At 38.2% G+C, this 105,365-nt stretch overlaps 2 protein-coding genes across 12 annotated transcripts; one reads left to right on the plus strand and one right to left on the minus strand.

Annotated features, from left to right (window-relative positions):
- The first annotated feature begins 17,871 nt into the window (after window positions 1–17,871).
- On the plus strand, window positions 17,872–19,089 carry LOC129765693 (zinc finger BED domain-containing protein 4-like). The gene has a single exon (XM_055766105.1). It carries the CDS (start codon window positions 17,872–17,874, stop codon window positions 19,087–19,089), a length of 1,218 nt encoding a protein of 405 aa, XP_055622080.1.
- A 6,264-nt stretch (window positions 19,090–25,353) lies between these two features.
- On the minus strand, window positions 25,354–104,198 carry LOC129765462 (venom dipeptidyl peptidase 4). 11 transcript variants are annotated; one of them, XM_055765809.1, is made up of 7 exons: window positions 104,087–104,198; window positions 95,062–95,443; window positions 33,145–33,633; window positions 32,074–33,085; window positions 26,408–26,956; window positions 26,135–26,346; window positions 25,354–26,072 (listed from the first exon to the last, which is right to left on the minus strand). In XM_055765809.1, exons 2-7 carry the CDS (start codon window positions 95,296–95,298, stop codon window positions 25,974–25,976), a joined length of 2,598 nt encoding a protein of 865 aa, XP_055621784.1. In that variant the 5' UTR covers window positions 95,299–95,443; window positions 104,087–104,198; the 3' UTR covers window positions 25,354–25,973. The 11 variants fall into 11 exon arrangements, with proteins under 11 accessions (XP_055621784.1, XP_055621785.1, XP_055621791.1 ...); XM_055765810.1 differs by lacking the exon at window positions 104,087–104,198 and adding an exon at window positions 103,701–103,776; XM_055765816.1 differs by lacking the exons at window positions 95,062–95,443; window positions 104,087–104,198 and adding exons at window positions 49,651–49,881; window positions 87,422–87,633.
- Between the last annotated feature and the right edge of the window lie 1,167 nt (window positions 104,199–105,365).

The raw sequence follows: 105,365 nt of genomic DNA on the forward strand, positions 1-105,365 counted from the left end.
AGAATATTTTCACAATCGAAGAACATTTTGATAAACAGAACGATCCTGTATATGCTCGGTCATCACGGGAAGCGTCTAAGTTTATCCCGAGAGTAAAAGAAGGCCATCATCCAGCATATGTGATGGTTTGGCAGGAAGTTTGGTAGGCGTAATCGATATACATTTTTGCAAAAAAGGGTGAAAACATCGGTCGGAGTATATCAATCGGACACCTTGGAAGGCATTGTGAAATCTCTTAACCAAACAATGTTCGCTAACAAGCCTTGGACCTTTCAGCAGGCTCTGCAGCAGCACATAAGGCAAAAACAACCCAAACGTGGCTCAAAAACGATGTTCCGGATTTCATATCAACAGAATATTGGCCAGCTAGTAGCGTGCTGCAATCGATAAACGGTCAGATCGTCTCCCCTTTTGCTGGAAGCCAAATGTAGGTCATTCGAATAACTTGTTTATTGAATTTGTATTTTGTTGAGTAGCTGAATAAAACTTTGAAAAAAAAATTATAAAAAGATAATTTGAGTTGATTCTGTGGCTAATAAAGTCTGCTTCATTTAATATTGGAACAAATTCTTTTGCTCATTGTGGCGCTCCTAGTGGACGGATTTGGAAACTTTTTTCACCCACGTGTCGGGAAATTCATTACCTTTCACCATGTATTTATGTCATAACACCAAACGATAGCATTTTGTAAACAACCGCCATGGAAGCCGAACGGAGAGATAAAATTGTGCACAGTTTTCTTGAAAATCCATTGTTGTCGGCATCTAAGCTAGCTAAACAGCTTAAAATGCCCAGAAATACCGTATGGCGTGTTATCAAGCAGTACAAGGAAACATTGACGACGGCTCGGAAGCCGCATTCGAAACGTCGGAGTGGAACTGTCGACCGGAAACTGCGTGGGAAAGTCATCAAGGCCGTCAAGAGGAATCCCAATCTTTCAGATCGCGATTTAGCCAATAAGTTCCAGGCCGCTCACAGTACGGTGCGACGAATTCGTCTCCGGGAAGGAATAAGGTCATTCCGAGCCAGCAAACAGCCAAATCGGACGATGAGACCTACGTGAAGGCGGACTTTGGGCAAATCCCAGGTCAAAAATTTTATTTGGCGACGGCTCGGGGGGATGTACCTGCAAAATTTAAGTTCGTGTTTGCGGATAAATTCGCCCGCAAGTACATGATTTGGCAGGGGATATGCAGTTGTGGACAGAAAACCAAAGTCTTTCTCACTGACAAGACAATGACATCAGAAGTCTACAAAAAGAGTGCCTACAGAAACGGATTCTGCCGTTTATTCGTGCCCACGACCGTCCAGTAATGTTTTGGTCGGACCTCGCAAGCTGCCATTACAGCAAAACGGTTATGGAATGGTACGCAACGAACGGGGTCAGCGTAATACCGAAGGACCTCAACCCCCCAAACTGCCCCCAGTTCCGGCCGATAGAGAAATACTGGGCAATCACGAAGCGGAGGCTTAAGGCAAAGGGAAAACTTGTTAGGAACATGACTCAAATGAAGAACTGGTGGAATCAAATCGCCAAAACGGTGGACGAAAAGGGTGTGCGCCGCTTAATGTGCCGTATTACGGAAAAAGTACGAGAATTTCTTCGAAACAGCAATGAATAATTTTTTTATGAAAGAGTAAAGAAAATGCTACATTTGTATGAAAAACAAATTATGAATTCGTTAATAAATGACTGAACTACACGCAATTGTTTGTGTTCCAATATTAAATGAAGCAGACTTTATTCCGTGTATCAAAATTTATGACTAAAGGGTGTGTCACATCAAATTGCATCACGGAAAAAACGCTGTAGAAATTCGCCCAGTAGACCGATCCTTTTGAAAATTTTAGACAGTAAAATAAAAACTATTAAACAACTTTTGGCATTTTCTTTTTATTCATACTTCGAGCCCAAGCCCGTATGCTCGCACCTTCCTCTTTACCCCGTCCATAAGGTTCTGTACAACGTCAGGTTGTAGTTTTTGACGTGGGACTACGTCTAACCGGAATATATGGAGGGTAAAATGAAAACCTAAACACAGAACATGCAAGAAAAAATGAAAGATTTCGAATGCTTATAGCTCGAACATTTCGTACTGGATAGGAGAGATGTTTGCATCACTTGATAGGGAATATTTCTACGCATCTATCGTAACTAACAAAATGTTGTTTTTCATTAGATAAACAATTGAATAACTGTAAAATATTAGGCGTTATCTAAACGCCCTAACTGCATCGTTTTGATTGGCCCGATTTACGGTTTCCCTAACACAGCCATCAAAACCAAGCAGCCTAGGGGAAATCGGCATTGCAAATTCATACAAATCGGGGGTATTTTTGTTCCGATTGAAATGTGTTTCCCTAACACAGACTTCAAAACCGAGGTTTCTGGGGAAATCGGCTCTGCAAATAAATGCAAACTGCGAGTACTTTTGTCCTCGCTTGCCTTTGTGCAGAGTGGAATATGTCTGTCCTAACATGATCTTCTAAACTTAGGAACCTGGGAGAATCGTGCAGACACTAGAAGCGAATGAACTTCCCAGTTTCAAGCAAATTCGAGATTCGAGAAGTATGTACACTTTTGGGATGTAAACTTCAGAGGGAAATGTAAAATAAAATAATCGTTTGATAATTTTTTTTTTTGTCTTTATTGGAAAGATTTTCAGCCTTAGGCTGGTTCATCAAACGTTTGATAATTCTTCCGTACATATATTTTGTTCTAGTCATCATACCAAACGTAAAAGGTCCGTCATTAAATTTACTTGTAACGAAGAACAATCAATCACAATAAATGAATTGACTTTACACGGCATTTGTTCATTTTTTTCACTCACAGAGCAAATATATTGAACTCAATTGAATTTGGAAACTGTTTCATTCAATCAAGAATTTAATCAATACAAACGAATGATTGCTAAGCTAAGGTAGTTCCACGTGAACCTTGCGGTTATATCATAGATATAACCCACTATTTTTTTTTTTAAAGAAATCCATTTTCTCTTGAAGTCCGCCTCCGATTTGACAACTTTTGGGTTCTTCCGGAGAGCCTGCTTCATAATCGCCCAATATTTCTCTATTGGGCGAAGCTCCGGCGCGTTGGGCGGGTTCATTTCCTTTGGCACGAAGGTGACCCCGTTGGCTTCGTACCACTCCAACACGTCCTTTGAATGGTGGCACGAAGCGAGATCCGGCCAGAAGATGGTCGGGCCCTCGTGGTGCTTCAATAGTGGTAGTAAGCGCTTCTGTAGGCACTCCCTAAGGTAAACCTGCCCGTTTACCGTGCCGGTCATCACGATGGGGGCGCTCCGCTTACCGCAAGAGCAGATCGCTTGCCACACCATGTACTTTTTGACAAACTTGGATAGTTTCTGTTTGCGAATCTCCTCCGGAACGCTGAATTTGTCCTCTGCGGAGAAGAACAACAGGCCCGGCAGCTGACGGAAGTCCGCTTTGACGTAGGTTTCGTCGTCCATTACCAGGCAATGCGGCTTCGTCAGCATTTCGGTGTACAGCTTCCGGGCTCGCGTCTTCCCCACCATGTTTTGCCTTTCGTCGCGGTTAGGAGCCTTCTGAACCTTGTATGTACGAAAGTTGATATTGATCATTGTTGGGTTATTTATAGAACAGCAGCCCGATGTTTCTTGCAGAGCAGAGCAGTTGTATGGATGAATCGATCTTGTTTCGACCGTGGATCGATCTCCATCGCTGATGATGTTTGCGAAGGTAATTTTGAACAGAAAAAATTATATGTTGGTGCAATAAAATATTGTGTATCATTTTCATGATGTGCTCTTTCTTCAATCGTCCGCAAATAATCATGAAATGATAAATTCATCAATATACTGAAAAACCATTTCATTCAAAACCCATTATTCTGCTACATGTTCATTTGAAAATTATATTTTATATAACTTTTAAAATTATGACATCATGTTTTTTGATTAACGATTGAAGGGAAACTCTAATGAAAAATGAGTTGGTTATATCTATGATATAACCGCAAGGTTGACGTGGAACTACCTTAGCTTAGCAATCATTCGTTTGTATTGATTAAATTCTTGATTGAATGAAACAGTTTCCAAATTCAATTGAGTTCAATATATTTGCTCTGTGAGTGAAAAAAATGAACAAATGTCGTGTAAAGTCAATTCATTTATTGTGCTTGATTGTTATTCGTTACAAGTAAATTTAATGACGGACCTTTTACGTTTGGTATGATGACTAGAAAAAAATATATGTACGGAAGAATTATCAAACGTTTGATGAACCAGCCTACGGCTGAAAATCTTTCCAATAAAGACAAAAAAAAATTATCAAACGATTATTTTATTTTACATTTCCCTCTGAAGTTTACATCCCAAAAGTGTACATACTTCTCGAATCTCGAATTTGCTTGAAACTGGGAAGTTCATTCGCTTCTAGTGTCTGTACGATTTTCCCAGGTTCCTAAGTTTAGAAGATCATGTTAGGACAGACATATTCCACTCTGCACAAAGGCAAGCGAGGACAAAAGTACTCGCAGTTTGCATTTATTTACAGAGCCGATTTCCCCAGAAACCTCGGTTTTGAAGTCTGTGTTAGGGAAACACATTTCAATCGGAACAAAAATACCCCCGATTTGTATGAATTCGCAATGCCGATTTCCCCACGCTCCATGGATTTGAAGTCTGTGTTAGGGAAACACATTCCAGTCGGAACAAAAATACCCCCGACATGCATTAATTGGAAATACCGATTTCTCCATGCAAGGTGAACAAAATTTAGAAATCTCTATTAGGGAACACATTTCGGTGGGAGCAAAAGCTCCCCCTACTTTCGTGTGTTCTTCTTCTTCTTTTTGGCTTTAAGAGGGTTTAAACTTTTCAGTTCACTCGCCTCTAGGCTCTTTCGTGTGTTTGCAATGCCGATTTCGCTGCTTGGTTTTAAAGTCTATGTTAGGGAACATTTTTCGATGAGAACAAAAGTCCCCCTACTTTCATGTATTTGCAATGCCGATTTCCCCAAGGCTGCTTGGTTTTGATGGCTGTGTTAGGGAAACCGTAAATCGGACCAATCAAAACGATGCAGTTAGGGCGTTTAGATAACGCCTGATATTTTACAGTTATTCAATTGTTTATCTAATGAAAAACAACATTTTGTTAGTTGCGATAGATGCGTAGAAATATTCCCTATCAAGTGATGCAAACATCTCTCCTATCCAGTACGAAATGTTCGAGCTATAAGCATTCGAAATCTTTCATTTTTTCCTGCATGTTCTGTGTTTAGGTTTTCATTTTACTCTCCATATATTCCGGTTAGACGTAGTCCCACGTCAAAAAAGCTTATTATTTGACCAAAAAAATCATGCCTATCATGTGATAGACATGTCCAGTAGCGTAGCGTGACCGGGTGACACCCGGGGCAGGTTACTAGGGTGTCACCCCTCCACAATACTTAGTTTTCGTTTTCGAATGAATAATCAAACTTATCCAAACAAGAAACGTGTTTATTATAATATGATATAGGACGAACAAGAAATAACAAAGTCTTCACGCGTTGGTCACAGTTACAAAATGAGAAAATAAATGAAATACGGTCTGATTGCGGATGTTGAAATGTGACTCAAATAAATGGCTGAGCTGAGCCTGACATTGATATTGTACAAGTGCTTCCTGTTAAGTGCGCTCTCATTCTCTTGTTGCGGGCTCAATGGAATGCGCAACAATAACGGTGAGGCGCTCAACGTATTAAACATGTCTGACCCATCGTTGGCCGCAAATTTCTAATTAATTTCAACTCTAATAAGCCTCTCCACAAGATGCCACTGAAACGTACACGGTTAGAAACAGCTTCAAATTCACTGTGAGATTTGGAACCAGTTCCTGGAAGTTCCACTTCAACACATCCAATGCAATCTCATTAATGACATCATTAGAATTAATTTCAGCGGCATTCAAATGTCCACGGAGTCTTGGTATCTCTAGCAAACGCTGCCTTTCCGAAACTTCGTAATTGCCAGTTCGTCAAATCGACTTTTACAGTTCGCTTTCAGGTGCTCATAACATGTTTAGAGCTTGAATTGTTTCAAAAATTTCGGCATCTTGGAATTCGACGATTTTGACAATTTTTGTAAGTCTCCAACATTCCCTCTTCCATCGTTGGACAGGGTCCGAAAGGCATTTCGCCTGGTTTGCTAATCTTATGCGGAATTCTCCTTTCAGGAGCAAATTTTTGATCGTTGGATTTTAATAAAAGCTTCTTAATGATCATTTCTACTAGACTGTTCCTTCCAAAAGCGAAAAAATTACCAATACATTGAATCTGATCACAACGTTACTCAGAGATGGTCCTTGCAAATATTCTGCGCTAGATTTACTTCATGTAATACCACGCATCGAAAATACAGATAACACAGAAGTATAAAATCATAAAATTCTGGTAGGAGAGTACTTGATCAATATTGGGGAAAAAGCAAAAGAGAAACGGACAGAGATTGTCCAGCCGACGCATTACGCATCATGCATCAACCGCAGACCAATCGAGACTGAAATGAAATTTCAAGTAGCTATCGCTATTTATAATGATTTAAATAGTTTACGAAGCAGTTTTGAGCTATTGAAACAAGTTTTTATGGCCAAGAAGTAAAAAAATATATCTCGTAGATTTTTAACCTTTTTAATAATGTTATTTTCATACCACTTCGTTCATCTGGTAGAGAGATATTAACGCTCAAAACATTATACTTCGAAAGTAACCGATCGTTGCGGGACTTTGAATTTACACCCCAGGACAGAAATGAGCATAAATAAACAAGAAAGATTCTATAACATGGACTTTCCATAGTGACTTGTATTGTTAGATAATACCATAAGTAATTACCGGTTACATTCATTTAAAATCATGTTTTTTTTTGACGTAGAACTACGTCTTTCATTAAGGGTGCCAAATCAGAAAACAGGTCACGTTTTTATGAAATAAAATTAACGTTCATAACTATTTTTGCCACGAACGGATTTTGGAGATTTATATACCAAACGAATCGGACATTCCCTAAGATTTGTTTGATTTGCTATATATTACAATCCCATAGTCGGTATATGGTTTAAATTGATGAAAAATTGGAAGCATTCCCATTTCCTCATACATTTGTTCTGTCCATTTGTGTGCTTTCTCGAACAGAGCTGTCAATAACGAGCAACTTATCGACGAGCAACGAAGGGGAAATCGTAACATGTAAAGTGAACAAAAGAAAAGAAGAAGAACGAGGGGAAATATTTGCCTAGAGTATAAACAGTGGATCTCGCTGAGGAAAACTTTCATTCTTCGCGAGGAAATCGACTGAACAACATCGTTGCTGGGCGAGCTGGACGGCGAGGGATCGAATGCCTTTCTCAAGGCAATGGGGATGGAGGAGTAATATGATGGATAAAGATTTCCAAGGGTCTTTTTGAAGGTTAGAGACGAATGAACTGAAGAAGTTTAAAGTCTCAAGCAAGGAAGGAAGGCAAACTTTCAGTATCGTTCTGTATTCAAAGCAATGACAATCGCTTGTTCTTCCTTGTTTTGCGTCATCACATGTCTTCGTTTTGGATTGAGCTGTGGACGCGATCAAATTACTCACTCGCTGATGTCTCTAGCATTGCAATCATTGCATCAAACTAGGGTATTAGTAATGAATCTCTGCTGAGGCAAGTATTCAGCCTTTTTCAAAGCAGTTAACATTGTTTGTTTTCTGTCATCAATGCATTGAACTGACGATATGGTGAAGCAGGTGTTAAGTGTAAAATTATTTCGGGAATACCAAGTTCTTCAATAAGTTATGTTATTAATTTATTTAGGCTCGCGTGCCAGTCGCAAAACTGCTTTCAACTAGGATTGCATTTGCGCTAATCTTGATCATAATGAAGCAGTGCTACTCTTTTCGAGGTTGTTGAGATTAACAGATAGAGTTTATTTCGTTTATTTAGTCACCAAGAAAGTAAATGTCGTTCTGGAACTTTGTATGTGATTTGGTTTCGCTTGTCAGTAGCAAAATTTTCCCCAGTAAGGATGACAGTTGCGCTTATCTCGAGCAAAGTATTGTTCTGCGAGCACAAGAATGAATCATCAAACAATTATCATGAAATGATTCTACAATAAAAAATGGGTGGGTTATATCTATGACATAACCGCAAGGTTGACGTGGGACTACCTTAGTGTAGCAATCATTCGTTTGTATTGATTGAATTTTTAATAGAATGAAACAATTCCCGAATTCAATTGAAATCAATATATGCTTTGTGAGTAAAAATATTGTATAATTCCATATAAGGTCATTTCATGCATTGTGATAGGTTATGTTCTTTGTTACAAGTAAATTTAATGACAGTCCTTTTTACGTTTGGTATGATGCCTAGGAAAAAATATGAATCATCAAGAATTATCAAACGATTATTTTATTTTACGTTTCCTTCTGAAGTTTCTCTCAAGTGTACGTATTTCTCGAATCGCGAATGTGCTTGATATGATGAACTTCAGGCACTTGCACAAAGGCAAGCGAGTGCAAAAGTACTCGCAGTTTGCATTTATTTGCTGTGCCGATTTCCCCAGATATCTTGGTTTAGAAGTCTGTGTTAGGCAAACACATTTCAGTCGGAATAAAAAGGCCCCCAACTTGCACGAATTTGCAATGCCAATTTCCCCAAACACCTTGGTTCTGTGTTGGGGAAACACATTTCAGCCGGAACAAAAATACCCCCTGACTTACATGTATTTGCAATGCCGATTTCTCCACGCTCCATGGATTTGAAGTCTGTGTTAGGGAAATACATTTCAGTCGGAACAAAAATGCCCCCGATTTGCATGTATTTGCAATGCCAATTTCCTTAAGCTCCATGTATTTCAAGTCTTTGTTAGGGAAACACATTTCAGTCGAAACAAAAATACCCCCGACTTTCATGTATTTGCAATGCCGATCTCTCCAACGCTGCTTGGTTTTGAAGTCTGTGTTAGGGAACTCATTTCGGTGAGAACAAAAGTCACCATACTTCCATGTATTTACAATGCCGATTTCCCCAAGGCTACTTGGTTTTGATGGCTGTGTTAGGGAAACCGTAGATCGGGCCAATCAAAATGAGGCAGTTAGGGCATTTAGATAACGCTTAACATTTTACAATTATTCAATTGATTATCTAATGAAAAATAACATTCTATTAATTGCGATAGAAACGTAGAAATATTCCCTATCAATTGATGCAAACATCTTTCCGATTCAGCAAGAAATGTTCGAGTTATAAGCATTCGGAATCTTTCATTTTTTCCTGCATGTTCTGTGTTTAGGTTTTCATTTTACCCCCCATATACTCCGGTTAGACGTAGTCCCACGTCAAAAAAAAGCATTTCAGAGCGAACAACTGGTAGAATGGTTATTTCAAAATTTTCGTTGCATTATAAAATAATATCCGCAGTTATAAAGAAGCGATTTGAATTAAACCACGGCGTAGTTCTACGTCAACAATGCGTTCGTGTCTTGAACACAACCTCCTATATTTTTTTCAATATAATATACTTGTCATGGTCATGGGTGTCACCTCTCTATGGGTGACACCCGGGGCGAAATTGATTTTTTTGACGTAGGACTACGTCTAACCGGAAGATTAGGGGGTGAAATGAAAATCTAGACACTGAACAAGTAGGAAAAAATGCAAGATTTGGAACGCTTATAACTCGAGCATTTCTCAATAGATCGTAAAGGTTTTTGCATCAATTGATAAGAAATATATCTACGCATCTATCATAACGAATAACATTTCATTTTTCTTGAGATAAATAATTGAATAATTGTGAAATATCAAGCATTGTCCAAATGCAATATGTGCCCATTTTTGATTGGTCCATTTTGTGCTCCTCAAATCGTTCCGACCAAAACGGGCAACCAGAGCAGCAGCGAAATAGAATGAAGCACGATTGGAAAGGAAAAAGAAAAAAAATGAACGAAACATTGGTCGCAGTCTCACACATGCGTAATTCTCGAGCCAGCCAGTCAGCTTAAAAATCCCCGGTCCGCTGCCGTAACGATCATTCTTTGTGTGGACACCGACTGGACAACATCGTTGCTGGACGAGCTGGACGAGCTGGACGGCGAGGGATCGAGTGCCTTTCTCAAGGCAAGAGGGCGGAGGTGGTAGCGCTGGAGTAGAGTAGAGTTTTCAAAGGGCCTTTCTCAAGGCTAGAGACGAATGAACTGCAAAAGTTTAAAGTCTCTATAATACAAGACCTTCCTTCCTTCCTTCCGTAACGATCATTCTCATCCAAACCGTACATCACATCGTTTCGCATCACATCACATCAACAAACCAACACAAGCAGCCATGGAGGAAAAGTGAAGCATTCAGCATTCAGAACAGAACACATTCAGTTCGGTGTACATCAAGACAACAACAGGCAGTTGCAGCGAGTGGCGAGTAGCAAACACAATCGCAATCGGACGGACCTGTAATGCGACGTATTTAGTTGGACATTTTTGTAAACATAGGGTTCGGGGTCCAAATTATGACCCCACATTTAAAGTCGACACTGTACCACTGTCATCGGAAATGTTCAATTACAGGTTAAAATCGCCTCCAATGCGACACTGAGTGGTTCTCCGGCACGTCGCATTAAATTTAATTTACTGAACAACATGTCACAAGCTGGATGGGAAGAAATTTTCCGACTGTGAAAGCTGTGGCGAGTGGCAAACGCAATAGCTAAACAGGAAGGTTTGACCGAACAAGATGGGGATATCGAGTGATAACAAAAACATAACACCAAAAGTTCTTTTCAGAACCACCAACTTGTTCATAAAGAGTAAACAGTAAACTAATCCATTTTTCAGGTAGATAGGTAGGTATTCAAGTAGGAGAAGAAAATAAAACAATATATTTAAAATATATATTTAAAAAAATGTCCCCTTTGTATAGTCCTACGTCACTCCGGTTATGTCCCCGACATTACCCACCCGTCTTTTTAACACGCTTGATGAGATAATTAAAACATCATGTAGAGTGAAAGATTACGTATTTCTCTAATTGTTAGAGGAAGCCACACACAACAAAACTATTTTGATTCGTTTCACCAGTGCCTTAAAGATAGTCACCATGGATACCATAATAAATCGTTGCCGAAAATTGTACTCTATAAACCGTCGCAAACAAGAGATTGGCTAAATCTAACAAATGGAAGGTGCATTGAGGCTCCATTAAAAAGAATCTAATCACTTATTTGGAGTTGTGCTGTTCTTCCCTCAGACAAGAATGTTTTTCCGAATGTTGAAATTTTTGAGCTTGTTTGGGGTGACTTTGGACCAAACTAAAACCATTCCACTAACACACGAATAATTACCTGTAAGCACCAATACACTCGCCTTGTTTACTATCAAACTCCGCATATGTTTGTTGACAGATTTGATTTCATCATCCTTGGCTCGCGGACTGAACAGTATCGTAGGTAAGATCAAGACGGGTCTATGGTACTAGGTGAGGCCGTTTCGTCACTAACTTGGTTAGGGGAGCGGTATATGAAAACAGTACGGAAGAAAGCAGAAGGGGAATTTTTTCCTTGAAGTGTGAAAGAGACAGACTGATCACGAGCGAGCTTAAGCACAAGCGTATTGTGTTTTGTTTACAAACAAAACACAGTAGACTTCCAAGATGGCTGAAGAGTGGTTTTAGCAAGTTGGCCCACCTTAGGATATACTTCTACACGCCTTGGGTAAGATATTTAATAAAGGGTAAATTTTGTGAAATTTTGTGGCATTTTTCCTCATTTTAGTACATTCCAGCTCGTAGTGTGGGGTGATCAATGGGCCATTCAATTCTATGCAGGAGGTTTCCACGCGATGCATCATGTTAAAAAAATAAGCGTTGTAAGTTGCTGTTTGCTCTCTGCTTCGAATGGCTTCTCCCAGTGATCAATTAGTTCCTTTTTTAAAGCTTTCAGAAGTAAATATCTTCTCTGCTTTTCATATAAATCTGTATTTTCTACTGGTTATCACAAGCTAACGCAGTTTTATGTGGATAGACGTGGAATTCTCCACATATTTTACGCATAGAGGCTACGTTGTGAGTTTACTCAAGTGTATGAATGATAGTTACATGATATTTACACCTTTTAGATAGCCTTGCCCATAAGTTTGATACCTGGCCCAATGACACCCCTTAGTTTTCATTATAATTCAACCATTCTTGCATCAGCTGTAAATATAACTATGATGATTATAATAACGTGCTCCAACATGATGTTGATGCTAAAATGTGGTTGTTAGGAGGGGGCTAACTGAAACATATAGGTTTTTGGCCCAATGACACCCCCACTGACGGTACACAACATTCTAACGCAAAACTTCGTACTACAAAGTTATAACAAAATTCATACAAAAATCATCAACCAGCCTCGCCCTACCTTATTAGTAAGTACAATGCGTTAATCCAGCTTTTTTGCCTTTTTTTTATCCAAAATATATATTTTTATTAAGGCTCCTATGGCGTCAGCCTAACGGGGCCGGGAGTTCAATATTTCGACAATGTTTGCTTACAACTATGTTAGGGGGTCTCCGTAGCCACATTCATTACGCGTTCGCTTAGTAAGCGATCGATTGTGAGTTCTAACTCAGGGCTTTCATTGGACCATCTTTCTGGTTGTTACAGAATAACTACGTCCACGCAACAATCATCAGCGATAGAGATCGATCCACGGTCGGAATAAGATCGATTCATCCATACAACTACTCTACTCTGCAAGACACGTCGGGCTGCTGTTCTATAAATAACTCAACAATGATCAATCAACCGTCTCCGCTGACCGGTCTAACTGGATAATGGAAGAACAGAAGGAAAAACTCTTACGCCTAAATGGCTGCTGAGTAAATGTGTACCGTATGCAATGGTATAGAAGGGAATACTCTAACGCCGAAAAATGACAACCGTGTAATGTGATAATTTATAGATATGATAAAAATGTGACATGTACACGATTAAAATTCGGCTCTAAATACAACTACAACTAAAATGCTAATGAGCCTAAAATAAACGAAAGGGATTAAAAATTAAAAAAAAACTATTTTAGTAATATGTAACCGATTATTCGCGGTTGGCTCGTGGTTAGTATTACAAGTGTTCTCATAATTGGGATGTTGCAGTCTTCGATGCTCTGTACGTGTGCCCGACACGGGATACTTCCTATTGGGATGCAGCTGACCATTAATCAGCAACGCCCCCCTAGTATGTATCCCATATCTAGCGTGGTGCGTCTTTCTCGACTCGAGGAACCCAGGATAGAATGGTCACTAACCAGCAGAATCATCAGCTCGTGTAGAGTTGCCATGAGCGGTGCAATCCTCAGCTGTTGGTGAATGATCAGTGGGCTGCACAACCTTCGGCCCGTGTATCTGTAAAAAGTATGTGTATGTATTGCCGCGACTAAGTAAAAGTTTATCGATCGGATAGGAGGGATATGATACAGGGATACAACAGAGGAAACATCATTAAACGTTGACATCGGCGTTTCTGAGGAACAGGTATAGATGGAGCAGAAGATCAGGATCACGGCTACCTAATATCCCGGACGGGGATATCCGATTGTCTGCCTTGTGTCCTCAATGCTCTAGAGAGCTGAGAGCGGGCAGCATGGAACCGGGTACACGACGAATGAACTCGAATGAAATAAATGTTGTAGTGTGTGGTTATTGGATTTCTTTTGACATTTCTATTGGATTCCAATTTACAAACAATTTGAATCCATCCGCATGATCCAGGTATTTCCACCAGAGTTCATCATTATAATTGTAAATCATTATCCCGAAATAGACACGACTTTCGTTCAATATTTATACACACAAAAAAGTGTTACTCTATTACATGGAATACATTTTTGATACAGTTAAGAAAGTTAATTTTCCTTCATAAACCGGTTTTGACGTAGGACTACGTCTAACCGGAAGATATAGGGGGTGAAATGGAAATCCAGGCACTGAACAAGTAGGAAAAAATGCAAGATTTGGAACGCTTATAACTCGAGCATTTCTCAATAGATCGCAAAGGTTTTTGCATCAATTGATAGGAAATATATCTACGCATCTATCATAACGAATAACATTTCATTTTTCTTGAGATAAATAATTGAATAATTGTGAAATATCAAGCATTGTCAAATAGCACTATGTGCCCATTTTTGATTGGTCCATTTTGTGCTACTCAAATCGTACCGACCAAAACGGGCAGCCAGAGCAGAAGCGAAATAGAATGAAGCACGATTGGAAAGGAAAAAGAAAAAAATGAACGAAACATTGGTCGCAGTCTCACACATGCGTAATTCTCGAGCCAGCCAGTCAGCTTAAAAATCCCCGCTCCGCTGCCGTAACGATCATTCTCGTTCAAACCGTACACCACATCGGTTCGCATCACAACACATCAACAAACCAACCCAAGCAGCCATGTCTGGACATGGCAAAGGAGGAAAAGTGAAGGGAAAGGCAAAATCCCACTCGAACCGTGTTGATCTGGAGTTCCCCGCAAGGGTAGCTAGGCCGAGCGCGTTAGTACCAGTGCACCAGTCCACCTAGCCGGCGTTATATAGTTTCGGCCGCCGAAGTGATCGAGTTGGCTGGTAAAGCTGCTCGCGACGATAAGAAAAACCGCATTCAGAACAGAACACATCAAGACAACAGCAGGCAGTTGCAGCGAGTGGCGAGTGGCAAACGCAATCGCAAAACGGCATCAGGTAGCAGAAGAAAAAAGTTTGTTCTTTATACAAACTGCTTTGGTGGCAAATCCAGAACAAGGCGGCATCGAGGGCGTTCGAAATGGTTTTTTTCAAAACCACGAGTACTAAGTTTTCTAAATTGGAACCAATCCATAAAACAAGGCGCTTTTCAGGGCCATTAAACCTTCCAAAAAAGAGTTTAGGAGATACAGTTCAATGCTTTCTAAAACATTATCCAAAATAATAATAAAACACAAATTGATTTTTTCATAATTTGTTTGCCAGGATCTGATGAGTATGTGAATTTGGCAGTTGTTCTGAGCTTATTGATAGTTGGGGACTTTCCTGATTATTCAATTTTCACCAATTCTTAAATTGTTTCCAGATTGAAAGTACAGTAATTTACAATTAGTTCGACATTTAGCTAATTGGACGGACATGTAATGCGACTTATTTAGTTGGACATTTTTGTAAATAAAAAAGATCCAAATTATGACCCCAAATTGAAAGTCGACACTGTACCACTGTCATCGTAAATATTCAATTACAGGTTGAAATCGCCTCCAATGCGACACTGAGTGGCGCTTCGGCACGTCGCATTCAATGTAATTTACTGTAAAATATGTCACAAACTGGATGGGAAGAAATTTTCCAACTGTGAAAGCTGTGGCGAGTGGCAAATGCAATCGCTAAACAGAAAGGTTTAGCCGAACAAGATGGGGATATCGAGTGATAACAAAACAATAAACTCTTTGGATTGAAGATAATTATGTGATCCTGAAAAGGACCCTTTTTAGCCTGCATGTGAATCCAACGAGCGAACAAATCGTAATGAATGTATTTTTTTGCCATCGCTCCCTTTTAACGCTCATTCGTTCGTCTCGTTGGACTCGCCTCTCTGGCTGAGTCTGCCGATTTGTCTCTATCCTGTGAGTGTGTACCGCTTGAGTATAAAACACGCGGACCCCAAAAAAATATCTTATTTTCTTTCAAACCGTAAACCCGTGTGGTTGTACGGCATCGGCATCGTGGACGTAACAAAGGAGGACAAGTTAAGGGAAAGGCAAAGTCTCACTCGAACCGTGCAGGTCTCCAGTTCCCTGTTGGTCGCATTCACTGATTGCTCCGCAAGGGTAACTAGGCCGAACGGATTGGTGCCGGAGCACCAGTATACCTAACAGCGATTATAGAGTTTCGGCCGTCGGAGTGCTCGAGTTGGCTTGCAAAGCTGCTCACGACAATCAGAAAACCCGCATCAAGAACAGAGCAGCTTCGGTTCGGCGCTCATCAAGGCAACAATTAGTTTCAGTGAGTGGCAAAGTGTTTCTCCGGCACGTCGCATTAAATGTAATTTACTGAACAATATGTCACAAGCTGGATGGGAAGAAATTTTCCAACTATGAAAGCTGTGGCGAGTGGCAAACGCAATAGCTAAACAGGAAGGTTTAACCGAACAAGATGGGAATATCGAGTGATAACAAAAACACAACACCAAAGGTTCTTTTCAGAACCATCAACATATTCATAAAGAGTAAACAGTAAACTAATCCATTTTTCAGGTAGATAGGTAGGTATTCACGTATTCAAAATAAAACAATATATTTAAAATATATATTTAACAAAAGCTGTCCCCTTTGTATAGTCCTACGTCACTCCGGTTATGTCCCCGACATTACCCACCCGTCTTTTTATTTGGGTGTTTTAACTAGAGGTGGGCGATCCGCTCGCGAACTGATCTAAAGAGCTGGTTCTTTAAAGTGAGTGAGCGAACTACCACTCTTTTATAAAGAGCGGTAACTCACCGCTCACTTCAGGAAAAAAAACTGATACATGAATTTGTTGATTAGGCTGAGCGCGAGCGAGAGCTATGTAAAAGATCTTAGCATTACCGCGCGCCAGCCAAGCCACGCGAATAGTGATCCCCGATAATCGTTCGATTAATCGAATACTTCCTACAGAAATCGATTATAAATCGAACGAATACTGCGCAACCAATAATCGAAGCGAACGAATAATTTACGTCGATTAATCGATACAAACCCAGAGAAAAAAAACGTTATCTTTGACGCTCCCCTAAACTGGTAAATGAAGCCCAATGCCGTCAACGCGAATTGAGCTTTGTTTACAAGTTTAGGTAAGAGTAAGAGATAATACAGTAGAACCTCGATTTTCCGCGAGCGGATGATCCGCGACTACGAGTTCCTTAGTAAATCTATAAACCTTCCCGAAATTTGTCAGTGAGTGGTAGACTCATGCTCTTTTGTTTTGGTCGTGGCTTTCACATTATCTGATCACTGATGTACACGACCATACAGATGGATAGTTCAATATTTTCTGTATTGATAAAACATGGTTTTCATGCTAAAAATATCTTTTTCCAATGCTTGCACCTCACGTTTAGCCCTTTATTGCGTTATCCGCGATTTTCGTTATACGCGGTGATCTAGCCCGACTATTCCGCGGATAATCGGGGTTCTACTGTAATTGATTTTCAGGCAGAATGAACACTTTTTTGATTCCAGAATGCTTTCTCGCAAATGAGAAAATCAGTCTAACAAATTATTTCTCTCAGTGTGACGATTAATCGATTAATCGATTATTTGAGGCGAATAATCGTATCGAATAACAAACTGATGAAAAGTATTCGATTAGCTGATGAACGATTAATTTCAAAAATCGGGGATCACTACACGCGAGCTACTGAACTAGAACCCCTGATCCCTGAATGGGAGCTGGGCGTTGGAAGTTGGCATACGAACGACCAAGATAGAGCTGATCGAGAGCGAGAGCGAAAGCGCTTGCAAGCGCATGCCACGTGCTGTTTGCTGTATGTATTCCATCCACTAATCTGAGTACTGACTACTGACCGTGGCAGCGAGCGAAAATTGAGCGAACGAGAGTTGTTCTGAGCGGTATTGAGAGCGGGACGGTTTTGCCCACAAACACAAACAACCGAAATCATTTATTATTGCTCGGATTATGCTTTTCTGTCAACAATGAAATTGCAAAATCATTTAATCTCCTAGTTTGGTGGTACGTATCCACGCTTGAGTTTGCTCTGCTGTTTTTTCAGTAAAATTAAATTGGATATTCCGTTTATCTGAATGGTAAGCTTAAATAGAAAAACGGAGCACGATTCATTAGTAATCATCTTTATTCTTTTTTTTAGCCAAAATGTTACCGCAAGGAAGAACGCAGAGTGATATTTGGTACCATTTTTCCAAGGAAGACGGTAAAGGTTTATGTCGGTACTGCAAAGCCCGTGTCGCTATGTCTGCGGGATCTGTAAGCAACTTAAAGAGGCACCTTAAAACGAAGCACCCCATGATTCCTCTGAAAAGAGTAGATGGTGCATCGAAAGAGCAGACGGAGCCACGTTCTGAACCCGCAGCAGAAACTGTTGAAACTTCAGGTGATGTACAAACTCAACCTCTTCCCAGCAATCAAGACCGAAAATCTGCAACGACATCCGACACTAGTACCTCTGGGTCAAACTTTACGCGGTTCATCCCGCAGTCTTCGATGACACAATTCGTCGAGATCGTTAAACCGATATCACCTCACAAACGCCGGCTTATTGACATCCAGCTATTAAAAATGATTTGTAAGGAATTCCATCCTTTTTCAATTGTTGAGGATGAGGAATTCAAGAAGTTTATACATCTTCTTAATCCGTCCTACACACTTCCAAGCAGCAAAACTTTGTCTAATGGGCTTATGCTTGCTACTTATAATGAGTTGGTAGCAAAAGTAAAATCAGAGGTGCTGGAAGCTCCGGCTGTCTGTGTAACTTGTGACGGTTGGACCAGCATGACCAACACTGGTTTTTATGCACTCACTGCACATTTTATTGATAAAAATGGTACGTTAAAATCATACCTGCTGGAGTGCTCAGAGTTCACGCCAAGGCATACCGGTGAGAATATAGCGAAGTGGGTGAGTGATGTGCTTCGTATGTTTGGGATTGAAAGTAAAACGATTGTAATTGTTACTGATAACGCTTCCAATATGAAGTCAGCAGCAAAAATATTGAACATGAGACAGCTGGGCTGCTTTGCACATTCCTTGAGCTTAGTTGTGCAGAGCGCGATTAAAAACTCCATACAACAAGTTGTCGATAAGTGCAAGACTATAATTAAATTTTTCAAAAAAAGTAGCCATGCTGCCTCAAAACTGACCGAAATGCAGGAAAAGCTTGGTAAACCGACTCTAAGACTAAAGCAGGATGTTCCAACGAGGTGGAACTCTACATTTTATATGTTAGAGCGAATGATGGTGAATAAAGAGTCTGTAATTTCAACATTGGCCTTACTGGATCCGAAACGCTGTACGCTGAAGACTGGGAAATCATCGAGTCAAGCATGGACATTCTTCGTACTTTCAATGAAGTAACTGTTGAAATATCTGCTGAAAAATCCGTCACCTTGTCCAAAAGTGCAGTACTTGCACGAATGATGATTGATCAAACTAAACTGAAACAGAAATCATCCGATTCGCTTCCACCAATTGTCAAAAAGCTGGTTGATGAGTTACATAGTGGTCTTGTAAAACGATTTGGAGATAGAGAATCGAATGATCTTATCGCTGAAGCTATTTTTCTAGACCCAAGATTTAAAAAACAAGGTTTTTCTGACCAGGCGATGTTCAACGAAACATACCAAGCTCTTTTGCAAAAGATGCAACAAAATTGTACTGCAACGTGTGAGGAACAACAACCTGAGCTCCAGCCTTCTGCTGCTAAGTCAGTTATTTGGGAGCAGTTCGACGAAACCATCAGCAAAGTACAAACAACACAAGATCCAAGGACTGCCTGCATCATGGAACTGGACAAATACCAACCAACCGTATTTATCCAGACATGGAGACCCGCTTGCCTGGTGGAATTCAAGGAAACATGTCTACCCAAATCTATATCGGATTATGCTTACCAGGCTATGCATCATTGCTACGTCTGTTCCATGTGAGCGAATCTTCTCGAAGACGGGACAGCTCATTAGTGAGCGGCGAAGTGCACTATCTCCCAAGAATGTTGCGAAGATCATGTTTTTAAATGTAAATCTAACTTAAAATATATTCAAAACATACTTTTCAACCATTTATTAATAAATTGAACATTTTAACAGTAATACCAATAAATTTCTTAAGCTTTTTACTAAATTGATCGAATTCTCTAAGAAAAATCAAACGAAATGAAAAGCGAGTGAGCTGTTGAAAAGAGCTAGTTCACCTTAGTGAGCGGAACCGCTCTGATCCGCTCACTAAAAAGAACCATTTTGCCCACCTCTAGTTTTAACATCTAGAAATCCGTTACAATTTCCGCTGCACACCAACAGAACGCGAAGCTAAATGCCATCGACGCGAATAATTTCAGTCGCAATCAATGTACACTGAGGATGTGTCCTCGCTAAGTTGATTGCAGTGCCATCTTACTATCAACATGTTAAATAACAAATAATAACGCTCGAGGACACAAACGCCTTATCAATGAATACTCATATATTTTGATTCACGAACAGGAGTATTCTAATCTACGGCCGCGTTTACAAATGTAATAATATTGAAACCTTGGATAAGTTCTCGCTATTTTTTTTCCAAAATATATATTTTTATTAAGGCTCATATGGCGTCAGCCTGGCAGGCCGGGAATTCAATATTTCGACAATGTTTGCCTTACAACTATGTTAGTAATATGTAACCGATTACTCGCGGTTGGCTCGAAGTTAGTATTACAAGTGTTCTCATAATTGAGATGTTGTAGTCTGCAATGCTCTGTACGTGTGCCCGACACAGGATACTGCCTATTGGGATGCAGCTGACCATTAATCAGCAACGCCCCCCTAGTCTGTACCCCGTATCTAGCGTGGTGCGTCTTTCTCGACTCGTTAATTCGTCTCGACTCGTCTATTCATCGTGAAAGTTAGTATTTTATTTATTTTTTTGGAATTTAATAGAATAAATATCAGGAAAATATTTATACATTTAAAAATGAATAATGATGATCTAATAAACAACTTATATGCTTTATTTAAACAATTACTCAATAAATCATATGAATGGAAAAAACAGTGTTCAGCACGACTTGATTCTGATTTCGATTCAAATTGGTCGATGAATGTCATCGGAGTGTCTCGAAACAAGTGGATGGTGTGCGAGACATGACCGCATTTTTGACGTAGTACTACACAATCATTTCATACAATTCTCTTGTTTATCGATTCAGATATTATTTTAGAATGAAACGAAATATTAACTTTTCATCACAATTGTTTTACGCAGTTGTAGTAATTCGTTGTAGTGAGCGCATATTCACTACATGGGCTGAAAAGTCCCGGGATTTTAACGAAAACAATCGTTTTATGAACAAAATTGTATTTATTCCACAACATAGTTTCCTTCGAGGACAATACACTTTGTATAGCGAGTTTCCAACATTTCGTTTCCCTTTCTGTAGTACGAAACATCTAAGCCTTTGAAATATGCTTCAGTTTCTGCGATGACTTCCTCATTCGATGTGAATCTCTTCACTTTTTTTTCTCGCCTTATTTTCTTTATTTCGTCATTCAGTTTGTCCAATAACGCAGCATAATACTCTCCGGTAGTTGTGTTTCCCTTCTATGCCATGCGCATCCAAAAAAACGGAGGCTAAAAACTTTCCGGCAGACCGTTGGTTTGGCCGCTTAAGCCGGCTTTCGTGGCTTGTCAGTCACTCTGCACTGCAGACTGTCTATTGGACTCAAGAGTGTGTCACAAAACGTCGAAAGAAGTCCACTCGATTACGCTTCTACAACGCCAAACCGGCCGTTGAGTCATCAACTGGCCGCTGTTTTTGGTCGATGGTCGCGTGGATAGCTTTTTCATGTCCAAGATTTCGTGCAAAATGTATCCCACTCGTTCTTTTGAAATGCCTACGGCCTCATTTAACTCGCGTAACTTCACTTTTCGATCGTTCAAAACGAGTCGATGCACTTGTTTTACGATTTCTGGATTCATAGCCTCTTTTGCCTTTCCAGAGCGAGGTACATCTGCAGAGCTTGTACGGCCCATTTGAAACCGATAAACTGTTGTTCTCGAAGGAGCAGAAGTGGGATAACATTTCGTCAACCTCTGCATTGATTGTTCAGGAGTTTTTCCCATCAAAAAACAATGTTTGATCAAAATACGATAATCCTCTTATTCCATTTTCTATACGAATACTCAGGTAGTAGCACTTAAACAACTGTAGTTTGTGAACAAATAATCGGAATGTCATGAAACTTCGGACATAAGCTAGTGACAGATGAACCTCTCGAAATGAATCTTGTTCATATTTAGTTGCGCCATCTGTTAAAAAATCCCGGGACTTTCAGCCCACGTAGCCCAACGGGTATAAGGGTCTGGCTTAGAGACACGGATGGAAAGATGTTGATATGAATATTTGTAACCGTTTAGAAATCCGTTAATTTCACCCAATCAATATTCCAAATGGTGGAAAAACCGTTTGAACTGAATTGAATTTCAAACGCATTGTAAGAGTTGAGTTTTCTATTTTAATAGTTAACTGTTGAAAAAAACAGCATTCTTGACCAATTGTTCCTTCCTTCCTTCTTTGAATTGAACGGGCTTTAACTGAAAAATAATTTGCCTCTAACTCTGATAAATGCCCTTGTGGAAAATTCTATATCAAACTCCTTCTTCACCTGTATTGAGAAAGACAATTCATTCTCCCTCGACACTCGTCGGCAGCTATGGTGCTTCGGTGCCCATAAAATGATGTGACTTGAAAATTGTGCCTTGCTGCTACGTTAGCTGTTCATTCTGGTAGGTACAGCACATGTTCGACCAATTAGAACAAGGATGCTTCACATTTTTCAATTATTCAAAAGTTTGCTTCACCGAAATAATTAATTCAATGTAAGCTTGGCTCGGAGATCCCCAATTGCGACGAGTTACCTAGAGATTTTTAGATTACTTCACACTCTTCTAAATTATTAGTTTTCATCTAGACATATTGGCACCTCGGTAAAACCTCATTGGCTACGATATCGCCAGATCATAGACAGAGTCAGTGACCTTAAATTTACCCACCAAACGATTGGTGGATGTTACCACCATTTCTATAGTGTTTTTTTTAATTACTTCAACGCTGTCATTAAAGCGACTTAGAAAGACGCACCACGCTAGATATGAGGTACAGACTAGGGGGGCGTTGCTGATTAATGGTCAGCTGCACACGTACAGAGCATTGGAGACAGCAACATCCCAATTACGAAAACACTTGTAATACTAACCTCGAGCCAACCGCGAGTAATCGGTTACATACTACTAACATAGATAATAAGAAAAATTGTATTGAACTCCCGGCCCCGTGAGGCTAACGCCATATGAGCCTTTATAAAAATATATATTTTGGATAAAAAAAAAAAAAAAAAACGCTGTCATCAATCGCAACGGGTGACCTCATCGTTCCGCACCTTGAGCCGAAAGGTCGCAACAGCCGGCCAAACGGTGAAAAAGACCCTAGGCAAATCAGACATTTTATGCGGAAGCGTCACTCCCGGCCGACCGTATTTGAGTAGCTGCTGGTAAGATGCCGGTAAAAAACAACTTTCCGCGACATTCTGATCAAAATGGATGACGAGACCTACATGACGCTAGGCGACAAGGACTGGAAGGAGACCGGGTACTATACACTCTGTCCAACTTTTATAAGACCAGGTAATGATCCTGTTGCTTTGTGTCATTGTAAACAAACAATGCTTCAATTTATATTCTAGCGTGTGGGTATTGGTGACTACCATACACTGCATGATTTACATATTTGTGTGTACATGCACTGAGCGTAAACGAATGTTTTTGTATTTTTCAAGTGTCAGATTTCTATAAGACCAGTTACATTTTCCGTTGTTTTAGTTGTTATTTTGATCAATAAATCTGGAAAATTCCAAAGAGAAAAGTGCTCACGGAGTGAGAAGATAGACAAATCGATGCATTTCACCAAGAAAATGTTGGTATCAGAGAAATTACTTGTCGGATTGGACGATCCCATCAAGTAGTGCTCAATTATTTGGCGAATTCTCAAGGATGCGGTAAGAAGGAGAGATCTTCACGTAAATCGAAGCTCTCTGACCGGGAAAAGCGGGATATAGCTAGAACAGCTTCGAATACCTCAAAATCGTTTATGCAAATAAAGCAATGTTTCAATTTTAATGTTACTCGGGTGGAAATTCGTCAAGTTTTGGTATACAATCTTCACATAAAGAGGGCTTCTAAGGTTGTAGCTCCTTATCTTCCACCATCTTACATCGGAGGACGTCTGAGTTTTGCCAAAGCTCACATGAACCGACAGTGGGACATGGTATGTTGTGACAAAGAATGTTTCGAAAAGAATAAATTTTGCTATATACCATAACGAAAAGTTCTTCAATGTATAGGCTACCTTCACTGACGAAAAAAAAATCAATTTGGATGGTCCTCATGGTTTCAACGGGTACTGGTGTGATTTACGGAAGAAGGAACAGTATTTTTCAACCAGGAATTATGGTGGATGCTCGTGCATGGTTTGGGCGGGATTCTGTGCAAACGGAAAGCTCAAGATAGTTCTCACATCATTCAAGGATTACATACATGTTCTGGAATTCTCTCTCCTACCGTTTTTGCGTGGACATTGTCACAAAAAAATCATATTCCAGCAAAACAATAAGGACCAAAAACTATTTTTTGGACTGGCCGGCTCGCTCTCCAGACTTGGATCGTGTAGAAAATCTTAGGGGGATCCTTGTACGCAGAATCTACATTGAGGGAAAACGGCACACCACGATTGAAGAGCTCAACGAAACATAATCAGGGTGATCCTATAGAAGTTGGACAGGGTGTATTTGAGTTACTAATTATAAAATAAATTAAAATATTGATTTTTTTTAGAATAATGGTTAACAGTCATGTTTTTTTTCCTACTACAGACAGAGGTGTTTTTCAACGATTTAAATATTGAATAGCATAATATTAGGTTGGAGGGAAAAAATCCATTTTTTTTGCGTGAAATTCAAAACTTTGTTTGAGATGTCCATTTGAGATGACCAATTGTCCCTTCCTTCTTTTTTGAATTGAAGGAACTTTAATTGAAAAATCATTCGCCTCTAGCCCTGATAAAGGTCCTTGAGGAACACTCTACTTCTAACTTCTTCTTAACCTGTATTGAGAAAGACAAATTCATTCTCGTTCGACACTCGCCGGCAACTATGTTGCTTCGATGATCATCAAACGATGAGACTTGAAAATTTTGCCTTACTGCTACGTTAGTTGCTCATTCTGGTCGGCACAGTTTGAAGAGCACATGTTCGACCAATCTTTCCCTCGGGGATTGCGGTGGACGGGGATATAACAGTATAGAGTGCCAGCCGGAAGTTGCCGTCATCATCAAAAAGTATCACGCGAAGGAAAATGTGGTCTTTCGGCCGGATATGGGCTTAGCCAAGGCTCCGGCCAATTGCCGTAAGGCCGCTCAGCAAGACATCGAAGCATTTTTGTAGAAGGAATAATATACGTAAGATTTTAGGAAGATTTGTTTCATTATCTTTTGTGTTTTTCTCATCGCCATCCGAAACTAATCCATTTTTTAATGTATGCTTTCAAATATCATCCCACAATGTATCCAAAAACATTCGAACAGAAACACCGTTTGTCGTTTAACTAAAATATTTATTTCCAACATGTATTCTACAAACCTTGACTTTTGGTCTGCCTGTATCACGGTTCGCTCTGATAAACATGAATCCTGTTCTTCAATCAACATCAAAACTGTGTTCAAAAGAAGTGAAATATACTAAATACATGTATATGAAGTAACAAACAATATAACTTTGCACATCCATTCTGAATACTGACTAGTATTATTTTTTAATCTTATCTTTACAATTGGCTAATGACATTGGTTCGGCCTTGTGCTGCTGAATTGGACTCTAAACAGGTTTGATGTGTACTTTACACACTTCATATTGAAACTGGCAAGACGTTAATTCATGGTTTTGAATGTAAATCACAATCCGGCACGGTAACGAAACGGATTTTCATATTTACAGTCACTTGATTGCAGTATTTACAAGAGTAAAACTCTCTCCCCTTCCCCCACTTCCTCACTGCCACACGCTTTCGGAGGGCTGTTGGCTGCTGCTGCTGCTGCTGCTGCTGTTATAATCGCACTGCTCACAGAATACCGAATAAGTCTTTTGCGGTGGAGGATTTTCGTTTGCCGGTAGGAAGTACATCTCGTGCTCGCTCTGATCGACCAGAAGCCTATGCTAGTCCTGCTGGTCGAAACAGTCGCTGAAGAAACGACCAAGAGTGTGATACAGATGAGGGCGCACCCCAGCCAGGCTGTGATCCTCATCGGGATAGCTCTATGGGTGAAAATTTGTTATAATGAAATGTGGGTTTGTCTTTCCATAATTTTAAAATTTACCACTTGTTTGAACATAATATCATGGGTCTCGAGGGCTCGTGACAGCTGCATTGCCTGCTGGAAGTGAACATTATCATCGTACGTTCCGTGGATCAACATGTATTTTCGATTCCTGAAGTTCTCAAACAGCGCCGTTAGTCGCGACTGTTCGTAGCCTCTCTTGTTGTCTGTCAACGTTGGCAAGCCCATGTACCGCTCCGTGTATATTGAATCTGCAAAAAAAAACGGTCGTGTTATCAATAGATCTACTGAGGGTGAAAACGTTCTTTCTACCGTAGAATGTCCAATCGGTTACCGGAGCGACCGACACGGCACACTTGAAAACGTGCTGCTCATCTTTGGCTAGTGCCATCGCGGAAGCATATCCGCCGTAGCTCCATCCCCAGATGGCAATTCGCGAAGGATCGATGAAGTTGAGTTTCTCAGCTAGCTTCTGAGAGGTCGTGATCTGATCTTCGATTTCCACTGTACCCAGTTTGCGATAGAGCTGGAACAGTAGCTTATCCCCTCGCAGTCCCGAGCCGCGTCCGTCAATTTTGGCATAAACCACCGACCGGTTTGAGCTCATGTGGTGACCCCAGCCCACAGACCAAGAGCTGGTTACCGAATAGGAGTTCGGTCCACCGTATACATCCACCAGCATAGGGTATTTGGTTTTCCCGCTCAAGTCTGCTCCGGGTGGAACCAGAAGCATAACCATCGAAGTGAAACCATTGCCAAGGTCGATTTCGTGGTACTGAACCTCTGGAAGGACCTTCCCCTGCAAACGATCTCGGAGCTCTGCGTTGGTTTCTAAAACCATCACCGGTTTGAAGAGAACGGCTGAATTGAAAAAAGAAAAATTATAAAATATGAGCTTCAGTAGTAATTACGAAAGCTTTAGTCCACTAAACCCACTCTTTCCCAAAAAAAAATGTTTTGGAAACAGGTTATTGAAATCACACAAATCTGTATATAGGCTGACGCCCGCTTTGAAATTTATTAGAGGCGAATGAACCGCAAAGTTTGAAGCCTCTTAAAAATAAAGAGTGAAATGAAGTGGAATCCATTTAGTTTTAATTACGATGTGACATGCTCTTCTCTCCCAATCACATTTCTGAAGGAGGCGATCTGGCGTAGTGGTAACATCCATGCCTCTCACGCTAAAGGTCACGAGTTCAAATCTCACTCCCGACATTCCTCCAAAAATGGAAGTAAAAGTGACGAACCAGCAAATGAGTTGACAATCACTATAAAACAGATAAAAAAAATCACATTTATTTTCTGCAGCCGGACTGAACGGAGCATTTCGCGTAAACGAGTATTCGAATTTCGAGTATTCATGATAATTCGATACAGATGGAGGCCATTAACAAGGGATTCGATAGTAGAGAATAAGAAATGTTTGATATGGTTTAGAGCAGGGATTCTCAAAATGGTCGATATCGACCCCTTGGGGTCAATATCGGTTTCCCAGAGGTCGCAATAAAGGAAACTGATTTTGGGGGTCAACGCGGTCGAAACATCGACCTCTATTAATTAACACTAGTTCTAATTTGAAACTTTCAACATACTGTATAAGTTGTGTTACGTGAACCAATGGCTAATATTTTAGTAGGAAGTATTATTGTTGTTATTTGTATTAATAATAGATAACCCCTTGAATGGAAATGACGAGTCCAGCTCGTCATAAACTTTCCTGAACAAACTGACAATGACGAGCTAGACTCGCCAGAAATTTTGGAAGTTTTATGCTTTTCATGAGATCAGTATCTGTAAATCATACCGATCTATTAATTTGATATACTTGTGTGCATGCTTTTAGAAAAGTTTAAAAAAAAATTAAAAAACGTCTGCCAGAGCAGTGCTGACTAAAAAAATCGTTCAAGGGGTTAATTACACTTGATATTCACTGAATGTTATGTCTATTTATTGATGAGAAATTGTTCTCAAATTTACTCAATTAACTAACCGCACAGTGTTTGAATTGATAAGTATTTTGTATGAATAAAGTAAAGATGAAATTTTAAAAGAAATTTGGCTATAGGGTTTGATGGTACTACTTCATCCTGGAAAAGAGGTCTCTTGTCCAAAATAGTTTGAAAATCCCTGGTTTAGAGGATATTTCGCCACATCGAGGAAACCACATTGATGAAATCAGCATTCATGAAATCAGTTGTTCACGAATGCAGCAATTGATCTTCGTTTCCAATTAATGGGTAGGGGGTATTATTTGTGCTGCGTATTTCCGAAGAGGAATCCATTCCATTCCATTTGATGGTAATCATTTTATACAAAGAATAACATGTCCAAGAGTTATAGACTTGCTATTTATTTATACAAAAAAAGACGGGTGGGTAATGTCGGGGACATAACCGGAGTGACGTAGGACTATACAAAGGGGACAGCTTTTGTTAAATATATATTTTAAATATATTGTTTTATTTTCTTCTCCTACGTGAATACCTACCTATCTACCAGAAAAATGGATTAGTTTACTGTTTACTCTTTATGAATATGTTGATGGTTCTGAAAAGAACCTTTGGTGTTGTGTTTTTGTTATCACTCGATATTCCCATCTTGTTCGGTTAAACCTTCCTGTTTAGCTATTGCGTTTGCCACTCGCCACAGCTTTCATAGTTGGAAAATTTCTTCCCATCCAGCTTGTGACATATTGTTCAGTAAATTACATTTAATGCGACGTGCCGGAGAAACACTTTGCCACTCACTGAAACTAATTGTTGCCTTGATGAGCGCCGAACCGAAGCTGCTCTGTTCTTGATGCGGGTTTTCTGATTGTCGTGAGCAGCTTTGCAAGCCAACTCGAGCACTCCGACGGCCGAAAATCTATAATCGCTGTTAGGTATACTGGTGCTTCGGCACCAATCCGTTCGGCCTAGTTACCCTTGCGGAGCAATCAGTGAATGCGACCAGCAGGGAACTGGAGACCTGCACGGTTCGAGTGAGACTTTGCCTTTCCCTTAACTTGTCCTCCTTTGTTACGTCCACGATGCCGATGCCGTACAACCTCACGGGTTTACGGTTTGAAAGAAAATAAGATATTTTTTTGGGGTCCGCGTGTGTTATACTCAAGCGGTACACACTCACAGGATAGAGACAAATCGGCAGACTCAGCCAGAGGGGCGAGTCCAACGAGACGAACGAATGAGCGTTAAAAGGGAGCGATGGCAAAAAAATACATTCATTACGATTTGTTCGCTCGTTGGATTCACATGCAGGCTAAAAAGGGTCCTTTTCAGGATCACAAAATTATCTTCAATCTAAAGAGTTTATTGTTTTGTTATCACTCGATATCCCCATCTTGTTCGGCTAAACCTTTCTGTTTAGCGATTGCATTTGCCACTCGCCACAGCTTTCACAGTTGGAAAATTTCTTCCCATCCAGCTTGTAACATATTTTACAGTAAATTACATTCAATGGCACGTCGCATTACCACCACTCAGTATCGGATTGGAGGTAATTTTAACCTGTAATTGAACATTTGCGATGACAGTGGTACAGTGTCGGCTTTCAATGAGGGGTCATAATTTGGACCCCGAACTCTATGTTTACAAAAATGTCCAACTAAATATGTCGCATTACAGGTCCGTCCAATTAGCTAAATGTCGAGATAAGTGTAAATTACTGTACTTTCAATCTAGAAGCAATTTAAGAGTTGGTGAAAATCAATAAGCTCAGAACAACTGCCAAATTCACATACTCATCATATCCTGGCAAACAAATTATGAAAAAATCAATTTGTGTTTTATTATTATTTTGGATATTGTTTTAGAAAGTATTGAACTGTATTTCCTAAACTCTTTTTTGGAAGGTTTAATGGCCCTGAAAAGCGCCTTGTTTTATGAAATGGTTCCAATTTAGAAAACTTAGTACTCGTGGTTTTGGAAAAAAAACCATTTCGAACGCCCTCGATGCCGCCTTGTTCTGGATTTGCCACCAAAGCAGTTTGTATAAAGAACAAACTTTTTTCTTCTGCTACCTGATGCCGTTTTGCGATTGCGTTTGCCACTCGCCACTCGCTGCAACTGCCTGTTGTCTTGATGTCCACCGAACCGAATGTGTTCTGTTCCGAATGCGGGTTTTCTTATCGTCGCGAGCAGCTTTGCCAGCTAACTCGATCACTTCGGCGGCCGAAACTATATAACGCCGGCTAGGTGGACTGGTGCACTGGTACTAACGCGCTCGGCCTAGCTACCCTTGCGAGGAACTCCAGACCAACACGGTTCGAGCGGGATTTTGCCTTTCCCTTCACTTTTCCTCCTTTACCATGTCCAGACATGGCTGCTTGGGTTGGTTTGTTGATGTGTTGTGATGCGAACCGATGTGGTGTACGGTTTGAATGAGAATGATCGTTACGGCAGCGGAGCGGGGATTTTTAAGCTGACTGACTGGCTCGAGAATTGCGCATGTGTGAGACTGCGACCAATGTTTCGTTCATTTTTTTCTTTTTCCTTTCCAATCGTGCTTCATTCTATTTCGCTGCTGCTCTGGTTGCCCGTTTTGGTCGGTACGATTTGAGGAGCACAAAATGGACCAATCAAAAATGGGCACATAGTGCATTTTGACAATGCTTGATATTTCACAATTATTCAATTATTTATCTCAAGAAAAATGGAATGTTATTCATTATGATAGATGCGTAGATATATTTCCTATCAATTGATGCAAAAACCTTTGGGATCTATTGAGAAATGCTCGAGTTATAAGCGTTCCAAATCTTGCATTTTTTCCTACTTGTTCAGTGCCTAGATTTCCATTTCACCCCCTATATCTTCCGGTTAGACGTAGTCCTACGTCAAAATGAAATACTAGAATATTTTTTGAATTAGTAATATTATTGTGGTAATCAATTCTACAATTTTTTCATTTTTTACTTATAGTATATGATTAAATTGTTTTCTAAGAGTCGATATATGCGTGTTGCGTCATAATGACGCGGGTTCGTAGAGATAGGTATATAAGAAATGTTAAGAATGACTATTCATTTCCACCCGACGCTCGCCGGCAAACGAAGTTTACTAAACAATTGCTCATACAGGGAGTGGGTGTTGTGAGGAAGGAAGAGCGAGCGCAACATTCATGTACCCCGATTGGAAGCGACAGATATTTTGTCTATTAAAAATGGTATACAAATCACACATAAAGAGACGGGAGAGTGAGAATTTATGATAAGCAATGTAGCAGGTTTTTCATTAAACACTTGTCATCTTTTTTTTATAAAACATAGATAAAACACTTCGATTTCTCTACGAAAAATGTAACGAAAAATTAAGGGATTTCAAATTCATATTACTAAACATATATTATTGCTATATATAGAATCACGTTGCATCGAAGAGCGATGCATATATACTCCGAATATCGGTAGTAACTTTTAATAATTATTAAGCGTTGCGCGTTCATGTACTTCACCATGATGAAAATATTGACAGAAAAAATGTCTTAAAGGTTCGTTCACACGAAGACAATCATGTGAAAGCGGAGAATAAATTTTGCACCAGTTCTGCGTGACAAGTTCAGTTCTGCAAACAGAATGTTCTACGGCGTTGTCGAAGCAAACGACAATCTAGCTTTGCTAGCCGTGTCTTCCATCACCCGCATATTAATCATGACTGAGATGAAATTTCAAGGAGGTATATTTGTCATTTCAATAACTTATTGTTGTTGTAGACATTTTATCTTTCGAATGAGGGAATAATCATGTCACATCGTTCAGTCGACAAAGACTTTGTGCTTCCAACGTAAAGCTCTCGTTTTCGAAATTCCCCCCTAACATTCATTTATCGATTCATTGCGAATTGATTCAGATGCAACTTCAAACAAATGATCGCAATAACAACGTTAGTCCTACGTCAACCTTGCAGTTATACCACAGATATTTCCCGTTCCCATGTGACCTTATTATAGAAGATTGTACTAGCAGTTTGAATCAAACTCACATTTATTGACGAAACTCCATTCGAGCATCTCGCTCTGCGGAACGCCCGGTCCTTTCGCTTCCAGAACCATGTAGTTACCCTTCTTGCTCATCTGCGCCTTAAAGTAGGACTGCTTCGGACTGGACCCGACAGCACAGCTTAAACACTGCGGTTTAGCACCCGGTTCTCCCAAAACCGCATAAATGTGCAACACGTGCGATTCTTGCTCCGTGTTGGCTGTGTAGAATATCAAATTGGTCTCGAGGTCCCACTTCAGGATATCCTGAACGACGTACTTTCCGCTAGTGATCGCCACACTAGTTTTACTCGTGGTGGAAATCATGGTGATGTGATGGTAACCCCCAGCCTCCGCCTGCTCCTGGGAACTAATGATCACAAACTGCGACCCATCCTTGTTAAAGATAGGAGCACTGAACAGCTCTAACCAACCTCCGTTGGCTTTAATGTCCTGTATCTCCAGACAATTGTTTTTCTCGTCGCATGATGTGATTATGGCCTGATTTTGTACCCGATTCTTCCAAATCGATATAACACGATTGTTGGTGGCCCATCCGACAGATGTTATGATGTGATCTCTCTCAGCAGTCACCAAAGCTGCCGGAGGGTTGATTTCGACCATAACCTTCGGAGTGGTCAGATCAACTTGATAAAGATTAACCTCGGGATTTGGGGTTCCTGCTTTCGGATAGTGTAATGCCAGCTCGTGTGGATATTGGAACTCAGGAACACCAGGTGGACCATAGATCGGAATTTTCATCAGTCGAGTATTAACGTCGTTGAACTTCATGAATGCAATTTTCTGGCCATCCGGCGAAAACCACGTCGCAATGTTTGTGGAGAGGACCTCCTCCTCGTAGACCCAATCCGGAATGCCGTTGTAAACGCTTGGAGCGCCGTCGCTGGTTATCTGCACTTCCGGTGCGTCCGGTGATGCTTTGTAGTAAAGGTTGTTGAGATGAACGAAGATGAATGAGTTCCCTACCGGACTCCACTCGACAACATTGAGGGCTTTCTGTAAATAATGGAAAATTGAGCATAATGCAGTTGTCATTGAATCATTTTACCCATTACCCTCACACCACCAACGTTTATCGGAATAACTTTGTTCTTTTCCTGCAAATCCACTATATCGTAGACCGCCAGGAAGCTATGCCGAAAGATTTTACTGTAACCTCGAGCCACCAGCAAGTACCGCTCATCGGCTGACAGATCGAACTTGAATCCCTGCAGCAGCTCCTCGTGGTCCAGCCCGAGCAGTGTCTTCGTCTCGTTCGTTTGGGGGTCATAGGCCAGCACAGCTCCCATCTCGTCCCGCGAGATAACCTTCCCGCTGGGTGACCAAGAGCCACCGAAGTCACGCGCCACCAGCTTTCCGGTCAGGAAATCCTCCAGCGTGATAGGATCCCCCTTCTGAACGATGCGATCGTTATCGCCATTGGTGGTCTCGCTCGCGCCGGTGAACACTATGATAAGCGTAACCACTATCGCAAGTGCAATGGCAATCACTCCGCCCGTTAGCAGGAACTTTTTAAGGTTACGTTTCTTCGATCCGACCAGCTCCTGGGGATGAAAAAAAAAGAAGAACGATAAGCGATTTGGACACGTGTACGGACTACTTAGAAACAAGCTTTCAGCAGTAATTTAGTAGCTCATTGTGTCATTAAGATAAGCATTGAAATTTCTAATCAAATCATCAATTAGCGACTGTACCAGACAAATGAATTGTTTTCCAGATAGTAAAACTTTTATCAGCCCGATTATAAATTAGCAATTTGGTTTATCATCAGGCATATGCTGCAGTGTATATTGTGTGGTCTATAAACGTCAGCTGTTGTGTATTGAACGTATTGACAAGGTTTATGACTACCAATTAGCTACGTGAGTTGTGATAAAGTAAAACAAAAAATTGTGATGGGTTGTATCTAGCACACGACCGCATTTTCGACGTAGAACTACGGAATTATATTAAATATATTAAATAATATTATTTTAGAATGCATCGAAATTTTTAAAATAACTTCTTAGTTATTTAGTTATTTTTACTACTTCAGTAGAAAAAATTTCTATTTGAAATTTGAGCAATTTAAAACTGCCTTCGGGCCTGGTAAACTGATAGAGAATAATATGCCTCCTTAAATGAATCGCTACCAGATGTCGACACTGTAGATCTACATTAGGGTGCCAATGAATGTATGGGAAAAATTGACCCCAAAATTTCAAAAAGCCATCTCATACAAAATGTTCACCACCTCAGAAAAACACCCTATGCAAAATTTCGGTTTAATCGGGCTTAAGGCAGTATTCTAGTCTAGAAATTTTAAAAAAATCTTTAAAAATCATATTTCTGTAGTTTAGGCGTTCAAGAATATACCCTAGAGAGAACTTATCGAAAATCCCATTATTTACCGAGTTATTGCCGTACCAGGTTAGATACCGCATCTCTTAAATGGCTCTATTAAGAGATGCGGTATCTAACCTGGTATGGCAACAACAACAACTTCAAACGCGTTTTTCTCGAAACTAGTTTCTTCAAACTGGCGTACACGATATATCACGGTCTACTGAACCGATTCATGTTGAACTTATATGAATAGAATCTGTGTGCATCTCTTTATCGCATGAACCTCTAAAAAATTATATTAGGGGCTGTCCACAAACCACGTGGACAGAAAAAGCACGATTTTATACTCCCCCTACCCCTCCGTGGACAAGCGTGGACATTTTCATACCCTCCCCCTGTTGTCGATGTGGACATTTTTCCAGAATAATTTAGGAAATGACATGACTGCGCATAAAAAAAAATATTCGATTTAAGTTTATTTTGTTTCAAATTTTACTAGCTGTACACTGCCACGCTTTACTGTGGCACATTGAGGTTTTTCGACAGAGAAATAAGTAGCGAAACAAAGCATGTGTTTCATATGAGTTTAATTTGAAATACTTGTAATACTTTGTTCTTCTATCTGCGATGTTATAAAGCCTATCTGGTTTGCCAACACGGGAACGTGCAAAATACAGTTGAACAATCCGCATCCGAATATAAATTACACAATTCTGAAGACATATATTAGGCAACGCCAATCGAATAAAAATGAACGGAACGGAAAATGAAGAAATGTGTTGCTATTACACATATACAATATACTCACAATATTCAATACTAGAAAGTTAATTTACGATCACAGCTTTGTTTCGGAAGTGTGCTTATTCCATCTGGAAATCTTAAAGCTTCCTGAGACGTTGGTAGTAGCAGCAACAATCTTTCAAGTGGATTGTATATTGTGTCATAATCCATCAATGACGAACTTTTCGAGTTTTTGTAACGAGCAGAACAAATTTATATACACTTTTTTTTATCAATTAAAAAGTTTATAATTTCAAGAAAAGATAAAGCGTTTTTGGTTTGCTTTCAAAGCTTCTGTAGATTTTGAAAATGTATTTCCAATAACAATTCAATCAACCTGGTTATTTTGCTTCCGTTTGATTCATAGAAAGTTTTAGTAAAAATATTTACTACAGAGGTATTCTCTTTCGAATGAAAAATTCTCCTTTAATTTTGAATTGAGAATATTTCATGAAATAATGAACGCACAGCAAATCGATAGTCAAATCTGCCCATCGCAAACTTTAAAAAAAATATTTTATACAATGTCCATTTGTTGCTTTGACGAATGTTTTATTTCATAACAGAGCTACAACGTTTCAAAAATCACTCAAAAATTTTGATGTCGCATTTTGCTCCTCTATTTTTTGTCGACTTCGGAATACGATCGGTCACAGAAAATGTCGCACCCGATTCACTTTTAGTCGCCAGAGTAATACAAAACCTTTTCAGTAAATAGTTCGGGGAATTTTCAGAGAGTACTAATAGCGTATTAAAAATATTTTCAATATTTGTATTTTTCAAATGCTTATTGACCATTCTGCATTGAGTGTCTAAGTAGCAAAATTCCTCATCTTTCGAATGAACAGTATAATTATTCTAAGTAAAACGGTAAATGATAAAATTATCATTGAAACGGAAAAAAAATCTTCCTGAAACTCATCGAATCGCAATGCAGGTTTAGAAGTTTAATCCGATTGGTTCAAACGGCAGAGTTCATTACGTATTTTCTGGGCGTTTTTCATCATTACAACTCTAACCATCAATATTTATATATGTTCTAGAGATATTACAAAATGTATAGAAAATTATATTTGATTAAAAATCATTTACGCAAGTCATCAAATCTCAACCATTATGGAATCGTTTAATTTTTATAGTTTTGGTATATGAGGATTAGGGTGGCAACGGATGTATGGAAAAAAAATCATCATCGAATTTCAAAAACCGACCATGTACAATTTGTTTATTGGCCCAAAATAATGACTTGTGCAAAGTTTTAGCTCAATCGGACATGATTTAGGGGTGCCTCAAAGCGCTCAAAATTTTGTTTTTTGACCCTCGAAAATCTTCCAAGGGGGGAGTAAAGGAAATTTGGAAAATCGAAAATTCATTTTTGGTGCCAAATTACTTAAAAATGCATGAAACATCGAGATCTGGTGTCATCTCGAAAAAAAAATTTTGGCTGAAAATCGAACTTTTGGGACTGAGCCTGAGAGGCAATGAAGGAATCGAAAAAAAAATGTGGAATTTAAAGAACCGACCATGTACATTTTGTTTATTGGCCCATAAAATGACCTGTGCCAAGTTTCAGCTCAATCGAACATGATTTAGGGGTGCCTCAAAGCACTCAAATTTTGATTTTTTTAACAACTCAAGCTAAGTCCCAAAAATCTATTTTCGCCCAATTTCTTTTTCGAGATAACACCAGATCTCGATGTTTCATGCATTTTTAAGTAATTTAGCATCGAAAAAAAAATTTGATTTTTTAAATTTCCATTGCTTCCTCCTTGGAAGATTTTCGAGGATCAAAAAATCGAAACAAAATGTAGACGGTCGGTTCTTTAAATTCGACATTATTTTTTTCCATACCTTCATTGTTTCTCAGTCTAAGTCCCAAAAGGTCGATTTTCGGCCAAAATTATTTTTTCGAGATTACACCAGATCGTTTCATGCATTTTTAAGTCATTTGGCATCAAAACTCCCCCCTTGGAAGATTTTCGAGGATCAAAAAATAAAAACTTAAGCGCTTGGAGGCACCACTAAATCATGTTGGTTTTTAAAATTTGACATGACCATTTTCGCTGCCACCCTAATGAGGATCTATGCATACCCCGTAACGTTCGATCATAGGAAATAGTTTGGTCGTTCACGTCAGATACTATTATAATACAGATTTCACTGAAGAGGACCAATGATATGAAAAAAAATATATGAATGTTTGACTGGGCAGCACTATCTGGCGGCACAATCCGTTTATTGATAAATACAGAGAAATTCTTGAATTAATTTTTTAATTTAATTTTCAAAGTTGTGTTCAAAAAAAATTCTTCCTGTCCATGTGGACTCAGTCTATACCCCTTCCCCCCTCTCCGTGGACAATCGTGGACATTTTCTTACATCCTACCCTCCCCTAAAGGTGTCCACGTAGTATGTGGACAGCCCCTTATTAGAATTTCACTACTTTAAAAAAATCGGGAAACGTAAGAAAAAACGTTTTAAACAGCATTTTGGTTTCCAAACGGTCGCCATTTTGTCAAAAAAGATGCTTTTGACTTGTCCGAGGTTCATGCAATAGCAGCATCTTTACTGATTTCGAATCTGGTCGATTTCTTTGTTTCAGATAACCAGAAGGGCTGGAATCGTGTACGCCATGGCACAACGTTTTTTTGAAACCCTTCACTTCATCAGCTTGTAACTATTTTAGTTATCAATATTTTTTCTCCGTTCAATTTTTGTTTTATTGTTTAAAATATAGATGAACAAATAATGATATAATGGATAGTAAAAATACTCTTTGTTTAATTTTTACGGAGCTCGAAAAAACGTCCGAAATTCGTATCTCTACACTAGAATACCCCCTTAAGGCAGTATTCTAGTTTAGAAATTTTGTAAAAAATCATTTTTGTTTTTCTTCATGTTTCTGATGTTGAGACATTCAAGAATATACACTAGAAAGGACTTTTCGAAAATCCCATTATTTACAGAGTTATAGCCATTTTAGTGATGCGATATGTAATCTAGTATCACCCAAGGAAATCGGAGTTTTTAAAAAAATTGTTGATGCCAAAAGTCTCAAAATTGAGTGACTGTAATCTCTAAAAAAAATTGTTGCCAAAAAACGACTCTCTGGGTCTTTTTTCGGAATACGAAGTAAAACGTATGGTTTAGGGTGCCAATGAAAATGATCAACTCGTTTTTTCAAATGAAACTTCGTGCGAAATGTCAATTTGCACGTTAAAATATCCAATGCAAAATATTAGCTCAATCAGATTTTATTTATTATTGTCACAGACGTTAAAATTTGAGTTTTTTAAAAACCGAAAAATCACCGGGAATCGAGGTTTTCAAAACCTTTTTTTTGTGTCAAGTTTCTTAAAACTAACACGTTGCGATTTATAGTTATCTTTAAGAAAGAGTTGGTCAAAAATCGAATTTTTAGATGGAAAAACGACCGAGTGCCAAAAAAATTGAAAATTTTTCTCCAAATACAGGGGAACTTCGATATAATTTACCCTCGTTATAACGTACCCTCGATATAATGTCACTCGATATGAAATTTGTATTTTTGCATTACATGCTCTGCGATATGGCTTAAACACTTGTGCTAAAGAATAAAGGTGCAAGCGGTCATTCTATCTATTTGCCCTTTGGATCTGATTCAGTTAGAATCCGCAATTACAGTTCATTTTTTACTAGCGATCGTAGTAGGCGTATCTCAAATATTTTGACAACAAGTTGTTTAGAAAACCTCTATCTTTTAAAAATAAAAAAAAATATTTTTTTTAAATTTAAAAAATTTACGTTGATCCGTTTCGTTTGAAAAAATTGTGCAGGATGGATGCCGAGAGAGGAAATTTGATTACGATCGGAAGCTGAGGTATTTTCGTCACAAACAAGACAATGACACGAAAATTGTCAGATTTAGTAGGCTGTTTTGTCAAGGGGTGCTTCAAGGGGTGGGGTGGAGTGGCTTTTAATCATCCGTGATAATGGGATCGAATACACTGAAGTCGCTTTTTACGCGGTTTTTTTATATGCGGTTTTGAAATTTACGCTTACGGTTACGGTTTATTTTTACGCGGATTTTAGAACTTACGCGGTTTTTTAACGAGGATTTCGGAATTTACACGGTTTTTCACGTGGTTTTTTAAGCGGCACGTATCCACCGCGTAAAAATTCAATGTGCTAATTGATTTGACTTTTCACGAAATAATTTTGTATTGTATTGTATTACTGCTTAGTAGCTGAGAAATAAAAGGAGGAACAGATATCATGATTGAAGCATATAAAAAAAATCAGTTAATGAATTTCTATAATATGGGTTGCATTTTAAACTAATAATTCACTGTTCATTGGATTTTCACACGGATTTAGAAATTTACCCGGTTTATTTTTACGCGGATTTTGGGATTTACGCGTTTTTTTACTAGGTTTTGTTTTACACGGTTTTTGTTTACGCGGCCAGTATCTCCCGCGTAGAAAGCAACTCCAGTGTACATTGATAAAGTCCTCAATCCATCCAATTGCCCCAATTCCACCCAAACGAAAAATCTCGGGCAAAAGTGACTCGGAATGCTGCAGGCGTGAAGAGATCGTGGAATAAGATGGCCATTGAGGTTGACCAACAGAGAGCTCAATCTTTGATGGTGGGTATCCGAAGAAAAGTACAAAAATTCATTAAAACTGTAACGGAATGATTTGTTTAAATATTTATTCCCGAGAAGAGCAATAAATTATCTGCATTTAGATATAAAAAAAATGTTTTGTACTTTTAATCAATCCCGAGATACAATTGGTTTAGTGATTCCGGATTCTAAATGAATCAAGCTTTAATCAATAGTATGAACGGAAACATCATGAGAAAGACTAGCTTCATCTACTAGTTGAACTTTTTCATCATTTTTTACTTACCTAACCCAAACAACAACACAAAAAAGTAATATAAGCTATGGTCCTGAGTTCTTAATTATGCTTCGATATAATGAACAGTTCGATAAAATGTACAATTTTGTTTCCCTGTAACGGTAAATATCGACTTTTCGTGCAATTATAAGACATGTGGCATCAAAAAATTTTGAAAATCGAAAAAAAAATATTCATCGCCTTCTTACAGCCCATGGACCAAAATATTATTCAAATGGTCAAGTCCAACTACAAGTAAAAGCTAATGCGTGAGCTTCTTGGCTGCCAACGAGAGTTCGATGACATTGTTATGCGAGTCAACAATTTTGTTGTACCCCTTTTGTTTATTTATTTAGGCTCATTAGCATTTTTTAGCTGTAACAGAGCCGAGTTTTTAATGGTGTACATGTTACATGTTTTTAGGTTTCTATAAATTGCAAATTACACAGTAGTAAGTAGTCATTTAGGCGTAAGAGTATTCTTTTGTTTCATTGTTTGTTTGATTCATTGTCCAGCAGACCGGACAGCGGAGACAGTTGGTATTGATACATTCGATTTCTGAAGAAATTAATTAACCAGAACCGCGCAGGATGAGGATGTGGCGTTTGAGGCCCTGATCGATCAACATTGTTTTGCAATCAAACACATATTTCTATTCAAACATCAAAAACATTCTGTTTTGTTCCGCATCATGAAGGCCACATCAACAGGGCATTCATCTTGTGCCGTCAGGCAGTCGTTTTATTAGATAAATTAATTGAAAACGGATTATTAGAGAAACAACCACCGCCCAGAACTCAGCTGATAAAAATCCCATAAAAGCCAATCGTGCCATACAACTGTCGTTTAGTCGAAGCCAATTCCTGATTTTTGTTCTAAAAAACAACCTTTCGCCTATAATCGAAGTCAATATAAGGTTAAGTGAACCTATACGCAACTGGTTACAGTACATCCCCTCAGTAGCTGCCGCTAGTTCTGTCTCAGCTCAGCTGTCTAGCTCTGTCTCAATTGTACAGAAGTAAATCGTAGAAGAAGCGATCCAAATGCTGATATGATGTTTAAAAAAATGTTAGATTACTTTTGATGAGACAAAAAATCGATGTATACTGGAAAAAAACTACAAAATGTTTTTCTTACATCGAAAAGATCAAAAGCAAAAAAAAACCATTTTATGGATTTTTTCGGGTACATAAGATCGATCCAAAAAAATCGGAAATTGGTATGGAAAAGATCGATCTTCTAGGAATCGATCCGAGATCACCCAGTCCTAGTTTGCACCTCATTTTTAATCCATTATTGCGCTATCCGCGATTTTCACTATTCGAAATGACCTTGGCCGACTATTCCGCAGATTATCGGGGTTCTACTGTACATGAGGTTGATGATGATGAAGAGTCCGAAAATTGGGATTCAAATGGAACAGGATTTTGTGGAATCGTAAATTTTATTCGAAAGTTATTGGGCTAAGGAAACCGGATTGCCACTGGAAAGACAATTCCTGCTGTGAAAATCACGTAAAAATATTTTAGAGAAAATGTTAATTTTAAATTTTTGCTTGACAATAGATCTCGACGTTTCATGCAATTTGAAGATATTTGGCATCAATTTTTTTTCAAAGCCGAATTCACTCACTCCTCTCTTGGGTGATTTTACGATTTTCGGAAGACTCAAACTTTGGCATCTTTGCGACAACAGTGTTTCGAGGAAATCTACATTTTTCAGGAAGTCCCATTCGTAAATTTGAGATGACTCTAATGCACATCGTTACTCATGAATTTGTTTTTAAACAGAAATAAAAAATAATTCGAGAAACAAGTTTTATTGCATTTGTTCTGCGATAATATCGTAACAAATGAAGATGCTAATTAGACATCTCTTGAGAAGCCGAGAAATCAAAGGATTATTCAAGCGGATTCAAAGGTTTATCTCTTTTTTTGTATGCTTTTCAACAATCTCAACACTCATACCCAAACTTTTCCTTTTCCTCACTACGTCCATGATTATTGGAATAAACATAATATTAAATATGATACACACATAATATTATATATGATACACTGTCGATAACCGAATTCAAACATACTAAACGGACCCATGTTAGTCACTGTCATGTTTCATTAAATAATTATATCACCCCCTCAATTTTGTTCAAAAAATCATATTTATGAAGTATACTAGCTGACCCGGCAAACTTCGTCCCGCCCAAAATTTGTTTTTTTGCTATCAATACCTTCAAACATTCACGTTTTCTTACTAAGCGCAAGTTCATGAGTCCAATCGCAGAACTTGATTGATCTTCTAATCGACCCCGTTGAATTTAGCTTTTACCAAAAAAAAATCCTAGTAGTTCTACGAAAACCCTTCATTATAATATCAGATTGTTTTCAGACACAATTCTCGTTCAAGATTTTTCAACCACTTGCAAATAACATGTTTTTCCGTTACATGGAATAAATGTTTGATACAGAAAATATGATAGAATAAAGACAGACCCCTCCCTTCTTCACCCCTAAGAGAGGATGGAGGAGTGTCGAACCACCATAGAAACATTTATTGCACCCTAAAACCTTTACATGCCAAATTTAAATTCGTTTGCTGATTGATTCTCGAGTAATGCAGAAATTTGTGTTTCATCTGTATAACTTCCCCCTCCCCCTTTAGAGAGAGGGAGTAGAGGGACTAACCACCGTGAACACATTTATTGCGCCCTAAAACCTCTATATACCTAATATGGTTCCGTTTGCTTGATCAATTTTCGAGTAATTCAAAAAGAAGTGTTTCATTTGTATGGCAGAGCACCCCCCCCCTTAGACAGGGGGGAGGAGTATCTAACCATCATAGAATCATTTATTGCACCTCAAAACCACCGCATGCCAAATTTAGGTTCGTTTGCTTGATTAATTTTCGAGTAATTCAGAAATTAGTGTTTCATTTATATGGCAGCCCCCCCTTAGAAAGGGCATCTTACATCTAATATGCATTAACAACTTAACTCATTCTAATGTTAGTAGGAAGGGAACCGATAGCTCGCGAAGGACGAAAAGGAGGGGAAAAGGATGTAAGAACAATCACACTCGAAGATCGATAACTTTAAGGAAAACATATATTTGGGACATGTAATCAAGGTCTAACCGAGCCACCGAGTGTTCTCAAGATTTGTGTTCGATGTCGTGGTAACCTTGGCCACAAACGCAGAGATTGCTGCCGACAAGATTGAAACGGAAAAGTTGTGCATCTAACGAACAGTGATTGGAAATGAGTCGGGGGAAGGTGCGAATAAAGTCCCGACTCAATTCCAGACTTCTGAACCACGGTTTGAGGCTAATTTAGGGATAATCGAGTGAACCACCGGCCCAATTCATCTTCATTCCACTTGCGTTGCCAGTTAGCGATGGTATTTCTACGGACTAAAGAATAAAATTCATTGAAGGCGATTTGGCGCTGATAAATATTACCTCCAATTGCACCCACCTTTGCTAATGAGTCAGCCTTCTCATTACCCGGAATTGAGCAATGTGAAGGGACCCAGACAAAGGTAATGACATAACAGCGTCTGGATAGAGCACTCAAAATTTCTCGTATTCTCTCAAGGAAGTACGGCGAGTGCTTTTCTGGCCTCACTAAACGAATTGCTTCGACAGAGCTAAGACTATCCGTTACAATGTAATAGTGTTCAACAGGTCGTGAGGCTGTCCAGTGTCCAGTATATCGCTGCTAATTCAGCAATATATAATTATAAAATCACATTATAAGGGAATAAATTTAGCATTTATTATTCTTATAATCCTTACAAAAAAGGTACTTAAACACTAGTGTCTAAATCATGACTGAGGTATCGTTCCTGCTTTCTGATGCTGCCCAGATGTTCCTTTACCTAGGCTACGTTCTACCTGGTTCTGATGGTACGTTGGTAGTGGTGACATAAGCAATGATGGTGGCTTAGTGATGACGTGGCTTGGTGATAGCGCGGCCTGTTGATAGCGTGACAAGATAGTGATGTCGATACTTGTTGGCTGAGCGTAATCATACGGGTCTGGTGCGTAACTATATACTGAGCAAGGATACTGAATACTGTGTGAGGTGCTATTGAAGTTAGTAGGAAGTTAGTAGGAACGATCCCCGATAGAAGATAATCTGGAATTTCATGGATTTTCTCCTTTATGAACAGATCAAAATGTACAGAGGAATTGATGTAGTCAGGGAAACAAACACGGCTGGGAATATACGAAGAAGGATCAACCTGCATGGAGATGAAATCATGATACGAACTCATGAATCCGGAGCAAGGATGCAAAATTTCGAAAGAACATGTTGAAATCGAAAAGAAATTTTTATCAGTGCATAATATCTCCACCGATACTCTTCTCTTATTTCTATCGCGGTGCCGCGGTGCTTATGACTGCTGGCTCACCATCACGTTTGTTTTGATATAGTTTTCGTGCCATCGACAGAAATATCAGTTCATTCTCGATGTCAGTGAATGCTCAAGCCGAAAATATCACCTTTCATTGCGTCCTGATGAAATTTTCGTTGGTCATACACCCATAAACTCAGCACTCGAATTTGCCGTTGCCTATCGATGTGTGTGCAATAAGCGGCACAAAAATGGAACCGGGGCTAGAAACATACCAGGAAAACATACACACGAACACGCGTTTAAACGTCTGACGCGGTGTCAGTGAGATGATATTTCTCTTGATAGATATTTGTTCCCTTCCACTGTCAGCTGATCGAAGATGCGTATGAAAAATTCGGGTGTTCATTCTCAGTGAGACAGTGAAACGAATGAGTGTGGGGAATAATTCAAAAACCAAATGTTCCACGTGACGGAGTGTCGGTTGCATGTAATTAAGTTCGGTTCATTTGTCATGAACTGCAGGGGCATTGGTGATTGAATTTAATGTTGTCTCAATATCTTGCGCTGTCAGTAAAATGAGTGTGAGATTTTGCTACTCTGATCCGGAGTGAAAATTTAGCTCGATAAGCTGCTCAAAATTTCCGATCACCAATGGGTTCATGACCTTACACCGGATGAAGAACCGAAGAGATAATAAACTGAAGCGATCTTTTAGTGGGAGTACGCCTGCCAAAAACTTCTAGACTCATGGTATGCGTTGAGGGCCAACGCGATACGGAGACAAAGATACTGAATTCGCTCGAGTTTAATGAGATGTGTTTTGGCAGCTGATTGAAAACAGAAACTGCCATACTCCATCACTGAGAAAAAAGTTGTTCGATACAACATTATAAGATTTTCGGGATGGGCTCCCCACCAGGTGTCGGTAATTGTACGGAGAAAGTTTATTCTTTGTTGGCATTTTTTACTCAGATACCTAATATGGGCCCCCCAAGTACATTTGGAGTCGAACCAGACCCCAAGATACTTGAATGGCATAGCATGAGTGATCGGTTTACCCAAAAGTTGAAGCTTTGGTTTTGCTGGTCTATGCTTCCTAGAAAAAACCACCATCTCTGTTTTCTCCGTAGAGAATTCGATCCCTAGTCCAATGGCCCAGGTTGAAAAATTGTTCAAAGTATCTTGTAAAGGTTCTTGCAGATCGGGTTCGTTTGATCCTACGACAGACACCACTCCATCATCTGCAAGTTGTCTTAGGCTGCAATTTTGTGTAAGGCAATTGTCGATGTCGCTTACATAGAAGTTGTACAAAAGGGGGCTTAAATGGGGAGGAGTATCTAACCACCATAGAATCATTTATTGCACCCTCCAGATGTCTAATTTGGTTGCATTTGCTTGATTAATTCTCGAGTAATGTAGAAATTTGTGTCTCATTTGTATGGCAGCCACCCATAGAGAGGAGGAGGGGTCTCAAACTATCATGAAAAGCTTCCCCGGCCCCAAAAACCCCTACATACCAATTTTCATGTCGATCGGTTCAGTAGTTTCCGAGTCCATAAGAATGAGACACACAGAAATCCATTCTTATATATATATATAGATTTTTAAACACCAACAAAAAACAAAAATCAACACTGCCCAAGCAGTGGTTTGGTGTTGACGTCACACACTGACGAAAAAAAGAACGCTTATTACTAAGAAGGTTAATTTATTTGGAGAAATTAAAGGTGTACACTCAAATTTGGCAAAGCTTAGAATAGAGATTGTTTTCAATTTTTTGGAATAAATAATTAGCAAAAAACTTTTCGCGAATTTTTCTTGCGCGCATAGTTTATTGAATGTGTGAATTATTAATATGCATCAAAAGAAGAAATGTATTCAAAATATGTTGTACCAAATAAATGGCGAGTATCGTCGAGTAGCATGTGTATGCTCAATTTTTTCGATTGACTGTACATCATTTCAACCGCTGGAAACTGAATAAATGAGTGGTTCTAACGTCTTGAAATATACTGTAGTACTTTCGAAGGTATATAAAACGAAACATGCATCTAACTAACGATAAACATTGGAGAAAAACAGGAAGTGGGTTATATATATGGTATAACCGCAAGGGTGACGTAGGACTCTCGTTGATATAGAGATCATTTGTATGAAGTTGAATCTGAATTCATTCTGAATGAATGAATATTTGGAGAACTTCGAAAACGAGAGCGTTACGTTGGAGGCACAAGGTTTTATGCATCCAATATTGAATACGGAAATATCCTACTGATGGGGAAGAATAATCTTCAGAAGCTATCCTGTTGATTGCGATTGATTGAAAAACCACAAAACCAAATGTATTTGGTCACAGTGTTACATGGATAGAAAACATTCAATTAAACTCTTTCACATGAATATATTTTGAAAATTCCCAGAGGATCTGGCAGATTATTTTCAGTAACGATTAGTTATTTCCACATTTTCCTCGATACTGGAAGCCCACCAGTGGTTAATGCCAACTCGATAACCACCTGTTAATAGCACTTGATTGAAACATATTTGGTCACAGTGTTACATGGATAGAAAACATTCAATTAAACTCCTTCACATGAATATATTTTGAAAATTCCCAGAGGAACTGGCAGATTATTTTCAGTAACGATTAGATATTTCCACATTTTCCTCGATACTGGAAGTCCACCAGTGGTTAATGCCAACTCGATAACCACCTGTTAATAGCACTTGATTGAAACATATTTGGTCACAGTGTTACATGGATAGAAAACATTCAATTAAACTCTTTCACATGAATATATTTTGAAAATTCCCAGAGGAACTGGCAGATTATTTTCAGTAACGATTAGATCTTTCCGGAACTTTCTCGATGCTGAATGGCATCCTAACGGAAAGAGTTCTGCGCGTGTATGTGTGGATCCTTCGCCGTCCACCTCCTCCAGCACGTTAGGCAACGATGTTGTCTTGTCGATGTCCTCACGAAAAATGAATGTGTCTCACCACCAGAATATCGCTTAAGTATGCTTTTTGTGTGTGATTGAATCGAGAGAAGGTGTGGTTTACGATGGCAATTTGGAAGGCAAACTAGAGGGGAATGAACTCTCTGAGCTCGGAACTTTCGGCGACTGAGCAATAATCGATTGCGGGCGCATACAATATTGGATACGGAAATATCCTACTGATGGGGAAGAATAATCTTCTGAAGCTATCCTGTTAATTGCGATTGATTGAAAAACCACAAAACCAAATGTATTTGGTCACAGTGTTACATGGATAGAAAACATTCAATTAAACTCTTTCACATGAATATATTTTGAAAATTCCCAAAGGAACTGGCAGATTATTTTCAGTAACGATTAGATATTTCCACATTTTCCTCGATACTGGAAGCCCACCAGTGGTTAATGCCAACTCGATAACCACCTGTTAATAGCACTTGATTGAAACATATTTGGTCACAGGTGTAACATGGATAGAAAACATTCAATAAAACTCTTTCACATGAATATATTTTGAAAATTCCCAGAGGAACTGGCAGATTATTCTCAGTAACGATTAGATATTTCCACATTTTCCTCGATATTGGAAGCCCACCAGTGGTTAATGCCAACTCGATAACCACCTGTTAATAGCCGCGCGTGTATGTGTGTGTAGCGATGTCTTCCCAGGGAACCGTTTGTGGCATCACTCTCCTCCTGATAGATTCCCTTCTGGCCTAGGGTGCACAAACAGGCTCTTGGTGACACCGTTCATCCGCGCTTTCATGATAAATAAAGAGCTTCACCGCAACAGCGACAACATGCTCCAATCGCTGTTCAATTAGAACTGAGTGGATTTCCGAGCGCCGCTCGCTTATATACCGATTGGTGATTTCAATAGCCTGTTTTGAAAGCAATTTTAAGACTATTGAAACAAGTTTTTGGATCAAAAAGTAACAAGTATATAACGCGTAGACATTTTATCGTTCGAATGAAGTGTTTATCATACCATTTCGTTCAGTTGTTTAGGAGCTATTAACGCTCAAAATCTCGGTCTCCGGCGTAACGCTTTCGTTTTCGAAACTTTGATTTTACACCCCGGTATAGAAATGAAAGACGTAGTCCTACGTCAAAAAAAAACTTCTGTTCGGTACAAGATTCCGAACAAATTGTGTGTTAATGGGAAACCTGCACCGCATATATTGCCTCATTCCCACGAAAGCGTGTCACACATCGCTTCGCGAACGCAAGTCTGCCGCTTTTCAGCGCGCATTCGCTGATCGAATTCAAGGCACGCACTTTTTTCTATCATTGCCTACCATATTGGCAAACACCGTCCACGCCTTGTGTGGACTGTGAAATCGGCCGATACCGGTGAGGGGACGGTAATTTTGTAACCAGAAACAGGTTTGGTCACAGCAGCAATGCGCGGCCCCGCGGTTGAGGCTTCACTGCACCGGTCGCACAATTGCGCGTCATGTAATAGCAGCAGCAGCAGCAAACAAAACAAACCGCGATCACTTTCACCTATATTTTTGTTTTGTTTGAACGCTTTCTGTTTACACGCCACAACGAGCGCGAATCGATCCTTGATAGTCTGATCACGAAATTGGTTTTAAATAAACTCTGATCAGCGGTGTTGCGTAGCATCGAAATGAATGTATCATTTTATGAACTTATCACATCGTTTCTCCAAACTGGACAAAGGAACATCACCTTACATAAGTCGCCACATTTGGAACCATTACAATACAAACCACCCGGAAGGGTATGGAAACGATTGGATGGTTCGTTTAGCTAGTTTGACCCGGCGGCCAGCTCAAGTTCGACGTTTTACAGGAAATTAACAAAAGCGACGCGGTTTGCTAATGGGCAAGAAAGCAAATTCGAAATTTCTTGCCAATAGTGCGCTGCGTTTGAGGCGGAGGGTACCAGCTAAGCACCAATGCAATGGTTGTCTCTAGCTGACTCTAGCTGGAAACAAGTTGCGATTGCAACTGGCAGTCATGTGGGAAAATTGGAAATGAAAAATGTTGAACGCACTTCCCGTTGACGCTCGAAAGTTGGAAGATGGAAACAGTGGAAATAAATAAATTACATTTTGTGTCAATTCAAACATGATCTAATCGATGGGTTGCTACGAGTAGTAACGCTTGAGTAAATTTTTAAACAATAACATACTAGGCTTCCGGAAAGTTGCGTACTCGTAAACTGTTGTAAAACCTTTAAATTACCTGTTCGGACTGTCCTATTTCTATGGCGTTCCCAGTTGATGCAGCCATGGTGTTTGCTAGCCTCTTTTATTAATTCAATAATCGGCTGTAATGTTTATCACACTTTCGCTTATCATAAGCGAATCAAAACTATGACACTATTCTTTCTTCCAAGAAATTCAGCTCCAACACGTTTTATATTTCACTAGAAATCTTCCGCTCGGAAGACATTCTGCTATCACTGCATTCGTCCTAAATCAGCTTGGAAACAGAAAATAATCAATTTTTAATGAACACTCACTCACTCTTCTCTGAAGAATCAATCCACACTGTTACGAGTCTACTATCGCAGTAATTGAACCGTTACTTATTCCATCTTCTAGAACAGCAATACTGCCGACATGATTCAGCTGGTTTAATCACAACAAACAACAACTGCAGCAGCAGCTTCACACTTGTGTGGATTTTAAGCAAGATAATGAATAATTGTTAGCGTTGGCGTCAAAATCATCTTCAATCTTCTAGCGCCGAGAAACTCATGACGATAAACAGTCACCGCAAATGACGCCGATTAACCATTTCCGGGATCGCGCGCGCTTTGGTTGTCTTCCGGCGGCTATGAAACGGCGCTCATCATCGCACTTCGAAACACTGTTTCCACAACTTCACGGAGAGTAAGTACTAAACACATTCGGTCGCGCTCAATTATCCAGTTAACGCAACAATTACGGGGAGCGTCATTTTGATTCATTTCGGAGATTATAAAGAAGTTGATGAAAACCGTTCGCGTATTCTTTCTATCCTTTGAACTGGCTTTTACTCATTTGAGGAGGATTTTTTTCGTAATTCTGTGAACGGCTTGCGACATATTGAATTCTTTGTGTATTTATCACTAATGGGATTGGGGATTGTCACCTTTACGTACAAACGTTATGTTATGGACGGTCAGTCAATCCAGGGTGGTCTTTGCGTAATGGCACGATACTAGGTCCGGCCAGAACACAATATCTTATTCCTTTAGGTGCTTTTGACATAGGACTATGTCTTTGATTTCTATATAGGGGGTTCACTCTACGAAAAATGTAACGATTCATTGCTCAAAATCGTTATTGCGACATATGTTGTGTTATATACCAGTAAACAGGAAATTTATCCAGTTTTTTTTTGCTTAAAACATGAACAGTAAATGTAGTACAAAAAGTTAATAATTTGAAGACTAAAATGTGTATGTTTTCTTTCGATTGCACTAACCATTCGCTTTCTTCCCCGACGCAAAGAGCAATCTTTTAGCCTAAATTAGGCGTTAGCTCACAATGTGAGTTAATGCGTATAATTATTGTATGAATGTTGCCCAATCAATTCGTGCTCAATTCTTGTTTTCAAAGTGTAGGTCTTACTACTAACAGTTTATGTAATTGTGGTTCAGGATGTCATAATATCGAGAATGTTGTTTGGTTATGTAAAAAAAGCAATTAAAAAATTTAACTGGCTGCTGATTTTGAAGTTATAAATTGTACACTCTGGCATATCAGATTATGATAGCTTGAGTAGTCACGATCTTAATATTATGTTCCCCATATATGTCCCGCTTCACTTCCTCGAATGCATTTGCCCATTATCCTTTCCCTTTCCAACATAGAACCCAATGAGATCAATTCACTACAACGGCTACACGAACTTCTCAAGAGAGCACCTATGGCCATAAGATATTACACTGCCATTGTGCGGCCTAGAATAACCTATGCCTCATTAGTCTGGTGGCCAAAGACCAAGGAGACTGTAGCTACAAAAAAGCTAAACAAACTCCAACGACTAGCATGCATTGCAATTACTGGAGCAATGCGAAGCACACCCTCGAAGGCACTGGAGGCTATCCTTCACTTGCTACCTCTGAACCAACATGTTCAGCTAGAGGCTAAGAAAAGCGCTCTAATGCTTAAACAATGGGAAAAAAAATACTAGACGGAGACAAAATTGGTCACTTGAGCATCCTGAATCTCTTACCCGTAGGACCATCCTCAGAGATGAACAGTGATTGGATGGAACCTAGGACTAACTACGACATTCCATACAGTGTAATCGAACCTTCTCGTTCAATATGGGATGAAGGCGGTCCCAGTGTTCGTAATGGTTCAATCATGTTCTACACTGATGGGTCAAAAATGGGAATCAGAACAGGTGCTGGAGTGTATGGTCCCAGAACAAAAATCTTTGTAGCTATGGGAAACTGGCCAACAGTTTTTCAAGCAGAAATAGCTGCGATAATAGAATGCTCAAATGTCTGCCTTAAAAGAAAATATAGACATGCTAACATCTGCATATTCTCAGACAGTCAAGCGGCACTTAAAGCTCTAAATGCTTTTAAATGCTCCTCAAAAATTGTCTGGGAATGCATTCTCCTCTTACGGCAACTAAGTCGGATAAGTTCGGTACAACTGTAATGAATTCCTGGCCATTGTGGAATAGAGGGAAACGAGCGAGCAGATGAACTTGCCAGGAACGGCTCAAGCTCACCTTTCACTGGTCCAGAACCATTCTGTGGAATATCTGACTGTGTGTTGAAAGGTGAGCTGAAGAACTGGGAAGACCGGGAAGTGTTAGCCAACTGGTTGGCGGTACAACTTAACGAGTCAAAAAAATTTATCACGCCGAGTATTAAAATTACTCAACAATTGCTGAGTCTTAATAAGAAAGACTTAGGCACAATCACAGGCCTTATAACAGGACACTGTCCGAGTAAATACCATCTCAAAAACATAGGTTTTTTTGTAAGATGATATTTGTCGTTTTTGTAATACCGAAAGCGAAACCTCGGAACATTTGCTCTGTAATTGTGGAGCTCTAACTAGACGCAGTCTTCAATACCTTGATAAGGCTATTCGGGAGCCCAAGGAAATTTGGTCTGCGTCGCCGATCAGGATTATAAAATTTATCAAACAGAGTATTCCTGATTGGCACCTATCTCGCTATAGCTTTCAGTCTACTTCTTCATCAATAAGCAGTAGGTAAGCTTGAAGCGGAGTACAAAAAAATGGGATATACCACAATAGTTCAGAATAATGAACGCAGTGGTTCGCATCCAACAGGGAAAAAAATGGCCATAAGATACTCAATATACATAACCTGGCTATAACATTATTACAACCTCCTACAAACATTGTTCTGGCAACGTGGCAACGAAGAATAGGATGTTATTTTTATCTATCATATATTTCTGTAGTCATTGTATTCAGTTTGATTTGACTTAGGCTTATATTTATGTAAATCTTAACTATTTAGACTTGTGTTTAAAAATTATACATAATGACTCTTTGTCTTCTTCTGCATAATTGAATAAACAGAAGAAAAGGGTAGTAATGACTTTGATGGTATTTTTGTGTACATTTATGAACAGAATGTGGTTCCGGATTCTACCATGTTATCTCATCTAATCCATTTGAAAAATACAAGTTCATACAGGAAACCGGGTTTTTCAGGGCTTCCATTTAATGTATCAAAAGAGAAAAAAATACAGATATTGAACAATGGAAAAACTCAATTCAAATGCAATTACTACACACAATCACAGTCCTATGTCAAGATCCCGTCCGTGCTCCTAGACCCATCAACTTTTTTTACAAGAGCAGCAATTTTTGGCAAACTGTTCTTCGTATAACCTCCGATTTCGGACGCTGTCCAAGCAAAGACGCACTCTCGGAGAAAACTCTGTTCCGCGATCTTCATCGTAAACAACCGAAAACACACTTAGCACGAATAACGCCCTCAAAGAGGAGAACAAAACCACACACAGCTGTTTGTCTCTCTCCCTAGCGCGTGTGGTGGGAATCGTGATATTAATTCTCGCTACTTATGACTCAACCTTTCGTTGAAAGATGCCAATGATACAGCTTGTGCTCATCGAATTGTGCCGACCAATACAAGTCCCTAATGTAGCGACGAGGCACAATTTTCAGATTCCAATTTCAATAGCATCGTGTATCGGCGAAAAAAAAAGAAGCAGCGCAATAAATTCTGCTCCCACTGTGGCAAACCGTCCAGGAGTCTTCGTAGCTTCGTGTCTGCTTGCTACACAAACGATCGTGGGATCGATCCCAGGATCATCAATCCTTGGAAGAATTGTCTTTCTCAAATGTACTCTCAGGTGAGCCAATACGTGAAATCCACTCTGCGGTCATGTAGCTGCGGATAATCGTATTCCATCCAAATTGTCGAGAAATGCAATATTTCAGACGTTTGTGATCAAATTCTCTCTCCCTCTCGCTCAGGTTAACATCCCCTCTTCCGTTTCCCATCATTCTGTCTTTATATACCGCCCTTCCAATCCGCTTACTGTCAAAACAGTTGTACCTTGTACCACAGACTCGTCTTGTATCCGTCTATAAACATAATAATGGCAGATAGTGAAACCGTCGAAAGCCGCTGAATGTGTGTTTACATCAAGCTCCTGCTGCGGCTTGTCATTGTGAAAATCGCGCGGTAGAGCTCTCTAGTGTGTTTCCACGCTAACTCTGCAATGGCCTCTCAAAAGAAGAGAAGGGAGAAATAACTAAAACACCGACCTTACTCCAGGTACACTCACGTCTCAGAAATGTCATTTGCGATTATAAATATATTCTCGCTTCAGTCCGCAGCAGTCAATACAGAAGCTGAATAAGAGCTTTTATAATACAAGTTATCGTACGAATCGGTTAGAAACGAACGCAAATTGATTGGAAAATGACATGCGAATGGGGTTTCGCGTGTAGTGCCCAACTTGCAAAAAAAAAAAAAAATCAATAAAGGTCAAACTTCGTTTGTATACATCTTATACATGAGCTGGATTTGTTTAAATTTGAAGACAAACTTCTCATGAAACAGTAGTACAATCCATCCGTAATTGAAATTGATAAAAAGTATAGAAGAAACGTCATAAATAAACTCTTCAACGGACGAATTTGCTTGTTATAACGCTATTTTGAGAACCCTAAGGGCAAAAAATAATGGCTTTCACCTGGTGAAGCCGACCAATCCACTGCGAAGCCAACTCGTTTCGGACGAAAGATTATTTTTTGTGTGGAGGATATGATGTACCATGAGTTTGCCTCGTTCGCTCTCAGAGGAGAAATAAGAATAAGAAATAGGAGTGTCCACACACATATTGTTCAATCAATCGCCGCTATCGCAGCAATTGGTAATGAACATTTTACCTAATTATCAAACGGTATGCGTAGAAGTGAGCTAAAGATATGAGGGCATACCTTCCAATGCCATCTTGAATAACTGAGCAGAAGCGCTGTGTTCGTTCCCGTTAGGGAAACACATTCCGTAGTGCCAACATGGACGCGAGTACAGAAGCCATATTGCCATATTCTACCATATTGGCTTTAAACTTGAAAATTCATTCGTCTCTAGTATCTGTAATGCCGACTTTCACTGGCTCCTTGATTTTAATGTCCATGTTAGGAAAACACATGTGGGGACAGAAGTGCCCCCTGTATTTTTAATACCAATTATTACCCCAGGATTCTTGGTATTGAAGTGTGTCTGTGTTAGGTATTCCTCTGTTACTCTGGTTGCTTCTTTTGATCGTCACCATTTGAGGAGCACAAATCGAGCCAATCAAAACGTCAGATTTAGCGCGTTAAGATAATGCTTAACATTTCACAATTATTCAATTGCTTATCTCAATAAAAATAAAATTTTATTCATTGTGATAGGTATGTAGAAATATTTTCTTTCAATTGATGCAAACATCTTTGCGATCTACCGAGAAACACTCGAGTTATAAGCGTTCGAAATATTTGATTTTTACCTACATCTTCAGTGTTGAAATATTCATTTTACCTCTTATGTTGTAACTGGATTTATTCGGCAGATGTAAATCGTGTTTGAATTCAGTGTATTTTCAATTGATATAATAATATTTAATTCAATAAACTAATTGTTCGCGTGTACACACGCGGATTTCTTTTGTTCGTTCTATCTCTCTTATTCGAAAGCAGTTCGCGTTGTCGGTAGAGCTATGAGGGCAGGGCGGGTCTGCAACGAAAAGAGAGAATTTCACGGTGACACAACGTTCACCCGTCAAGTACAGGAACTGATTGCACCTAATCGCTCCTCGCACGCTCGGTGAGGACGCTGATTCAGGTCACAATTAGGTTCAGGCTTACCTCCACCAACCGCTCCCGTCGGTTCAGGATACGTCTTGAAGGAAGCTGCTTCCACTTGTGAGGATTCGATGACTCTTTGGTGGTTATCCTCACGGTCCACCCACGACCTCTTCCGGTTGGCTCGTTTGACTGCGGCGATCAACGGATGCCTCTACCTAGTACACTTCCACTCGCGGAACTACAATGAAGAAGGCAAATTTCGACAAACTAATCAAATGAGGATGTCGATTAACGTGTTGATTCGCTCACGGCTCAATCCAGAAGAACTAGTCACTCGTCGCGTATCCACCATCAGGACTCTTCGTCCCGTCATGGCTGTCGTTTAGGGCTTTCCGCCGAGGAGAGCCATTTCACAAATGACAGCTGATGTAGGGATAGGACTGTGAACTTTAAGTTAGGGAATGTATGAATAAGAAAATGGATCGGTAACAGTGGGATTTGGCTTACCATCACCGTCATGATTACTTCCTCGTTATCCTCATGAATTGTGTTCCTAGCGACAGGATACAACAGTCCAAGTAAATGACGTGCTAATAATCACGGCACCGATTCTGCTCTCTCAGAATCGTTACAATGTATTCCTGTTGTTGAGTAAGTCTCCTTAAACAAGGAAAAAATGAAGAACAAGAACTGCGAAATCTGTGGGACTCCGTAGCGTGGTATGCCTCTAAATTTAAAAAATAATCGAACATTGCATTGCGATCGAGCGAAAGAATATAATTTACATATACCAGTGGTAATTTTGTTCTTGATCGCAAAACATTAGACCCGTGTTTTTATTTATTTTTTCATTGGAGTGCCCATTTCCATTTCCGCCCATTTTAGGGCGGTCCAAAAAATCAATTTTTCCACTTTTTCACAAAAATGACTTTTCTCAAAAATTCATAACTTTTGAATCACTGAATCGATTTAGATGATCGACATATCAAATTGAGCTAATGACCTTTGTTAAACAATATTTATCTTGCGAAAAAAATAAATTTTATTTTAGTAATTATTCATTGTAGTCGTTTTTTATTGTTTTCATGGCTTTGGACTAGAAGGCGCTATTTTTTTATATTTCTTGAAAGCTGAGGATTTTTCACATAACATATCTCGGTAACAGAGATGCTATTTTTTTCGTTTTTGAGATATGATTTTTCAAAGTTCACCGGTGGTTCGAAAAATTATTTTGCCCCCTTTGTCCAAAAATGACTTTCTGCAAAAAATCATAACATTTGAACTACTGAACCGATTTAGATGATCGATATTTTGAAGCCAATAAGCTAACCTTCTTTGAAAAAATATCACAATTGCGGGAAGATTGAATTCTAGTCGCATAGGTCTAGTTTAGTCACATGGGAATATTGATCGAAGACTTACAAGTAGCCGAAGACGAAATAAAACCGGCATCATCATCAATGAGGATTTCGATGCCGGCCAGTATATCATTCTGGGGACGGATATATTTCTGCCCAACCTCGCATTTCCTGTCGTAAAATGAGGACTTGCTCTTCGACCACTATTTTGTGATACTGGATCTGGGTGCTTCCACCGAAACGATCGTCAATCATCCCAGATGAAATTACCGTCGAGCCAACTGGGCTGAGTTCCAGCAACTGGGTCGATGACGTTCAATTTAGATAGACCATTCCCAGGTGTAGATAGACTAGGCGCTGGAAACCCTCTGAACATTTTTTGGTCATCAGTAAAAGAGCTCAAAATGAACCAATACCTCCGCAGACCTCGTCATGGGATTCAGTTGAAACTATATTTTGAATTATACATATGGAAAAGGTGAATGCGCTGAGGTAGGATTTTGTGTTATCACACAATTTTGGTCAGAAGATCTTCAGTCAACATGAGCAACACGTTACTGAAGGAGTTACTTGGGTTGATCACTCAAACAGCTTAGTTCCAGAAGAGTTAAGAATCACGCCAGATGAGTTTGTTAGATCTGGTTAAAGGATTTAGGAATATAAAAATCCCAGGTTTTTAACGCAAATTTTAACACCGTGGTCAAGCACTTCTTAAGCCACGGCTCATTTGATTTTGTAGCCAAAATTGTTAATCGATGTTGGGAGATTATTCATTAAATCACAATTCAATGCAATCACAAACAAAATTTACCCACGTGGGAGAACTGTTAGCAGCGTCATTGGTAATCACGCGCACTGCGGTGGGATTTTTTGAGTTCAATTCCCATTTGGAGGGAATTCCGACTTGTGCTGGAGAACCCTTGACTTTAACGAAATGCCAAGTACTAGTGAGAATGACGCAACTAAACTGAGACGACCGCGTTTTCCTGATGGAACATCTTACTGTTTCAGTAGAAGAAGAATGCAAAATCATCTGTTGAACTTTCCAAACGAATTGCGCTAATTAGTTTTTTACAGTCCCGCTCAAAAAAGACGGGTGGGTAATGTCGGGGACATAACCGGAGTGACGTAGGACTATACAAAGGGGACAGCTTTTGTTAAATATATATTTTAAATATATTGTTTTATTTTCTTCTCCTACGTGAATACCTGCCTATCTACCTGAAAAATGGATTAGTTTACTATTTACTCTTTATGAATATGTTGATGGTTCTGAAAAGAACCTTTGGTGTTGTGTTTTTGTTATCACTCGATATTCCCATCTTGTTCGGTTAAACCTTCCTGTTTAGCTATTGCGTTTGCCACTCGCCACAGCTTTCACAGTTGGAAAATTTCTTCCCATCCAGCTTGTGACATATTTTACAGTAAATTACATTCAATGGCACGTCGCATTACCACCACTCAGTATCGGATTGGAGGTAATTTCAACCTGTAATTGAACATTTGGATGACAGTGGTACAGTGTCGACTTTCAATGTGGGGTCATAATTTGGACCCCGAACTCTATGTTTACAAAAATGTCCAACTAAATATGTCGCATTACAGGTCCGTCCAATTAGCTAAATGTCGAGATAAGTGTAAATTACTGTACTTTCAATCTAGAAGCAATTTAAGAATTGGTGAAAATCAATAAGCTCAGAACAACTTCCAAATTCACATACTCATCATATCCTGGCAAACAAATTATGAAAAAATCAATTTGTGTTTTATTATTATTTTGGATATTGTTTTAGAAAGCATTGTACTGTATTTCCTAAACTCTTTTTTGGAAGGTTTAATGGCCCTGAAAAGCGCCTTGTTTTATGGAATGGTTCCAATTTAGAAAACTTAGTACTCGTGGTTTTGAAAAAAAACCATTTCGAACGCCCTCGATGCCGCCTTGTTCTGGATTTGCCACCAAAGCAGTTTGTATAAAGAACAAACTTTTTTCTTCTGGTACCTGATGCCGTTTTGCGATTGCGTTTGCCACTCGCCACTCGCTGCAACTGCCTGTTGTCTTGATGTCCACCGAACCGAATGTGTTCTGTTCCAAATGCGGGTTTTCTTATCGTCGCGAGCAGCTTTGCCAGCTAACTCAATCACTTCGGCGGCCGGAACTATATAACGCCGGCTAGGTGGACTGGTGCACTGGTACTAACGCGCTCGGCCTAGCTACCCTTGCGGGGAACTCCAGATCAACACGGTTCGAGCGGGATTTTGCCTTTCCCTTCACTTTTCCTCCTTTACCATGTCCAGACATGGCTGCTTGGGTTGGTTTGTTGATGTGTTGTGATGCAAACCGATGTGGTGTACGGTTCGAATGAGAATGATCGTTACGGAAGGAAGGAAGGTCTTGTATTATAGAGACTTTAAACTTTTGCAGTTTATTCGTCTCTAGCCTTGAGAAAGGCCCTTTGAAAACTCTACTCTACTCTATTACTCTACTCCAGCGCTACCACCCCTGCCCTCTTGCCTTGAGAAAGGCACTCGATCCCTCGCCGTCCAGCTCGCCCAGCAACGATGTTGTCCAGTCGGTGTCCACACAAAGAATGATCGTTACGGCAGCGGAGCGGGGATTTTTAAGCTGACTGGCTGGCTCGAGAATTACGCATGTGTGAGACTGCGACCAATGTTTCGTTCATTTTTTTCTTTTTCCTTTCCAATCGTGCTTCATTCTATTTCGCTGCTGCAATGGTTGCCCGTTTTGGTCGGTACGATTTGAGGAGCACAAAATGGACCAATCAAAAATGGGCACATAGTGCATTTTGACAATGCTTGATATTTCACAATTATTCAATTATTTATCTCAAGAAAAATGAAATGTAATTCGTTATGCTAGATGCGTAGATATATTTCCTATCAATTGATGCAAAAACCTTTGCGATCTATTGAGAAATGCTCGAGTTATAAGCGTTCCAAATCTTGCATTTTTTTCTACTTGTTCAGTGCCTAGATCTCCATTTCACCCCCTATATCTTCCGGTTAGACGTAGTCCTACGTCAAAACGAAAGTCATACTTTGACCGGCAGCGAAACGCCAATACAATAACGATTCCCGGTACATTAGCCATGAAATTTGTTTCAATTAACCGAACAGCTGCACGCTGCAAATCACGATTTCAAGGGAACACATTTTACCGACGCGTTTTTTTTTCTGCTCTCGTTTGGTTGAAACAATTTCCTCATACCGATCGAAAATCTATCGGTGTTCTGATATTAATTGTAGATGACTCATGATTCAACGCCAAACGTCGACCACCATTACGCGTCGTGACCGACAATAATTCGATAATCGACATTTCGCAGAATACCGTGATCCAATTTGTGCTTATCACTCGAAAACTCATCAATTAGCCGGGATCATCCAATATTTGTCGGTTCACGTGTCGGATTTGTTTTCTCTTCCTAGATATCGGTTTGTGAGCCTCCAATTGAAACGCATTTCATCATATAGCAGTGGTTCGATCTGAAAACCCACGTGAAGCCGTTCAAAAATTTTAACTGTGTGAAAATCATTTCTCAACATTAGCACAGCCACCCATTCAATTTGATGGTAATTGTTCCTACTCGTGGGAATGGTAAAACATATTTATTATTCGCTCTACTCGCAAAACTATTCCATTCGGACGTGTGGGAGTCCTTCGCCCAATTTTTAATTTGACGCGAAATAATGATATATTTTGTAGTCGCTTGACAGCATCAACTATATACGGTAACCATCATCATCATCATCATCAAACATCATCATCAAACATCGAGTATCCACTTTCAATGTGTAATCTATAACATCAACTTTAACCACCACTGTGATCCGATGTAATTACAAATGAAGTACAATTTGCCTAATTGAACGAATCACTCTCACAGTGCAGTGGTACGCATCAGCTTCACATTAATAGCCAACATAGTTACCACTTGATCACGCTTCCGTTGATTGCCTCATAACGGTTGCATAAGCGTTTCTCATGCTCCGTTCGATTCCTCTCGACGGTGTGGCTGATTCTTGAATCTGGTAGAATTGTCGTGTCATATTTTATCACAAAGTTAACTATCACAAAGCGAATAAAACATAAAGTGTAATCATCCGTTTCTCACACTCACAGTGCCAAGCTCGCTGCAGCGAAACAGACACGGAAATGCATCCGATGAATAATGCTATGATCCATAAGCTGTTGATTGAACTGTGTCGTGAAGTTATCACTCTTCAATGCACCCATCAGTAAGTGTTGGAAGAGAGGAAACGGTTATTGATTGGTACTGTCCTTTTATCTTGAAGAAAGACAGCTATACTCATCCGGAGGACGTTCAGTCGTCCTTGGTCTGGTGTGTAGATACTGTTGAAAATAGAACTTGACCTATATAAGAATCATGAAAAACACGTGGAAGGAACACGAGTAGGTTTGGATGTATGTTACTACACTTCATTGAACTTTTAGAGAAACTAATAGATAATCTACGATTGCGAAGTAACTGTTATCCACCAGGAACATATTTGTCAATGATTTGTTGTGATTTTTATTTGTATTTTGACTATTTCTATTACCTATTTGATCTGCTTTACTGAAGGTGAATTCATCGCCATATAAATTAACCCAGCACCATGAGCAATTCCATTTGAATTCGAAGGTCGAATGTTTTTTTAATATTTTGATTCGGCTCAAGTTTTACAGACACATTCTTTATTATCAAAAGAACAATTTACATCATCGGTTTCCATTTTGACTTTTGAGAGGGGCCTAAACAAAAATTGCTTGAAAATTTTCGAAAAATCTATTTAACTCAGAAACAGATCGTCCGATTGGTTTGATGTCTTCCGTAGAGCAATTCCAAATGATATCGACAAATGACAAAACATGAGTGTTTTTGATTCGAATGAAAGTTTGTATTCTGTTTGGGTTGGAGTAAATATGGGTTTTCCACAGCATATGGGAATTTTTTGACTCAAGTGTAACTTTTGAAAAGAGCGTATTGATTTAAGTAAGAGAAATCTTTGATAATTTATATCTCAAAGACTATGAGTCGTACCCAAATAATGTCTCATAAAGAGTTATAGAGTATTGATGTCCAAACGTGAAAAAATATACACTGAGAAAAAAAATAGTACTCTTTTTTTATTTGCAAAAAAAAACTTTAATTTGCAATATCTAAAATACATATTTTTTAATTTTTTGTTTTCAATTGCTTGATATAAAATAGAAGTCATGTAGAAAATTTAAAAAATGGGTACAAGATGGTAAAACTATTCCTGACGAACTCTGCCGAACATTGAATTTTTGTATGTTAACAATCTTTTTCAGCCACAAATTATGAATCCTGATGTGATTTAAAATAAAAAAGCTATTTATCAATCTTCTTTTAAATGCAGCCATTCTCGAGATATTTGAAAACACATTTATAATTTATAGTCTTTTTTACATTTATTTTTTAAAATTATTTTTTAAATTTTTAGTTACGTTGAAAAACATTTGAAGAAATGTGGGTTAATACAAAACGTAGCGATAATGTTTTTCAACGTAACTTCTAAACGTATAGTTTTACCATAATGATGTATTTGGAAAAGTTGTTGAAAATTATAAACAAATTCATAAAATGCATGAACATGGCGGTATAACAAGTCAAACATATTAAAAGAGCCTATTTACTATAAAAAAGACAATAAAGTAGAAATATTTTTTTTAAATATCTTGAGAATGGCTGCATTTAGAAGGATATTGATGAAGAGCTTTTTCATTTTGAATCACATCAGGATTGATAATTTGTGGCTAAAAAGCATTGTTAACATACAAAAATTCGAAGTTTCGAAAATTCATAAAAATTCGATGTTCCACAAATTCGTCAAAAATAGTTTTACCATCTTCTACCTATTTTCAAATTTTCTAAATGACTTCTATATTATATGAAAAAAATTAAAAAACATATATAAATTTAACAAAAAATAAAATTGAAAAAGACAATAAATTAGAAATGTTTTTTAAAATATCTCGAGAATGGCTGCATTTAGAAGGAGAATGATGAAGAGCTTTTTTATTTGAATTCACATCAGGATTCATAAGTGGTTAAAAATGATTGTTAACATACAAAAATTCGAAGTTTCGAAAATTCATAAAAATTCGATGTTCCACAAAATTTTTCAAAAATATTTTTACCATCTTGTACCCATTTTCAGAATCTTTCACATGACTTCTATTTTATATGAAAAAAAATTTAAAAAATTAAAAAATATGTATTTTATTATGTATATTTTTTTCACGTATTAACATCAATACTTTATAACTCTTTCTAAGACACTATTTCGATGCGTCTCATAGTTTTTGAGATATATAATATCAAAGATTTCTCTTACTATAAATCGATACCACTTTTTCAAAAGTTACACTTGAGTCAAAAAATTCCCAAATGCTGTGGAAAACTCAAATTTCCTCCAACCCAAGCGGAATACAAACTTTCGTTCAATTCAAAAATACAAGTTTTAAAAATCGGCATTTTCAGTTCGATTTCATTTGAAATTGCACCGCAATGTTTTAGATTATTATTGGGACTATAGTGCAATTCCAAATGAAATCGACAAATGACAAATGAAATTATAAACAAATTCATAGAATTTCATGAACATGACGGTAGAACACGGCAAACATATTAAAAGGGATTATTTACTATAAAAAAGTCAATAAATTAGAAATATTTTTTTAAATATTTCGAAAATGGCTACATTTAGAAGGAGATTGATAATAACCTTTTTTGTTTTAAATCACATCAGGATTCATAATTTGTGGCTAAAAATGATTGTTAACATACAAAAATTTGAAGTTTCGTAAATTCCCAAAAATTCGGTGTTCCACAAAGTTTGTCAAAAATAGTTTTACCATCTTGAGCCCATTTTTTAAATATTCTGCATGACTTCTATTTTGTATGAAAAAATTTTAAAAAAAATTAAAAAATATGTATTTTGGATATTGCAAATTGAATTTTTATTTTGTAAATATAAAAAGAGTACTAATTTTTTTCTCAGTGTACATTTTTTTCATATTCAACCATCAATTCTCTATAACTCTTTCTAAGACACTATTTCGGTACGACTCATAGTTTTTGAGATATGAATTATCAAAGATTTCTCTTATTCAAATCGATACGCCCTTTTCAAAAGTTACGCTTGAATCAAAAAATTCCCAATTGCTGTGAAAAACTCATATTTCCTCCAACCCAAACGGAATACACACTTTCATTGGAATCATAAATACAAGTTTTTGAAATTTGCATTTTTAGGACGATTTTATTTGGGATTGCTGTATAGTGCAATTCCAAATGAAATCGTCCTAAAAATGAAGATTTTTAAAACATGTATTTTTAATTCGGATGAAAGTTTGTATTCCGTTTGGATTGTAGGAAATATGAGTTTTCCACAGCATTCGGGAATTTTTTGACTCAAGTGTAACTTTTGAAAAGGTCGTATCGATTTTAGTAAGAGAAATATTTGATAACTTTTGCCGTCTCAACGTATGCATTAATTAGCGTCATTTATTAATACTTAGTTGAGATTTCTTAAGCCGAATAACACGCCTTGAATGTATTCCGAGAGGCCATCTTCTACCTATTACCTTGAATACGCGTGACCACAGTGCAAGTCGAAGGAAATTTCTTTGACGAAAAACACCCGGCATGACAATGTGAGACGCTAACCACTCGGCCACGGGTGCACTATTTGATAATTTATGTCTCAAGAACTATGAGTCGTACCAAAATAGTGTCTCGGAAAGAGTTATGGAGCATTGATATGTAAACGTGTAAAAAATATACTCTGAAAAAAAAAAATAGTACACTTTTTTTATTTACAAAAAAAACTTTGATTTGCAATATCTAAAACACGTATTTGTTATTTTTTTCATATGTAATAGAAATGTAGTAAATTTTAAAAATAAGGCTAAGGTGTTAAAACTATTTTCAACGAACTTTGTGGAACATCGAAATGGCGTGGATTTGAGTTATTTTCTTGGGGGAAACTTTTTGTATGCGGTCCCTATCTACCACACAAAAAAAAATTTTTTTCAAATTGTGTACCGAACACGATTTTTTAAAGCTACTGGTGAAGTTTTATACGATTTTTTATGCGATTTATGCGCGAAAAAGGGTTTGCTTGAACAATATAACTCTTTCTAAGACACTATTTCAGTACGACTTATAGTTTTGAGATATAAAATTATCAGAGATTTCTCTTACTAAAATCGATATGCCCTTTTCAAAAGTTACACTTGACACAAAAAATTCCCAATTGCTGTGGAAAACTCATATTCCTTCCAACCCAAACGGAATACAAACTTTTATTCGAATCAAAAATACTCATGTTTTGTCATTTGTCGATTTCATTGGGTATTGCTCTATATCCGGGGTGGCCAAACGGTAGTCCGCGGTCTACCGGTCGCCCGCGTAGGTTTTCGTAGGATAATGTAACCTCCAAACGCAATGGATTGGACACCCCTTCACCTTATGCCGTGATCATTATATAAGGTGTTTATGCTAACCTTAATAAAACATAATAGTTGTAAGAGTAGATATTTCTTCATAATTTTTTCCGTTCTAATATTTTATTTCAATTTGCTAGTTATTTTATATAGACACATCCAGTTTCTCAACCATAACTTGAAATAAAGCAAAAAAATTATAACTAGGAATAATTTCAACGATGTTTTCTCCAGGCATATCATTTATTAAATGACCAATTCAAAATGCTGGAAACATCTGGCATAAAGTTTCGAAAATAAAAAAAAACTATATTTTTGGAGAAAACTTCGCCTTTGAAATCTGCGAATGCGAAATTTTAATGTAGTATAGTTATTTTTATGAGTAATGTGAATTAATTTTGTATATTTCTTTCGAAAAATAAAGTTATAAATAGAACAACAGTGATAAATGAGAAACTAGAAAATTCTAAAATTAAATATTGGGTCGTATCATACACTCGACAAGCAATTGAGAGGATAGAGTACGAGGTCAAAAATGTTAAGTGATTGTTGACATGATGTAACTTCGTGAAAAATCAACGCATATAGATGGATGAAAGCTCCATCTTTGAGGTGGTAGAATATTTTATGTACATATTTTTATCTATGTAGGTGAAGCGGACAACAAATCGGGAAGATATAAAAAATCGATTTGTTTTCGTTTCTTTCAAAGATTTTGTTAGCAAATCGAATGGCAGTTTTTAACACTCCAATAAATTCTGTACAAGGGTTATTTTTTACTTTGTCGAAAAAAAACCATTTGAATTTTTCGAATCGATTTCAAAAAAGTGCCACAAACAGTTTTTTTGTAGTGTTTTAGGCAATCAACTTAAATTTTGGAAATATTGCAGTAAGTTCGAATGTTTGCAGGCAATGGTTTAGCATAATGTATCCTATAAACCTCTGTGAATAGTTCATATTGATACGCTCAGCCGATTTTTAAAAGCTTGGATTAAATTAGATGAGGACTTCATCGCAAATTATACCAGAAATACAGAACGAACGGCTTTCACCCAGAATGTACGATTCGTTACTTTCGTTCGAGATCTTTTGTTTTTTTCTGTTTTTCCAAAGATTTTGTGGATCAACACAATTTTTTGCTAACCAACTGAATAGAAAATCCTATTAATCTTATCAACTAGCTATCACTTGGTTTCTAGAAAGTTCCTGTAAGAACTTCCAATACAGAGTTATTTCTGTTTGAATAAAAAAAATACCCTGTCGTCATTGACGATGAATAATAAATCAATCGAATTGAATTGAATAGTCGATCCTATCCTTATAACTATCACACAGAGCAAATTTTTGTATATTGTAAATCGATAGAATGCTATCAATTCTATCGATTTACAATATACAAAAATTTGCTCTGTGTGATAGTTATAAGGATAGGATCGACTATTCAATTCAATTTACATAACAGGGGTCAATATTTCCATAAATATTCCTCTTATACCTCTAGGTAATTGCAGTATATAAACCATTTTGGGTGTATTTTTATTTCATTAAAAATGTATTATATCTAGTAATCGATAATTATTTTTATTTTATAGAAACATTCCTTATTGAATATTCATTAGTATGACCTATGTTTTTCCATTATTTGACCCTCCTATACTCGAGCATCAATTGTTTCGAGGAGGCTGAAAAAAATTACTATTAAAACTGAATGAAGTAGAAGAAAAAAATATTTTTTTAAGTTTTTTCATTCAATTATATCTTTTTTTCTACTTTAAATAAATACCAATAATGCATAAAAATACACAATAGCAATAATACAAAAACACGCACAGTCTATGACACCGTGCGCGAGTATAGGAGTTATGATTTTGTGCGCGAGTACAGGAAGGTTAAAACTTTCTTTTATCGTCTAGTACTACATTCGATTTCTGATGGTTTTTTAACACAGTCAACGTTGGTAGACCTCAGCCTAACATTTGGGCAATTAGTCGCCCGCAATGCCCAAAAGTTTGGCCACCCCTGCTCTAAAGGGTGTGTCACATCAAATTGCATCACGGAAAAAACGCTGTAGAAATTTAATTTTTAGGAATTATATCTTCAGCTTTCGCTTATAATCAGATAAGAGTGTATAGATCACGTTGGCCATGCTTCACTGTCAATTTTTCGTAAATTTGGAAAAATGTCGTCGAACGAAAAAGAGCGTCGTGAATTAATCCTGTGCACTCATTTCGAGAATCCGGAGTTGTCACATCGGGACATCGGTAAGATGCTGGGAATCGTCCAATCCACGGTCAGCAGAGTACTAAAACGATACTTCGAGAACCTAACCATCGACCGGAAGGTGAAGAACGGCAAAAATGGATGCTCCGTCAGTGAAAAAGATCACAAGCGCGTAGTTAAGCAGTTTAGACGTGATCCGAGAAGTTCGGTCCGGGATGTCGCCAATAAGCTGAATTTGGCAAGTGCATTCGTCCAGCGGACCAAGCAGCGGGAGGGCCTGCGTACATACAAGGTTCAGAAGGCTCCTAACCGCGACGAAAGGCAAAACATGGTGAGGAAGACGCGAGCCCGGAAGCTGTACACCGAAATGCTGACGAAGCCGCATTGCCTGGTAATGGACGACGAAACCTACGTCAAAGCGGACTTTCGTCAGCTGCCGGGCCTGTTGTTCTTCTCCGCAGAGGACAAATTCAGCGTTCCGGAGGAGATTCGCAAGCAGAAACTATCCAAGTTTGCCAAAAAGTTCATGGTGTGGCAAGCGATCTGCTCTTGCGGAAAGCGGAGCGCCCCCTTCGTGATGACCGGCACGGTAAACGGGCAGGTTTACCTTAAGGAGTGCCTACAGAAGCGCTTACTACCACTATTGAAACAGCACGAGGGCCCGACCATCTTCTGGCCGGATCTCGCTTCGTGCCACTATTCAAAGGACGTGTTGGAGTGGTACTAAGCCAACGGGGTCACGTTCGTGCCGAAGGAAATGAACCCGCCCAACGCGCCGGAGCTTCGCCCAATAGAGAAATATTGGGCGATTATGAAGCAGGCCCTCCGGAAGAACCCAAAAGTTGTCAAATCGGAGGCGGACTTCAAGAGAAAATGGATTTCTGTTCAAAAAAAACTACAACCTGACGTTGTACAGAACCTTATGGACGGGGTAAAGAGGAAGGTGCGAGCATACGGGCTTGGGCTCGAAGTATGAATAAAAAGAAAATGCCAAAAGTTGTTTAATAGTTTTTATTTTACTGTCTAAAATTTTCAAAAGGATCGGTCTACTGGGCGAATTTCTACAGCGTTTTTTCCGTGATGCGATTTGATGTGACACACCCTTTATATGGAGAAAGTATGCACTGTTAAAAAAAAGATTTTTATTTTATTGCGAAATTAAATCTTAAAACTAAATTTTCTCAAAAGTATGTGTTTTTGAATTTTCTTATTCTTTGATATGTTACAGCGGACATTTTTTTCACCATGCGCCAATATGAAAAAAATGGACAAAAAAGCTACATATATATTGTGGATTTTTGAAAACTGTTGGAATGATTCTTATAAATGGTGGATTTTATGAAAATATGCACGATTTACATTAAAAAAGGTGCACGGCAAAAATTTTGCTAATCGCTACGTTCCCGTGATACAGTGATTTTAAAATAAAATTTACTGAAAATCACCAGTTTTTGGTCGCGTTCAGATGTGTTTTGAGTTTATTCAAAAAAGCAAATTTTTCCCTGAAAGTATTTTATTTCAAGTTTTTATACAATGATAGAAAGTCGCATTTTATTACAGATTTTCTATTGTTTCATGATGCCTACAATTTTTTTTACTATCATCACAGTTTAAAAATTGCCTAACGTCTATTTTTATATTCTAACTGGAATAAATGAATGGTATTTTTGTGTTCTTTAAATAGTAATCGCTTTCGAATATTGTTCATTAAGCTGTTACTTGGTATTTTCATACTCTGTTGTACTGTCGTTCTACGCATAGTTGTCCCATGTTCCAAAAACAGCAACTGAGAAAAACGCAATCAAATTTTTCTCGCACATTTGTCTACCAAAAGCTCTAAGCATTTCAATTTAGCAATACATCGGGTTTTTTATAAGCACTATACTATTGTTTAATGAAATGTGATGAGATCCCCTCACTGAATCAATCATGCTTGATTACGGGTTCTGTAATGCGGGGGACTGTAATGCCTAGAATATCAACATGGGACACTTGAACTTGATGTTTTTTTTTTATATACTGGGAACAAACAATAATTCTTTTGTGTTTATTATGCAAGATTATGCATAGAAACATCGTTTTATGAAGAAATGAGTGATCTGCAACACCTTCGCAGAATATAAATCTCATTGTTATAAGGTATTCGCTAACAAGGTATACACGTGTTCGGGTAAACTTTTTGTTATTTGTTTGAAAATTAGTTCGTTCTTCCAAACCAGAAATGTGTGCATTAGCCCTGCTGAAAATGTGACATGAAATTTTTGTATTTGAACCGATTTATTCGATACGGATCTACGAAAAATATATATTGGGACAGTTATGAATAGAATATCAACATGGGACAATTGAGCTTGATGTTGTTGGGAACTGGGAAGCTGGGAACAAACTATATGTTTTTTGTGTTTCTCCGTAAGATTATGCATAAAAACAACGTTTTATGAAGAAAAGCGAAAATCGTCAAAAAGTAACATGGGACAACTATGCGTAGAACGGCAGTGTAGTTGAATAGGAAAAGAAAATTTGGGTTAGCTGCTTCTCCTTTTTTTTGATTTTTGAATTTTTGATGGGATGTTTACATTCTTTAGCTAGACTAGCCGTTGTAGCCATGCGTTTTATTGTTCCTCCTAAGGCATCGCAGGGTCCTTCGCCATGCGATGTTGCAAAAAATGCATTTCAACATCTATATCATAGTTATTCTTGAATTGGCAAAGACTGGAGAAGTTCTTTCTATTTTTATATTGTGACGCAGCTCCATCGGACACGAAATATTTTTTATTCAAATTCAAGTTTTTTTTCTTGACGTATAAAATCAATCATGTATGAGATAAATATGTTAACGGATATAGAATCATGATGCAAATCTTTGGAAACTACTATTTAAACTTAAATGATTGAGCATGCCTTTTTTCTTGAAATAAATTTCAAATGGATGAATAGTTGCTTGCTGCCCAATTCCAGTGTTGACTTTCAACTTTATCCTGTAGTACAAAAGTGTAATTTTCTGAAAAACCACATATGACAACAATTTCTCCTACCCGCAAGGTTTTTTATATTTCAAAAAGGAGACTGCTTTCTTTTAATGAAATCATGTGGTATCAATTTTCCTAACTTTTGAATGAAAAAGGAAACAAACTCCTACTTCTGTTTTGTGAAAGTTTCTATATCAAATCTGTGACCTATTGTTCAAAAATAATTTCATCAACATATTTTCCATCCATTTCTTTTAGTAAACTTTTTTCTAAGGAGATTGCATCAATTCAATTTTCATATCGGCGTAAAAACAATCTACTGCTGCATTTTCACGAGTCAAACTATTTGAAAACACCTTTAGTTCATGATGTAAGCCGTATTCTGTGGGTTATGATATTCAAATTTTCGTGAATGGTACATACACTTACGTTCTGATTTCCCGAGCTAGTTAAAGGTTTACACTTTTTAGGCCGGAGTTGAGCAAAGGATGAAATCCGATTCCAGTGTTCAATTCCTTGAATCAGTTGTACGCCTCGCGCAATATGGTAGACATAAGCTTTTTTTTGAACGGATTGGCGTTTTTCTGTTCTTCCTAATTGTTACACAATCACGCTGACCAGGGTATTTTCAACCAGTGCACTGGCTACCCTTGGACCAAAAGTAGAATGCACGTCGCTTTCAATCAGTAATCTTTTTGCTTCCATTACCGTGTATAAAGTTATATTAAACTAGCTGACCCGGCAACCTTCTTCCCGCCCAAAATTTGTTTTTTGTTATCAATATCTTCAAACATTCACGTTTTCTTACTAAGCGCAAGTTCATGAGTCCAATCGCAGAGCTGTTCATTCATTGATCTTCTAATCGACCCCATTGAATTTATCTTTTATTATAAAATTCCTAGTACTTCTATCAAAACTCATCATTATAATATCAGATTATTTTCAGACACAATTCTCGTTCAAGATTTTTCAACCACTTGCAAATAACATATTTCTCCGTTACATGGAATAAATGTTTGATACAGAAAACATGATAGAATAAAGATAGACCCCTCCCCTCTTCTCCCCTTAGAAAGGAGGGAGGAGTGTCTATGCACCATAGAAACTTTTCGTGCCCCCTAAAGTCTTCACATGCCAAATTTGGCTCCATTTGCTTGATTAGTTTTCGAGTTATGCAAAAATTTGTTTATCATTGGTATCACAGCTCACCCTATAAGAGGGGGAGGAGTATTGGACTACCAAAGAAACATTTATTGCATCCTAAAACCTCCATATGCCAAATTTAATAAATGCAGAAATTTGTGTTTCATTTGTATGGCAGCCCCCCCTTAGAGAGGGTGGTGGAGTTACTAACTACCGTGAAAACATTTATTGCACCCTAAAACCTCCATATACCTAATTTAGTTTCGTTTTCTTGATTAATTCTCGAGTAATGCAGAAATTTGTCTTTCATTTGTATGGCAGCCCCTCCTCTAGAGAGGGGGGTGAAGTGTCTAACCACCGTAAAAACATTTATTGCACCCTAAAACCTCCACATGCCAAATCTGGTTTCATTTGCTTGATTAATTCTCGAGTAACGCAGAGAGGGGGAGGGGTCTCAAACTATCATGAAAACCTTCCCCGGCCTTAAAACCCCTACATACCAATTTTCATGTCGACCGGTTCAGTAGTTTCCGAGTCTATAAGAATCAGACAGACAGACAGGCAGACAGACAGAAATCCATTTATGTATATATAGATGTTGTTTTTATTTTCTCGCCTGTCCATGACAGTCAAGAGTTGAAATTGCTCAGCCCTTTTAGTCCCTTCTCTTGTAAACATTTCTTTGAGCTGCTCAATTATTTCATACAATTCGCTGTTTCTATTTTCATCAAATTTATCTTCCGTATTTAGAGTAAAGGTGTATTTTCTAATGCTGTTGACTATCTCGTGATATTTCTTCATGACATAGTAAGCAGAACTAATTTTTGTCTTATCGATTGGCGCTACGAGTATACTTGAGATTGATTCTTTGAAAATATCAATATTAACTATTTGAATGTATTCAGGATGCTTCTACACCCAAAGTTAATTTTTAGCATATGTTCTGGCATCCCGATTTATTACATTAAATGAGCTGAAAGATAACATAAAATGTTCTACTCCCCAATACATGTATATCATTATTATAATATATATGTTAGAGCCAACATGAGGGAGCGAAACAAGAGACACATTTTAATGAAATCATATGAAAGCTTTTCGTATAGTTTGCCAAATACACGGCCCAGACAGAAAAAGATATATTCTCGTTCATGTTCTTCTTTATCGTATTAGAAAACACCTTCCAACTTTATTTTATGATGAGGTGTAATATTATCACGCTCCTTTATAATAGCGCTGGCATCTACAGGGTGGGCCATTTAAAGTGGAAGCATCTGGCAACCCCATAACTTTTGACAGAGATGTCAGATTAACAAATGTCATACCGCGTTGGAAACGTCATTTCAGTACAATTTTAATGGAACAATACACACCTAAACAACGCGCTGAAGTTGTTCAGCTGTACATTCAAAATAACTTCTCAATTGTGTTAACTAAACGTGCGTGGAAAAATAAAAATAAAGTTAAAACATCCCCTGGAGACAACACTATACGTCGATTATATGCCAAATTTATATCGTCTGGTAGTGTTGGTAACGCCAGTCATCTGTCCAGACAACGACCAAGACGTTTCGACGAGAATATTGATGCCGTTCGAGCCAGTGTTGCAGAGACTCCATCGACATCAGGACGCCATCGTTCGCAAGAGTTAGGCATCTTTTTATTGCCATTTGTTCGTGAAAATGAATTGGACAATTACTGGTTCCAACAGGACGGCGCTACATGCCATACAGCGGCTGCCACGACCAAATTATTGCGCGAAATGTTCCCCGGAAGATTAATATCGAAAAACGGCGATTATGACTGGCCACCGAGATCACCTGATTTGACGCCTCCTGACTTTTTTTTATGGGGATATTTAAAATCCAAGGTATACACTGGTAAACCAAGGACCCTGGCTGCGCTGAAAGACAATATCCGACAAGAAATTGCTGCCATATCGGCCGAAACATTGGGCAAAGTGATGGAAAATGCCGAAAAAAGGACACATTTTGCGGTCAAGGCCAGAGGCGGTCATTTACGAGATATCATAATCAAAAAGTAGTTAGAACAAATCTCCTTGGACCAAAATAAATAAATTTAAAAAAAAAATTAAAATTTTAAGCTTTTTAATAGCTTTTTAATATTTTTTTATTTGCGCATTTGACTCTCATGCACAGGAAAAGGCATCTTTTCTGCCAAAGATGACATGTTTTCTGCCAACGCTAGTTTGGGTGTTTGCTCGTTAGCTATCTATTACTTGCTTGTGTCTTTGCTGCATCAATATTGTTTTATATACCAACATGAAACAACTATTAGGTACGTTTCTGTCTGACCACAAAAATATACCAACGCATATACTTGTAGAAAACATCAGGTATGTTTGTGTCGGGCAACTGGGGAATGTTACTCCTCTACTCATCAAGTTATTATTTTCGACCAGAACATATTTAATTATCTTAAATCGATCTAAATATATTTCACAAATTGATTGCATTTTATTCGTGATTTTATTATTTTATAAACTTATAATATGTTCCATCAGTTTTTTTTTTCATATAGTTCCACTTTGCAATAAGTACATTAAAGATTTTCTTGTCTTTCACTTATTTAATTAGGCTCAAATAGAAAAAGAATCAAAAGATTAGTTTCTGAGAAAATTCTCCTCGAAAAATTAAAAAAATAATTGTGTTTGTGTTAGGCAAGTCCCAAAAATAACCTAAATCATTGCGGAAGACACCAAGTCAATTGGACCAACCGTTTCTGAGTGATATTTTTTTTTGTAATTTTCAAACAATCTTTGCTTAGGCAAACCGATGTTGCCAATTGTCATTTTTGGTCATAAAGAATGTGTCTGCAAAATTTGAGCCACATCGAAATATACAAAAATAAAATTTATGAAAAAAATCGTCATTTGCGGTGGAACAGCTCATATGTCGATTAAAAGATTAAAAGAATATTGACCAATTTTGGAAACGATTCTGTTTCAATTTATTGTTTCAGGGTTACTTGCAAACGCCTAAAACCAGGTGAACCACAGAAAAAATATAACACTTGATTGGATTCTCCAGTCAGACGTTGCTCCCAAACACACATATTTTGGATGATTGAGAAATGATTTGTTATCCACATCTTCACTGCGTTCACTGCGAGAGATCTTCACCGGAAATAAATATCCATCAATCAACATTTATTACACTTCGAGCATCATGTGTCTTTAACACCCGCGTCAATGTTGAATACCGCTGTGTTCGTTAATCAAATCTCAGCCTCTAACGGTGAACTTTTTGTGGAACACCAGTAACGCACAGAAATTTTGTTTTAGTACCTTTGTCATTGTGAGTTATTTGAAAAAAGATATAAAAAAGATTAGTGCAAATTGAGCGACGAAACTAGGCCAATCTCCTAATTTCCACAATTCGCACTCATTCTCGTGATTATCATAGACCAGCAGAGCTCGTCACATTCAGTGGCTGTTACCTTTTTTTCATCCAAAACCTAATTGTCAATCGCCTCCAAACCTAGCCGAGGTTTTCATTACCATATGAAAACAGAACGGCTCGTGTTGAATAATGGTTCATTCTCGTTTTCGCTTTTTTTAAAAGCTTATCGCTCTACGTCAGTTTCATCCGTGCAATGTTTGCAGACAATTTAGACAACAATGAGTGTGACGATGGCGGGCTGAGATTGTGCAGTCATTCCGGAGGAAAAAAAAAGTCACAGGAGGGTTGTGTCCGAGACACGACCGCATAGTTGACGTAGGATTCCGTTAGCCTATCTGTTGTTTGTTTGAAGAATTACATCGTTAAACTCTTTGATAATGATTTGGTGGCTCTGAAAAAGGCAATTTTATTTGGTTGTTGGGTATTGTTTGTTCACTCCACCAGTGTTTATGGAGTGATGATGACAGAAGTATGGTAAACAGTCGTTGGGCGGTGCGTATTAGATAGAAGATGCCGAAGTGGATAGAGATATGATGAAAACCGCCCTCTTTGACCCTAGACGAGATGCCTTCTGTATTATGTATGAATGAAATAAAGAAAAAAAAAACTCACCGATGTAATATAAGAAAATTACCAATACCAAACACAATTATCATTTTTCTCATCAGTAAAAACATGTAACTTTGATATAGAGAAAACATATTAGAAATGGAAAAGGTAATTTTGTTTTATAATTTCTACTTTCTGAGTGTTTGTTCAACCCAATACGAATTTTAATTGGATAATCGGATAAAAAACAACACCTATGACTATATGTAGAGCATATAGGAAATCACTTTTTTAAATATTTCTTCACTTTTCCAATTTTTTCTTGCCGCATGAACTTTCCTTGGTTGAAAACGAACACAACAAAATAGACAGCTTAAACCAAAAAAACCCGTTCTCGAGTGGGAACACACCTTGGTTTTCATTTATGAAAATTGAAATAAATCGTTTCATATATCAAGTCATTTTTAACACAACTGCTACCATATACAATTTCACAATTACACTTGTGCTAAATTTTTCACAATACACGATCGATCACTGATATGAAATTTCACGAAGCAACCAACATTAAAGTTACAAATTTAAATTTTATTTGCTAGAATTCATCGTATCACTCACCCTATTTGCAATGACGATTTCCCTAGGGCACCTTGGTTTCGATGTCTCTGTTAGGGAATACATTTCAGTAGGAACAAAAGCTCCCCCTACTTTCATGTATTTGCAATGTCGATTTCCCCCAGGCAGCTTGATTCTGATGTCTCTGTTAGGGACCCGTCGCATGTATCGTCAATTTCGACCAATTAGAAGTGGATATTTCCGTTAGGATAGGGGTTGAGATTTTTCAATTGTTCGATAGTTAGTTTCATGACATATATTATTTTATTCAATATAAAAAATTGTTATGGAATGTCAAAATCGATTGACGCAAAAATTTCATCAATCCATCATTAAATGACTGAGCAATCGGCGTTTGAAATTGGACAATTTTTCACAATGTGCTCGATTTTCGACTTTCAATTTGTACCCCAATATGTTCCCGAAAGACGTAATCCTACGTCAAAATGATATTCCGCTGAGAAGAGAAAAGGTACATGCTGGTGGTCAGGTACTACGAGATACTCCCATGCTCCGGGCGTTCATCGGCTAGCCTCCGGGGAAATCTTATCCACTGCATCGGGAGGAACAGGCATTGTCCAGAGACATATCCATGCATTTTTAACAATCTGTCAACATACTGCACGACAGTAGTCATAGTGGAGTGGTGGAGAATTGACAAGTGTTGCTCTCGCCTACATTTTTTTTCTCATGACTCAATCGCTTCCAAGCAAGCAGCGGATAAACTCAACCAACCATTACAGCCTAACGTGACACATTTTCACGTATAAATCACACAATTTTCAGTGAATAAACGACGTCATTGTAAACTTGATGAAATTCCCTGAAATCATCATCAGTTGGAGAGTATGTTATAGCTGAGTCAGTTTGTTGCCAGTCAAATACTTTTATGATGAAACTCCTCACTTTCAGCGTTTTGTTTAATTTCGTTTCAATCATACAAATGACCTCTGTCCTATGATGTGATAAGCTTTATATGTTTTATAAAACCGCTTCTGTATACTGTATATTGTATAATGTTTGTTCTTTGGCAGTATGTTAGGTATATTGATTTATACAATGCATTCAAATGGCTAATTTACAGAAATAACCAGCTGAAATGAAAATATGAGATTCGTTAACCTCATACTTTAAAACATAATTTTGAAAAGGTTGCAAAAATCGTGTAAATATCGGAATGACTCTTGGGAAGTATCAACGCCCCTTGCAGAAAAAAAACAGTTTACAATACGTCAATTTTACAATATCTTACTACTTTCAATGTTATTTTAAATCGGCAGTTCCCCCTTCCAAGAAATCATCAACTCCATGGTGGTTTGGAACTTTGTGACAAGTTATGCTTACCCTGAGGGCTAACATGATAAAGTAAGGCAAATGAAACTTCTCTAAATACATATTATTACATTATTACATAAAATGAACCTAAAAATAACAGAAAATGCGCTATTCCCCCATACTGGTATATCATTTATACAATATATATACTATAGCAATATAAGAGCAATATGAGAGAGCAAAACAAGAAACACATTGCAGAGAAGCACGCATTAAAGGTTTTCGCATACTCTGCCACAAACACGGCCCAGACCGAGAAATATATAGATTCTGAGTATGCTCTCCTTTTTACTCTTTGAAAACACTTTCCAACGCCATCTTTTAATGAGGTGTACCAGTGGCTATGAGGATAGCGTAGTCGTGTGAAACAGTCTTGCATTTCAGATGGCCTTGGTTCGATCCCATTGACATTGTTTGGATTTTTTTTGGGTACAATCCCAAAAGAGAGGAAAAAATAAAAAAAGAGATGCCTGCACCCATACATACAAACAAAGCAAACAAGCTTTTGAAACAGATGCTTTTATTGGCTCATTTCACCCTTCAGGACACGAAAAAGCATTTTTTTTGCCGAATATGAAAATGTTTTCTGCAAACACAAGTTTGGGTGTAGAAAATTCTACGATAAAATTTTGAATTTCAATTCATTAAGCGTTTTTTAGACCTTTTTGGCGTAGGACTATATTTTCTGGGAAAACTGAGGTTTTGAAAAAAAAAACAATTCCAAAAACTAGAATTTGGTCGCGTCCCGAAAATTGTTATTGCTTACTCATTTCCTGGAAGATTTATGAAAATTTTGCTACAAACGATTTGGACACACCCTAACATTCTGTTGCAATATAGAAAATTATATATTTTTTCAATAGTTACTCTGTTAAAATAACATTCTATCCGTGTCATCTATAACGAACAACTTCTGTAGCGGCGATTAACAACTGCGAATCAGTCGCATGTAATTCGCTCGCTTGAAATGAAGAAATGACAAGAAAAAACATTGCAACACACCACTCATTTTCAACTTATTGCAACGGATGTTATTTGCGGTTAGATGCATTCACAAAATTGTCGAATCAACAGATTTTCAGATTTTTTCGAACCCTCCATTTAGCGAGTAACTAATATAGTGGTGAGACACAATTTTTACATACCAATACCATAGGCGAAAACAATCATCACTAAGCATTGTGCATCATCATACCCAAGCGAAAAAAGAATAACAAGTGAGGGCAATAATATGTACCTCGGCTCTGCGAACGAAATGCAAAGTTTAAAGATTCTTTAATACAAAAATCTATTCATGGCAAACATTCTGTTGATGCCCTGGAACTGTGCAAATCAGACACGAAAATCGATTATTCTTGTAATTTTTGCTTCGCTTTTACAGCGAGATATAAAATACCATAAAATAGATGTCATTTACGATTTTCATTCTAATTAGCTTGCACCAGCCAATGGGAACCCAACAGAATTTTTATTTTGATCTTCTAATTGCTTGTGTGTGAGCGTGTTTTAATGTTTATACGTGTGAGTGTGCGTGTCGACACGTTCTTTGTCATACGTTCACAGGCCATTTAGCTGGAAATAAACAATTCAACGGGCGATTTAAAGGTTCGTTTCATGCCTCATGGACTTCGGGGGGTGGAATGCAATCGGCTCATAATTGTCGTATTCGTAAGTAATTCACTGCGTAAAATGTTTTACTCGAGAGTTTAATCTGAAATTTCGTTTCATTCTAAAATAATTTCTTAAGGAATTCTTAAGGAAATCAGATAAGAAGGGAAATCAAAATTGCGTGCAATAATTCTTTAGATCAAATCCAAGACTTCCAGTCAGTGTGATAAAGATAAGGGTGATGTAGATGGTGAAATGGGTTAGTGAGATCTCTACTATTCCGCAATTGCATCCATGTAAAAACACTACCTTCAGTGAGTTTTCTCATGTGGCAGTAGCAGTGTGCAGTGAATACTTGAGGATTCACATCCAGAAAGACAAATAAAAGCTGTTACGACTCACCGCCAGCAATGTTCCTGTTTCCTCCAGTTCAATTCTTACAATCTGCTTGAACGCTCTTCAGAGCAATCACTTGGAGCATTAAAAGAGAACTTAATTCAAAAGCAATTATTCCCATCAATCACAGTCCTACGTCAAGCTCCCGTCCATGACACAAACACAGACACAGACTATTCTACTTTTTTGATCGTTTGTTTACTATAGGTGTGATTGTTTGTATAATATACAAAATTACATACACAAAAAAAATTGGATGGCGAATTAGGATTTATTGTTCTAATATTGAAACAATAGGGTAACCATAATTATTCCAAATTTCAAATTTCAGATTTTTTCCAAATTTCAGATCAATTATTCAACAGGAACGGGGTCAATTTTCTATTAGTGTTGAACGACCCTACAAACATTCAAACATACATAGAAACAGGTCAAGCTGAATAAAACCACTTAAAAAGTAATTAGTTGTTTGGGGACTGCGGCCATCTTGGAATTGGATTTTTCATTATCTGCTATGTTCTGCTAGTCGAGAACTTTCTTTTGATACCCATATTGATGGGGTTCTGAGAAAATATTTAATCCACTATTTTGTAGTGGGCGCCATCTTAGATTTGTTTTCGTCATAAATAACTGTATTCTACTAGTCAATCCCTTTCATATGATACCCATATTGATGGGGTTTTGAAAAACATATATATGGCGCCATTTTGTGGTGGCTATTTTGGATTTGAATTTTTCATAAATAACTGTGTTCTACTAGTCACTTTCATTTGATACCCATATTAGCTATTCAAATTTCCGAAAATCAAAAATTAAACACTCCGGATAATCGAGTCCGACCTGTATTGAGTTGTCTGGAAAGCTCAAGTCGATTTTTTGGGGAAACAAAAGCATAATTTTTTATGGGCATACATTAGAGTGCCAATGAAAATGGCCATTTCGAATTGAGGACATTTGGCATCAATTTTTTTTTCGAAAACCCCCATTTCCTTTACTCCCCCCCTTCTGTGATTTTTGAGTTTTCGAAAAACTCAAACTTTTGACGGCTCTGCGACACTAGTAAATGTAGTCCGATTGAGCTGATATTTTGCATAGGCTAGTTTTTCGTGAGAATCAAAATTTTTAATCAAGTTCCCTTTCAAAATTCGAAGGTTATTTTTTTGCACTCTAGTAGACATACATTTATTCAATTTTATATGCACAGTTTTGTTTCACAATCTTTCGCCATCTTACACGCAGCTTAAAAAAACTATCCTCCTAGAATATGTTTGCTTTCTCGTCGAACACTATTCAAGGTATTTTGTATGCTGTCCATAGAGTCAAAGATCTTGCCCTTAAGTGAATTTTGCAGGAGCCTGAATCTGTGATAATCTGTAGGTGCAATTTACGGTTAGTTTAGCTGATGGGATAGCACATCCCAGCCAGACTTTAGAATTTTCCGTAGCATTCATAAAGCGAGTCGTTTCTTAAACGCAATGGAGATGCAATTGATTTAAGGTTTTTCGGTCAAATGGTACGAAACTGCCACAAATGGTTCCTGCCACTTCATTTCTTCATCAGAATCAACTCTTCTTCCGAAAGCGACTTATTTGGATGATTTCCTGTGATTCGAGAATAATAAATGGATTCAGCTTCGAGATCAGTTGTGAAAGATTATGCAAGGATACCACATTTTTTCAAATACCAGCAATTCAAATTTTGAACCGTATAAGAATATTACATATTTTGCATAAAAAATCTGCTAAATGTAAATCTAAAGTAAGATTCTGGAGTGAGAGGAAAAAAACTCATTTTTCATTTATTCAATTCGCGAAATTAATAAATTTATTTCCAATATTGTGAGATGAAAATCGCAAATGGATTAGCAAATGGATTAGCAAGTGGAATAAATACACATTTAGAAATAAAAATTAAAAGTAACAATTTACTTTCCCGAATGTGTATTCTACTTAATAGAGGAACACGTTTTTTTCGCAAATGATGACAAATATTAAACATAAACTGTATCGAATAATAATGTTATATTATAATGATGAATAAAGCAGAAAATGTATAGGCAAGTGGTTAAGTAAGAGTCAAGACTACGAGTTAGAGACGTTTAAAGCATCAAGTTATTATTTGAATTCAAAATACAGGTCGGACTCGATTATCCGGAGTATTGATTTTTTTTTCACTCCGGATTAACGAATCCTCCGGATAATCGAGTCAAAACATTTTTTTATTTGTTTTTTTGCATGTATTTTTTGTTTTTTGAAAATAGAAGAGGAATTTGATTTTTGATTCATCCCCTTAAAGTCAGAAAACACGTTTCTCACATGAAAAAAAATAATTTATCCAGATTCTCTCAAGAGGTGATAGACGATCATATTTGATGAAAAAAATGGGTGGGTTTTATCTATGATATAACCGCAAGGTTGACGTGGGACTACCTTAGCATAGCAATCACTTGTTTGTATTGATTACATTCTTGATTGAATGAAACAATTTCCGAATTCAATTGAATTCAATATATTTGCTTTGTGAGTAAAAAGATTGAACATGTATGGTCAATTCATGCATTGTGATAGATTATGTTCTTCGTTACAAGTAAATTAAATGACAGTCCTTTTACGGACGAAATATAAGTACGGGAAAATAATTAAACGATTATTTTATTTTACATTTGCCTCTGAAGTTTGCATCTCTCAAGTGTACGCACTTCTCGAACCGCAAGTTTGCTTGAAACCTGAAAGTTCATTCGCCTCTAGTGTCTGCACCATTTTTCCAGGTTCCTAAGTTTAGAAGACCATGTTAGGGAAACACATAGGCAAGCGAGTGCAAAAGTACTCGCAGTTTGCATTTATTTGCAAAGCCGATTTCCCCAGAAACCTTGGATTTGAAGTCTGTGTTAGGCAAACACAATTCAGTCGAAACAAAAATGATCCCGACTTGCATGTATTTGCAATGCCGATTTCCCCAGAAACCTTGGTTCTGAAGTCTGTGTTAGGGAAAAATATTTCAGTCGGAACAAAAAAGCTCCCCGACCTGCATGAATTTGTAATGCCAATTTCCCCAGACACCTAGATTCTGAAGTCTATTTCAGTCGGAAAAAAATGTCCCCGACTTGCATGAATTTGCAATGTCAATTTCCCGACGCTCCATGGATTTGAAGTCTGTGTTAAGTAAACACATTTCAGTCGGAACAAAAATACCCCCGACTTGCATGAATTTGCAATGCCGATTTCCTCCAGGCTTGGTTTTGAAGTCTGTGTTAGGGAACACATTTCGGTAAGAACGAAAACCCCCCTACTTTCATGTATTTGCAATGTCGATTTTCCCAAGATTGCTTAGTTTTGATGGCTGTGTTGGGGAACCCGAAATCGGACCGATCGAAACGAGGCAGTTAGGACGTTTAAATAACGCTTAATATTTTACAGTTATTATATTGTTTATCTAATGAAAAATAACATTTTATTAATTTCAATAGATGCGTAGAAATATTCCCTTTCAATTGATGCAAACATCTTTCCGATCCAGTAAGAAATGTTCGAGTTATAAGCATTCGAAATCTTTCATTTTTTCCTGCATGTTCTGTGTTTAGGTTTTCATTTTACCCCCCATATATTCCGGTTAGACGTAGTCCCACGTCAAAAATCCTCCTACGCATATGTTCGAATTTCAACAATGAGAGAGTTGCAGAACTTTTTTTTTTGTTTCGGACTATGTTGCTTCAAACTGGCTCTACATTAAAAAGTACGATACGGAAGACGATTCTGATGCTTTCATTTGAAAAATGAGAAAATTTAGTACAGGATATAGTACTGTAACAACTAAATTAGTGAATTTTAATAACATTTGTGAAGTGAAACACTTGAAAGTTAACAATTTTTAACGTGTTATTATTAATTTTATCCTAAAAATTTATATTAAACTAGATTGTTTCTATCAATTAAAATGAAGTTCTTTAACCGCTCCACAATTTGTTCTTTGACGAACAACTTCCACCTTTCTTAATTTGGCTGCAATGTCGATATAATCGATTTCTGGTGAAAATTCAAGCAAAATCTTCGAAAATCACGATCCAAACTGAATATAATCGAGTCCAAAATTGTACATAATCGAATCACATATAATCTGGTCCGACCTGTACTGAATTCTATTAGTCAAATCATTTCATTTGATACCAATATTGAGGGGATTGCAAAAAATGCATAGTCGACCATTTTGTGGCGGCGACCTTTTCGAATTTATGTTGTTCATAGTGTAGTGTATTCTCCAAATCAAGCCATTCAGCCATTTTTTTTGCGGCGGCGGATTTTGAATTTTTCAAGATCATGGAAAACGCAGTATTATAATGACAGTAGAATTAAAGTTTTGTTCCAAATTTCAGATCAATCATTCAACAGAAACGGGGTCAATTTGGGACAACCTAACAAACATCCAAACATACATAAAAACAAGTCAAGTTGAATGAAACCATTCAAAAAGTAATTAGTTGTTTGGGGACTGCGGCCATCTTGAAATTGGATTTTTCATTATCCGCTATGTTCTACTAGTCGAGAACATTCTTTTGATACATTTTTGGGCATTTTTCATAAATAACTGTGTTCTACTAGTCAAGCCATTTCATTTGACACCCATATTGATAGGGATCTAAGAAAATAGGTTCAGGTAAACTTCGATATAACGTACAATTCACAATCAAAATTGTACGTTGTATCGAATTGTACGTTATATCGAAGCATAATAAAGTACTCACAAACGTAGTCTATAATACATTAGTGTGTTGCTGTTTTAGTAAAGTTAATGGATAACTTCAATCAGAAGACGAAGCCAGCCTTTCTCATGATGTTTACCTTCGTACTGTTGATTAAAGCTTGATTTATTTAGAATCTGGAATCACAAAACCAACTGTATTTCGGAATTGATTGAAGGTATTAAGCTTGTTTTAGCATCACAATACAGATAATTCATTGTTCTTTCAGAAAAAAATTGAAAAACAATTCCTTTACACTTTGGAAATGTGTAAGTTATATCAAGGTAAAATGTACGTTATATCGAGTGACGTTATATCGGGGGTACGTTATAACGAGGGTACGTTATATCGAAGTTTCCCTGTAATTCGCCATTTTGTAGTGGCCTCCATCTTAGATTTGCATTTTTCATAAATAACTGTATTCTACTAGCCAAGCCCTTTCGTTCGATACCCATATTGATGGGGTTGTGAAAAAATATATAAGGCGTCATCTTGCGGTGGCGGCCATTTTGGATTTGCATTTTTCCATAAATAACTGTGCTCTACTAGCCAAGCCCTCTCATTTGATACCCATATTGATGGAGTCCTGAGAAAATATGAAATCCGCCATTTTGTAGTGGCCGCCATCTTGGATTTGCATTTTTCATAAATAACTGTGTTCTACTAGTCAATCCCTTTCCTTTGATACCCATATTAGCTATTCAATATAGAATTATTATACAAATTATTCAAAATTTCCGATAATCGAAAATTAAATACTCCGGATAATCGAGTCTAAAATTCCGGATAATCGAATCCCGGATAATCGAATCCCGGATAATCGAATCTACGGATAATCGAGTCCGACCTGTATAACGATTTGAAACTGCCTCCGGGTGCGCTGATCTGATGAAGTATTTTTCTTTCACGTCAAATTCAAGGTTCTATTATTCACGTCAAATTAAAACTCAACATTTATTAAATGTAAAAAAAAATATTTGCATAATTATAAACAGTAATAAAGCGCGGACTCGATTATATACAGTTTTTGATTTCTTTTCACTGTATATAATTGAATCCTGTATATAATCGAGTCAAAAAAAATATTTTTTATTCGTTTTTTTTTGCATGTATTTTTCGTTTTTTGAATATAGAAGAGGAATTTGGTTTTTTATGCATCCCCTTAAAGTCAGAAAACACCTTTCTCACATGAAAAAAAATAATTTATCAAAATTCTCTCAGAAAGTGATAGATGATCAAATTTGATGAAAAAAATTCTTCTACGCATATGTTCGAATTTCAACAATGACAGAGTTATTGAACTTTTTTTTGTTTCGGACTTTGTTGCCTCAAACTGGCTCTACATTACAAAGAACGCTACGGAATACAATTCTGTTGCTTTCGTTTGAAAGATGGGAAAATTTAGTACAGGATATAGTAGTGGAACATCTAACTAAGTTCATTTTCATAACATTTTGGAAGTGAAAAACTTAAAAGTTAATAATTTTCAATGTGTTATTATAAATTTCATCTTAAAAATTTAATTTAATAATTACGATTTTTACCCCACTGTACATGTAATGTAATTTTAAAATGTAATTTAAGTGGCTATATAATATAATCGAGTCCAAAATTGTATATAATCGAATCACATATAATCGAGTCCGACCTGTAGCTTTGATAACGTTACACATTTTCTCTCAAAACTTGATTCAGTATTTGGTTTGGTGGTGCATAATCTCATGCAATCGGTCCATCACCAATCTTCCCTTCGTTCTCTTGCTTGAATCATTTGTTTAACACTTTCGTTGCCCCGTCGTCCAGATATGGGTGACACTTTCCTCGTTCAAATTGAATAGAATTTTTAAAGGGAATTTAAAAGAATAGGCACCTAAGTGTAACTATAGGATATGTATAAAAATAATAAAATTATAACCATATCATTATAATGTTTATACTATACTTGGTTTGTACTGTAACTTTTTGCGAAACCCATATAATATGACTTTGGCATGTGTTATTGAAGTCAATTTATCTTCAAATTGAATAAAATATTGTCACTTTGGGCGACGAACGTGTTAATCCGTAATCAACACTAAAGCCAAGTGTCTGTCGGAGGAAGAGCTATGGAAACAAATTCCTCCCCATAATCGAAACCGGTTTCTGGTGGACAATGATGCTTTCCGTACATCGGATACTCACCGCGACGCGATGTTTATTTATCAGTCTTATATTTAGGTTCAATGTTAAAAATAAAACCGCGAATCCGTATGACACGCTCCGATAGAATCCCGTAAACTGATCATCGTCTCACGGTGAGAATAGACACTAATTTAAAATGAATTCGCGCGCACATGCCCATTATTAATTCTCGACGCTGCAGTAATCAGTCGGACAGTCTCTTTACAGCGCATCAGTTGATCACAATTGACAAATGACCCGAACCCAAGGGTTGGGTTGGCTTGCTATTCCAACACCCGTTTGACGATATGCAAATCGCACTCTCTTCGGTGGCAATCAAAACAACAGCATTCTGGGCTGGGATACATCAACGGCGAATCCGGATTGTAAAGCGCCAAACATGCGATCACGATCATGCAGTAATTCTCCCCCAACCCAATCATCAATCGATTCTTCAATGACTGCATTGCAAACGTAATTTTTTTTCTAACGATCACGATCGAGCCGAGTCGAGTTTGTCATTTCATTTGTAATTCTAACACAGTCTACCAGTTCACAACAGACAACTATTCTCGCAATTTAATAACCCTTCACAATATGCTTTTCTACTACCATTAGGCGGTCGACGAAAAAAGGCCTCAAAGTTTGTTTTTATTCCCAAAACACAATGAATCGCCAAACTCACAAACGATCACCGACTTATTGTTTGAGCCGCACAGCAGTTACACACAATAATCAAGCCAATAAAGCATCCACCAATAGCACACCGGACCGAAACGTTCACCACGACCACTCGCGACCGATTCCAGACGAAAACTGGTAGCGCGCAACCGAAATGGGTACCAGCGCTGGACCACCAAGAACCACGCGCTTCATACCCAGCCGCCGCTGACAGGTAACGACGAACGCGACAGCATAAGGTGTGGGGCACCGTTGCTGATGCTCTGATGATGGAACGCACCGAGAGATAAGCACCAATTTGATGGCGGAATGTTACGCTCCGGCAATAAAGGGGAATTATTTTTTTCCGTTATCAGTGTTCGTTGGCTGGAAGTTTTTTATTCCGAAAATTTAATGTTGCCTCGAGACAATACCGAGTTTTAAGGGGTCACTCGTAATCGAAAACAAATCTGAGTACAAAAAATTGTCGGTATGAACCCACCTTTAAAGGGGATCTTCCGAGAGCGCAAGAGATTGTTTACTTTTGCTCTCTCTCTCTCTCTCTTCTGCTCACTTTAAAGCATGTAACATTATACCCGATGTGAAAGTGGCTTGGGAACACGAGAATGAGGGAAGAGAGTGAGAGAACAAGACCAAGAGAGGCAGAGAGAAAGCCATCTCAGATTGCATGCTGTATCTGTGAAGCGTGGTAAAATAAATAAAAACAACACCAACTTGTTGCGCTTTGCTGCGAGGCCGCAATATTAAAGTTACGCGATAATCTGAGCCGCGTGGTCAGTATTGTGTAGCAAAACAAAAACAATGCTACTCCGGCTTTAATGTTTATTTTGCTGAGCGATGAATGCGGAAAAGACAACTACTGCTTGTCCAACTCTATTAGACCGCATAATGCGAAAGAGAGACAATATTCAATGGTAGTGATTCGAAAGTAGATATTCAATATGAGCATGTGGTAGGCAAACAGAGAAGATCACTCGTCGTTAGCTTGCTGTGCTAAGCTATCTTAATACTTCGGTTTGAAAGATAGTAACTGAATCGGCCATCCTCATTCCCGGGAAATTCCGCTATTAGTAAATCCGCCATTGGCCCCTCTTTCGTGTAACAATTCAGCACTTGGAATGGATAAAATAAAATTAAAATTATCGAAGAATTTAGCCGATTCGAATTCGAATTCGCGTTGCTCGGAAACTACTGAACCGATTAACATGAAAATTAGTATGTAGGGGTTTTCGGGGCCAGCGAAGGTTTTCGTGATAGTTTGAGACCCCTCCCCCTCTCTAAGGGGGGGATGGTCTGCCATGCAAATGATAAAATGATACACAAATTTCTGCATTACTCGAGAATTATTCAAGCAAATGAAACCAAATTAGGCATATGAAGGTTTTAGGGTGCAATAAATGTTTCTATGGTGATTAGACTCTCCACCCCTCGCTCTAAGGGGGCTGCCATACAAATGGAATACAAATTTCGCCATTACTCGAGAACCAATCAAGCAAATGAAACCAAATTAGGCATCTGGAGATTTTAGTTTCTATGTTTCTATGGTTGTTTGACTCCCCACCCCCTCTCTAAGGGGAGGCTGCCATACAAATGAAACTCAAATTTCTGCATTACTCGAGAATTAATCAAAAAAAAGGAACCAAATTTTGCATGTGGAAGTTTTAGGGTGCAATAAATGATTCTATGGTGGTTAGATACTCCTCCCCCCCCCTCTCTAAGGGGGAGCTGCCATAGAAATGAAACACAAATTGCAGGGGGCACACAAAAACAAACTTCTGCATAACTCGAGAACTAATCAAGCGAATGGAGCCAAATTTGGGATGAGAGGGTTTGAGTATGAGTTGGGTATGAGAAATGTTTCTATGATGGTATGACACCCCTCCCTCCTCTGGAATGGAGAAGGGGACCCATAAAAATATCACACATATTTCAACCAAAAATATTCCAACCAAACATGACAATTGAAAATTTTCGGAGAACTCTGAAGAAAAAGGGAAAATTCGGAAAATTAAATTCCCATATATTCTACAATTACATAATGACAAGTGCTGTTAGTCCATTTGGTGTTTGCGCTAGTGAAATTGATCTTTGTTCGAAACTGGAAATGGATTTTAATGTGATGAAACGCACTCCTATATCTGCTCTATCTATACCAATAAAAAAGTATCGCCGAATGTGTTGATAAGAGCAGAACTCGAGGAAGGAATTGTCCGATTTAGGGCTGTCTTTATTCTATCATATTTTCTGTATAAAACATTTATTCCATGTAACGGAGAAACATGTTATTTGCAAGTGGTTGAATAATCTTGAACGAGAATTGTGTCTGAAAATAATCGGAAATTATAATGTTGAGTTGTGGTAGGAATTTTATAGTAAAAGGTAAATTCAACGGGATCGATTAGATCAATCAATGAACAGTTCTGCTATTGGACCCATGAACTTGCTCATAGTAAGAAAACGTGAATGTTTGAAGGTATTGATAACAAAAAACAAATTTTGGGCGGGACGAAGTTTGCCGGGTCAGCTAGTAATTAATAAATATATATGTCAAGCAGAACCATGATTCGTAATCCCAATATCGGCTACATTTTTCCGGCGAAAATGCACATATTAGAATTATATCCATATTATACCTCCGTATTGCCTTATGGCAACAATAAAATGGTTAATACGCGCTTTTCTCACCAGTCTTCAGATAAAAAGTTTACTAACGTTATCGAGTAAAATATATTAACCTCTGATAAGGATGTGCGATTGTTGATAATGTGTACAAAAATTTTGTTCATTCTACTAATGTTTGTATTACCAAAGGTATTTGGTAGTTTTCTACCTAGGATATTTTCTAAATGCATATCAGACAGTTCGAACAATACAACCTAGATGGGTGCAACAAGATATCAAAATTGTTATGTCAGCTTCACATCGATGGAACAATGTAAGTGATATTTGAGCTAGCCGGCTACAGCTGCAGTATACTAAATAATTTTTCGAATTTCTATTTCTACCCTACTTAATTTTCTGAAAATGAATTGTACAAATTCTTCAATTCGCTTTTATATTTGTTCCACCAATATAGTAACACTTGTTTTCGATTGCAATGTTGTTCTGATCAAGATGGTGGAGTTAACAGGTGGTTCGTAATTTACACTATTTAGAAAAGACGTTTGAGGAATGGCAAGACGAAAAGTTTGGATTTGTTTATGTTATTACTTACGTTGGTATGGTTACATTTGATTTCGTCGAAGGTATTTGAAGCAGTATAATAAATAAACAGTTGTCGTTGAAAATAGTAACCTAGTAACCTTTATGCATATGCTTCCGCCAGCTGGCTCGGCTAATATGATTCAGGGAGTGCTTTGATCGTGGTACCGCCACTGGCGCATAATTTGCAGCTTTGTTTTTTGTGCTGGTTCATAACGACAATCAACCGTGCCGGCGAAACTGTAGTCAATGTTTAGTGTTGTTTGGATACCATCTATGTAAATAAATTCAAACTTACGGGATACGTCCGAACGGCAATTCTGACATTACGTTTTACCTTCCACTTCACTTTCCTTGGTTCTGATTACTGGAGGACGATAGTTTGTCAGATTCATAAGTTTCCGTAATTCATTGTGAATGACTTTAGCGAAAACAGTTCGCAAGACCACATTTCGCAGAAAAAAGTTAGCTCATTCTAAAACAATACACTTAGAGCCCCCGCATATTACAGACTTTCTGTCAACCAACAGTTTGGTCGGGTCGGCCTTCTGGTGCAAAAACTGACCCAACTGAATCGGCGTAATGTGCGCACATGCATACCTCTCCGTACTGATTAAGAAGCCGACCAAACTATCGGCCGACAAATCAGTCTGCAGTCTGCGGGGGCTCTTAGAAAAATCTACGGTTGAAAACTACCAAATACCTTTGGTAATACAAACATTAGTAGAATGTACATATTTTTTGTACATATTACCAACTGTCCCACATCCCTACCAGAGGTTAGTATATCCTATTCGATAACATAGGTAAACTTGAATGCTGTCATATCTAAATATTGATGAGAAAAGCGCGCATTAACCATTTTTTTTGGTACCATGTGGCAATACGGAGGTTAGAATATTGATATACTTCTAATACGTGCATTTTCGCCGAGAAAATGTAGCCGATATTGGGCTTACGAATCATTGTTCTGTTTGACATATATATTCATTGGTACAGTAGAAAATGACTAGAATGGCTAGAATAGATTGGTAGCATTGACCAAAAAATTCGCTATGTTTACTAATTATTTCTCTCAGTGTGCACTGTTTGACCGGAGCAAAATATTTGATAAATGATAATGATAATCAGTCTTTCATGTTTCACAAAAAACACTGCGTCCGGGATAAACATGTTCACGCTGCTGTTCGCAGTTTTGTGTTTGAACACAAACATGATTTTTTCGTACCTATGTTTGAAAATGTGACATGTTTGTATTCGTAGTATGTTTGGACATACGATGTTCCTAATCCTAATGTTTCACATGAGGTTCGAACATGGTGTACAGTTTCTCATGCATTTTCACCCCGAGCACCGGCAGTACGTAGAGTAGAAGAAGCGAATCGGACACCACACCACCACCACTCAACACGTAGTGTGTTGGTATGTTGACATTGAAAAAATGCTTTCCTATCATGACGATGGATGCTTCGTCTAAAATAGTGGGCAAATAAAATAAACCTCTTTATTTGCTCTGAACAAAATAAACGTCGATTGATATCAGAGTTCTTCACAATTTATATCATTATTTAGTGCACGCATCAATTTATATACTGAACTCATGTAACATTCGCTATTATAAGCTATTTGAACAAGTACTAAAATTGAATAGAGCGTGGCGGAGATGTGTAGTTACCCACAACAAATTTTGATTACATTATTTCTATAATTTTAGTTGAATATAAAGTACCAGAATTATTCAGCAGTGACATGTTAGGCGTGACGCTAACCACTCGACCACGGAAGCAACAATTTTGACTGGATCTTTGAATATTTACAAATGGCTAATACTGCTTGTTAGCGACGAACGCGACCCAAGCTATAAAACAAGCGAAGAAGAGGAGAAGAAAATTTATTAAATAATTTTTTTTTATTATTTGGCCAGCATTTGTACGACGTCGCCCGCTGTGCATTCGGTACCCAAAACTTCAATTGGCAACATGCACGCAAAACAAATCTCATAGAAAACTTCAGAGAATGTTTTCTTTGCACGAAACCAAGGATTATTTAATCAGAGTTGCAAAATGTGCATGAACTCGTAGCATCTTAGTTCACGCAATGCGTATAATGCGAGTAATGCGAACTAAATTTCAAGTTCGTTTCTGTGAAAAAGTATACGAAGAATGTTTAAGGATGAATAATTTCTTTCCGTGCATGAAAAGAAACGAAACGAAAGCAATGAATACTGCGACATCGGGTGATATGTTTGTACATGATGTTCTTGAAATATAAACATCGTGTTTGTTTACACATGTTTATGTTTGTGTATCATTGTTCGTGTTTGGGATAGACATCCAACACTAGCGAAAATCATGTTGGAACTCAAACAAAAACATGGAATTTTCACATCGCGTGGACATGTGTAAGTGTTTTTCGGAAGAAAAACCAGATAAAATTTGGACAAAGTGTGCTAATCAAATATATTTGACACAAAACACGACATGCAAATTTTCAGTTGCAAAATTTCGTTTATTAATTGCCTAATTTATTTTTTCGTTCTGTTCACAAAACTGCGCATATTTCTCACATGTTACTTTTTGAAGAATTTCATTTTTCTTCATAAAAAATGTAGATCTTCCGGAAAAATACAATAAACTTATTGTTTGTTCCCAGTATTTAAATAAAATCACATCCAGTTCAATTGTCCCATGTTGATATTCTAGGCATAACTATCTCACCATTAATTTTAAGGCCGCTATCTAGCTTCATTAAAAACAATGGAACAGAGATGATCTTGGAAGATGGCTATACTCTATTATCCCCAAAGTTCCAACGAAAGCCTGCTTTAAAAGGTTAGATCTTGACAGAGATTTTATTAGAACTATGTCCAGAGTGATGTCCAATCATTCCGCGCTAAATGCACATCTCTTTCGCATAGGTCTTGCTACTGACAATTTATGCAATTGTGGTCAAGGATATCATGATATCGAGCACGTTGTTTGGTCATGTAGTGAATTTTGTAATGAAAGAATCAAACTGGTTGCCGACTTAGAGGCTCGAGGAGTACATTCACGCATGCCAGATCATTACAAGAGCAAGGAGGCACTCCCTATCAAAGGATACAGATGCCACATCACCTGGCGATGTAGTTGTTACGACAAACAGGCGCTGTCCCAGACAAGGATGATAACGACGAGGCAACGAAGGAATAATAATCTATTTTTTTAAAATAAATTATTGTTTTGTACTTATAGGCTAACTAGATCTAATTTAAAAATAATGTAGTTATGAAATATTTTAACTTAAGTTTAAAAATGTATTGCTAGATGATGGCTCTTTATCCAATAGATAAAGGGAAAAAAATCAAGCTTCATTGATTCAAGCGAGGGGATCTTGTCACATTCCATTAAACAATAGTCTAGTGCTTATGAAAAACCCGGTGTATTGCCAAACTGAAATGCTTAGAGCTTCTAGTAGACATATATGGCAGAAAACTTTGATTGCGTTTTTCTCAGTTGTTGATTTTGGAACATGGGACTACTATACGTAGAACGGCAGTATAGGAAATATAGAAAAACAGATTGGTGACAGTCACTAGAGAGGCAGGGCGTCAAGACATTTTTGTAGAAGGCTCAATAAACATAGGAAAGTTTGTTGTATTGAATTATGTTTTGCAGTTTTTTTATCACCATCCGAATTGCTGTCTTCACAGCAAAAATTTTCCATTACGTCACTTTTAGGAATGAAACCTTTCAGGTATAGTGGAACGAACGTTTAGTAAAATACACTTTCACCTAGCTCATAAATAATATAAAGCTAATATATAGTCATAACATTTTTTCATTACATCATTTTATTATGGAATTGGTTTTAATAATCAATCTTTCTAATTACATTTTTCTGTGCCAACCTGTATTCATTATCACCCAACAGAGCCGAGTTTCCCATCGCTGGGAAAAATAGTAACATCACGCAACCAGCTAGACAGTACACTGGAAGCCGCATTGTTTTCAAATCAAACTGCACTCCAATCAAATGGTAACAGACGGTAATTAAATCGTTTATGTTAAGCATGACCGCCGGCTGCCAAACACCAAACCATCTACCATTCTTCAGTAGCGCGGACGGGGACGAGCAGCAACAATAGACACTTAACATCAGATCCCCTCGCATTTCACACGTATGCCATTTTATGAACCACATTCAGTATCTACGTGCTTCGATGAGCGACAAAAAATGCATTCTAAAATTGCGAATGGATGCAAATGATAATCCGCCCTCTTACTTACTCTCTTTCACTCTCGAGCACATGTTTACCGCCTGGTAGTACCAATTCAAGGTCGCCACCAAGAAAAAATACATCTCTTAGCCTGCCCACCTCGCACCCTTTCTCATGTTAACAATGCAAACCGAACATCATATGTACATAAATTCTCACCAAACAACAATGGCAAATTAAAGTCAAAGCCCATTCTTACCTCATACATTTCGAACGTCATATTTCTGGGTCGCCGCTGCCGGCTGCCGTCTGCTGCCTCCAAATCGTATCGCTGATGCTCCCGATGCAGCGCTAACCGCTCCTTTAATTGGCCGCTTCCACTTCCGGTGCTCCACTCCTCGATATCACTGGCGGAAGAATCGTTGGAGTCGCCGTTGTCCTGAAGGTCGTCGTCACGTTGCGAGAGTCTATGGTATCCGATGGAACTGCTGCTCATGTTGCACTACCGCGCCACGCATTCACTACCGGAGCCAAGCGGAGGAGGAGGAGCTCATGTTTCAATTTTTCTTTTTTTTTTTTTTTTTCACCGTTTCGTTAAATTCAAAATAGGCAGCGTTTTCCGAACCAGGACAGGATTCTATCTGTGTGCGGAGAAAACGCGGAAAATGGAAGCAACCTTTGCGCGGGCCTTGATGACACGTTTGATTGATTCGGGATGGGTTATGTATGTGGGTATCAGGGCACAACGGAGCGCACACGCTTGTATTGTAAGCTGACTCTGGCTGACATGGCTAGGAGTGGTAATTACCGCGCACATCAAATAAGATTTGCATCTCCCCTGATGTGTTTGTTCAGCGAGTAGCAGCTGAAAGCTGCTAGCGAGAAGGTTGTAATTTGATTGTGGTTCCATACGACGAAATAGGTCGATACAGAAAGCGAGAGGCTGAAAATTGGATTGGTAGAGCGCTACTTTTACACTGCAGCGTTGAAAAGACAATGATTCTATTCGATTTATCAGATCGTTGAATACTTTTGAAGCACAAGCTGAATTAAACCAGATCAGGACAACCCGATTTTTGGGTAGCACTAATAATGACATTCATGTTTTGTTCAATCTTCATTACGCTGTTCATCACGTTTTCACTGAGTTCTTCTTGAAAAAAATAACGCATTTTGCTGTAAAAATTTTCCGACCCATTTGAAATGTGACTGAAGTGTTACAATGATGACGGTCTATTGGAAACACGTTGGAACATTTAAAATTCAATCATGTGCTCCTGGAAGGTCATCAATATCAAAAGCTGAAGCGATGGAACCAATAAATTGTTAATCGAAATTCACAAACTGTCGATTGGAGAGATAGATGAGACCACCAACGTATTATTTGGAACTGTTCAGAGCATTTTACACGAGGGTTTTGGGCCTCATACGAATCACTGCATAATTGTTGCTAAATGTGATAAACTCATGCTGATATTGCATCGCACTGAGATCTCACAAGAGATGCTTTCTATGCTAATGAATGCGTCTCAACATTCATCGAAGGCCTGATCACAGATAACGAGGCATGAACAGAGGGTGTTACAATCAAAATTTGGGCACTCAAAACGCTTTCGAACGTGCACATAAAAAACCTGAACACCTCTCATTTTGTAGATGTGTGTGTAGAATCGTGACTCTATTTATTTTTCAGTTATCAAAACAGCGTCCAAGCAAGAGGAGCTACGCATCAAAGTATTGGTCGTGCCTTGCAAAAAGTCGAAATACTAGTATGTCTGATTAGCAAAATTGTTAAAAGTTACCAAACAAATTGTCACCTACAGAGATGCCAACCTTCCTGATTTTTCAGGATTTCCCAGAATTTTTGGCACGCTTCCTGATATCCTGACGAACATTCGATTTTCCCTGATTTTACTGAAATTCTCCTGCTTTTTACTGATGTTAGTGTTTTTTACTTCATTTAAATGAAAATATTCGTTACAAATACAGTGGGATACCTGTAAAAATATGTCATCCTAGAAGTAAGAAGTGATACAAAAAAATCTCGCGACACTATCTTTGGCATATTTCATATGTATAAAACATAAGCATAAATGATTTAAAAACTGGATCCCTACAAAGTTCTCTCAAGGGAAAAAACTTCGATCCTTTCGACGAAAAAGCAATTATCTTTTGGGATGAAAAAAAATGCTGAGTGGAAGATGGCGAATGATTGTGGAATAAAACTGTGCATATAAAATTGGAAACAAAAATATTGCTTTTGTTTTCCCAAAAATCCGCACGAACATTCCGGACAACCCAATATTAATTATCCTGATTTCTCCTGATTTTTATTTTCATTCTTCCTGATTTTTAAAAATTTTAGTTGGCAACCCTGGTCACCTACGTAATAAAAATGTTCCGAGAACATTTGTCGATAATTAGAAAGTTTGGATCGAATGGAAATCGGAGCCACAGCAACGACAAAAAGCGTGACTAACACTTCCAGGCCAAACCTCTCAGTGCGAGATGTCGCAAACAACCTAAGAGTGTCATCTACAACCGTGGATCGAACAAGCTGAACTTTCAGCTCATAAGAAGGTACTGGCTCCACATCGCGACAACAAACAAAGCAAGACGGCCAGAAACACGAGCTGATCCAACGATGCTGTCGTATGTAGATCGATTGAATGGTAATGGATAACGGGACCTACGTAAAGGGACCTACGACAAAGAGTTTAAACGACAACCAGAAGGAGGTGCCAGACACTTTAATGCAAACGAAACTGTCGAAAATCGCAAAGAAATATCTGGTTTGGCAGGTTATTCATACCAGTTGCTTCAATAGCGATATTTTCATTGCAACCGGGAACGTTAACCAAAAAAACATTACTTGAACGAAACGTCTGATTCCTTTTCTGGAACAACTCGATTTTGTCGTACTGTTTTGGACGGATTTGACATCCTAGTCATCGTCAAGCGAAACCCAAAGAATACCCAAAAAACTATTAGGCGCTAAAAGCAGTTTGCGGAAAACTGGATATTTTTCATTTAATAGTATACCGGCAGAACTTCTAAAAGCGGGAAGCGAGCGACTGTACAATTTGATCCACCGGATGAGTTTAAGAATTTGAACGAATGAACAAATGGCAGATGAATTGTCGGAAGTTCTCATTTGTCCTATCTAAAACAGGTCCATCGACTCGATTGTGGCAACTAATGCCTCAATAGTTGCTCAATTCTGCATATAAGTGCCCTCTCGAATCTTGTTCTTGAAAACTTTAGCGGAACCCTCTTGGAACCCGTTAACCACCTGGTTTTTTGAGAGGGACGCTCCACGACAGCGTACGATTCTGTACGTTTCATGCTAATATATGATATCGATATCTTCAGAATCGACCGTAGGACTGTGAGAGAGGCCTTTAGACCTTTTAAGAGCGAATCGGCGAGGTTGGGACTCATCATCAACACTACAAAAACAAAGTACATGGTAGCTGGCAGAGAGCGTGGATGGTCCAGTGATATTGATGTTGTAGTGGAATTAAATGAGGAACGAAGTGGTTGAGGGATTCGTATATCTTGGTACATTCGTGACATGTGACAACGATGTGAGCCATGGAATCAAAAGACGAATTGCAGTTGCCAGCAGGACTTTCTATGGACTACGTAGCCAGCTGAAGTCCCGTAGTCTGCAGACTCGCACTAAACTAGCGCTGTATAGAACGCTGATGCTCACGGTTCACGGACGACGAAGATCCACGAGCGTTAGGTGTTTTTGAAATGTAGCGCAGACTTATGAATCACAAACTGTATCAAGTTTATAAATATGTTGATATTGTGAAGATGAAAAAACGTGGGAGGTTACAGTGGCCCGACATATGGCCAGAAAAAAAGCCGCCAAAACTATGTTCAGAAGAGACACAGGAAGAGGGCATATACTCCGGTGTAGACACTGCACCCGATAATTATGTGCTAAGGAGGAAGATACACGTCTTGGTTTTCTGTCCACAGCTGCGAATTTCTTGCTAAATCAAGATTTTTTTTTATCAAATTTATTAGCCAAAACGAACATAAATTTGCTAGAGACGTCTCCTCTGGCAATGGCCTTATTAATTTCAGGCCTGGGAGCTGTCCAAAATCGTATGCACGTTTTCATGTTTCCGTCATTCATCAGCATGCATCTTTTGTACTTCGTCAAAATCTTAGCCACCAAATTTTCCCTCAGCGTCCTGTTTGGTTGTTTGCCGGATCGGACATTATGTTAACCTTCTCGCATACGGATTCTTCGGATGGTAATTTGGTTAGAGCTACGTTTTTTTTGCGATTTCCGAGAGTATCGGGTTTATTCTAAATACCTTCGACCTCAGCCGACTACGACGCATCCTCTGATCCATCCGAATAACAGTTGTACGCTCACGGAAACGTTTGAGCACATTATACACGGTCGATAACTAAATCTGCGACTTTGCGATTTTAGAGCTGAGCACGCCGTATTTTCAATGTGGTTGTCCAAAATCAAATTTCTTCTTTCGGCTTCCATCCTGCACATCTTTTTAGAAGCAAAATGGGATCAACGGATTCCGGATTTAAAATATGTCAAGCCTTATACCAACACGTTGGCAGCACCGATGCTCGTGACTGTTCCTGAAACTCACACAAAACAAACCGCTTTCTTCATTGTAGTTCTGAGAAGTCGAATTAATTTAACGTTTGCATTGAGAAAAAAATAGACAAAAATTGCCGATTTTTCATGGGTTTACTTCACACGCACTGACAAAACTACCCATGCAGCATCAATCATAGTAACCCATGAGTCAACAGAAAAAAATAACAGCTCTATCATTCCAACTCTACCCGTGATGGCGAAAATAGTGAAGCTACTCCGTTCATAAGCCGCGTCGAAAACGGACATCGTGCGGCACTTTGTGGACGCCGGATACGTCCGTTCCGTCATTTACAACATCTTGACACTATTGGACAACAATCAGAGCACGCACGAAAGTAAGCCCGGTTCCGAACGGCCGACGACCCTGAGCGACAAGAAACCGGCCAAACTGTGAAAAAGTACCTACCGAACATGGACATGGGCTACAGGCAATGACGCAGCGGCAGCGGCTGAATAAGATGGTCAAGTCGATTTTCCCGGCGAATCGCGACGTGGCGGTGGTAATGGACGACGAGACCTATCTCACCCGGGATAGCAACGACTGGTAGGGCACTTCGTATTTTACTTCCCCACGAAGGAGATGAGCTCCGAAGTGAAGTTTATTTCACACACCTAGTTCCCCAAGAAGGTGCTGCTGTGGCTGATAATTAGCGAGAAGGGAATGTCAAAGCTGCTCTTCTTCAGCTCCAGACTGGTCGTGAACGGGGAAATTTATCATCGAGAATTTCTGGACAAACCTGAAGCGTAAGATCTACTCCAACAATTTTCTTTTCTCCAATTTTGTTGCTAAATGATTGTGGATTGTGGTCCGTTGTGGTAGATTTTGGCACTGGCGGTAAACTGTTGACAATTTCTAGCACATGGTGACTGCTACTAGGTAGTGGTCCGAATGAATATTCGCACCGTGGTTAAAGGGAACCTTCAAGATGTCCGAGAAAAATCTGCCGACAGTGAGCACGTTATCGATTTGAATCGCTGTCCATTGATCATGTGATCTACAAGTGGCCTTGTGGATCTTGATGAGAGAAGCAAGGACTTCCCACCACCATTCCCTGGGAAGCTGCGAAATTATGCACCATCGAATCAAATAACAGTCAAACCTGAGGTATTTAAGCGAATTTTTTGGAGGCGATCTGGCGTAGTGGTAACATCCAAGCCTCTCACGCTAAAGGTCACGAGTTTAATTCTCACTCCCGACATTCTTCCAAAAATGGAAGTAAAAAGTGACGAACCAACCAAATGAGTTGAAAATCACTATAATACGAATTTTTTTTTGACGCAGGTATTTTTTACGCAGAAGATCATCTAGATGTTGTCTCGAAAATGGTCAGAAAAGACGTATGGTCAAACCAAACACCTTTTTATAAACTCTGCTTTCATGCTACAAAACAGAACCTGTATACAGCGCGGACTCGATTATATACAGTGTCCGATTTCTTTACACATAATCGAATCCCGTATATAATCGAGTAAAAAAAAATTCTGTATTCGTTTTCTATGCATGTATTATTCGTTTATTGAAAATAAAACAATTGATTTTTTATTCATCCCTTTAAAGTCAGAAAATACCTTTCCCACATGAAAGAAATTTTTTTTCCAGAATCTCTCAGAAGATGATAGATGATCATATTTGATGAAAAAAAACCTTCTACGCATATGTTCGAATTTCAACAATGACAGAGTTATAGAACTTTTTTTTGTTTCGGGTTCTGTTGCCTCAAACTGACTCTACACTAAAAAGTACGCTGCGTAAGCCAATTCTGTTGAATTCATTTTGAGATGAGGAAATTTAGTACAGAATATAGTAGTGGAGCATCTAAATTGGAGGATTTAAATAACTATTTTGGAAGTGAAAACTTCAAAGTTGGTAATTTTTAATGTGTGATTATTAATTTCATCCCAAAAAATCATATTGAACTTGATTGTTCCTATCAATGAAACTAAATTTATCAAACCACTCTACAATTTGTTCTTTGACACCCAACTTCTATCTTTCTAATTTCGCTGCAATATACAATAAACAATTCCTGGTGAAAATTCAAGCAAAATCTTCAAAAATCACGATTTTTACCCCACTGTACATATAGTAGCCACTTAAATTCAACCTTAACTTTCAAAGGATACATTTTTTCTTGAAACAAGTCATATTTGAGATGTAAGAATTTTTTTTTCAAACTGTATATAATCGAATCCAAAATTGTATATAATCGAATCATATATAATCGAGTCTGTATATAATCGAGTCCGACCTGTATGGAGGAAAAGGTATCAACTAAGTATCACTAATGAATGACGCGAGTAATAGGGTAACACGGGGTGAGTTGGACATATGGGGTGATTTGGACCACCCCATTATCTCAAAATGTACGGCTCAACTTGGATTTTTTATAATGTCACCTTCTTTCATCAATGAACCGTATGTAGCTAACGTAAAAAAACTTTGGTAAAATTCGACAGGTGGAAGGAAACGGTAGCATGAACACAGCAAGCACTTTGATTGTCAAAAAATGTGAATTTTCCCATCGTGGTTTTAAGGTTTTTCCCGCTGATTAAATAAACTTTTCGTGTATTGTGCAGTAAAGTTCTGTTCGCCTACAGAAGAGGAACAATTTGATGTAGCGAAAATGTAAGTTTGATAACAATAAATGAAATTGATTGCATTTTAATTTTTGCATGTTGTGTGGGGTGACATGGACACGTTTTCGTGGGGTGAATTGGACCTACATATTTGAGGTTTTTCTTTGGTCTATCTGATTCCAGATGCCGCTGAATTACAAAAAGAGGATGGGCAGCCAACGTTGGAAGAAGGAGGAACTTGAAAGAGCAACGCAGGGCATCAACGGATTTTCTTTGACCAAGCATCGAAAGTGTTTAAAAATGCTCGAACAAAAGTGAAAAAATCCATGTAGGATTCAAGATGGTCTCAATCCAATTTTTCTGGTCTGGAATATAGCCAAGACACCTGGTATCGATCCCATACACTGTTACTGATTGTATCATTATTCCAAAATACTTTACATAAATATAAGTATGTTTTTTCCGATGAAACACACACTGGACCAAATTACCCCACAGATGGTCCAAATCACCCCGCATCAAATTTTAATGTCCAAAAATATCTTTTATTTTATGATATATTTGGTAGTTTAAAGCTTGATATAATGATTAAACATAATTGATTGAAAGAAAACAAGTGAAGCTTAGTATACAATGTGACATTTTTTATTTAGATCCTATTGGTTTGGAAATATGAGGCGATTTGCTTAGGTGGTCCAAATTCCCCCCTTTTCCTCTACATACGATGAGATTTGCGAAAGTTCCACTGGGAACGTTAGATCCATTCAAGAAGAATGAACCACTGTGTTAATTTTGCTGATCCTAACAATTGAAACTGTTTCAATGAGAAAGGCTCCTGCCGTCACCGACTTCTATGACGATTTATAAATTTTCCTGTTACGAAGACATCAACCACAAAGTATCAATGTTGCAAGCCTGACTTAAGTTAAAAATCGATTAACTCTGTAATTTGTGTTTAACAACACTTTGTGGGGGCTTAAATTACGCTAACATTGATTGTATTATACGGTTCTGTACTACCCCGAACAGCAAAAACTCCACAAACAACATCGATTTGCACGTGTTTACACACTAACCGCAAGCCACAAAAGCACGCCTCAACGCAAGATCAATTTCGCTGTATTCAAATTTGTTATTAGTTGGTACTACAACGCTCCTAGCTCCGTGTACCAAAGTGTAAATGGAAAACATAAACATACGATAGAACGTTTACAATATGCCTATCAATTACAGTAATTGTAGACATATCGGTGCTAGATAAGAAAGATGTATCCGTACGAACTCAACCGCATTCATACAAGAAACACAAATATCAATTCAGTCGTCCGCTAAACGAATGAGAATTAGTCGGGAACCGAGTCTTTTAAATGAAAATTTGCTGGTAGAATACACTGGTGAAGCATTATTCAAACTCCTGCTCTATCTTTATGGGCGGCAACCAAAGAAAGCACACGATGGGAAACAGATGATAAGGCAACCGCTCCTGCTGTTGGTGAACTCGTTAATTATCAAGTCCTGCTTGGTTGTTTCCATTTTTCTGGTTTTTTCCGACCAATGACACTACGCGTTTACACAGATTGGTATCAGCGAATTCGCGGGGAACTTTAAAGAGAACACATCTTATCTCCACCACCACAGCATCGAAGATGACGAGTCACCGCGTTCGTTCCACTCACTTTTGATATTCTTAGAGAATATGTGACCTTTCGCAAATGCCGAAGCGTTTCGAAAGTGCCACACGGATGGGTTACACAACCTTGGATCTCGAATTGGAATAATGTAAACACAGCGCGATCACTATGAATATATGCAAGCGGTCCAGAGACGAAGATCGTCTCTAGTATTATCTAGTGTCGGTACGGAAACACAAACGAGACTCCACTACCACTACATCGGCATCTTACACCAATCGTTGCGCTGACACTCCAAATCGAGGGTTTCGCCTCGGTACAAAACCTACACCACGCAGTTTCACCTTCTCTGAATGAAAAGATCTTATGTCTGTCTTGTGTTACATGTCACACGATATTCTGATTCAACTTTCTCACAGCTGTACACTTACAACGTTTTATTAACAATCACCTAAGTACTCCCAAGACAACGCACGAAACGCACCCACAGAATCCAAGAATCCGATCTGAGCGTACGCGTACACAGCAGCCCATCAGCAGGGAGACACTGCCGCCAAATGGTGAGTATGAATCAGTGCCAACCCGAGCCATGCGGAACACACGTCCGTGTTTATGTTGAGTCGTAAATATCGGCAGTGAGTGCACAATCTCCGCGCGAAAAAAATGCACAGAAACCACCGCTCCTCTCTGCTGACTCAAGCAGATATGCACACGTAACAAGTTAGTGCGTCGGACGCCGGGCAGCATAATGTTATACAGCGAGGCTTCTGTTTATGCGGAATGCACAGGCAGTAGTCTTGTGATAAAACAAACACACATCACTACCCTTTTCATGGTAGTTTCAAATTTCAGTTTCAGTTTCAAAAGTTGAACTAAATGTAACGTATTTTAGTTCAATTTAATTGAAGTATTATATCATGATAAAATATATTTCATTATAACCATGATATACGATGATATTAATAATCGCGAACAATAGAATTATATTGTTGTTTTGTTTTTACCACCACCACGTGAAAGTATGAATATGGCGTCGATTGTTTACGAAGTTCTGGTTTTTAACTGGTCCAAGGACCAGTTAACGTTCTCCCAGTTAAAAAGCAGACCAGTTAAATCAGGACCAGTTAGCGAACGACTACTGTATTTGTCTTAGATTTTTTTGTTTATCACCATCCGAAAAAGGTTCAGTTTTTATTTCAATCTTTGTTTTAAAGAGGCTTCAAACTTTTCAGCTCATCCGCCTCTAAGTGCAATTTTTTAATGCAAACGTTATGCACAATCGTTTGAGGAATTGGGAATTCAGATCTAAACAGCAGGTCATGGATTTCCTTACAGATGCCCTGATTGTATGCGGCGTGTGAGGTGAGATGACAATTGTCACGTATATCACGCAATTCCACCAGGCGTATGCCGTGAGAATTCTCACTTGAATGAGCTCTCACCGTATTCTCGCTTTCAAATCTACATGACGATTGTCACATGAACTGGGATTTCTAGGTGACAATCGTCGATATGAGGTGTCGACAGCGCATGAAAACAAATGAAAAATGGAAGAGAAATAATAAGCGTCGTTTTTGGTCTTGAATAATCGATAGTAATGGTATTGTATGTATCAATAAAATCAATTTATCTTCAATTTTCACAGTGCGAGTGGCGAATTGCAAGTAGTTTGGATCTTTGGTTTGATCTATTTAGCCGCGAGTCATCACC

This window comes from Toxorhynchites rutilus, chromosome 2 (assembly GCF_029784135.1).
Source record: "Toxorhynchites rutilus septentrionalis strain SRP chromosome 2, ASM2978413v1, whole genome shotgun sequence".
Classification (NCBI taxonomy): domain Eukaryota; kingdom Metazoa; phylum Arthropoda; class Insecta; order Diptera; family Culicidae; genus Toxorhynchites; species Toxorhynchites rutilus.

Excerpts from the sequence above, each read along its gene's own strand:
- LOC129765693 (XM_055766105.1), top strand. The coding sequence starts at position 17,872 with ATGTTACCGCAAGGAAGAACGCAGAGTGATATTTGGTACCATTTTTCC.
- LOC129765462 (XM_055765809.1), bottom strand. The coding sequence starts at position 95,298 with ATGAGCAGCAGTTCCATCGGATACCATAGACTCTCGCAACGTGACGAC. Across the intron at positions 33,086-33,144 it reads TAAACGTTGGTGGTGTGAGG|AAAGCCCTCAATGTTGTCGA; the intron begins GTAATGGGTAAA and ends CATTATTTACAG. Across the intron at positions 26,347-26,407 it reads AACCGATTGGACATTCTACG|ATTCAATATACACGGAGCGG; the intron begins GTAGAAAGAACG and ends TTTTTTTTGCAG.